General features: G+C 32.8%; 15 protein-coding genes and 2 long non-coding RNA genes across 20 annotated transcripts in view; 9 read left to right on the forward strand and 8 right to left on the reverse strand.

Annotated features, from left to right (window-relative positions):
• Nucleotides 1-18,502: 18,502 nt before the first annotated feature.
• On the forward strand, nt 18,503-27,073 carry LOC120580155 (pleiotropic drug resistance protein 3-like). The gene is given in 25 exon segments (XM_039833440.1): nt 18,503-19,165; nt 19,408-19,531; nt 19,671-19,756; nt 19,973-20,057; nt 20,234-20,393; nt 20,488-20,564; nt 20,635-20,688; nt 20,802-20,844; nt 20,847-20,891; nt 21,301-21,602; nt 21,693-21,974; nt 22,067-22,380; nt 22,465-22,625; nt 22,709-22,812; nt 23,123-23,276; nt 23,376-23,513; nt 23,620-23,693; nt 23,783-24,112; nt 24,209-24,499; nt 24,608-24,691; nt 24,870-25,003; nt 25,140-25,367; nt 25,556-25,727; nt 25,822-26,076; nt 26,594-27,073. Coding segments are annotated over 25 exon segments (4,293 nt in total). The 5' UTR covers nt 18,503-18,836; the 3' UTR covers nt 26,861-27,073.
• A 654-nt stretch (nt 27,074-27,727) lies between these two features.
• Nucleotides 27,728-30,553, reverse strand: LOC11419567 (pentatricopeptide repeat-containing protein At3g06430, chloroplastic). Its single transcript, XM_003609818.3, has 2 exons — nt 30,093-30,553; nt 27,728-29,534 (listed from the first exon to the last, which is right to left on the reverse strand). The coding sequence occupies exons 1-2, from the start codon at nt 30,462-30,464 to the stop codon at nt 28,494-28,496; spliced, it is 1,413 nt and encodes a 470-aa protein (XP_003609866.3). The 5' UTR covers nt 30,465-30,553; the 3' UTR covers nt 27,728-28,493.
• Nucleotides 30,554-32,612: 2,059 nt separating this feature from the next.
• LOC11438218 (pto-interacting protein 1) lies at nt 32,613-35,719 on the forward strand. 2 transcript variants are annotated; one of them, XM_003609819.4, is made up of 8 exons: nt 32,613-32,791; nt 33,182-33,280; nt 33,585-33,832; nt 33,937-34,063; nt 34,179-34,452; nt 34,702-34,834; nt 35,110-35,196; nt 35,314-35,719. In XM_003609819.4, exons 2-8 carry the CDS (start codon nt 33,196-33,198, stop codon nt 35,446-35,448), a joined length of 1,089 nt encoding a protein of 362 aa, XP_003609867.1. In that variant the 5' UTR covers nt 32,613-32,791; nt 33,182-33,195; the 3' UTR covers nt 35,449-35,719. The 2 variants fall into 2 exon arrangements, with proteins under 2 accessions (XP_003609867.1, XP_024638391.1); XM_024782623.2 differs by lacking the exon at nt 32,613-32,791 and adding an exon at nt 32,889-33,026.
• Nucleotides 35,720-36,577: 858 nt separating this feature from the next.
• On the reverse strand, nt 36,578-40,125 carry LOC11421893 (probable receptor-like protein kinase At5g18500). Its single transcript, XM_003609822.4, has 8 exons — nt 39,874-40,125; nt 39,088-39,744; nt 38,843-38,947; nt 38,367-38,489; nt 38,096-38,266; nt 37,844-37,973; nt 37,383-37,595; nt 36,578-37,138 (listed from the first exon to the last, which is right to left on the reverse strand). The coding sequence occupies exons 2-8, from the start codon at nt 39,723-39,725 to the stop codon at nt 37,013-37,015; spliced, it is 1,506 nt and encodes a 501-aa protein (XP_003609870.2). The 5' UTR covers nt 39,726-39,744; nt 39,874-40,125; the 3' UTR covers nt 36,578-37,012.
• Nucleotides 40,126-46,083: 5,958 nt separating this feature from the next.
• LOC112420960 (uncharacterized) lies at nt 46,084-47,705 on the forward strand. The gene is made up of 3 exons (XM_024780818.1): nt 46,084-46,639; nt 46,793-47,058; nt 47,310-47,705. Exons 1-3 carry the CDS (start codon nt 46,084-46,086, stop codon nt 47,703-47,705), a joined length of 1,218 nt encoding a protein of 405 aa, XP_024636586.1.
• Nucleotides 47,706-53,004: 5,299 nt separating this feature from the next.
• LOC11431015 (probable sugar phosphate/phosphate translocator At1g48230) lies at nt 53,005-56,962 on the forward strand. Its single transcript, XM_003609824.4, has 9 exons — nt 53,005-53,193; nt 53,277-53,384; nt 54,041-54,072; nt 54,161-54,211; nt 55,210-55,271; nt 55,353-55,614; nt 55,819-56,084; nt 56,156-56,250; nt 56,469-56,962. Exons 1-9 carry the CDS (start codon nt 53,104-53,106, stop codon nt 56,655-56,657), a joined length of 1,155 nt encoding a protein of 384 aa, XP_003609872.2. The 5' UTR covers nt 53,005-53,103; the 3' UTR covers nt 56,658-56,962.
• Nucleotides 56,963-57,492: 530 nt separating this feature from the next.
• On the reverse strand, nt 57,493-63,438 carry LOC11446715 (novel plant SNARE 13). The gene is made up of 10 exons (XM_003609825.4): nt 63,080-63,438; nt 61,970-62,062; nt 61,266-61,359; nt 60,913-60,950; nt 60,554-60,651; nt 58,745-58,824; nt 58,616-58,672; nt 58,432-58,524; nt 58,271-58,345; nt 57,493-57,955 (listed from the first exon to the last, which is right to left on the reverse strand). The coding sequence occupies exons 1-10, from the start codon at nt 63,154-63,156 to the stop codon at nt 57,851-57,853; spliced, it is 810 nt and encodes a 269-aa protein (XP_003609873.1). The 5' UTR covers nt 63,157-63,438; the 3' UTR covers nt 57,493-57,850.
• A 3,567-nt stretch (nt 63,439-67,005) lies between these two features.
• Nucleotides 67,006-70,272, forward strand: LOC11428310 (probable GTP diphosphokinase CRSH, chloroplastic). Its single transcript, XM_003609827.4, has 4 exons — nt 67,006-67,522; nt 68,281-69,213; nt 69,381-69,665; nt 69,894-70,272. Exons 1-4 carry the CDS (start codon nt 67,133-67,135, stop codon nt 70,026-70,028), a joined length of 1,743 nt encoding a protein of 580 aa, XP_003609875.1. The 5' UTR covers nt 67,006-67,132; the 3' UTR covers nt 70,029-70,272.
• A 249-nt stretch (nt 70,273-70,521) lies between these two features.
• On the reverse strand, nt 70,522-77,367 carry LOC11441700 (CBL-interacting serine/threonine-protein kinase 1). Its single transcript, XM_003609828.4, has 12 exons — nt 76,833-77,367; nt 76,354-76,416; nt 73,365-73,436; nt 73,172-73,279; nt 72,732-72,812; nt 72,464-72,643; nt 72,150-72,362; nt 71,831-71,938; nt 71,580-71,696; nt 71,407-71,469; nt 71,229-71,303; nt 70,522-71,139 (listed from the first exon to the last, which is right to left on the reverse strand). Exons 1-12 carry the CDS (start codon nt 77,040-77,042, stop codon nt 71,089-71,091), a joined length of 1,341 nt encoding a protein of 446 aa, XP_003609876.1. The 5' UTR covers nt 77,043-77,367; the 3' UTR covers nt 70,522-71,088.
• Nucleotides 77,368-87,228: 9,861 nt separating this feature from the next.
• On the reverse strand, nt 87,229-89,355 carry LOC11438219 (late embryogenesis abundant protein D-29). Its single transcript, XM_003609829.3, has 2 exons — nt 87,890-89,355; nt 87,229-87,648 (listed from the first exon to the last, which is right to left on the reverse strand). Exons 1-2 carry the CDS (start codon nt 89,274-89,276, stop codon nt 87,491-87,493), a joined length of 1,545 nt encoding a protein of 514 aa, XP_003609877.1. The 5' UTR covers nt 89,277-89,355; the 3' UTR covers nt 87,229-87,490.
• A 729-nt stretch (nt 89,356-90,084) lies between these two features.
• On the reverse strand, nt 90,085-94,993 carry LOC112421268 (uncharacterized). 2 transcript variants are annotated; one of them, XR_003011496.2, is made up of 5 exons: nt 94,847-94,993; nt 94,114-94,472; nt 91,086-92,994; nt 90,739-90,834; nt 90,085-90,484 (listed from the first exon to the last, which is right to left on the reverse strand). XR_003011496.2 is itself a non-coding variant. In XM_024782221.2 (4 exons), the coding sequence occupies exons 2-3, from the start codon at nt 94,467-94,469 to the stop codon at nt 91,098-91,100; spliced, it is 2,253 nt and encodes a 750-aa protein (XP_024637989.1). In that variant the 5' UTR covers nt 94,470-94,472; nt 94,847-94,993; the 3' UTR covers nt 90,085-90,484; nt 91,086-91,097. The 2 variants fall into 2 exon arrangements, 1 of the variants encoding a protein (XP_024637989.1); XM_024782221.2 differs by lacking the exon at nt 90,739-90,834.
• Nucleotides 94,994-95,329: 336 nt separating this feature from the next.
• Nucleotides 95,330-97,899, forward strand: LOC11419568 (tRNA pseudouridine synthase A 1). The gene is made up of 6 exons (XM_003609831.4): nt 95,330-95,487; nt 95,575-95,671; nt 96,556-96,695; nt 96,784-97,146; nt 97,296-97,358; nt 97,445-97,899. The coding sequence occupies exons 1-6, from the start codon at nt 95,413-95,415 to the stop codon at nt 97,676-97,678; spliced, it is 972 nt and encodes a 323-aa protein (XP_003609879.2). The 5' UTR covers nt 95,330-95,412; the 3' UTR covers nt 97,679-97,899.
• Nucleotides 97,900-99,049: 1,150 nt separating this feature from the next.
• Nucleotides 99,050-108,323, reverse strand: LOC11444486 (5'-nucleotidase domain-containing protein 4). Its single transcript, XM_003609832.4, has 17 exons — nt 107,919-108,323; nt 107,210-107,304; nt 106,627-106,746; nt 106,206-106,295; nt 105,990-106,105; nt 105,439-105,538; nt 104,997-105,068; nt 104,871-104,918; nt 104,707-104,784; nt 104,508-104,627; nt 104,242-104,347; nt 101,392-101,555; nt 101,044-101,178; nt 100,022-100,152; nt 99,802-99,864; nt 99,639-99,717; nt 99,050-99,534 (listed from the first exon to the last, which is right to left on the reverse strand). The coding sequence occupies exons 1-17, from the start codon at nt 108,190-108,192 to the stop codon at nt 99,451-99,453; spliced, it is 1,875 nt and encodes a 624-aa protein (XP_003609880.1). The 5' UTR covers nt 108,193-108,323; the 3' UTR covers nt 99,050-99,450.
• An 11,067-nt stretch (nt 108,324-119,390) lies between these two features.
• LOC11444998 (ABC transporter B family member 11) lies at nt 119,391-125,848 on the forward strand. Its single transcript, XM_003609833.4, has 13 exons — nt 119,391-119,483; nt 119,791-120,114; nt 120,238-120,292; nt 120,390-120,565; nt 120,679-120,900; nt 120,988-121,226; nt 121,350-121,875; nt 122,065-122,338; nt 122,437-123,314; nt 123,546-123,812; nt 124,389-124,652; nt 124,754-125,047; nt 125,165-125,848. The coding sequence occupies exons 2-13, from the start codon at nt 119,821-119,823 to the stop codon at nt 125,516-125,518; spliced, it is 3,843 nt and encodes a 1,280-aa protein (XP_003609881.1). The 5' UTR covers nt 119,391-119,483; nt 119,791-119,820; the 3' UTR covers nt 125,519-125,848.
• Nucleotides 125,849-130,481: 4,633 nt separating this feature from the next.
• On the forward strand, nt 130,482-136,544 carry LOC11423853 (ABC transporter B family member 11). Of its 2 annotated transcripts, none has more exons than XM_003609834.4 (13): nt 130,482-130,604; nt 130,899-131,256; nt 131,380-131,434; nt 131,528-131,703; nt 131,816-132,037; nt 132,126-132,364; nt 132,489-133,014; nt 133,185-133,458; nt 133,574-134,451; nt 134,699-134,965; nt 135,279-135,542; nt 135,643-135,936; nt 136,026-136,544. In XM_003609834.4, exons 2-13 carry the CDS (start codon nt 130,963-130,965, stop codon nt 136,377-136,379), a joined length of 3,843 nt encoding a protein of 1,280 aa, XP_003609882.2. In that variant the 5' UTR covers nt 130,482-130,604; nt 130,899-130,962; the 3' UTR covers nt 136,380-136,544. The 2 variants fall into 2 exon arrangements, with proteins under 2 accessions (XP_003609882.2, XP_024638657.1); XM_024782889.2 differs by lacking the exon at nt 130,482-130,604 and adding an exon at nt 130,692-130,714 and having other exon boundaries at nt 136,026-136,379.
• LOC112421364 (uncharacterized) lies at nt 135,071-137,219 on the reverse strand. Its single transcript, XR_005645902.1, has 2 exons — nt 136,905-137,219; nt 135,071-135,431 (listed from the first exon to the last, which is right to left on the reverse strand). It is a non-coding gene; the product is annotated as an uncharacterized lncRNA (long non-coding RNA).
• Nucleotides 137,220-141,826: 4,607 nt separating this feature from the next.
• LOC120580106 (uncharacterized) overlaps nt 141,827-141,872 on the forward strand; it is a 2,908-nt gene continuing 2,862 nt past the window's right edge. The window contains exon 1 of the long non-coding RNA XR_005645727.1: nt 141,827-141,872. This exon is cut by the window's right edge and continues 2,172 nt beyond it. This is a non-coding gene — a long non-coding RNA (uncharacterized lncRNA).

The following is a 141,872-nucleotide window of genomic DNA, read 5'->3' on the forward strand; positions in this document are numbered from 1 at the left end:
CAAACTTTACCCTTGCTCCTTCTCCATCCATCTTCTACTAGAGATTTAGCTTTAGATGTTTAATAGTTTCTTATAATAAGAATTATGTTAACGTAAATGTACTACAGAAGTATTGATCAATTAAATGAGAATTTGTATCATGTTTGCCGCTTTGCAATTATTATTATTTTTATCATTTTCAATAATGTCATGTTAATAATATGTCATTTGATTGATAATCTCGGCAAAACTAGTTTTTGATTATATGATCCGAAATTTCCTATAAAAGAGTTTAAATTATATAATCCGAGCAAAGAGTATTTTGGGAAGAAAAATAAATAGGACGCGTGAGAAACATATAAGGTGAAATAAGTAATAGCATTATTTTTTTATTGGCATTTTGAAAAGAAAAAAAGTGAGGGTGTGATTGAAGGACAGGAGTAACATCACTAAACAATGAAATATGGCTGGGCTAGCAAACCTTTTGATAATTTATTTTTCCACTCTTCTCCTTGATTCTTACGTGCTCTCTGAAGTTCTAAAAATGAGTTCAGATTATGAATGAATTCCGAGCAAAAAATATTTTGAAGAAAAAAAAACGAACGCACAATAAACATATAAGATGAAAAAGGTAATAACCATATTTTTTAATTTGCATCCTGAAAAGAGAAAAAAAAAAAAAAAAAAAAAAGTGTGTGATTGAAGAATGGGAGTAGAAAATTGCTTTTTTGACATAGAATACTTCCTATTGACACAAGTAATTTATCAAAAAGCCTCCAGCGGCAGTTAACAACCGTTAGACCATGCGCCGGCAGTTAACTGCCGCTAGCTTCCAACGGTTGTTAACTGCCGTTGCTTTCTGTTATATGAACAGAACAACATAGGAGTTTCCAAAACTCCATTGTTACGTTTTCGGATTTCTCAGGTGCGTTTTTCAGCAAACATCAGTCATTCCAAGCCAATTTCAAGCACAAAATCAAGTAAGTTTTTTGAATCCTATTGCATTGCTATTTTGTGATTGATTTGTTAGTTTTTTTTTTGGTTAAATTGCGATTATATAGGTTTATTGATTTTATGATGTTATGATAGTTTAGGTTGTTTGAATTGTTAGATTTAGGTTAGAATTGTAGAATTGTTATGAAATTATGGTAGAATTTTTAGGATTAGATGAATTGTTGTATAATCGTTGCGATTAGTTTAGGTTTGTTATGAAATTTTGTTGTTGAATTTGTGATAGAATTGTTACGATTAGTTACGGTATAATTTTTAGGATTAGTTTAGGTTATGATGAATTATTGTAGAATTGTTACGACATGATGTAGGTTTTGATCGCCGAGTTGTTTATGTAGATATGTCTCAGAATCAGGGAAACGTTGAGGTGAACAAGAAAAAGGAGGGTGACGACAAGAAGAAAGAAAAATCACCGATGACATGGCACGAAATCACATGTGATGGATCCGTCAAAAAGAAGGATTCGAAGGTGCTGATGTATAATCATTCGAGGTTGAGGAGGAGCGGGATGACATGCTATTTTGGTCCTCAGCCAAAAGCAGGTGCCCCAGGGACTGTCAAGGACAACCCAATTGACTTGTGTGATGAGGAAGATGATTGAATGTAATGGGTTGTAATATCTAATTGTTTTGGATCTTTTTTTTTATGTTTTTTTTATGGTACATTTTGCTTGACATATTGGTACTTTGAATAAATTCTCGTTTTGAATAATTTCAATGAAAATCGCATTTGGAATAATTTTGATTAAAGTCGTGTTTCGAATAATTGCGTATTCGAATAAAAACTAATTAAATCTAATGTGAATTCAACTAATTAAAATTGCGTAATGAATAAATAAATTTGAAAAGTGAATAAATAAGATAATTATTGTTCCATTCAAAACAAAATGTACTACACATATTCAACTATATATGTTATCACATTACATTGTATTACATTACATTCCAGAATGTACCTTCCAACTACAACAATTGTCTTACTCTGGATGGGGCAAATTCAAACTTGCTAAACAACATGACTCAAACATCTGATCAGCATCTTGAATGATGGTATTCAAGAGGCTTATCGAATGTTGGAGTCTTGCCAATTAACAAGTTTGAATTGCCCCATCCAGAGTAAGACAATTGTTGTAGTTGGAATGTGCACTCTAATTACAACAATTGTCTTACCTTTGAATGGGGTAAATTCAAACTTGCAAAACAACAGGACTCAAGCATTTCACCCCGCATTCATATTTTTCCTTTGAAAAGAATAACTTTTTTTTAGGCTTGCTTTAGATGATGATATTCAAGTTCCAACAAAATGAGGTTCATTCTTTGGCACTTAATACCTTCATCTAAACCAGCATAACAAGAATTTAATCTTTTTAAAGGAAAAACATGAATGCTGGGCGAAATGCTTGAGTCATGGCCGCTTGGCAAGTTTGAATTACCCCATTTCAGAGGTACGACAATTGTTGTAGTTGGAGTGCACCTTACCCTAACTAATGACGATCTTATGGTGGAATCAAGTTGTTGATGATATCTTCAGTTGATCTCAACAACGTTACCCGCATATCGATCCACTGGAACATGTTGTGCTCCCAAAACATGCTCGTCACGTTTTCGTCGTTCGTTAATTCCACCCAAGTGAATGATACTCTCCCCTTGTCGAGCGTTGGACGTTTATACCGAACGTGTTCCACTCTCCTTGTGTCTCTGGGGTTGAGTCCTTGGTTGAATTCAGTCAGTTCATCCTTGAGACCTCTTAACGTTACACCAACGCATCGAACCTTCAACCTGTGAGGTTCTCCGCCGTTGAATTGTGCATGAACGTTGAATTCTCATCATTCCTCTCATCTTTCTCCCGCTCTCTGAGTGTCTTCCCATTCTTCATCATTCCTCTCATTCATCCCCTTCTTCTTACATCTTTATCTCCATGTCAACTTTGTTCAAATCCTCCACAAACTCATTCATTCCCATTATTGATTCCCTTTCATCCTCCTTGTTCCCAAATCCATAACCTTAAACTCATACTCATATGACATCATATTGCCTTTCACCTACTGTTCTCACCATCTTCCTTCGTCTTCTTACTCAAGTGCATGTTCTTTGCCAATTTATACTTTAAATCAAAAACCTCAAACTTTGATTCTAAACCCTAATTTTCTTCCCCTTCAAAATTCATAATTTAACCATTTAAATTCGCATCAGATTTGATGGTGGTTTGTTTTGAAAACCCCTAACATTTTATATTTGCACCAGATTGTGAATTTGGGTTAAAGAGATATGGGTTTGGAGCTTGTGTTTTGTTCTTGTTGTTTAAGATTTCAAAATTTGATTTCTTTGTAGTTTTTTGTTTTCTGATTCTCTTTCTTCCCTTTATATTTTTCCATTTTGTTATGTTCTTGTAAATTACTCAATTTCTGAACAACATTTTATGACCTTCATCGCAATAGGTTACTCAATTTGTGGGGTTGTTGTTATTTGAAGTGAGGGGTCATGGTTCTGACTGAGAAATTGAATAGAGTTTTTGTCTGTTTAACGATTTAAAGCCTTGGTGAATTTGAAAAATAAGATGGAATTTAATTGGATAATTTAATTTTAAATACTTCAGTTTTTATTTAATTTTTAAAAATTCCTTCAAAAAAATTTAATTTTAAAATTAAAAATCATTTTAATCCAAATGGCATCGGAAACAAATTAAAAAAATGAAAAAAAAATAATAATTACACAGTCAGCTGGACACATCAGCAAATTCTGCTGACTGGTTTAAGTGAGGGACCAATAGTGGAAGAATCTGAAATGTTGAGGACAAAATCTATTTTTTTTACAGGGACTAAAACCGAAATTCGCTCATATTACAGGGACCAAAAGAGAACAAATATTCAAACCCTAAAAAATTAATAATTCGGAAAAAAATATAAATTCAAGCAATATAACTTCATTATAACAGGTATTCATAATATATGTTAATAGCATTTCAGATCTACAACATAACTATATTAAAAACAAAAATTCAAAATTTAATAATTAAACAACCATTAAAATTATAAACATATAAACACATATACTAAAATGTATGACAATAGCATAAGTGATAACTTACTTGTGATTTAGTGGAAGAAATTTTGGATGATTTGGTAAAGTTTTTTTAGAGAGAGTGAGTGAAAATTTGAGAGAAAGATGGTGAAGGTGATGATGGAGTGAGTGACTGTCTGGGTTATGACTACTGACTTGAATATATCACGAACACAACGACAGTTAACAACTGCTGGAAGCCAGCAATAGTTAACTGTCGGCGTATTGCCTAACGACAGTTAACTGCCGTTGGGGATAAAAGAGTCATTTACTTGTGTCAATAGGAAGTATTCTATGTCAGAAAAGCAATTTTCATGGGAGTAACATCTCCCAACAATGAAATATGGCTGGGCTAGCAAACCTTTTGAGAATTTATTCTCCCACTCTCTTTCTTACTTCTCACGCACCCTCTGAAATTCCAAAAATGCCTTTGAATTTTATAATTCGAAAGGTGATTTTCCCCTAGACACTGTCAATTTAGCCACGGTACAACCATGATGAACTGCTTTTTCCACCATTTCAGATTATAAAATTTTAAAAAATAAATACTTCAGATATTACACTTCGAACACTCATATTGAAATTAAAATTTCACTTTTTTTTTCATATATTTTTTTATTTTTGCAAAAGAAGGGTTCAAGACAAGTATACGAGGTACTTGGATTATAAAATACGAAGTGCTTGTTTTTTTTCTTTGGGTTATATGATCCGAACACTATATATGCTTCAAACCCCTTTTATGCAAAAAAAAAAAATATAAAAAATTAATTGCATGAGATGTTTGAATTATAAAATCTGAAGTATTCTTTTTATATTTTACTAGCGTCCGTGCCCGTCTGTCCGCTTTTTCTACTGCGCTAACTCGTGTTTCTAAATAAAACTAATAGGTTGAAAACAAAAATGTTAATTTCAAATAGTAGTTACTCTACGAATAAAGAGATATAAATAGATAGTAAGAGAATAAAAGAGAATTAGAACACACCATAGTTGTTATTAATTAATACAAATGGTTTTAAACATATGATAATTGACATATCTCTCACTTTACACACTTCATACATACTATCTTAGATGCTCGCAATAAAATAGAAATATAAATGAAACATAAGAAAATTATAATATCAACCCGTTTTCTAAAACCTTTTCCAAATGCATAATTAATCTTTTTAGCCTTTTTATATTCAAAAAATAATTTCTTTAACACTTTTTATTTCATTAGCATAGAATAAAGTTTGTTACATAATCACTTCGTCAAAGTGTATTTCAGAACATGTATATTTACCTTTAGAGCTTTCTTCCACCCCTTGTGGTTCTTATTCTCTACTCTATGCTTCAGCTTGAAATGAGTTTAACTGTTGAACTTGGGTAATAGTATACTTGAGTAACACAAAGCAAATAAAAAATAAGTCCAACGATACAAATTACAAAGCCAAATTGGATCTTTTCTTATAGTTATATTTGAAAATAAAACCAAGACCAAATCATTTTCTTTGAAATCAAAATATAAGACATATTCATCATCTCTACTTACATCACACTCTCATTGTCTACAAAAGAAATGGAGAGAATAAAATTAATTGTAGAAACAGAATAAGAAAACATTTTAACTAAAATCAATAAACAACCCTCTCTCTCTCTCCAAAAACCTAATGCCCCTTCCTCCGTCATTTTGTGTGAGTGATGTGAGGATTTGCATTTAGGCCACTGCCAAAGGGTGACATAGATGGCTCCCTATTTTCCTTACTTTTATCTCTCCTTTTCCTATACTTTTGTCCTCTATCTCATATTGAACAGACGTTGATCGAAAATATATAGTAAATTCAAAAAGATACATAACCAACATTTATAAATCAACTGGTTTTTAATCAATTACATTGTCGCCGAGGGTATCTCAAATCCTTGTATTTTGAGTTAAGTGGTGTTTGATTGTACGGAACCTTTCGATCAACTCCGTCGTGATACAATTGTTATGCGACCATGAACAACCCACTTATTTCTTTTGTGAAAACTTTGCACCATCGGAGGGTGGCCTTTTGTCTCATATTTCTCTACCATTTTCTTTGTCGTCTGTCTTTCTCTTTGGCATTCACTCTATCATGTTCTATTTTCTTCTTTGTCTTTCGATCTGTTACCCCTTTCTTATAGTGTCAACACATTCAAATGCAACTGGTGGAGAAGAATGAGAGAGATGTTAACCAAAAAAAATGTCAATAGTACCATTGTTGTAGCGCTACGTCCACCTTGGGTGGCAAATGAATTCAATTTGTATTTTATTCTTCGCTGCCTAGAGCTGTCAAAATGGGCCGGCCCATTTAGCCCGAATAAATATAGGGCTTGGGCCTAAAATATTGAGCCCGAATTTTAATAGGACTTTTTAGCCCGGCCCGCTAAAGCCCGAAGCCCGTTTAGGGCCGGGCCGCCCGTTTTGACAGCTCTATCGCTGCCAACAATTCATAGACTCAAAGAAGTTAATGTTAAGTTATGAATACATGATATATTGTTCCAAATAAAATTTGTAACTCAAAAGCTTTGACGACAAACTAAAAAGAATAAAAACAAAAAAGGAAAGTGTATCTTTGATTTATCAATTTGTTTTGCCAAACTGATGTTCCAAAAAGAAAAATGTGTACCCCATTCTTGCTTCTACTACTTACTACAAATAAATTCTAAAGATAAATTATGTTTCCATAGTAAATAAAATATATGAAAAAGAATGTAAGGATTCGCATTGGTTGTTTCAAATTTAGATAGATTAGAGACAAATTACCGGAAAAAGATTCCAACAAAAATGCCATCCTTTTATTTAGTTCATCGTTTATGGCTTCCCATGTACAGTTGCAATATTTTGTCTAACCGCTCTTTTGGTTGTAACCCTGCTAACTCTTGCAAGTCATACACACACAAAATTTGTAGTTATTTCTTCCTCCGTCTTATTTTAATTGTACTCTGGCCCTCTCACAGAATATTTTAATCTCTCAGGATGCTCTACTCTCTCTAAACTTTGGTTCTTTAGCAATGGGACATTTACCTAGAAAGATAAAAAGAGGTAAACACATCATAGTTTAAAATATGAAATTATAGACATAAGAAAGCCAGAGAAAAGAAGATTAAGGTTGGGTTTGATATCCCTTGCCACCAAGTTGGGTGATTTTTTTGTTGAAGAACACCACGTTAGGAGATGACAATAGGCTTTTATGATGATTAGGGAAAATAATAATTCAAATCATAGAAGTAAATTACTGATTTTGTGATAAAAACATAAGGAAATAAAATGTGAACAAAAAATTAGGAAGAAAAGAAAGGCAGTATGAATAGGAGAAAACATTAGAAAAAAATGCACCATATTTAATTATTACCACCGGTTATGGATCGTTTTAGCGACCGGTATGAAGTTGTAGTGGCAAAACACGGCCTCTTCCCTTTTCAGCAATAATACTCACCATTTTTGTTGATGATGAAGAATAAAAACAGAAAGAAAGGAGTAAAAAATTAAGTTGCAATAGAGAGAAATAAAGAAGATGTATCATAGAAAAGAAGTTAGATTGCAAGTCACAACCTTTGATTTGAAACATGCCATAAAATTTGCCATTTCCTTTCAACTCCTTTCCCTTTAGTTTTTTTTCGGTCTTTCCATTAGTTTCTTTGCGTAGAATGGAAGGGGGAGAAATTAAGATATTTCTATACAATTATAAGAAGAAAGGATTAAGGAATGAATTAATTTAAATGGTCCACCTCATTTCATGTTGAGAATATCAATGGAAAGAAATGGTAGTAATGAAAAAAATGGTAGAAGATGAAATTGTAACCGAAGGTTATAATGGAAAAGAGGTAGAAGAAGTTACATTTGTTTTTATCAAAGAAGATGTTACGTTTTTATTTTCAATTTTCGTAACCAACTTCACTTCAAACAGTTTATATTTTTGGAATATTTGCAATTAATTAGGGGTAAAATAGGAAAGAAAATAGGCTACGCAAAAAAAAAATAGGCTTCACTCCCGTCTGTCATTTTTTTCTATTGCGCTAACATATGTTTAGATTTGATTATTTTTCTTTATATAAATTGGTTTTTGATTACATAGTTGATAAGGATAATAAAATAGATGTCTATTCAGTGGTACGGACTAAAAATTAATACAGTAAATCTCCTAAAAAGATAACACAATAAATAGGAAGGAAAAAAAAAAGTAAGAATTGAACCATAGTGCTCATGATACCATTGTAATTTGGGACTTATTGATGCCTCCAACGCACCGCGTTTACATCTGGTAGTCGAGGATGTTTGTTTCCTTTTTTTACCCTCCCTTAAATTGCTTTATTCCTTCGTGCCTCTACATGTATTTCCTCTCCCTCTACAATTTCTATCTCACACACTCATATTCATGAAGTGGCCTCCAAGACATGCCAACTATTGGCCTTCCACACATCCTATACACAACGCACACCCACAACATAAAAAGAGAATGCAGCAATGCAAAAAGAGTATAGAAAATATGAGAAGAATATTTTGCGTGCGTTATTTCAAATTCAACTATACTAGAGGTTTGTTCAAATTCTACTATGATATAGTGCAATAGAGGCGTTTATTTTCTCTTGCTTTCCCTCTTCCTATTCAATAGAAAATAGAATTTTGCAAACAACCAATCAGAAGAAAAACAAATTCATGAAAAACAGAAGTTAATCATCGAAGAAGTAAACTTGGTTCTGGAAGTTTATTTTCTTTCTTGAGGGAAAGGTTCTGGAAGTTATGAAGTGCTTCCTTCTAGAGATTAACAATTTCAATCTCCCCTTCATGTTCTATTTCTTTGTTGACTCTGTGCAGCCATACCCATGTAGGAAGGTAAAAACTAAAAAGTCTAAGTCATGTGTTAGAAGCCATATTATATGTAGCCTTTTAGTCCATTTCAACATTATGGAACTGGAATCACTTAAACCAAATATGACAGCATATAGATATTAAAAAAAGTGTAATCTCAATTGAACTGCACTGATCTTAATTTTTAATTTTTTTAAAAAAAAGTGCTGATTCAGAATGAAGGAGGAATATAATAACAATAAATTGAAGTGTTAACCCATCTATGGACAAATTAAATGATCAATATTTTTTTTTCTGGAGAAATGATCAAATGTCAATAAACTTAAGTATCAGAATATATATATATTTTTTAACTCTTATATTACATTCCTTTCAAAAAACTCTTACATTACATTGGCTCAAATCAGTAAGAATTATAATTTTCCTCTTATTTTTAGAGATTTTTTCTCCCTTACTTATAGAGAAAATCAACTGCTATAATAGAACAAAAGTACGTCAACAATAATTATAATTGATGGTAATAAAGGTCAAAACAAAGCAATGATCATGAAATAAAAGTAATACCTTTAGACTACTTTTTTTTGTTATTATCCTTACAATTTAGTTACTCTCACCATCACAGAAATGCAGTCCCATTCTCTACTCTTCTTATGTTCACATCCTGCGAAAGATAAAAAATAAAGGTGATTAAAACTTATAAGGAAGTAGTAAAAACAAAAATGAAATAAAGAATAAAAATCAATTAATGAGAGAAAAAAGTAACAAAAATAGATGCAGGCAGAGAAGAAGAACAAAAAGGGGAATGAAAAAGAGGTTTATATCATGAGAGACAGATAATAGTTACTTTTGAAACCAATAGATTAAAGTGTAACCGCTCAAATCACAAATGTGTCATTCTAAATTTTTAACAGCAACCATAAATTTAGAGAAAAACAATAAAGTGTAACAAAAAAAAAAAAAAGATAGAACAACAATAAAGACAGTTGAGAAGAAAAAAAAATCATGGAACATTGTGAGAACCATGAAATGAAAATGAAACAAATGATGATCATAAAGAGTGGAATTAGAAACACGTACATCCTACATGCACTTTCTTTGTTTTTATTTTGAGTTTTAGTCCTATCTTTGAATTTATTGAGAAATTGAGAGCTGTCTTTGCTCGCTCAACTTGAATAACATAACAACAAATACAAATAACATGAACACTAAAGAAGAAGAAAAGGGAAGAAATAAACAGAAGAAAGTATCCATAGTACCATCAGTTATACCATTTATCATTCGATTAATAAGAAACTGAGAGAGAATAATGATAAAAATTCTGTAACCTCCCTATGTGTAAGCAGTTTCCCTCTCAATGAAGAATAGATAGAAAATAGAATACTCAAACAGTGATTCAATCATGAATAAAAATTGCTTGTAATGCGCTCTGCTATAAGAAGTGGCTTCCTCTATGGAACAAAAATTAACACTACAAAGAAGGAATATGTTTTTTTTTATTAGAAAAGAAGTAATACGTGTATAAGTTAAATATGGTAAAGGACTAAAGGTAAATTGAAGGAAACAATCAATAAATTTGGGCAGCGGTCGTCTTGAAGAAATTGTTATTTTTTTATTGGTAGTGCAATTAGAATAAAATTAGTTTGTGGCGGTACAGAGATGAGGGAAATAGCCAATGATGCATAACTTTGGACAGAGGGATTTCAAATTTCCTGAACTTCTTTCTTCCTTTCTCATCCCATGTTTTTGTTGGTCACCAGATACACAAAATTATGAGAGGTAGCAGTTTCATTTTTATTGTAACTATCCAAGCAGTTGCTTATTGTGAAGGGTGTCAAGTGGAAATATAGTTCTGTTTTAGGGGTAAAATTGGAAAAAAAAAAGGTAGGCTACACCAAAAATAGGTATTGCCTTTATTAATAGGTATAGATAACCCAAATTGGTGAAAAGGTAGTTAATGGAAAAAAAATTCTCATTTCAGAGTATAAAATCCAAAACCCGAGGGAATTTTTGAAATTTCGGAGGACGCATGAGAAGTAATGAGGATAAGAAAAGAAATTCTCTAACCTTTTGTCATCATGACAGTTAACACCCTTAATTGGGCTGGCCTTAGTCCATTCATTTATTTTAAATTTCTTGCATTTCAATTGGATGAAAAATGCTCTTCTCATTTCTATTTTTGCTCCTACACCATAAAAATACCAAAATACTCCACAGTAATTAACTGCAGCTTGGGCAAATTTTGTTGAGAATTGCTATTCCCACATTTGGTCAAATTTTGTTGAGAATTGCTGTTCCCACATTTGGTTTGCCTGAGAAACACTAGTAATTTACCCAAATGCCCCTCGACAGTTAGCTGTCGAAGTTTTAGAAATACGGCTGTAGTTAACTGCCGAGGAAAACTGAAAAATTCGGTAGTTAACTACCGAGGAAACCTCAATTTTTTTTATTTTTATTTTTTTTACAAAAACCATAAATATTCTTTGAGAATATTCCGCGGTCTTTATCTTTTTTCATTGATTTTTCTTAATAATTCGTTTTTAATTTTATTGATTTGCCTTCCTTATTTATTTTAATTGTATTACTCCTTTGATCTTTTTTTTTTGTTATAATTGCTTTGATCTTCAACAATAGTGAATATTTTATTTCCAAAGAACTTTCACGGAATTTTCTTCTTTTATTTCCTTTTTACGAAAATATTCACAATTATTTTAATTGTATTACTCATTTGATCTTCTTCTTTTTTTTGCCTATTTTATTTCCAAAGAACTTTCACGGAATTTTCTTCTTTTATTTCCTTTTTCTTTGTTTTAGGCTTAACATTTAAGTCCTCAAAAAACATTTCAATAAGCGTAAAAATTAAGTATTTGAATATTGTTTTGCAAATTACTTAAATAAAAAAAAAATAATCTTTGTACACAATTATTTTAATGTAGAAAATATAACAACTTATTATACCTTAAAAAAAATCGTTGTGCACAATTATTTTAATAATTTTTTATTATTATTTGTATTTAAGTAATGTGCAAAACAATATTCAAATGCTTAATTTTTACACTGATTTAAATGTTATTCTTATTAAGATATATACGCATAAGTATAATACTGTAATTGTTTGAAACGTACCAAAATAATGATTGAAACATTCAAAATCAATAAATATTATTAAAGACAATTTATGGTTTTTGTCAAAAAAAAAAAAAAAGTTTGTTATTAATGACAATTTATGGATTTTGTAAAAAAAAAAAAAAAAAAAAAAAAAAACAGGTTTGAGGTTTCCTCGGCAGTTAACTGCCGAAGTTTTCAGTTTTCATCGGTAGTTTACTGCCGAAGTTTTCCTCGGCAGTTAATTGCAGCCGTATTTCTAAAACTTCGGCAGTTAACTGCCGAGGGACATTTGAGTAATTTACTCGTGTGGCACAGCCAAACTAAATGTGGGAACAACAATTCTCAATGTTGTTGGGAAGCGAGCGGTTAACTGCGTGAAGAGCAAAAATGAAAGTTAAAAGAGGTGCTTTCCACAATTTTGATCAGAAAAATGGGATTGTTAATTATCGGAGGCAGGGATTATGTATTTTTATGGAAAGGGAAAAGAATCATGTTAAGAGAGGTCGTGCATAAAATATATGTAGTCTAATTTAGGGATAGAAGATAAAAATGTTGCAAGGCATCTCAGAATATGTAATTTAAAATAAATGGGTTGTGCAGGGGATATATCACAAATTCACAATTCAAAACTATCAAAAGGTGGTAAAATGATTCTCCTTTATCTGTGTAAGCAATATTTTTTGTAGGGTAGGGTGTGTGGAATGAGGTGGTTTTATGAAGAATGCATGTGACAATTTGGTGTCTTCAACTTTATTACATGTTATAGGTGTGTTACCATAAGAAACAAAAATTGCACATTGGAGGGCTTGGCGACATATTAATAGCTCACATGGAATAGTAGCAAAAGCCAAAAATAGTATCTCATGATAAGGTTATGTATTGAAATTATATTATTCTCCTAAGATTTTATAGTTTAAAACATAAAAGATGGTTGGGTGTTCATAATATTCGTAGGTGTTGGAGGTTAAAGCCGTGTAGGAAGGGTCCCTTTGGCGTAATGTGTTGTTGCATAGATATGGGACGGGGCAAGGGATCATGGTAGGTGTATTATAAAGTGTCGGCTTGGTGGAAGGATATTCGAGGTATTAGGCGTGAAGAGAGAAGTCTCATTACAAATTAGTTTGATAACCAATTAACTAAAAAGTTTGGTGATGGAAGAGATACTTATTTTTGATTTGATCCTTTGTTAGAGGGGAAGAGGTTATGTGATTGTTTAGTCTTTTCAACAATAAACTAGTGTTGGTGGTAAATATGTGCAATAGGGATGGGTGGTGGGAGCTTAGCCCTAAATAATTGGGTTTGTTTGTTAAGAGTGTGCATGTATTTTAGAGAGCTGATTTTTAATCTGATACAAGTTAGGGGTGAGTGTTAAAAAAATGCAGTGGAGAATTAATTTTTCTACCTGCGGATTGGTGGATTTCTTTGGCGCGTAATTGGTGTTTAGTAACAGATATTTGAGCATATGGAACATTATGCCGGGAGAATATGTATCTTTGGAGAACCCTTATATATGGACCACCTTAGGTGGCATACAAACTTTGACACCCACACACAATTGTGACATGTGACAAAAACATTGAAAGAAGAGATGAAAAGGGGGTGATGGTGTGATGTGAAATTACTAAAATATCTCTGCCACATAGGGGTGTACATGAGATGTACATGAAAAAAGGTGTCTGCCTATCTTTTTCCATGTTTGGAATCTGCCAATTTGTGTATGGATGGAAGATGTATTTATAAAGAGTAGTGATATTTAAACAACCATTTCATACAACTTTTGGTGACAATTTTTTTTTCTCTTTTCATTGGTTAAAAACAATGGAGAGAGAAAAAGGAAGAGATAGAATAAGAGAATAATGTGATTATGAGAGATAAAGTTGTCAAAAAGTTGTCACAAAGTAGTTGTACAAATATCATTTCTCATTTCTAAAAGTATTAGTTACAACAATGACATTTAGACATCATAAATTTTCAAACATTCATTTAATACTTCATTTTTTTTCTCTATCTCTCTAATCATTGCTATGTCGTACGGAAAGCTTTTAACGAAATTTGACAGTAAGAAAGCACTTGCCATATAAGGGTAATATGGTGATATATAAAATTGTTGATGGATTTATTGGTAATTACAACTTTAATTTAGTGTAATTCTTGCTTTTCGTAGATACTATTTTCGTACCATACAACATTAGTGCATTACTAATCTATCATTTATATCACATCATTTTCTTTTGTAAATTTTTCTTGCAAGATGCATACATCAATTGAGGTGTCCACGTCTACCAAATTGTTTTATTAGACATACAAGATTGAGGATGAGAGATGCCAAAATGTTGATGTCATCATATTGAAAGTGTGAAAAACATTTCAAGTATGCATGAAATTTCAGCTTGAGATATGATAATTGAAGCTACTCCGTCTAGAATCCAGGACAAGAGGTCCATTGATTTATGTTTCAGATACAATACTATTTTTATTTTTTTAAAGAAGATACAATAACTATGTTTTTTAGTTTTTGTTTTAAAGTTTTATTTGATTTAGTTATCGATGTGCTGTGTTTTGTGGGTCGTCATTCTGCTCTTTGCGTTGTCTTTGCTTTTGCTCTAATCATAGTACACATCTTGTCTAAATTAGTGTTTACTAATTTAGTCGGCCTTTAAAAGAAATAATTTTTTTTTTTCAAATGTTCGATGTAAAACAATTAATTTATTTTCCTTAGGAAGTCAAAATTAAAATGTCAAACACTATACTCAATTAAAATTAAAATAACAAATATTTTTCCTAACACGAAATCTATACGGTGATCAATTAGTAAAATTTTAATTGAGAAGTGTATAAACAAATAACAAGTTGTGGAGAGAAGGAAAAAACAGTATAACCAGTTGTAATTAAACAACAAAACAAAGTTGTATTTAAAAAACAAAACATATGAAAAGCAAGACAACATGGCCCAGACACTCGTTGCTGGAGGCTAAAAGAAAAAGACAGATCTAATCTAAAGGAAGAAAAGTCATAATTAGTTAGTTATGGTGGCACCCCATACATACGTAACATATCCTTATGATAATCCCAGGTGAGGTGACATGATGATATATATGAATCAAAACATTATTAAAAAAAATACTCTCCAATTATAAAATCTCCTTATTTAATATAAGTCAATTTATAAATTTTTAGATATATTCATATTTTTTTAAGTGTAGCGAAAAAAAGTATCAAGAGTTTCAATTTTATGTCTCAATACATCAGATGTCAATCCACACTCTAAATATATATAAGTGTATATATGGTCTTTTATCAATCGAATTCGTATAAATTTTGATGAGACACAATCATGTAGAAGGTTTATTAAGATGTATATTAAGATTTGTAAATAAGCCTTAAAGAAATTTACTGGCAAATGCTAGCCAATGTCTTTAGAATCTTCATAAAGATCAATGTTTTATGAAGAATTAATGTATTGAATGCTACTCCCTCCAATCCTATTTGTATTGAATTTTCACGGGTCGGCCAAATTCATCCTTCAATTATGCGAAATATCAATTCAATCCCTGAATTTGTTAAATGTCAATCAAGTCAGTCCTTTTGTTCAAACGGAGCATTAACGGGGCTGACGTGACCATTAACCTCTCACATGTCAGATGCCACATAGGCAAGGACTAATTTGTCCGATAAAAACAAACATTTCAAAGGACTAAACTGATTGATTTGCAGAAAATGTTTTGGCTTTCTTTCCAAACAACTTTTTTCTTCCCCAACGACTCTTTCTTCCCCAATTGTATAAAATTGTAACCCTAATTACACAATCTGCAATCTACATTCCAAAATCACCATGATTTCCTCCGGTAATAAGTGGTTCGGTTCTTCCCCTATTCATAAATCTTCAAACCCTAACTTTTTCGCATTGAATCTGAAAGTCAAAATCCTCAAAAAAATTTGAAGCAAAACTATTGAAATTGAATATGAAATGATGGGGTGGGAATATGGGAAAAAACAGTTATGAAAGTCGAGTTTCATCTTCAAGCTCCAAGTTTAATGGTGATGTGAGAAAAAAGGTTGAAGATGATTGAGGAATGTAACCTTTATGTAATAATATTTCCATCAAATTAGTCCCTGAATCGTTGTTCTATCTATCAAATAGATTCATATGTTATATTAAAAACCATCAAATAAGTCCCTGAATTGTTTAATCAAATATCAAATTGATCGTTGAAGGATATGTGTACAAAATTTTATGAAAAAGCCAGAACACAAAAATTGAAACTGAAATATTATATAGGCAAAAGTCATATGTCATAAGTCTAAGAAATTACATAGGAAAAAACAACCCAACTATGGAACATTAACAAGTCACAAGTCTTAAATAAAGATAAGCAAAAAGAATCGTCGGAGATGATGATGATTTTGGAGGGTGAGAATGGAGAAAGCTTTAGCGGGGAAGGAGAAGGGTCAATGACGTTTTGATGTTTCTGAGTGAAATGTGAAGAAAGGGTATGGGTAATGCAGGGGCAAAATGGGAAAAGCAGAAAAATAAACTGAAAAGTGAAAGCTAGACTTTTTCCAATTCAATCAAATTAGTCCTTGAACATGTGGCTTCCTTCTTGCCACGTGTATAAGACAACACAACATGCAGGGCGACAGATCAGCATGGCTAACAAAGCACTTGGATGGAGGGACCTTTTTGATGACGTCTGACAAATTCATGGACTAAGTTGATATTTCACATAATTGAGGGATGAATTTGACCGACCTGTAAAAATTTAAGGACGAATTTGACGGTTCACTCAAGAAATTTACTGGCAAATGCTAGCCAATGTCTTTAAAATCTTCATAAAGATCAATGGTTTATGAAGAATTAATGTATTGAATGCTACTCTCTCCGGTCCTATTTGTATTGAATACATATTTTTGTAAACATTGTAGTATATAAAATTAAATCCTTAAAAAAATTGAATTCTACTCATTTTTATTTAGGGTTAAATATGTTTTTGATCTTTATAAATATACCAATTTTTTATTTTAGTCCCTCTAAAATTTTCCATCAATTTTTAGTCCCTATAAAATTTTGAATCACTACTTTTGGTCCCTATTTTAAAGTAAATTTTAGTATTTTTTTTTTAATGAAATTGTACAGAAATGTGTAGAATATTGTAAAAACATTTTCCAAAAAAATTTAGAATTTTTAAGTAAACATAAATTAAATATGAATTTTTAACCATAAAAAATATAAAAATTCATATTAAATTTATGTTTTGTTAAAAAATTCTAATTTTTTTTGGGAGAGATTTATATAATATTATGAATTTTTCTGGAAAATTTGATTCAAAAATATGAATTCTACATATGAGTTTACTTTAAAAGAGGGATCAAAAGTGAAGATGGAAAATTTTTAAGGGACTAAAAGTTGAAGGAAAATTTTAGAGGGACTAAAATGAAAAGTTTGTATATTTATGAGGACAAAAACATATTTAACCCTTTAAAAGTAGCTGTATAATCTTAAACTATAGTTTACTGTGTACGGAATCGTTTAATGGTACAGAAGATCACGTGCTCTGCATTACACGTAGTATAAGACTACAAGTACAGCAAAATACATGCTATTTCAGCACATTTTTATTCAACCAGCCGCCATTGAACCTTGACAGTCCACATGCATATAACCATATTTAATAAATTCATTCAACAATTGTATGCTAGAATTTGAAATGAATTTGCATATAAAACTTTGGCGTTACTCAAGATGAAAGGGTAGGCAAGGTAATTTAAGTAAAGATAAGTATCAAATATTTTTAATTGAATTTGATCTTTTGTTGAACAATAACATCCAACAATTATTTAAAAAACATCACATTTTTTTGGGTACATAAACGTTATTAAATTAAAGCATCTTTGGTGTCTTGCTTCAAAAAATAGCTGGCATCATAAGGCTGCTGTCAAAAAAATAAAATAATTCATAATAGACAAAAGTGAGAACAAAAAAATTTGATCATTATTAAATTAAAGATTAAAGCTAATACAAAGTGCTTTTGGTGAGAAATCTGGTCTATCAATTATGAAAACAAAACCACTTATATGTTTAAAAACTTACAGAGAAAAGTGATAGATAATAATCTCATAACAGTAACCAATTTTATAATTAACTACCATTGATTCAAAGATAATCACTTGTCATTATACTCATATGCATTAAAAATAATACTAAGAAAAAACCAAAAGTAAAAAAACAAATAAATAAAATAAAGCTTTCACCAACCGTCATTGGTTTGAGTGGTAAGTAACTTGAACACCTTTAACAAATGAAGAATTAGTTCATTCGTACGAAAAAAACTTAGTTGACACTTGAAAGGAGAAAAGGATTCACTTTATTTATTCAATAGATTTCTCGATATAGATTAGTTATTGTTAATCGGATATGAATACGTCATTCTTAACTTTCATGGAAAAAAACAATGACAATAAGGACTTGTGTGCAGGGTCAAGTCAATGAAGGGAAGGGAATAGGGAAGAAGAAATTATAAAATAATAATTGCAGAGAAAAGGAGAAGAACCAAAGTAAATAAACTCTAATCTAACATCTCCTTTGTTGTCTAGTTGATGTAACAAAATAAAAAAAACAGCTCTCTCTTCATGTGAAACTTTGACAATCATATGATTAAATTGGTTTGTTTCCTAATCAAGAGTCACTCTCAAGAGGTGGCTGCTTTTGAAGCTTAACAAGTACTTTCAAACACACTCAAATTCTATGTTTCTTCCTTCATGCATCACTTCAAATTCAGTAACAATTATTTGAAACTTTTTACATCACATATTTGTGATTGTTAGAAGTTTATAAGCTTCATTTCAGTAGCTGCTTCAAGCAAAGACTAGTTATGGAGTTAACTCCAAGAGGCAGAAATCAAGGTCATGTAGTGACCTTTGATAGAGATGCAGATTCTTTTGTTGAGGAAGATAAAGAGCTTCAATCTAAATGGGCTGCTATAGAGAAACTACCAACTTTCAAAAGGATTAAAACTTCTTTTGTTGATGAAATCACTCAGGAGGAGAATGGTAGTAGATGGCAAAGAAGTAGTAGCAAAAGGGTTGTTGATGTTACCAAACTTGGAGCTGTGGATAAGCGGTTGTTTATTGATAAGCTTATAAAGCATATTGAGAATGATAATCTCAATTTATTGCAGAAACTTAGAGAAAGGATGGAAAGGTAATTTATTTACACTTGGCTAGATTATGCTGCAATTATTTTCATAAGTTCTCTAGGATAGCTTATGAAAACAAGTTTGACTTTATTTTATCTTTTGTTATAGAAATAGCTTATACATAAACACTTAACTCAATAAACTCTTTTGCTATGTTTATTTCACTCAATTAAATGAAGGGAAGTATTATCAGTTTATATTAGTAGATTATTTTGAAAAATTGACTGAAATATTGGTTTGTTTTCAGAGTGGATGTGAAGTTACCTAGTGTGGAGGTAAGGTACAAGAACCTGAATGTAGAAGCAGAATGTGAAGTTGTTCAAGGGAAGCCACTCCCTACTCTATGGAACTCTTTTTCTAGCTTATTCTCAGTAAGTATGCTTCTGGAACCAACTATGCAAAAAGCAGTGTATATGTTAGGAATTCTGGAATTAAAAAAGATAAAAAGCAAAGAAATATTTGCATCCTTATTTGTTCATGAAAAGATGGCCTAATATGTGATTTGAACAGGGTTTAGTGAAGAGTATAGCATGCAATTCTCAAGAAACCAAGATGGGCATTCTGAAAGATGTCAGTGGCATCATAAAACCATCAAGGTAAGTGAATATGTTACAAGTGTATAACACTTTAGAACATGAGACAAATTATTTAGGAACTGATTACTGACATAACATGATGTACTCATATGCACATGAATCAAGCACAAGCATTCAGAATCTGGTTCCTTAAAATTCACAAATAGGAAATGTTCCATTGACAAATTAACACGGATGCGGTAAATGTTAAGTTATGAATGATGGTTCTTAATGCAGGCTTACTCTTCTTCTTGGTCCACCTAGCTGCGGGAAAACTACCTTACTAATGGCATTGGCTGGAAAACTAGAGCAATCTCTGGAGGTCAGTATTTTAAACACATATCAATGGAACAAGTCATTTAATTCAAGTGAATTTTTGAGCATAACTCAAAAATCAATCAAGATTAGGCCTACTAATGCAAGGCATTGAGAAAGCTGAATTTCCGTACTACAATCCCCATGATATCCTACTTAGGCTACCTTTTTACTTATCTTTAGGTTTCTGGAGAAATCTGTTACAATGGTCACAAGCTAGATGAATTTGTTCCTCAAAAAACATCAGCTTACATAAGCCAGTATGACCTGCACATTCCGGAGATGACAGTCAGGGAAACAATTGACTTCTCGGCACGCTGTCAAGGGGTTGGAAGCAGAGCTGGTAACCTTTCTTGCTTATCCAAATCCTGGATAATCTACATAATTGTAACTAACATAATACCAGTAGGCATTCATACATATTCTTTGTGTTGCAGATATAATGACTGAAATCACTAGGAAAGAAAAAGAACAAGGAATTTTCCCTGACCCGGATATCGATACCTATATGAAGGTAATTGTCGTTAGGATAATTTGTATGTCATAATTAGAAAGAAACCAGTTAATAACGCAGACTTTTGCAGGCAATTTCAGTTGAAGGACAAAGCGAAAATCTTCAAACAGAATATGTTTTAAAGGTACATGTGCTTCAAGCAGGGTTGAGTTAGTACACATGGTTACCGAATGGCTCACTTGACATGTTTTTTTATTATTTTTTTTAACACATGAATTCAAACTTTTGATATCTTAGATACTCGGATTGGATATCTGTGCGGACACACTGGTTGGAGATGCATTAGACAGGGCATTTCAGGTGGACAAAAGAAAAGGCTAACTACAGGTATCTTGAAAACTAAATAATGCTTTCCTGTCATTTTGTTACACAGAAAAAAAATCAAGGACTCAATAATCTACTTGTAACTTGTAAGAAATACACATGAGAAGCCTGTCCTCTTTACTAGAGCAGTGAAAATTAAGGCTAGTGTTGGTATGGCTCATAGTTACTAATAAGAGGGTAGATCGCTCGAGCCGGTGAGACTTGTAGTTTAGGAGTAATCTTGTAAAATGGACCGCAGTATTTGAACACATGTTGTAAATTGTAATCTATAAACCCTAAGCTTTAACAATAGAAAGGTTGCTGTTCTAACAGCTAGTGAGACTTGTGGTTGGACTGCATATATACTAAATATTCTTCATAGATATTTTCTCCTTAATATATACACTAAACGTTTTTCCAAATAATTTTGCAGGAGAGATGATTGTAGGTCCTATAAAAGCACTTTTTATGGATGAAATATCAACTGGCTTAGACAGTTCCACTACTTTTCAAATAGTTACATGCCTCCAACAATTGGTGCACATCACAGATGCAACAGCAGTGCTTTCACTCCTCCAACCAGCACCGGAAACATTTGAGTTATTTGATGATCTTATATTGATGGCAGAGGGGAAGATAGTGTATCATGGCCCCTGCAGTCAGGCACTTCAATTCTTTAAGGATTGTGGTTTCTGGTGCCCCGAAAGAAAAGGAGTGGCAGACTTTCTTCAAGAGGTAAGAATGGAAACTTTCCCTTACCATTGAGCCAAAGCTGAAGGCAATTTCCTTATAGCCTCACAATTTATAAATTTCATGGATGTGCAGGTAACCTCTAAGAAGGATCAAAGGCAATACTGGTACCGCACAGATATTCCTTACAGTTATGTATCTGTGGATGAGTTCTCTCAGATTTTTAAAACAAGTTACTGGGGAAGAATGCTAGATGATGAGCTCTCACAACCATATGATAAATCTCAATCCCATAAAAGTTCTTTATCATATAGCAAGTACTCCTTAGGAAAATTGGATTTGTTTAAAGCTTGTATGAAGAGGGAGATTCTTCTCATGAAACGAAACTCGTTTATCTATATATTCAAAACTGTGCAGGTTCTTACCAAATTCAAATTCAAGTTCAACTCAGCTAAGTAGTACCTGAACACTTCAAATCTAACTTGTTTCTTTTTCCTCTTATTTTGCAGCTTACCATCACTGCAATCATAACAATGACAGTCTTCTTGCGCACTCAGCTCGATATAGACTTGTTAGGATCAAACTATTTATTAGGTTCATTGTACTATACACTTGTACGCCTCATGACCAACGGAGTTGCTGAATTGATCATGACTATTACTAGACTACCTGTTGTTTATAAGCAGAAAGCATTCTATCTCTATCCAGCTTGGGCTTACTGTCTTCCAGCTGCCATTCTAAAGATTCCATTTTCAGTTCTCGACTCTCTTGTTTGGACATCAATGACATATTATGTTATAGGCTACAGCCCAGAAATAACAAGGCACGTAACTTGTATTTGTGTATCCAAACATTTTTTCTTTACTTTTTGCAAGTTTTTTCTTATATATATTTTTTATCGGATCAGGTTCCTCCGCCAGTTCCTTTTGCTTATTGCTCTGCATATGTCATCAACCTCCATGTGCCGTTCCCTTGCCGCAATTTTTAAAACTGATGTTGCAGCTACAACCGTTGGTTCATTGGTCTTAGTACTTATGTTCTTGTTTGGAGGCTTTATTCTTCCTCGACGTAAGCCACTCTATATAGTCTTAGTTATAACATGTAGTAGTACTAATTACTAAGTTACTCATCATGGAGTTTCTTCTCTGCAGCATCATTACCAAAATGGTTAAGGTGGGGTTTTTGGCTTTCACCCATGTCATATGGGGAAATAGGAATAACACTCAATGAATTTCTTGCTCCTCGCTGGCAAAAGGTATCTCCTAAGATAATTTATTTGGTTTCATGATAGATTGCAATATCGATTTATATGGATTTAATTCATATTCACTGTCAGTATAAAGATTTTATACACTGTCAATAAATAATGATTGTCAAATCATTAAAAACGTTTGACGTTTATCATAAATGTACTACTGAAGTCACACATATATTTGGTTGTGATTCGTTCAGTGTAAAATTTCCTACACTGACAGTGTATCAAAATGTATCTCCAATTATATTTTCATATATTTTCATTCATATTCGTCTACATTATTAATATTTTCATTATAATTATTATTCAGATACAAGAGGGAAACATCACCATCGGAAGGGAGATTCTCAAGAGTCGTGGTTTAGACTTTAATGCCAACTTCTTCTGGATTTCAATTGGAGCATTGCTTGGTTTTGCAGTAGTATTTGATATTCTATTTATCCTAGCATTAACTTACTTAAAAGGTGAGTCCTGTCCAAGTTATTACATGGAAAAATACCAAGCATTTTATTTTATTTTATTTTACTCAATCCATTGATTTTTTTTATGGGAAATGCATTCAGAGCCTAAGCAATCTCGAGCTTTAGTGTCGAAAAAGAGGCTGCCTCAACTAAAAGGTGGAGAAAAAAGCAATGAAATGGAATTAAAAAACAAGTCGGTAGCAGTTGATATTAACCACACATCAAAGGAAGCTCAAACAGGTAAAAAACAATAAACTACTTTATGGTAACTTATATCAAAGATGAATTCTTTCTTTTAAACAGACAGTAAGTAATTTTGGTATCTTTTGCATGGTTGGTTATACAGGGAAAATGGTCCTGCCCTTTTTGCCACTGTCAATAGCATTTAAAGATGTTCAGTATTTTGTCGACACTCCTCCGGTAATATAGATAACTAGGTTATTGTCATATGATTATGTATATTGTTGAAAAGTTTGTCAATTAAGAAATTTAACTGTCCTGTTGAGCAGGAGATGAAAAAGCACGGTTCGAATGAGAAACTACAACTGCTCTGCGATATCACTGGAGCTTTTAGGCCAGGAATCCTCACTGCATTGATGGGAGTCAGTGGAGCAGGGAAGACAACACTCATGGATGTCCTTTCGGGAAGAAAAACTGGAGGTATCATTGAAGGAGATATAAGAATTGGAGGGTACCCTAAAGTGCAAAAGACATTTGAAAGAGTTTCAGGTTACTGCGAGCAGAATGACATACATTCTCCATATATAACAGTTGAAGAATCCGTTCGTTACTCAGCTTGGTTGCGGTTGCCGAGGGAGATTGATTCAGCAACAAAAGGGGTATGACATTCTTATCTTATCACTTGCACCGTGTTTTTTTCGGTCATTCTCACATAAAAGATGTATTTTGTAACTTTTTGTGTGTATACTCGGCAGAAATTTGTGGAAGAAGTCCTTGAAACAATTGAACTTGATGATATAAAGGATAGTTTAGTTGGCATTGCTGGCCAAAGTGGCTTATCTACCGAGCAACGTAAAAGACTAACCATTGCAGTGGAGCTTGTATCGAATCCATCGATAATTTTTATGGATGAACCTACATCAGGTTTGGATGCTCGAGCTGCTGCAGTAGTTATGCGTGCAGTCAAGAATGTTGTTACCACCGGTAGGACCACAGTTTGCACCATACATCAACCAAGTATCGATATATTTGAGACTTTTGATGAGGTATTCAAAAGTGCCTTCGGTCGATATATTTGTGAAATCACTTCGGTTGACATATTGCTATGGATAACATACAGATAAAAAAATAAAAAAGAGTTCTCTTTCGTGCAGTTGATTCTAATGAAATCTGGAGGAAAGATCATTTATAATGGAGCGTTAGGTCATCATTCAAGTAGACTGATTGAATATTTTCAGGTATGCTCAAACCCAAAGCTAAGTACATAGTATTTTAGATTCTTGACTGATCAGTACGATCTTCTTATTTGCTTAAGTTGTTTTCGTGCGATGTGATTGACAAAAAACTGTAGTTTAGTCTTCACTCTTTTGCATGAATTGTTGAAGCTTATATATAATTAACTTAACTGTTCATCAGAGTATATCGGGAGTTCCAAAGATCAAGGACAATTATAATCCTGCAACATGGATGTTGGAAGCTACATCTGCCGCTGTAGAAGATGAACTTAAAATAGATTTTGCAAATATATACAAAGAGTCACACCTTCATCGGTGAGCATCGAGTTGGCTATCATTCATTTTCACAGAAAAAACAAACAAAACCTATCTGGTTTCAGCTATAATGACATTGATCACACTTTTGAAAGATCACTTATCTCATGTTTTGAATTACTATTTATATTTATAGGGATACCCTTGAGTTGGTGAGACAGTTGAGTGAACCAGAGCCAAGTTCAAAAGACTTGCATTTCTCAACTCGCTTCCCACAGAGTAACTTGGGACAGTTTATGGCGTGCCTATGGAAGCAACACTTGTCTTATTGGAGAAGTCCCGAGTACAACTTAATACGATTTGTGTTCATGATTGTTGCTGCAATAATATTTGGGGCAGTGTTTTGGCAGAAAGGGAAGGAAATGTAAGTTTGCTTTTTCATACTTACATATAATTTGCACATAACTCAAACTCATTCATTTAAAACATAAGAAAACATTCTTAATAGAACTGTCCAGCCATGTTTCTTAGTGTTGGCGTGATTCTAGTGTAGTTTTTAGCTCGAAGTAGAGATTAATCAAGTACTGACACATGTTTTTTCTATGGTTAAAGAAACACTCAGCAGGATTTGTTCAACGTGTTTGGATCAATGTATATTGCTGTAATATTCTTGGGGATAAATTATTGTTCAACAATTCTACCGTACGTGGCAACTGAGCGCTCTGTCTTGTATAGAGAAAAATTTGCAGGAATGTATTCTTCCATGGCTTATTCATTTGCACAGGTATAATATGATACTGCTTAAAGCAAATTCAAGCGGTATTATTTGATAGTAAAACTAGTAATGTTATAATCAACTATTTTTATTTTTTATTTAGGTGGCTATTGAAATACCATATATCTTAGTGCAAGCAATTATATATGTGGCTATCACATATCCAATGATAGGTTTCCATTGGTCAGTTCAGAAGCTGTTTTGGTACTTCTACACCACATTCTGCACATTTTTATACTTTGTGTATCTTGGAATGCTGATAATGTCATTAAGCTTAAATCTGGATCTAGCTTCAGTATTGTCAACTGCAGTCTACACCATATTCAATCTCTTTTCTGGATTCCTCATGCCAGGACCTGTAAGTCTCCTTGGATCTCCACAAATTTCTTTTTTCATAATATTGTGTTTTTGATTTTTCTTTGGCGAAACAACAACAACAACCAAGTCTTATCCCACTAAGTGGGGTGTGGTGAAAATTTTATTAATTTTGTAAAACTGATTTTGGTTAACCAAGGTTTGAATCCAGACTGGAGAGGTGTCCACATATAGTGTCTGACCGTTTATCAAACAGAATATACCTCCCATGGACGGAACCTGTGGAAAACTAAAAAAGTAGATTGACACTAAAGTGTTTTCTATTTGAACACAGTCACCTAAATGAGTTGAACAACAAATTTTTAGGCAAAAAAATCATGTTTGGAGATAACAGTTTTAAACTCAGCTTCTTAAACTAATGTTTGCCTCTCACAAAAGTGAATCGATACATTTCCTCCGTAACTTGATTCATGAGTTTGATTGGGTGAGGGGTGTGAATGTTCATTTTCCATACCACTTAGGGTCATACCTAGTTAAGTAACTATGTTTATCATGTGCAGAAAATTCCTAAATGGTGGGTTTGGTGCTACTGGATTTGCCCTACAGCTTGGTCCTTGAATGGCCTATTAACTTCACAATATGGAGACATGGACAAGGAAATACTCATATTTGGGGACAAAAAACCAGTTGGTACCTTTCTAAAGGATTACTATGGGTTCAGACACGACAGATTAAGTGTTGTGGCTGTGGTGCTCATTGCTTACCCAATCATTTATGCTTCTCTCTTTGCCTATTGCATAGGGAAAATAAATTACCAAAAGAGATAGAAACAGATATTACAGATTGCTTCTTATGCATTATGGTGGCTACAGTACAATTTTCATGTATAGAAATATAGGAATACAAGGCTGCATCATTGATCAAAACCTCTATAGCAATTGTTTATATGTAATATACAATTTTTTGTTTGTTTTTGGCAGCAATGATGTATATTGGGATATTATGTATTTTGATTTGAAATTGTTTTATTGTTTTAATTAGTATTTCCAAATTTGCTTTATTATGAATCGTTTTATAGTAATTTGGAATACAAATAATTTTTAAGACTTGTTTAGCTTTGTTGGATCTACAGACATTGAAACGCTTTTGATGATTATATGATATGCTTTGAAACACTTCTGATGATTCACTTCATTGTAATTTGGAATGAAACCGTCAATGTGAATTCGTTGCTGATGGGTGTTTTAAAGCATTGTTTAAGGTTTCAAAACAAGTTAATTATTCGTTGAAAAGTTAAATATACAGTACCTTTTATCAATGTAACTTATTGTTAAGACATGTTAAACAATGCTCTTAGGGCGCTTATTAGCATTTGTCGGCATTGCTTTGAACATTAGTCCCTTTCCAACTAGAACTTAACCACCATTTATCCCAAAAGGTGGATAAATCTAGAAAATGAAAATTTACAGTTTCCATTGCACCCTCTTCTAGAATTCCATAAGCACCCCTAGCCTAAACTAGTTGATTCTCAATATGCTTATGGAAATTGAAGTGCAAAACTGTCATGTACGCAGCTGCTGTGTCAGTTTTGCTTGATGGTTATTATAAGACACTTCAGATTTCTAGATTATGAAATACAGGTACAATATGCAGGGCCTACATGAATATGATAAATACTACTATAAGACACAAAATGAAGATAAACATATAAATAAATTAATACATGTTCAGTCAATAGTCAATACACTTCAGATTTTAAGAGTGAATATGAATCATTGCAAACTTAATAAATTATCATATTGTACCTAATTATCATACCTAGAATAAAGTGAAAAAAAAATGTAAAATACAACTGGGAATATCCGAAGTGTATGTGCTGTGGTGCATCCGACATGGTAAATGTGCAGTATGTGGATAGCTTTTATTTTGAAGTGGTTCGGCTTCCTTGGCTATAATACCATCATCCAGAAATCTCACAACTACGTAAATTACCGAATGGAGCCCTAACGATACTTTTAACCTGCCAAATAGCTTCCTTCGGACAAGAAGAGATGGGGTAAATGTAAACATGACCTCCAATTTGACACAAGACACGAGTAAATTCAGTCATCAGCCCTGAATTTACTTCACTTGTGCCTTGTGTCAAATTTGAGCTCGTGTTCACACTGAAAAATGCAGATGTTTAACTTTACAACAACATGCAGAAGTTAGGCAGGAGTTGATGTCATTCATCATGCAAAATGAAGCTGGAATGCAACTCAGCAACTAATCACCCGTCCACTCCAAAAGAAAATTAAACAGCTGCTCAAGACAAATGGATGAGTTGAAGAATACAGATGTATTGGCAGTCTGGACTATAAACCACAAATCAACTTAAGATTTAATCCACAGGCTGGTTCTCTATCTTATTGTCAGTTATCATCGTCTGCTTTTCCTGCTCCAAATAATATATCTTGTCATTCATACCCTCTTTCTATATGCCTCGACCATGATTGAGTATGTTGTGTCATCCAGTGGACATTGGGTATCTTTCATACGCATGAAAACTCTGTCCATTTCCATTAAATCTTCCGCCTTTGCACATGCAGATAAGACTGCATTATAAAAGGCAGTGTTCAGAGGTATTTCAAGCTTTGCAGCCAATTGAACACTGCTAATCACTTTATGAAAGAGGCCTGCATTTGCAAAACCTTTGATAAGGCAGCAGAATGTTTTGGTATCTGCTCTCATACCCTCAGAACGCATCTGATTAAATGTATACTCCATGTTTTTAGCATCACCTGCCTCTGCAAATGCCTCAATCACATTGTTATAAGTAGAGGTTGTCCATGGAAATTGCAACTTCCGCATATACTCCATAACAGATGACATCTTGTCATACATTCTTTTCTTTCCATAGGAGCCAATCAAGATATTGAAAGTGCGTGTTTCTGGTTCTATCCCAAAATTACGGAACTTTTCATACCATTTCTCCATCATATCAATCTGACCCATATTACCAAAGACACCAATGATTGTGTTCATGGTCCAGACATCAGGCTTGCAATCAGCGCTCTGCAGCATACCTGACAGAACTTTCTCCATCTGATCAAACATCCCTGCCTTACCATAACCATTCAAAACAATGTTTTGTGTAACAGTGTTAGGCATGATGGACCTTTGAGCCATTTCTTCATACAGCAACTCGATCAATTCAAATTTGAAAATGTCCACACAGGCTTTTATCAACGTACTGTAAGTGAAAACATCAGGCTGACAAAGAGGATGGTTCTTCATCTCATCGAGAATCGATAGCGCCTCATCAATCATGTTGCTCCTGCAATATGCAGCGAGCAACGCGGTGTATAGTTCAGGAGTAGGGTCACAACCCTCTTCAATCATTGCGGTAAAAAGCTGATGGGCACGTTGGGGTTGACCGGATTTTCCAAGTAGCACAATTAGTTTCATGTAAGTCCCTTCTCTGGGTTGGTAAAAGGATTGTTCTCTTAGCATGTCAAGTGTCTGCACATGAAAAAGTAAAAAAAATTAGAATTTAACAGACTGGTATCATCCAAACTCTTAATTTGAATTGGGTTTAACTCAACCCTTCAAAACCGGCTTGGACGGTGAGAGTTATAAACAATTTTTTAGGCTATACCGCATCCAATGTGGGACTCTCAACCCCCTCCCCTCCCCTCCCCCTCACATTCAGGACTGGACATAAAGAGTGTGACCTAAGTAGCTTGATAGTGGGTGTTCCAACGAATCATAAATAGAGTCTTATAACATCTTAAAATTTGAGTTGGGTCTAATGTGGCGAGATGCCTCCACTTATAAACACTTGTACTTGTATCTCATCCATTGTGGGACTCTCAACACAAACTATACTACAAAGGCCATTGACTATAGATACAACAATAAACAGTCTAGAATAAGGGATGTTTGGATTGACAGCATAAGCACTTGTGAAAACAGCTTATAATAACTTATATATATGAAAACAACTTAACTTCATTTTATCTTATGTTATAGAAATAGCTTAAAGTAATGATTTTTAAGTGCAGAAAAATAAAGTAATACCTCAAGGGCTTGAAGCCACTGTTTTTTGTCAATGCATTCAGACAAGGCTTCAGTAACAGTGTTAGCCCAGGCTTTAGCATTGTTCTTTCTGTCCAATTTTTTCTTGACATTTTTAATGGGTTTCCTCCTCGTACTAGAAGGTAACGATGTTTCAGAAACCCCAGGAAACTCACCTTGTTTCCAGTGTTTCTTTTTGACAACAGAGGAATTAGAAGCAGAAGCAGTTTTTGATGGTGAAGATGAAACTGCGTAGAAAATTGGAAGATGGGGTTTTCTGGGGTTGTTGTGGGTGGTTTTGTTATGTTGGGGAATTGGAGAAGGAACGATGGAAGAAGAAGAAAATGTGAGAGAGACGGAAGCCATATCCATCATGATAGATAGCAAAGCTTTTTCACGACAGGATGGATGAATCAACTCAAAGTGATGTCATTTTTATTTTATTCAAAAACTGTTGTTTTGGTCTTTCATCCGTTAAACACTTCAGTCCATCGGTTAAATTTCGCCGTTAAGCAGCATCAAAATTATATAGATATAAAAAAGACTTAAGATTAATTAACTAATTTTCGTATTATAAAATTATAACGATAGTATACATAACGTGTCGGATGGGCACGAGTGTCCGTACCCACGTCCATACCCGTTCAAATTAGTAGGTACTTACCTAAGCTCGAGCCAAACCCAACAACGCAGATACTTATCTGCCCATCGTAAATATTTTTTACGGATATTCATTAGACATAGGTCCTATTGTCATCCCTAAGTTGAGCTAACAATTTTTTAAACCGACAAAGATGTATGACTTAGCTATAGAAACTAAAGTGATGGAACGAAAATGAACTTCTTAACAAATTTATCTTTCCAATAATTAATCATAATTATGAAATTTTAACAAATTTATAATTAATTTGTCGCTAGTTTAAAAATTCCAAATTTGGGGTCAATGTTTAGATGGTGTTCTAAGCATGCCTTCAAAATACAGAAACAAAACCTGACCCCCTAAGTATAAGTATATATTTATTCGGAAAAAAATTGCAATTTTGAATATTTTAGTTGAAAAATTAAAATAAATCGAGAGGTCTCTTGCAATATGAAAATTAAAAATAAAAAAAAAAAACTCAATTTTAATTTTTAAATCGAGATTTACGTTGTTTTGGTTTTTGAGTTTTTGTTAACATAAAAATTCTTAATTAATTTGTCTCTTGTCGAAAAATTTAATTTTAAGTGAGAGCCCGTATTTTAATGTTCTGAAATTGTCTACAAAAAATAGTGAAGAAAAAAATATAATATGTGTCGCTTGTAACCTTAAACTTATCAACTAAAAATCCTCTTAAGAATTTAAGTCGAATCCATGATTGATATGTCTAGTTTATTTATTGAAATAAAAAAAAATTAGGCAATAATTATATAAATTCTTAAATAATATTGTTAGTCTCAATCTTAGTTTAATCATCTAAACTGACTAAAGTTCTCGTGAGTTTAGTTCAATTGTTAAGGACAGCGGATAATATATGTAACGTCTGGAATTTGAACCCCGACCAAAAAAAAAATCTAAAGTGACTAAAGTGTAAAAAATAAGGACTTTTATTTTAGAGGAAATAAGGATTGTTATTTTAACAAACATATTTTTTGTTGACATACATATGATATTTACCATTAATTTAAAAATGATAATTGATTTTTAATACTACTGTCCCTTGCAGATTTCAATTTAAGAGTTTTAAAAATTTGCAGTGAATAAAAAAAACTATAAAAAAATCATAAAAATTACATATGGGTCAAACTTAGAAGGTCTCAAAGTGGTAAGGACGAAAAATATATTTAACCAGTAAAATCTTAATATTATTGTCACATGCATATTTTGATTTAAGGACTTGTCGATTTGATTGATTGGTCTATACAGTATTATTGCTTCGAAGCTCAACTCTCCAATCAAAAACGTATAGTAAAACATTTCAATTGAAATGTTTTCATAGAGCGGTATACAACATCCAAAGTTGCTTGAAGATTTCAAAATTACACAACATCTAACTCTTAGAAGTGAAAAGACATATGACATTCATAGATTTTTGAAGTTGGTTTATTTTTATTCTTTAATTTGTAAAATCAAACTTCATACAAAATAGTTCATTTTCATTCGATAAAATTACGTCTAAATAGATAACACATTCGTCTTAAATTTGTTAAACAATATTAGTAGTCTTAATTAAATAATTTAAAATTGACCAAAATTTGTTCCACTTGTAATCGAACTCAGTTTCTCGTTAACAATTTAAAATGAATGTTTGGTACATGAAGCAATACGCTTTACTTTTTGTTTAAAAAAGTCCACCCTAGTCCCTTTACAGACAATCATAAATGAAATAAAAGAAAAGAAAAAAGCAAAGACCCTCTTCATCCGCCAAGTTGGAATGGAACCAAAGTTTTGAATAATTGACTTGACTTGACGAATAATAAATGAAATAAACAACGTTTGGTGATGTCTTTAATGCGTAACATAACATAACATAACATATGTATCGTACCATTTTCCTTTACTATATTCTTCTTTCTCAAACGGCTAAGTCAAGCAAGAAGAAGATAGATAGATAGATAGATAGATAGTTTCTCCTTCATCTCATTTCACAACACATAACTTTCTTCTTTTTGTTTTTGTGGTCCACTTTACTCCATACACAAACTCTGCAATTTCTAACAAACAGGTATGTGTGTCTTTGTCATCTTTCCAAACACAGAAACTTCTTTTGTTGTTGCCTTTTTTGTTTTCTTTTTCTTTTCACCAATCAACGCGTTGGAAACTTTATCAAAAGAATATTAACGCGTATATGATTATTTATAATTATTATTCTTTGGTTGTTTAAGTTCTCTCAATCACTCACATAAATTCCAAACTCTATCTGCTAAACTTTGCTTTCTACACAATTCTTATTTCCAGTGGTTAGTTTTACTTATACTTCTTTGTTTCTTCATTTACTTTTCTTTTCTTATCGTTAACATGTTATGTGCCTAGTCCTATTGATATTTCTATATATAAAAGTTTTTTTTTTTTTATTTGATTTAATTTAACATTTCATATTGTAAATTGTCTTCAGAACATAATAGGATCATGGGTTGCTTTGGATTCTGCAAAGAGAATGATGCTTATACTACTGCTGACAAAGGAATCTTCATGCAAACCAATCCTAACGGCGGTAAATCTCCTTTACCTTTCTTTACAATTTTCTATTTAAGATTTATACAAGTCATAGTCATAATCTTAATCACAGATTAAGTTTGCATAGTTTTCATCTGTAATCTTGCAAGTTTATCTACTAGACAATTTTCAACTTTGTTTTTGTATATACATATTACATGTTTCTTATCATTTTTTCTATGTCATTCTCTAGTGATCTGATTCAATTGTTCAAATTGAGATGTTCCAAAAATTGCCAGTCTTTGTAGTTGTATTAGCACTATAATTGTATTTCGTTTTGATTCAACTTTCATACAATGCAGGGAACACCAGTTATCATGGCAGACACACTGCAGTAACTGTTCCTCGGCACATAAATCTCCAACCTATTTCTGTTCCTTCTATTACAGTAGATGAACTGAGGTCTTTGACAGATAATTTTGGTACAAAAACTTTCGTTGGTGAAGGTGCATATGGGAAAGTGTATCGTGCCACATTGAAAAATGGACGTGAAGTGGCAATTAAAAAGTTGGATTCCAGTAAGCAACCAGACCAAGAATTTCTTTCTCAGGTTCGGTTCATTAACAGTTATAAACTTACTATTAGATAATCAAAGTGACATTGTATTACATTTCCCTTTCAGTGCTTAAAATTTTAATTCTTAACATAACGCAGGTCTCCATCGTATCAAGGCTAAAGCATGAAAATGTTGTTGAGCTTGTTAATTACTGTGTTGATGGTCCTTTGCGTGCCCTTGCATACGAGTATGCTCCTAATGGATCCCTCCATGATATTCTACATGGTTAGTCACTCCTAATAATCATACCATATCAGTATCACTTTTCATTTTATGAATGCTATACAAAATATTCACATGAGAATATTGTGCAATTAATGTAACATAATTTCGGATACAGGACGCAAAGGTGTCAAGGGTGCAGAACCTGGTCAAGTTCTTTCATGGGCTGAAAGAGTTAAAATTGCTGTTGGAGCAGCCAGAGGACTTGAATATCTTCATGAAAAGGCAGAGGTTCATATAGTCCATCGTTACATTAAATCCAGTAACATACTCCTATTCGAGGACGGCGTTGCAAAGATTGCTGATTTTGATCTGTCAAATCAAGCCCCTGATGCTGCCGCACGTCTTCATTCTACCCGTGTTCTTGGAACTTTTGGTTATCATGCTCCAGAGTAAGTTATTTCTGGATGCCTGACTTTTTTGACTTCTTTTTTTTCAGTTCAATTGATATTAATTGATTGACTTTAGAGATTAATAGTAAATTGGTAATATCTGTGGTCTGTGGACAGTGATGTAGTGAACAACAATCCACTTTAGACTCGATGAGTATAAATTTGGTTCCTTGTTGGTCTCTTACTACATTTTACTTTTACAGTTGTGATTTTTAAGAACTAAAAATGGCTTAATTTTTTGTATGACAGATATGCAATGACTGGAAACCTCTCTTCAAAGAGTGATGTTTACAGTTTTGGAGTTATACTGTTGGAACTCTTAACCGGGCGTAAACCTGTTGATCATACACTTCCCCGAGGACAACAAAGCCTTGTGACCTGGGTATGATATCATTATTTTTCTCTCCTTCTGTTAACGATTTGATTTATATGCACTGGTGCAAAGATTTTTTACACTGACAATCATAATTGTCAGATCATTAAAACCTTTGACTTCTAAAGTCACAAATGATTGATTGTGATTTGTTGATAGCACAAAACTGTCTGTTTACACTGACAGTGCATCAAAATTAAACTCTTCATTTGTATGTCTTGTTCCCCCTTATATTGAATTTTGGATTTTACATAATGTGATCTTTGTTCATTGAATTTTATCAGGCAACACCAAAGCTTAGTGAAGATAAGGTGAAGCAGTGTGTTGATGTTAGATTAAAGGGAGAGTACCCTTCGAAGTCAGTTGCAAAGGTAATTTAATTTGGTTATATTTCCATTTTGTAGATGAAATGTTGTTATTGAATGCATTTTGTTTGTTATAATATAGTTTTCATTGATTTGTTGTACTTCTTGTTTTGTTTGCAAAAGTTGGCTGCTGTTGCTGCACTGTGTGTTCAATATGAAGCTGAGTTTCGACCAAATATGAGCATCATTGTCAAAGCTTTACAGCCTCTAATGAATAATACTCGTTCTTCTCAACCAAGGGAACCACGCAACTTGTAAATTCACAAACCAAAGCCAGCATTTCTTAGATTGTGTTAATGACAATTGACTCTTGTGACTCAAGTGTTGAAAGTATCAGTTGTAGTATTTATTTTACCTAACATTTATTTATATTTCAAGTAAGCATATTACTAAGAAAATAGTGATTGGTAGTTGAGTCTCTGGTTTTGAATGCTTATGTTGCAGTGTCATGTTTTTGTTGCAACATCATGTACAAGTGAATATATATTAAAATGAAATTCCATCCCAATGCAAGGGGAATTATCGAGAAGCATGCTGATTTTTCCTTGATATCACTGTGTTTAATTTACATTTGGAACTTTGAAACCTTTTTAAATTTACTGTTGGATGTCACTAATAATCTTGCATCAGTATGTGCTTAATTGGTTAGGCTAATGAATCATTGATTTTGTTGGTTCAGTTCTCAAAATAATTTTTTTTAATTATTTATTGACTAATCAGGATCAAAATCAGAATATAGACATTGATTGAAAATCAAAATCATGAATCAAGAGTGAAAAAAAGTTGTATGATTAAATTTAATTTTTCTCATTTTTTATACTAAAATAAAACAAGCATAACTAAAGAGATTTTTTTTCCCTTTTTCACTTATTATTCATTCATGTAACCCATACATTCTAGAAGAACTATGGTTTTGCACAGACAACCTAACAAGAAAAGGTTAAAATAAATTTTGGTTTTGAAAGCATCATAATTATGAAATTTTTAAATAACCCTTCCCGTAAGTTGAAACAACCTCTCCTACTGCTTGAAGTGATAGGGTGTGTTTGTTTCGCAAAACAGTAAATACCAGAAAATACATGACAAAACAGAACTCTAATGTAACGAGATCATAGTATTTTTTATGTTGGAAGGGTATTTGAGTATTTTTGATAGTTTGTATTTTGGACAAAAAGTTGTCTCATGGTTTAATGAGGAATAAGAATTCATGTTTTTGTGTCCCTTGCTACCTATCCTGTCCATTCTCAGTTTCTAAATCAATCAGGGTACAAAAAAAGGTCGCGTAGTCCACTCTTGTTTTTTTAGCAAATCAAACACAGCCATAGTGAAAAAGTGGTTTTTAATGTGGTCACAGAAAGGAAAAAAAAAGGGCAAGAGCTCATTGTGGTTCCACAATAATCAAACAAATTTCCATTGCAACAATTATAGACAACAATAAGGCACATATTTTGTGTCCTTCTCTTTCACGCTTTATATAATTTTCTTATCATCTTACACAAGGAATCATCAATTACTTTACAATCCTAATGAATGACGAAACAAATAGAAACACAAAAGGAAAAGTATGAATAGCATTGAACTGTACAAAGTAGAAACTGGTGTAAGGGATCTACATCCTAACATCTACATGATCCAAGTTATAGCAACCAAATAGGTATATATGAACCATCACAAACTCTGATCCAGCTCCATGAATTTTATGTAAAATGGGGCAGTTATCATAACTCGCACAGGTCCGTACGAAAGAATGCAAAAATGGCACATTCACTTGTGTGCGTACCTTAACCTGAAATAGGTGCTTCTAGCTTTGTGATCCATGGTTTTACTTCCTTTGATTCCTTCTTCCGTTGGACTTGGAATCTGGATGATCACTCTTATCTGTATCAGAAGCCTCCTTTTGCATCTCCACGTCAGTACTTCTGGCATTACTCTTCCTGCGTCTGCGATCCTGAAACATCAAATGCTTCATTTGAGAAATCGATCAACTTGCAGGTCTTATAATGGAAAAAGTTGCCTTGTAGTAATGATCTTAAAGTAATTAAATTACAGTTTCTTCAGACAAGAATTTTAAAGGAAGTTGCAAGGAACCGGATTGAATTTCATTTAAGGAACCGGATTGAATTTCATTTAAAAATCAACTGCTGCGAAATTTAGAAACTAGCAATTTTATGTATGAGAAACAGAAGTCAAACCTCTCTAGGTATGGGATATTCTTCCGATTCAAGCATGCGAACCACTTGACTCATTTTTGGTCTTTTTTCAGAATCTGGATCAACACATCTCAAAGCAGTCAAAAGGACTCGTTTAAGGGCACTTGTTGATGGTCTCGTCTCAATGTTTGGATCCACCACCTCTTCCGCGTGCCTATTACCTACCATCATCTTCAGCCAGTCAACCAAATTTACCTACAACAATCACCCAAATGACATTTAGGGGAGTCTCAAAAATAAAAATTATGAGATATATAGCACCGCGAAGATGATTAAAGTTGTGAAGTACTACAGGGAAGTTTCTAATGTATCCTATTCACCACATTCAAAATTCAAGATATATGTATCAGAGACGAAAATGAAAGTTTATTAAATAACTATCATCAAATATCCACATACAATATACATAACCAACTATATTCGTGATTGATCGAAGGACATACCTCAGCTGCTGAGCGGTTATAATCCACTGGATCTCTTCCTGTAATTGCTTCAAGGAGCAATACGCCAAAGCTATACACATCACTCTTCTCGTTTAGTAAGCCAGAATTGGCATATTCTGGAGCTACATATCTGAAAAACGCAGAACAATAATTAGTCAGTCACTGCTCCTTGCTAAATGAAAAATAACACAAGAAAAATCACAATAGAATCATAAAACAAAGAAGTCCTAAATCTATAGACAGAGAGCTTACCCAAAAGTACCCATTACTCGAGTCGTAATGTGACTTTTTCCGGCACCAAGTAACTTGGCTAGTCCAAAGTCAGATATTTTGGCATTGAAGTCATCATCAATAAGAATATTACTTGACTTGATATCTCGATGGACAACTTTCGGCTCAATTGCCTCGTGCAAGTAAGCCAGCCTGCAATAAAATCATAGATCATCAGTAAAAGTAAACTCACCAAACGTAAAACGGAACTTTCTGGTAAAACAAATCAGTGAGATGAGCTAAATAATCGTACGCTTTGGCTGTTCCAAGAAGAATTTTAATCCGGGCATCCCATGTAAGATAACCATATTGCCGCATGGCACCATGAAGCCATTGCTCCAAGTTTCCATTATTAACATACTCATAAATCAACAACCTGAAATTAATATGGAATTTCTAAGGATTAAGAATCTAAATTATACAAACCAGTACTCAAAGCAGTGTGTAAAACTGCAAATTAATACTAGTAAAAATCAACGACGCCATTTACCAAGAAATTTCATGTTAAAAATAAAAGACAACATTTGCAGCAGTTAATATAGTTGTAAGATACAACAAATATAGTTGTAAGGCACAAACAGTCAAACACGAACGCACACACAAACACAGAAACGACCGTGATGATTCACCTCTTTGCTGATTCTAAATATATATAAAATAAAAACAAAAGTGAAAATACGAATATTTAATTTAACCAAAATAAAATAAAGACCAAGATTGTATGCTTACCTGTGAGTGCCTTCAATGCAAAAACCCAAAAGTCTAACCAAATTCTTGTGCCTCACATGACCAATAGCCTCAACTTCCACTCTAAATTCTTTTTCAGCTTGTCCACTGCATGATGACCATAAATGATGTTATAAACTAGCTGCTTCAAAATATGCTAATAAAACATGAAACAATATACCATAAAACAAAGTTTTAAATCCGAAAATAAATCCTACAATTCAATTAAATATATTGCCAATACTCACAGATTATTAAGTAGCTTTTTGATAGCCACTGGATTCCCGTTGATAAGCTGGCCTTGATAAACAACTCCATATCCTCCTTCACCAATAATATTGTCTTTTGAAAACTTGTTTGTTGCAAGTTCTAGGTCTCTCAATGTAAACCAATGTCCCCATCCAAGGTGAGAGAACTCGGGAAGACCAGACAAAGGCGATGGTGAAGTTAAAGAAGGCCTGTGTGCAGAAACGGACTTAGCACCGCTTTCTTCACCTGATTGAGAGCCAGCAGCGTCTTTCTCGATGTGAACAAATGAGCCAGATTGACTGCTATATTCCCCATTCTTTGTATGGAGCAAAATCTTTTCAGATTCTTTGTCATTGAACTTGTCATAAAGACTCATAAAAGCACCGTTTTGGGGATGACTATTCGTTGAAACCTGATCCATTTTAATATCTTTGATCTCTTCTGAAACGGATAACCTATGGCTCAGGGGAAGCAAGCCATTAACTCTTCTAGATTTCTTTTTTGAAGTAAGACATATTGATACCAGCAGAAGAATAATTACAATGAACAATCCAACTATTAGCCCCATTAATTCCCATACTTCCAACCCAAAAACAGATGTTTTCTTGGATAACCTCGAGCTCAGATTAGACGCCATTTAACTGCTGCTAATATATCTACAAAAATCAGAAACAAATATAAGAAATCACTTCTTCAATGCATATATATATATATAAAGTATGATTTTCCAGCAATGCCACATAGATTTAAAATGAAGAAAACTATATAAAAGACAGTCTGAATACCTAACAAAAACCAAAATCCTTAAAACACTACTAGATCTCTGAAGCGGTGAAATTCATCTTAGATATGAAAGAACAGTGATTGATGAATTGTGAATCTTGGCAAAGGGTATCTGATTTGAATCTCAAAAAAGAAACTTTAGAGAACAGGAAGATGAAACATAGAATGTCACGGCAAGGAACCGACGAAGAAGATATAATGTGTTGTGAGATTAATAAAGAAGTGGTAGGTGATGTGGAATGGGGGAGTTAGTCAGTCAGTCTGTCTGTCCCATACATACATACATACATACGCACGAGCCGTGTCTTATGCTTTCTTCCCATATCCCATGTTAATTATTATAATAATTCTTTTCTGGTATATTTTCATAAATGGTTGTATAGTTTGATGTGTGATTGTATAATTTTTCACTATCATACGTACGTACATTAAACTATATTTCTATTATTAGGATATTTTATTTTACATGTAAGAAAATTAGAAAAGTATTAGGAAAATTGAGTGCTAAAATGAACCTATTACGGATTTAGTGATAATTATGTAACTTATACTATATGTCATCCGTAAGATCAAGGTTCTATTGTAATTTTTTTATTTTTTTTTGGAGGGAAACATGATTATAGCAAGGTTTTATTGTAAAATATAAAGGTACTCATTTTAGATAACTCCCAAATATAATAATTATGATTCACTCTACATGTGATTCATGTGAGTTTCTAGTTGTTATTTTTTTCACTATAATTTTTTGAAACAATTTCTTCTTTAAAACTGTATTTTATAGCTGCTATCCATTTAAAACAAACTCATGTGCTTTGATGTTTTTTTTTTCTTCCTGTAAAAAAATGATTTGACATTGTTAGTATGTTCTTGCTTGCCTTTAGTCAGGGACGTCCCTATGAAATAGGAGGCTCGGTTCTCTATTTAAAATAGGCCCCTCGTAAAATAGAAATGTAATTTTTTTTTTTGTGTAGCTAAAATTCATTAAAAAAAATTAGAATAAGAACTTCTAAACATAAAACAAAAAATAACTCCAAAGACTTGGTCTAGTGGTAAAAAGACAAGTCTTCCCTGCCTTGAACTGGGGCACCATCCCCTCACCCTAAAAATGTTTTAACAAAAAAAAATTAAAAATTAAAAAATTAAAATAAGTGAAAGAGGTGAAATTTACCTAACAGTGTCATTTGGATTTGTCACTCCTTCGTTTTGGGAAGGGAAAACAAATGGTTTATGCGGAAAAAAAAAATGATTGTTGTGATTCTTTCAATGAAATAACTCCAAAGACTTGGTCTAGTGGTAAAAAGACAGGTCTTGAATCCGAGAGAACTCGGGTTCGAGCTCCGCTAGTGCCTTTGGAGGGAGGTAAATATAATTACCTTTGTAAGTGCTCTTTGAGCCCGAAGGTCTTCCCTGCCTTGGACTGGGGCACCATCCCCTCACCCTAAAAAATTTGTAACAAAATAAAAAAATAAGTGAAGGAGGTGAAATTTAGTTGTGATTCTTTCAATGAAATTGCTTTCTAAATTGACAAAAACTCAAACGTGTGCTGAAGAGAGAAAAAAAAGTAACATATATTTCTTTTATTTAAATGGGGAGTGGATATTAGACTTAATTTTTTGTTTGAGGCCCGTAACATTTAGAGGTCCGGCCTGGTAGAGAACCTTGCACTCCCTCAAAGCCGGACCTGCCTTTAATCTTGGGTATTTGTTTTGAAACTTTAGCGCATCTTATGCCTTGAATATACAATTTTTCTTAACGTATATTTTTGAATATACAGTTTTCATTAACGTATCTCTTTGGATATACATTTTCATTAACAAACAATTTTCATTTTGTATCTTTGGTTCTCAAATATGCTTATACGATTACTGCACCTTCAGATCATCCAACCGTAGACATTTACTCACATTTAACTTGGAACGAAGTAGTGCACCTGAAAATGAATGTATTTGTGTGGAGACTATTAAATAAAAGAATCCTCACTAAGAATAATCTCAGTAATCGTCGTGGAATGATGCCGTCTAGTTCATTGCTTTGCTCGAGAGGATGTAGGAAGGATGAAACTATTAATTATTTGTTTCTTGGATGTGATTATTTTGGAAGTGTTTGGAATCTTGTTCTTCGATGAATGGGTGGGTATCTCGACGTTGAAGAGCATGTTCTGCAATTTGGTGGTGCCCTTCTCTTTAGAAAGAAAGCTTGTCATTGTTTATAGGTTTATATGGATGTCTTGTGTCTTGATTATTTTGGAAAGAATGTAACTCAAAAAAAAAATTGTAACAGAGAATTTCCTTTGGAGCAGCTTATTGATCGCATCAAACTTCTTCGCTCATGGGGGTGGCTGCGGAATCACAATCTCATTTATGTCGTGGATTTTCATTTGTGATGGTCTACTTCGTTACTTTGTTTAGGCTTATCCAATTTGTAATTTTCAAATGGAGATTTGTTTCCTTTGGCCTCTTAAAAAAAATAATTGAACAGTAACACTTTCACCCTACAATGTGCAAATGCAGGTTAGGTAAAAGTTCAGTCAAATAATTTGAGTTTGTTAATAATCTAAATTGATGTTTTTAATAATTGTGTTGTGTAATGTTGATGGAACACTGATTTCACCATTACTTGAATGTTCACATACTTAAGACAGATTGTCCCCATTTTTTCGGTTATCTTTCAATTGATTAATTACTCCAACAAAAGAGTTATATTTAGAGAGATGACCTCTTCTAATAAATAATACTCTTTGATAAAGAGTTCAATGTGTTAATTACTACATAAATAAGTCACATGTGCATGTGATCATTTCAAACGAAGCTAATATAATTGCATTGGTTTTTCTTATCTCCTTGAAGGCCGGCTCATGTCACAAATTTATATCGCACATCACTTATTAAAAAAATCAACTTCAATTTGTCTGGATATAATTATATAAAATTATTTTTTTGTTATAAAATTACTTCTCTTGACACTTAATTTTTTTCTTCTCTAAGATAATATATTTTTTGAAAACCTACTTTTAATAGCTTTTCATTTGATATTTTATGATTGTTTTTGGATTCTATCTTTTTTTTAAGTTGTTACAAATAGATGCAATAATTTTAAAAATGGTTTTTTTAAAATTATTATTTTCTACAAAAAGAAGTATCAAACTACCTTAATTTTGCTCATATTAACTCTTTAAATGAATCTCAAAGTTTAATTAGTTTATGCATTTGTCCGTAGAATATCCTTGTTTTTAAAAAATCACAATAGATTATAACCCTTCAAAGAAAATCCCTTATTCAAATCCATGATAACAGAACTCAAATGAATAGACCACATTATTAGAAACAAACAAAAACCACAATGATGATTTGATTATATCATTACATGGTCTACCAACATAGATTTCATTTTAATTAAAAAGTTGTCATAATAGTACTCATGCAATGATTTTCTCTAATCAGTCCTAAGACAAGAATCTTTGATGTTGGAATCATGGTCAATGGAAGCTTTCCCAGAAACAGATCAGTTGGTGTGCCTTGATTCATGTTTCTACTATACATAGAATCCAATTAATCATATGAGCCATTTAGGTTGGAAATTATGGCTGTTGGGATATCAAAATTAGGACGTGGGTGTGCCGTTTGAGACATGTCAACATATTATAATATGATTGTAAATACACACGCAACATTTTGCATTCTGGTTTGATGCTGCTATTGTTAGTAGTTGAAACTTATTTGTCTATTGAGAGAGAGAGGTTATAGTTTTAATTTATAGTTAGCTTAGCTGGTATTGTCATCACATTTTCATTCATTCATGCATATATATATATCATGTAGTAGAATTATTTATGAGATCCTTAACAGTTCACATGTATTTGTTTAATAAAGTATTCTTAATATATATCCTAAGGTTGGTTCTGGTTCAGGTTTATACTTTATAAGTATAGATATATCTTAATCATTTACTCGGTGTGTGGAAGTTATGTTTACCCTTAATTATGCTAATTTTTGTCATCAATCATATGATGTTGACTATGATTTTCTACTAAAATTAGGTTTATGGGGATGTATTGCACTCCGTGTGGACCGTGTCTTAGAAGTTTGGTAAAAAATTGTTTATGGTCGAATGAATCATTTATTTGTTAATTAAGTCTACTTGTTTCTTGAATCGATCCAAATAAGCTTCAAAGTCCTTCTTTTAAGACATAAGCTTCTAAGTCCATTAAAAAATATACTTGTGCATATTCTAATCTTCCTCGTTACATATAAAGGTTTTTAACTTATCAAATATAAAACTACTTTATACACTTTGTCAACAAGACAACGAAATTATAGAGCAAGGTACTACTTTAGTTTAAAAAAAAAATTGAAGGGTAGTTAAGATTTATTCAGAAAATTATTTCAGTAAGTTTACAGTTTATTTAACTAATTCCAACAGACTAGAGGTGCCTTCTAAACTGGCTATATATGTATTGGCTAGTTCAATAACATGGGTATTGCAGCTAGTCTTTTAAAAAAAAATTAAGTCTTTAAATAATAGTTAAAAAATTAATATTTTAACATAATCTTTTAGTAACAAGTCTCTTTATCCCACTCAAAGTAAGACCAAGACGGGGACACTTTTGGATTAACATTTTGTTCACATATTCAATATCAAACGATAACAAAATCGGTTTTAGACAGTATAAAAAAATGTTTGGTCATCGTCAGTCATTCATTACCATTGTGATAAGTCGTTGGTTGAGTTTTTTTGATACTTTAAATCTTTTATGTAAAACATAATCTTTGAATCATAAGAAGCTGGTATTTGTTTAGTCCATTTTTTTAGAGAAGGTATTTGTTTAGTCCATGACAATAAGAAATGACACCAATTTTCTTTCTTATAAGAGAAATAAATATTAGGAACCTCTTTTCAATATACTATTTCTTATTGATTCGGATTTATACGGGTCTTATTAAATTTCATGTTGGATTCAAGATCTGTGTAATTTAGGGATACTCAATTCCAAAATAGTGAGATTTATTTGAATTTTAACAAACAAACAAAAAAAAGTCTATTGAAAAGTGTTTAGAGGGTGCGTATATTTTTTTTTACTAATAAGTGGTTGATTTTATTTGAGTGAAGTGTTTCATGTATAGGGTGCCTATTGGCGGCAGGGGCGGATCCAAACATTTAGTATATGTGGGGTTAAAATTTTGAAAAAACAATATTGCAAACTATATTAAAAATAAGAAGGGTTTTTTCTATCATGTGAAAATTTGCACGTTAAGAAATTTAAAATGGTAAGTTTGTTTTGTAACTTGTGTATTTTATATTAAATATATAACTTTTTAATAAATGATTGGTGTTTTTCAATGAAATGATACTCATTCTAGTTGCACACTAGAAGTTGTTGTATAGGTTTCTTCCTTTGCACATTCGATGCATCCATATTAGGCACATCAATGATATAAGTTCTTCTCATCCCTCATTCCTTATTTCTTGGTATCATTAACAAGTGACAAAACATTCAAAAGATCTTATTTTTAACATGTGTTTTATTTATTAAAAAAAAAAATAGTAAAATTTCATGTGGGGCTTTAGCCACACATAATCTACAAATGCATCCGCTCCTGGTTGACTGGCTGCATAATCACACCTTTTTGTACTTTTAAACCCATTTTCTATCTTTTTCACCCTTTGCACTCCTTGTGTTTGGATGTTCAATATTATTATATTTTTCTTAAGAAGTTAAATTATTCTACTGAAATTTACATAAGAGATAATCAAACTTAAGATTTTAAGATGAGTAAACTCCAAGATCATAAGTCAATCCAAATGAGTTTTAATACATTCATTTTGTCTTTGCAAAAAAAATAATAATAAGTGGATGGTCTAAGTGATAAGAGGATACTTAAGAAAGTAGTTGTGAGAAAACTCGGTTGAGAAGAAAATATTTACATTGTATGTCTAACAATTTCTTGGCATAGAGTGGACTGACATCAAGGATGCATGTATAAGGTGCTGGCTAAGATACTTGCAAACAGACTTCGTGCCGTTATCGGAAGTGTGGTATCGGATTCTCAATCCGCTTTCATTAAAGGCAAACAAATCATGGATAGCATTTTAGTTGCAAATGAGGCGGTCGACGGGGCGTGTCGTTATAAGAAATATATGTTGATTTTTAAGGTGGATTTTGAAAAGGCGTATGACTTGGTGGATCTTAATTATTTGGATACCGTTATGCAAAAATGAATTTTCCGACTCTTTGGAGAAAGTGGATGGCCGAATGTATGGCAACAGCAACCGCCTCGGTGTTGGTGAATGGGTGCCCTACGGAGGAATTTACTATGGAACGTGGTTTGCGTCAGGGTGACCCTCTGTCTCCGTTTCTTTTTTTATTAGCGGCGGAAGGTTTCCATATTCTCATGGTGTCGCTAATCCAGGCTGGTTTATTCAATGGTTATAGAGTGGGGCGCGAAAATACTATGTGTTTGTCTCACCTACAGTTCGCCGACGATACGTTGATTATTGGGGAAAAGATTTGGTTAAATGTGCGCTCAATGAGGGCTGTTTTGTTGCTATTTGAACAAGTGTCTGAGCTGAAGGTTAATTTCCATAAAAGCTTGATTACGGGAGTTAATGTTACGGATTCTTGGTTGTATGAGGCATCTTTGATTTTGAATTTTCGGGTTGGAACCCTACCTTTTGTGTACTTGGGGCTGCCTATAGGAAGGGATCCGCGTAAGCTGGAATTTTGGAGACCGCTTTTGGACATTATAAGAACTAGATTGTCGAATTGGAAAGGCAAATCTCTTTCGTTTGGTGGTCGCCTGATCCTTTTCAAATCTGTCCTGACATCTCTACCGGTTTACTTTCTTTCCTTCTTCAAGGCCCCCACAGGTATAATTTCTTCCATAGAATCTTTATTTAATTTTTTTTTTTAAATTGCATGGGTAGGTTGGGATACTGTGTGTTTACTGAAGAAGGAAGGAGGTTTGGGGGTCAGGAGGATGAGGGAGTTTAATGTTGCTCTGTTAGGGAAATGGTGTTGGTGTATGTTGATTGACAGGGATGGACTTTGGTATAGAGTCCTGAAGGTGAGATATGGAGAGGAGGGAGGTCGGTTGAAGGAAGGGGGTGGTGACAGTTCGGTGTGGTGGAGGATGTTATGCGGGATTCGTAGAGGCGCAGGGTTAGGGGAGGGGAGTTGGTTTGAGGATAATGTTCGTCGTGTGGTTGATCGAGGGATTAGCACTTATTTTTGGTTAGATAATTGGTTGGGGGGAGCTCCCTTGCGAGTGCAATTTCCCCGCCTTTTTTAGTTGTCTGAAAACAAAGGGTGACAGTGAAGGAGATGGCTGAGAGAGGGTGGGATGTTGGTGGTGGTGCCTAGGTGTGGAGGAGGCGTCTTTTAGCCTGGGAAGAGGAGTCAGTGTCGGAGTGTTCGTCCTTGCTGTGTGATATTGTTTTGCAGGTATCCACTCTTGACAGATGGCGGTGGATGCTTGATCCTATTGGCGGGTACTCTGTCAAAGGGACATATAAGTACCTTACGCTTCCTACTACACCTGTGGAGACCAGTCTTTATGATGCAGCTTGGCTAAAACAAGTTCCGTTAAAGGTTTATGTGTTCGTTTGGCGTCTTCTCCGCAACAGGCTCCCGACTAAAGATAACCTCCTTCGCAGGAGAGCTATTCACCATGATGACATTTTTGTGTGGGAGGGTGTGGCTGTCCAGAGACATCGCATCATCTCTTCTTCCGTTGTGATACTTTTGGCCGCTTGTGGCTTCATGTCTACCAGTGGCTCGACATTTTGTTCATACCTCCAGACATGGTTCGTGACAACTTCCATCAGTTTGGTAATTTAGCGGGAGTACCGCGTTCTACTCACACATTTCTTCAGATTATTTGGCATGCTTGTGTTTGGCTCATTTGGAAGGAAAGAAGTAGCAGGATTTTTAATCACAAAACCAAGGAAGTTGGTCTTTTGTTGGATAGTGTTAAGTTAACGTCTTTTTTATGGTTGAAAGCTAACAAGCTTACTTCCACTTTCAGTTACACTGACTGGTGGCGGGACCCTCTTCTATGTATGGGTGTTAGAGATTAGCTTTCCTCACATTTGTTTCTTTTGTTGTGCTTTCCGTTGGCATTAGACACTTAACTTTGTAACTTTGTCGAGAGGTTCTCTCTGTACACCTTGTGCGAGATGAATCTCTCTTGGTATTTAATATAATCTCATTTTGATTTCTTCAAAAAAAAAAAAATCTTGGCATAGATTATAGTCACTGTTAAATGAATTAAAAAAAAAAAGTGATTTTTGCACTCTCCCATAATATCGTGATCCATGCATATATAGAATGATTTTGCTTTTGGTCTGAGACTATCAATAGGGAGGAACAACCCATCTTAATTTGTGATTAATCTTTGTTATGTTGGGATAGACCTACTTATTAAATAGATAGCCGGCTTATGATAGATAGAAAGTGACGATTTTTTTATTTTTTTTAGAATAAGTGATGATGACTTTGCTCGTATGATAAGTACCAAAAACATGAACAACAAAAAAATGTAAAAACAGGTTAGAAAATAATAATAAATCAGAAATGATAGTAAGAACAGCAAGAAAATAGAATCATACCGATTTGATTTCACATTTTCACTTGTTGGGGATGCTGTTTTTTTCTTTCTTTCTTTCAGAAACCAATGAAACGATGGTTGTTGTGGCCAGTAATAAGGTATGACAAATACAAGGGTGTGCAAAGTGCAACTTTGGAATGTTTTGAGACGCGGGGTTGAGAAATTTTTGTTATATATTGATACGGCCGTCAATTTTTGTTGTGAATTTTAGGGTGACGGTTCTATTAAAAGAAAGTTCTCCCCCAAATTTAATCTTTATTCTTTATACTTTCAAAGAGTTTTTCAATTACCAAATCGTGATTTTACGGTTTATGACATTAAAAAAAATTAATACCATGGATAATAAATATGGGTTTTTCTTTCAAAAAAAAAATGAGTTTTTTTAGAGTGAAGAAACAAAAGGTGATGTAATGTGTGCGTTTTTTCTTTATTTTTCGGTTTGGTTTGCCTAGCTCTATCGGTTTGTTTGGACAATGTAGGGGCAAACAAAGAAAAAGGTGCATGAAGGGGGTTATGTAGACATCAATTTTCATGAAGAAGACGAATAGGGAAAACAAGGTTCAAAGTGTGTTTGGGTTAAGGATTTAGGAGGAGAAAGGACGGGAGGGCTCACTTTTATTTTTTAAATTATGAACATTGTAAAGTGTTTTTTTTTTTAATAAATTAAGTGTTTTTGAAGTACTTTATCATTCTGTTTGGAACGCAAGAAATAGGAAAGAGAGATTGAAGGACGAGAGAAGATGGAGAGAAATGGCCAACTCATCCTGTTTGGTGAGCAGAGAAAGAGGGACGAGAGATTAAAAAGAGCATGAACCCCACATGAATTTGTTTCTCGCCAACTTTGCGAAGAAACAGGGGAGAGATACAACTTTATTCATGATTTTCCTTTAATACCCTCTCAACATAAGAGTTTTGCTGTTGTGCGTTTTGTTTCATGTTCACTAATTAATTCAATCACGTCCATGTACTATTTGCTAACCGCATATTAGCTATCTATTCATTTGATTTTTTTTTTTTGGAATTTTCATTTCATATAATAATATTTTATTAGTATATAAAAAATATACTATGTTAACAATTTAATCAATCAATAATTTGCTTATAATTTATAACAATTTTTTTGACATATATCCCAAGAAGTTAAATTTGATTAGATATAATAGTGTAATTAATTACCTTAAATTGATAAAATCAGTTTAAATAATCTAATCATATCAATTATATTTTATAAAATTTATTTTTAAGGTTTTTTTAATTGAGGGGTATTTTTGTACTTTTGAAAGTAATCAACACTTCTCTCTCCTCTATTTCTCTTCAATCTCTTTTCTACCAAACAGTACATCAAATCTACTCTATTTCTCACATAATTCTCTCTTCTCAATCTCTCTCTCACCACTTTCTCTCTTTACAACTTCTCTTTCAAACCAAACACACCATATATGATCATTTATCATGTTGTTAATTCAATTTTTTAAAAATTATTTTATAATATTTTTAATCTAAAATAAAAAAGCAAGCCCCTCCTTCCATCCCTCTCCTAAACCCCCTCAATTCAAACACACCTTTAATGATACGATTTGTTTGGGCCTACTCATTTGTTGGTTTGGGCCCCAATGACCTCCCTTCAAGAATTTCTTTTTTCACCCCATGTCCTTCTTGTTCACCCTTCGGTTTGACCATTTTACCACTATCAGATTTTATGATTCCCTTCGATTTTGGGATAGATTGTTCATACCTTGGTAGACATTGGATGTCCTCTTTTATAGGCGGGGACATGAAGACCCTCTGGGCAAAGACTAAAGAGCAGTTGGAATGCGGGTAGATGACCAAATTTATAATCATCGACTGTTGGCATCTGCTCTTTATGTAGTTTTGAGTTTCAAACATAAGGCGCATGTAGTATTAAGGCCCAAAGGTGTGTATTTGACCTTTCTTTGTATCATACCTTTGTTAGGCGAAACTATGGTGGATCGAGGGCATGTTGTAGGTCCTCTTATGGTGTTGGATTTATATCTAAAATATGGGTTGTTGAGCATAGCCCTTGAACCGTCGAGCATACCATTTTGGACAATCCAAAACACAATTGATCAAGTTAGACACTTCTTTAATCTGATTTTTATTAGCTACAAAAGCAATTGAGTGAGATTGAAATTATAACAATATGTGAATTACAGAACTAAAAACTCATATCTTGAAATTGAGGGGCAAATAGTTTTATTCAAAAGCGCATTTAAACCTTATTTTCATAGTGTGTGGTAAGTAGAGACGATAGAAAATTTTGTATCACCAATTAAAAATTCAAAATATAGTGAATAAAATTTTTTAAGGAGAAGAGAGTTTAATTGTTGGGTAAAACAATTTTTTACAAGATTTTATTACATTTTGACTGAACTTTGAATTATCGAGATCCACTTTTCTAAAATCGAAGGGTTAACAAAAAAAACTATATTTTCTTTTTCCAATGCAAAACAATACACTATTTTTTTTCCTTCACTTTTCGTTTTACATTATTTCATTCTTTAATTTTTTCTCGAAAAAAAAAAAAAAAAAACTCTCTCTATCGTAGAGTAATTGATCATTTTGTTCATTTCACATGTATTAAGAAAAATGTATATATGAAAAAGAGAGAGAAATGATTGTGAATGTCTTTGCCAAGTATTGACATATTCATCGTTATCACAAATGTAAAGTACTAAAATATATTAAATTGAGAGTGATAAAATTAATATTAATTAGAGTTATAATTGAAAAAAAGTTAATATTGCATTGAAAAGTAAAATAAATCACTTATTTTAGAACAATATTTTTTGAAGAATGCTAATCATTATCCTAGAGGCATTGGTTAAGCAACTAAAAAATATGAGAGAACTTAAAAAATAATTCAAAAAGTTCAAATTGTTACCACATCGTATATTTATACGATGCGATATCTATCATATGGCAAATTATATTAGAATCCTTTAATCATAAACTTCCTTCCAGACATGTGAAATTTACTTTTTTTTTTTTTTTTTTTTTTTGTATTTTATTATTGACACACATACTCAATTAAGCACAAACATGAGGGAAATATGATTCCACTTAAGCCAAACGACTAGACTCTAACCATGGACTGCGGTTATATGGTGCATAAGGAAATCCTTATGCACCCTGCATAAATCTATAAATGGTTTTAGTGAATTGTACTCCAAAATCATTAGATGTATTTAATGGTTTCCAGCACCCTGCATAAATCCCAACCCAATTATGCCAAAACTATTTTGATGTGAAAATGGTCTATGTGAGTTACACTCCAAAACCATTTTTAGATTTATGCAAGTGCATAAGGATTTCCTTATGCACGGTAACCGCACCTCTAACCATGGGGACAATATGTATTTTACTTGAATACTGATAAAATAATAATAATTGAATAAGTTAATTTTTTACAAAAGAATAATTTTATAAAGAATTCAATATGGGTACATTGACAAGGTAAAACTTTTTTATATTAAGGATGTCAGTTTTCCAAGTTATTATTATTATTATTATTTTTATTGTGGTGGACCTGTGATGACATTGACGACCATAATTGACGAGTGTGGTAGAGTACGACGCCGATTTACTTGAGAGGATGATGTATCTACAAACACTTCTACGTTCAAGTGAGTGAAGGTATAAGCGAGTCAAGATGTTTTTTTTTATTGAATGAATAATATATTTTCTCTCTTTGATATGTAGTGGAACATGTGTATAAAACACTTAAATGGTTGCAGTTCACTCGACATAAAATTTGTAGTATCATTGTTCGATCAACATCATAAGATTCATATTTGCTATTAGGTTTTTACAACCAATTTTCGAGTTCAAACCAACTAGAGCGATCCATTCTGAGATCAACATTTGATCGAGCTTTTCTAAGTGAAGGATTGAGTCCATGCCCAATCTAAAACAAAAATTGATCATTAGACACTCATACTTTGATCTCAGGCATCTCGAACCGACCATTTTACCCCAACGGTAATTAATTACGCTCCTCGACATTGAATATCTTTTTTTGAGATAAATGAATTGAAGGATTGAGCCCATGCCCAATCCGTAATCTTGTGTAACAAAAGCTCAGTTGGTAGGACAATGCATTATTATATGCAGGGGTCGGAGTTCGAATCTCGAACACCCCACTTATTCACCTTATAAGGGTGAATTCTAGCCACTAGACTACTGACCAGAGTGTGACAGCCACTGCAGAAGAGATACATACATAGTAGACACTAGACAGGATCTGAGTGAGTTGGCTTTGTACTCGTTTGTTGGTGCTTCTCTCCTCTGCCGTTACGTTACGTTACATACTACAGAGTCGCACATGCTTCTAAACACCCACCCAACAACTCAGTAATAGTATTAGCAGTGGAGTACAACACAGAAAAATTAAATTAAATTCAATAAACCCCTCCATCATCATTTATTAATTCTTCCCTTTTCTTCTGAATCTCTGATCTCTCTCTCTCTCTCTCTCTCTCTATTCTTCCCTTCCGTCTCACAGATCCGTACAATTTCTCTAAATCCATGCTTCAATTCCAAAGATTTTAACTTTACTCCATTCGACGAAATGGGTCTGTCTTGTTAGTTGCTTCTGTCTCAAAATCACAAATGAAAATGATGAGCAAAACGCTTTTACTAACTTATTTCTACTTATTTATCTACATCTTGCTTTCTTCTGGTGTCATTCTCTACAACAAGGTAACTCCACTTACTACTCTTTACTTCTACTTCTTTTTTATCCATTAATTAACTCTTCTTCTTTATCTTAATTAATAATGCAGTGGGTTTTATCTCCAAAGTACTTTAATTTTCCACTTCCCATCACACTTACCATGATTCATATGGCTTTTTCTGGAGCTGTTGCTTTTTTTCTTGTCCGGGTTTTTAAGGTATGTATCTCATTTTATTCTTACTTACTTTTTTGGTGTTTATGCTCAATTTCATTCATTCTTCACATCCCACATGCCCAACTGCTTGTTTGTTTTTGATAACATTTAACATACTAGTCTGATGTTGATTGTTGATGTAACAATTACTGTCCTCTTTATTTGATTCAATTCTTTGATCTTTTGATTGCATCTTATGTAGCACCGATGACATTGACACGATAACAACATTATTACATTCAATTAATTCATTTTTTTAAATTCTTATTAATGTCACTATGTCTGGTGTCCGTGTTAGTGCTTTAGAGTTTGCATCTCCTTTACCAATCTAAAGGGAAACACTCTACCTTATATTTATCGCCAACTCTATGGTGCACAAGCAAGATAAGTCTTGCACCATGCACAAGGTTGTTTCCACTATTGGATCAATAAATTCCACTATTAAGTTTAATAAAATAGGATGAGATTTATTGATCCTGTGGTAGAAAACAGACTTTTGCATGGTGCAAGAGTAATTTGTTTGTGCATGTAAGACAAATCCTATATTTATTTGTGTACATACATACATGTCTGTGTTTCACTTTCATTAGGATATTGTTACTTGAACTTTTATTGCCTACCATCCTTGCTTGATCAAATTTTTATTGTCTGATTTGCAGGTTGTATCTCCTGTAAAAATGACATTTGAAATGTGAGTCTGCGTGCCAATGATTTTATGCCTTCCTGTGCTTTGTAATCCTTTGACTAACTTATTTCTAAACGTGTTCTTTCTGTCACAGATATGCAACTTGTGTGATACCAATAAGTGCATTCTTTGCATCAAGTCTCTGGTAAGCACTACACCTAGGAAATCTTTAGTTTTCTGATTTCATACAAACATAATCCACAGATTCTTTATAAAGGAAGATATCCCTCATTTTAACGTTTCCTATTTGTCTGATTCAACAAGTGCGTGTGCAATAAAGTTACGCATAGGCTCAAAACTGTCATTACTATGTTTGTTATTTAATAATTAGCCCAGTTAAGTTCGGTTTATTCAACTTGTTTGTGCTAGGTTGAACTTGAATATAGTACGAGGCAGCTTTAGATTGGTTGTGGAAGGTTTTCATGTAATCCCATTTAAGGATAAATTTGATACTTCCAGTTTCTTATGAATTGAATACCCATTAGGCTGGATCTGTTGCTCCTGCATTTGACTACTTAAACTAGTGAGATGTTATACTAGGCATGAAGTTCTTTGTTCTCAGTAGATAATCCTCTGTCAAAGAATTTGGTATAGTTAAGATCATCGTTTACTATCTAGGTTTACTTTGAAATCTCTTTCCAAACGGTCATTATCAGACCCCCTTAGAATAGATTATTGCTTGTCTTGAGTTATTATATATATGTAGTATGATTAGCCTAAACTAGGTTTTACCTTTTGTCACTATGTACATATATTTTGAATTTATTCACTTTTAAATCTTTTCAAACCGTATAGTGTAGCTCAGTGGTATGGGTTGGGAACTTGGGAGGCTGAAGGAGTATTATGTAGGAGTTCTAGGTTTGATCTATGTTGCTATTGAATTCCCCTCCGACTAACAACTTACCAACCACTAACATTTGCCTATTAAAAATGTTAAAAGTATGATATTTCTAAGCAATTATAATTATAATTTACTTGTAATAGCTTACATGTATTATTCATAGACTATCCTGATTGCATGCACTTTAGTTTCTTTCTTCTATACATGCTCTATTCAGATGCTTATGCCTCATTTAGTATCAGTACTTTTGAAGATACAATCATATTTATATAAGCAAGCAATATGCTTTTTTGTTGCTACAGGTTCGGTAACACGGCTTATTTGCATATCTCTGTGGCTTTTATCCAGATGCTTAAAGCTCTGAGTATGTATTAACAAACTTCACATGTTTCTCTTACTTTTGATGATGATTCCTTAATTTAAAATACTTGTGTTGTTGTTTCAGTGCCAGTTGCAACATTCCTTGTGGCTGTTTTATGCGGCATTGACAAAGCAAGGTGTGATGTGTTCCTCAACATGCTGCTTGTTAGTGTTGGAGTCGTCGTTTCCTCCTACGGGGAAATTCATTTTAATATAGTTGGTACACTTTACCAGGTCACAGGCATCTTTGCAGAGGCTTTTCGACTGGTCTTAACACAAGTCCTTTTACAGAAGAAGGGCTTGAGTTTAAATCCCATTACAAGCTTATATTACATAGCTCCATGCAGGTATTTTGTGTTGATGCTTCCAGCTAGTTTTCTCTAAAATTTTGGAAAAAATAGTCAATTGAGTCTGTAGTGTACAACTGTCATATTAACCCACGGCAGCCTTATGCATTTATCTTTGAGGTTTAGTTAAGTATAGTAATACTGATTTTTGGGCAATGCACCTTGACAACATGATGCATTTATCTTCTACTTTGTTTTATGCAGTTTTGTGTTTCTCTTTGTGCCTTGGTACCTTCTGGAAAAGCCGATGATGGAAGTTTCACAGATTCAGTTCAATTTTTGGATCTTTTTTTCAAATGCTCTGTGTGCTCTAGCCTTGAATTTTTCCATTTTCTTAGTAATTGGTAGAACTGGTGCTGTAACCATCCGAGTTGCCGGTGTGCTTAAAGACTGGATATTAATAGCCCTTTCAACAGTTATATTTCCAGAGTCTACAATAACTGGACTGAATATAATTGGCTATGGTATTGGTAAGTTTTGTTTTTAATGTGGTGTTTTTAATGTCCCACCCATGCCATCCTCTTACATATCTGACCTGCAGCACTATGTGGAGTTGTGATGTACAATTACATAAAGGTCAGGGATGTCCGAGCCTTGCAATTAACTGCTGAAAGTATTCCTGATCGAATAACAAAGGTATCTTCTTGACATGTTTACTAATGGTATCTACTATCTATGAATATATCCTTTTAAAGGTATCTTCCTGCCATGTTTATTAATTCAAAATGTATCTCCTTCTGAATCAATACAAACTTGTTATAAATGGTATCAAGAGTAAGAAATGAAGTGATAGAATAGATAAGATAAGACTGATCGAAACTGTCCTAACCACTTGTTTATCATCTGACATGCAGGACTGGAAATTTGAGAAGAAATCGTCTGATATTTATGTGCCGGATAACGTTGATAATGATGAAGGAAGCAGTGGCGGCAATGGTTCTGCCTCTGATATGAATATTGATGAAGAAGCGCCACTAATTTCGTCATCATGGTTATCTCATATTGGACGTACGCAACTAACCAGCCATGCAACAGGAAAATGATAATCCAAATACAGGATGTAGTTTATGTCTTCCCCTTTTTGAAAGAGAACAAGAAATAGGAAGTTGAGTCAAATGCACCATATTCCTCTCATTCGTTTTAGGTAGTATGTAAGATTTGTTTTATAATGAAATCACGCTTGCTTGAGCTTTGTAATTACATTCCTGGGTTTTAAGACCGAATTCTCTAGGTAAATCTTATAATGGTGATTTTAAAATTATTTACCAACCGAGTTGTGATATGCTTTCCTAAAGATTTTAAAACCACTCACTAGATGTCAATGTAGTACGATCTCATTTTGATATGATTACCACTCTTGCTTGCTAATATCTCAGTCAATTGAAAAGTATTTGTTGTAAAAAGATGTGAGATCACCATATTCTGAATATTCTAGTGAAATGATATCCAACTTCAATTGTATTGTATATAAAAATCTTTTCTCAAGTTTAAACTTTATGTTGAGAATCTTCAACCTGTATTAGACCAAACACAAACACACTATGCCAAGACACCAACAGAATAATTACCAAACAAATATGACTTTTATTTTAATTGAATTTAGAATCTGGATTGATTAGTTTAGCAATGAATAAATCATTAATAATGGGTTATGTAACTAAATAATCATACAAAAAAGAAAAGCATATAATGTGCAGATTTTAGCACAAGCATATAATATGAACAGGACCAGCAATAAACAACACCTCCCCATCAAGGACTTGATGGTCTCGGTAAAGAATATGAATGGGTAGAGTTTTTTTTAGATTCAATACGAACAACTGCAAACTCAACTTTAAATAAATGTATAATTTACAAAACCGATTCAACAAATAGTTTCGAAATGTATGCATATATATATTACACGTCAAAAAATAGGGGAGGGGAACAAATCTCCTCTGAATTAGACACATTTACACCACAAATTTCAAGTACAAGTAGAGTGTTACTTTCTCTCTAGCCCTAAATATTTGGATTGTTACATTAAGAGACGTGGCACTCGAGGCAAAGCAGAAGACATTCGTCTGATTTACATAGAATCACAAACAGTATATGCAAGAACTCTTGAAAAAAGAAAGAATTAACGGGAAAGATCAAAATGATGCCTCCAGAAAGCAATCCTCTAATATTCGATGGATAAGAACAAGAACCAAGTTGGCAGGACTAGAATTGTAGAAAGCTCTTGTCAATGTAAGAATTAATCAAAAAGTTCTCCAGTCCGTACATACAAAAGCCTCCTTGAGGGAACTGGAGGCGCCAATCCTGGGATATCCCTAATATCTTTGTTGTTGGGATTCACAATCTGCAAAAATACATTATCGGTTAAAAAATAGAAGCTTATTGTCAGCATTGTACACACAAATACTAATCGTGCACATAAGAACATCTGTTGTGCACATAAACATGCAATAGGCAATCACTATTCACTAGCACGGATCACCATGAAAACCAAGTTCTCGCACCTTTTCTCAAGTAGAATAATGTGTTGCCAAAGTTATTTAAAATAGTTGATAAAAATGCTTCTTCAAAATAAAATTATTAGAGCAAATTGGTTTAGTTTTCAAAAGAGAAAATATCAACAAATTAGGCAAATTCATAGATGAAATGAATATCATACCTTCACGACAATAATGGCAATCACACCACAGACGATAAGAAACAGAAAAAGCATGATGCACTTGTCTGTAGCAACCTGATAACAGGGGTAAGGACAACTTAGTTTCATGACAGGTTTGGAAGAAATACAGCAGTGCATATAAACAAGGAAATTAAAGCAACCTGTCTACCAATCTCCTTAACAAGTTGGGAGGCCTTCTTTATTGAAAACTGAATTGAATCAAGCTCATTAACAATACGGCCCATTTGTTCAGTCTGCATAATTTAAAAAGAGAATTAGATGTCATATTAGTTATCCCCTAGACTCTTCCCTTCTTATAGCATACTCAATTCAAATCAAACTTACTTGGCCCTTCAAGGTAGATGCAGTTTGGGTGCCAACTTCAATTGTTTGATGTACAACCTACATTTTGACAGGGTTAAAATAAAATCAATGGTGTGGGCGCAATGAAGGCATAAGTTTGATGTGACTCACCTGCTTAGACCTCTCAATAGCCTGGTCAGTCTCATCCATTGTCTTCATCCCAGCATTGACAAGTTCTTGATTTGACATTTCTGTAGGATAAGAAAGATGAGCATTATAGCTAAAGATAAATATGTTATTCACTACACATAGGGGTGGGAATGAGCCGGGCCGAGCCGAGCTTTGCTTAAATAGGCCGGGCCTAGTTGAAAAAACTAAAGCCTAAGCCTGGGCTATTAGCATGTCAAAGGCTTTATTTTAAGCCTGGCCTAGCCTTTTTAAAAGCCCGGCCTGGCCTATTAGTCTGTTGAAAAGCCTAATTTATACTAACAATTTTAAATATAACATTTGACCTATTTATAAAAAAGCTAATAAACATATATGTTTTTAAAAGGTTAATAAGTCAATAAAATTTTGCAAGGCATGTGCATCCATTTTTCCCCTACTTTATTAGTGTGTGTGTGTGTGTATATATATATAGAATGGATATCCAATCAAAGTTGGTAGAGCTAGCACATCCATTTTGTAGAGGTCAATACGTGTGTATTGTATAATGTAGTATATATAAATTATACATATATGAGCCGGCTAGATAGGCCTAGTAGGCTTTTCTATAAGCCTGAGCCTAGCCTATTTAAATTAATGAGCTTTTTAAAAAGCTTGAGCCTAACCTATTTAATAAACGAGCTAGGCTGAGCCGGGCATTAAGTAGGCCGGGTCAGAGGCCCCTGACGGATGGCCTGACCTATTTCCATCCCTACACGTAAAACCATACAAAAATAGCCTAGGCCCCAAACCCCGAAAAGGATATACGGAAAAGATGAAAGCCTGAAGTATGCTATTGCAAATATTAACACTAAAACACAATGCACATATTCTGCAACAGAAATATAGTGGAAAAGAAATCAACTTCAATGTACATTGCAAAGTGATGATGTCAACTACAAATTCCATTGGCTTGAGAAAATATATTTGCAGCAAGTACATTTTCATCCCAAAATAGCATGAGAAAATCATCACTCAAGACACAACACCCTCTTCTTCCTCAAGAAGCAAACATCAAACTCGCGCAAGAAAATCTTCACTTGACGAAATCCTTATTCTCAAAGGCCTCCTAGATTTGAAATTCAAAAGCAAGTCAAAATACAATGACAAATCACACTCCTTTTTATAACTTTTTTAAGGATTTGCTTAGCGTGAAACCCACACAAAAGCCTCTTAGATTTTGTCTGGGTTTCATGCTAAGCAAATCATTAAAGAAGTTATAAAAAGGAGTGTAATGTGTCGTTGTATTTGACCCGTTTTGAATTTCAAATCTAAGAGGCCTTTGAGAATAAGAATTTCTTCCTTCAGAGTGAAGATTCTTGTACACGAATTTGATGTTTGCTCCTTTGAGGAAGAAGAGGGTGTTGTTTCTTGAGTGATGATTTTCTCATGTTGTTTTGGATTTTTGGGGTGAAGAAGTGAGTACATTTTCATCCCAAAATCCCACGGTGGGCGCCAAATGTACTTGTAGTGAATGCCCTATCAAAACTAGGGTTTAGTATCTGATTAGGTCATGGCTTGGGAATGATCCCAAGGGTGCTATTATAGCCCTTTTGGGCCTTCTTCCATGCGACTCACTCCCTAAGTTACCTATCAGAGCGTAAAACACGTATATCCCCCTATATCCGAATATTCTGGCCGAATATTTGGCCTCAAGGTTCGGGCGTGATGGTTTGGGGGGATAAGAAAAGGGGGGCGCCCCATTCTGTCATGGTGGCACTCTTGCTTAGGGCTAACAGGCCCCTATATGAATATTTGGCGGTCCAAACATGTTACCTGATGCCAATTGAACATTTCCTTCGGCTGTAGATTCACTTGCTCCAGCTCCCATGTCAAAAAGTTCAAGTTTTTTATTACCAATCGTATTCATGTACCTGTTTATCATTCAAGTGATAGTATCAACCGTCCTTTCAACTAGCCAAAAGAATAAGACTTCTATTTAGGAGTAAAGAACTATAAATAAGGAGACTAAATTTTGCTTTATTGGTTCCACAAACACTGACAAAGCATATCTCATTCGTTAAAGCTGAACATGCCTCCTACAGAATTGGTATTTCTCGTCTTATTTGTTTCATAAACTTTAAATAATCAATCAAAAGCTAAACATAGAAATGAAAGTACAAAAACAAGCTTACGTTTTTCTCAGTGCCACATATGAGTTTAGCTCCTTGATCTGCAAGAAAAATGAATGTTATAAGCTTAAGAGTTTGTTTTTTAAGTGCATGCACATGCAATATATATATATATAACAAACATAATGGACCATCCTCGTATTCTCAAACTTTTTTCTGACCATATGGTGATCACTTAATTTGATGTCTTGACAATATGTAAATTCTTTATAACTCATTACACATAGAAAAAGGATAATTTGAGTGTCAATCCACAATACAAGGAGGATCTTGAACCCTTTCAAAACTTTGAAGAGATAGATACTAGATTTCCAACATGACCAAGAAAGAAAGAAAAAAAGGGTTCTGATATTGACCATTGATTGCTTTTCGTCATTAAGTTGCTTGTTCACTTCTTCGGGATTTCCTGCCCCTTCATCTTTAATTTCACGATCAAAATCCTTTATCAACCTGATGACATTAATAGAAACATAATGTTCAGATTCCAAGAATGCCATTAACAAATTCCAAAAAGAAATCATGAAATGTATTAAAATTCATAATCTATAAGAAATATCACTTCTTCTGACATTGATGTTTGAAAAAATGCAATCCCATCTATAAAATATGTAGTCAACAAACAAAGCACACAACCAGTACGATAACCCAAAAAACAACTATCATATTTATTTTCCTAAAATATTCTATATAGAGCGGGGTTGCATGTTTCCCACATTATTATTAATCAAATCCTGGAAGGTTGGCATGAGATGTCAATTCCGTTACAGAAGTTTTGTTTATGACATTTAGTAGTGAAAAACTAAAGGGGCAGCAGGGTCCTGGCAAGATTTGACTCAAACAAGTCAATTATAAACAATCTTACTATACATTTGCAAAAGATGATTTCACAACTCGAACCTGTGACCTAGTCACACAATAACGTCTCTAACCATTGGGCCAAGGCTCCTCTTGTTTATGATATTTAGTGGTAAACAAAGGGTGTTTGTTTGGATTTCATTCAGAAAGACTCAATTGTCATATAGAGATATCAAAATTATATTCACATTAATGCATGACTTACCTTTTGCAGTCCCTCATCTTCCCGGTGAGTTCCTCCAGCTGAGTACTTTGTCTATTGGAATCTTTAATCTTATCCAGCTTCTGGAAGCCATTTCTGTATGCAAAAAGTGCTTATATTAAAAAAAAATGATAATAAAATTAACATAGTACACATTATCCACACTCCAACATGTATCAATAACGACTTAAACAATGGGATCTATAAGCACTTATATGCTTATAAGGATTTTTTGCAACTGAAGAACAGTAAACTTGTTTTAATTAAGAAGTGATAGGACATGGTTGGGTATTATGGGGGGTGCTTAAGTCCCACATCAAGTAGTATGGGATGCTCGGCGAAACACTCAGGGGATGGTTCCCGAAGTACTTGGATGCTTATCAATTAGTACTAACGCGGGTTGTCGGTGTTTTGGAGAAGACCACTGATGGAGGGTTTTGACCCACAAGAAAGAAGCGCAAAGTGTTGGTATAATAGGGACTCGAGCATCCTGTCCTGGGACGCCTAAGTCTCACATCGAGTGGTATGGGATGCTTGAGGGAGTACATAAGATGTTTGGTTCTTTCCCCCTTGATAGTTAAGGAAGGCTACCCAAGTGCTTTGGTGGTTGCTTACCAAGAAGCTTCTATAATAATGAGTTAGAAACTGAGCCAAACTAGTCCTTAGTCAAGTATAACGTTCAGCCGCTAGTCTGAGCTACCTACACTTACAATATGTCAACCTGGTTGTCACTACACAACAAGGCATCATACCATGAACATGTATATCAAGTGGCACCAAAGACAAGCCTTCTTGTTGTTGAACTACAAAACTCTCATAGCTAAGTAACCAACTATGTTGATTTATAAACCAGTAAAGACCTAAATTTTCAACTATGACAACAGCAAATCTGAACTTACTCAATAATTGATAACTTTTCAATAAAAAAAAAAACTCAATAATTGACCAAAATTTGATTTGAGAGGGTAATCCTCCAATGTCAACAATAATCACGATCTCTTGCACATAATAACATACCAAAAATTAAATTTTTTGAATGAATTTGTAAAAGCATTGAGACAATGAATAAAATCAAGATAAAAAATAGAAATAAAGAATGATGAAGATGCATACGCGAGGGCACGGAAGATGTCACGAATTTCACCATGGATCTGTTCGAGCTGAGGGGTCATCTTCAAGTTGGAAGCCATGGATGCGGGAGATTGAGTTTGACCCTCAAAATCCCGGCAAAAAGAAAAGGAATTTTGACGAGAAACCCTAAGTTGTTGTTGTTGTTGTTGATGAGAGAGGAAGCATTAGTGATTGTTGTTGTTAATTGAGAAGAAAGGAATTGAAAATGCAGAAGAATGTGTTTGAAAATTGGATTGCGTGATAGTGAGAGAAAGAGAAAGAGAAAGAACAACACAACAGAAGAAGACAGCACGACACAAACACAACGGAACGCAGAAGTTGGACATGTGCTGTGAAGAGAGAGATTTCTTGTCACATCTCTATTTTTTTTATTTTTTTTTGTCAAGAACTTTTTTACGATTTAATTTAATCTAATCAAATCTTATAAAATACTATAGTTTTTTGGTACCAACTAGATATCTTTTTCGTAAATAAAATTAGGAGAATAAGGTGCCCTTTGGGAATTGGTTAGAGTACTAAAATAAGTAACTTTGTAATAAAAAATTGTGTAATTATTTGTAAGATAAAAGTAAAAATTTACATTTTCAACATATAATTTTTATTAATGGATTCCTTGTTCATTGCCTTTAGGGCACTCGTTAGCAAAACCCATAAAATTAGTATTATTTGTCCACATAAATATAACTCAATTGCTAAAAACAAAAGTACATTGTAATGTACAGGCTTTTGAACCTGAAACTTCGTTTATTCACCTTAAACGTAAATTTTAACCACTATATTAATTATAAAAAAATCAATATTACTTTCTTGACCAAAAAATTGATATTACTTATTCAAATTAAATTTAAAAATATATTTTTAAATATCTATTTTATATATTTTTTGACAAAATATAACTATTTATATATATATATATATATATATATATATATATTAAGTTGTTTAAAAATAATCGATATATTGATTAAAAAAAAGTCGGTATATCTGCTCATGCGTTGCACTATAATGTCATCCTTTATTTTAAATTTTTGTAAGATTGAGATGATAGTCACAACGGAAGAATGATTTTTTCTAGACATATGAAAGATGTCATTATGCGTATTCACTATTGTTTATTTGTGATTAATTGTTGTTAGAGAATATTTGAGCACAAAGATGTATTCTCAACTCACAGCCTGATGTTTGAATCCCACAACGGCATGATGTTTTTTATGGTCTTTGTGAAGCTAAATTTTGCTTCCTATTTTATTTAGAATTTACGTCTTATGCACACAATTATTTTGTTACGATGATTAGATTAGGTATGTTAGACGATGATCTTTATACACATATATAGATAGATATGTATGCATATAATGATGTCAGGAATGAATGAATTGGTTGATAGCAGTTGTTGAGTTTGAAATGATTGGATTGGATTAGTGAAGAGGAAAATAAAAACAAAACAAATTGCAAAGGTTGAAGTGGAATGAGTTGTCTGTCAGAGATGTGGGCCAAACAAAGCAGAGAAATGGAATGGTACCTACCAGCCACTCTCACTACCTTTCTAGTTTCTACATTCCTCTCACCTCATGTTTAACTTGCACTCTCCAATTAACTTTCAAACATACCATTACCAACCACTTAACCATAATTCTAGAAAACGTTTTTCTTTTCATTTTGTAATTTTTTCCCACTGTATCCTTCAAAAAATAATGAATAAACTATTAATTTAATCTTTAAACAGTCTTTCTCTTCAATTTTATATATAACCTATATAAGGATCATAAGTATATGAAAATCCTCCAACTTAGTCTTTAAAATCTTAATAGAAGTGACTAAATTAATAGAGTTTACATACTATAAAGACTATTTTGTATTTATATAGTTTAAAGACTAGATTGAAGGGTGTATACTAATTTTATAACCAAACAAAAAATAAGGTTGTAATAATAATTGATGATTTATTCAAAAAGTAATAATATACACAAATTTATTTGATTTTACTAGTATTAGTGTAATTTGTATTGAAAATGTTTTTTTTTGTTTTTTAATTTCTATCAAAAATATGTATCTGCATATTTTTGTAAAAAAAAAAAAAAAAGTATCTGCATAAATTTACACCACCCATCAAAGCTTAATTTTTTTCTTTTAAATCGGAGGAGGCGGTTAGGGGATCTAATGGGGAGAGGGGTGATTGGGTATTATCATGGCGGAAGAATCTCTTCGTTTGGGAGGAGGAAATTATAATTAGCTTGTTGGAGGACTTGGAGCGGTATACCAGGGGGATCATCAGGATAGGTGGTTTTGGAAAGCGGAGGAAGGGGTATTTTTTTCGGTGAAGTCTTGCTATAAGAAGTTAGAGAGGTTGTTGGTGTGGGAGAAATTTGGAAATGGTGAAAAAGAATAAGGTTTACGAAGGTATTTGGAAAAACAAAGCTCCATCGAAAGTGGTTGTTTTTTCTTGAAAACTTTTTTTAGATAGAATCCCTACGAGAAGAAATCTAGCTAGGCAAAATTGTTTACCTCAGATGTCCTAACTTTCTGCGCCATCTTGTGTGGTAGAGCGGAAGAATCGTCAATGCACCTTTTCTTACATTGCAATGTGTTGAATAATGTTTGGGCAAAGGTGATAAGAGGGTTGGATTTCGCTTTTATTACTCCTCCTAATTTGTTTGTCTTTGGAAATGTTGGAGTAAGGAAGGTAGAATCAAGAGGATCCATAGAGGTTTATGGATGATTTGGCATGCAACTATTTTGGTCCTTTGGCAAGTTAGGAATCACATTATTTTTCGGAATGATGTGAAATATGTGGAAGATCTAGTGAAGGAAACTATGGTGTTGTCTTTGGCATTGAATTTTGAGTAGGTTAAATATCCCTCCTTGTATGCATTGCGAGTGGAGTTGGAATCCGCAAGTTTGTCTTATGAGGTAGGGGTGGGTTCTGATGAGGGGAGGTGCTGTTACAGGTTTTTAGCTGCACTCAGAAATCTGCTGTTCTGGGCTTTCTGTTGCTGCTGTCAGCCCAGTTCTGTCTTTTCTGGGCTACTGGTTGTGCTTTTCAGGTTGGAGTTTGCTGGCCTGCTTTGGTTTTTGCTGTTTGCACCCTCCTGCTGGTGGTTTTTGTTATCGTTGGTGCTGGTTTGTTGGGGATTGTTTTGCAGATAGTTTGGGGTTGAGGCTATTGTATGCTTCTGTTTTTCATTTTCGTAAAGGCTCAGGTTTAGCTTGGCTTTGCTTGCTTCAGGGTGTTCCGAGGTGGCAAAACTTGTTGCGTTTTAGGGTGTTCCGTCTATATATGGCGCCTTTTGTTTTCTTTATTCCTTTTCGTTTATTCCGCGTGTTGTTTGTGCTTCTTGTACAACTCATCGAGAATAAATTTGGCTGATTCTAAAAAAAAGAAAGGAGCATAACGACATCAAAGAGAATAGAATGTGTCTCAACTAAACTCTAATTCTTTCTCAAGTGCTCATATATATTATTAGAAAAGGGGAAAAATACATATAAAAAAGCAAAAAAAATACTAGGTGGACATAATCAACACAAAAGTGGTAAAACTCTTCTTGAAAGATCTTCTTGTGGGTTGAGTGAGGGCTAAAAATTGAAGATAATTTCTTATAATTTATTTGTATCATTTGTAAAGATCATTGATGGAGGATTGAAAAGTTGTTTCTCCGACAAATGTATGTCAATTTAAGTTGACTTAAATAAATAGTTTTGGTGTGTTAATTCCTATATCATGTTTATATTTATTTTTTGATTTGATCGTGGATTTATGTTTATATACTTTCGATTTTATTTTTGTCAAAAAAAAATTAATTCAACCTCTTTTTTTCTAAAAAAAACTTCAACATTGTGTGTGTGTTTTTTTTTAATTTTAAAATGAATGAAACGGTGAGTTTAAGAAAGTATGGTCCACTCCACTAGAAGAAGAGAGAGAGAGAGAGAAGCAATGAAAGCAGAATAAGAAACCGCAACGACAAGATGAAGTTTCATCCACAAATATTGGTGTTGTGTTTGTTGTCTTAACCAAGAAACAAACACATTGAACCAAAAATGGAACTCTTACATTTCCACGCTTCCGATTTCCCCACGCGCCACCATTATCTTTCCAAACCAACCACCTTTTCCACCACCACTCACCGCCGCTTACTCTCACTATTCTTCCCCACCCGACCCACCCGCTCCACCACCCTCCGGTGGTCCAGTACTCCAAGAGCATGCTCCGTAGAAGTTCCCGGTGGAGGAAAGATGGTGATAGAGCTTGTCGGTGCTTTCAATGATTTGACTGAGAGGATGAAGGTGTTGTCCACAAGTTCCTCTGGTCTTCTTTTCAAATCATTGAAACTTTCTATTCCTGTTCTTCAAACTTCTCCTCTCACTCCTGATGGTCGTTCTCCTCTTTCCAAAGCCTTATCCATTGCCATGCTTCTCGCTGATCTTCAGGTACCATTACTTTCGTTCATTTTCATGTATTCAATGATTCCATAATTTATATATTTGCTGTAAAAAGTTTTACACAACTAATTTATACGTGTGACTTTAGAAGCACTTACGATTAAAGTTTTATCTTAAACTTCTAGTATATCAATGACATATAAGGAAAATAAATTTGACATTTTGAGAGCGATGAAGACAGTATTTTTAATGATTTTTTTATTCAGATAAGTAGTTTACCTTAACTAATTAAAAAATAGAAAAACTTAGAAGGTTGTTGATGTATAATGTTAGATAATAGATATGGAAGTTTACAACTTGACCTTATATGTATGCGTTGGTGAAACTTTTGGAGGCGGTAGAATTGATTTCAGAGGTGTATAATTGATTTTGACATGTTTTGACGTTCTTGCATAAAATTTATTTTGCCTCTATAATTGATTCTAACTGAAGCTAGAATTTGGAGCTTTTGCCTCTACAATTGATTTTTAGCCTTTCACTTTTACATAATGTATACAGACACACACATAACCAATTTATTTAAAATCAAACATAGAACTTATAAAAAAAACCTTTAAGAGTATAGTAGCTGTTTTCAACTTATTATTTTAAAGTCAGTAGTTGTAAAATCGTTTCAAGTTTTACTTTCTTACAAGTGTTTGTTAAAATTTATCGAAACAAACTCTTACTGAAATTATTAGAAGCTCTCGTTGAGTGTCATAATTTCATTGCCGTTTATTGTTTCTTTATAGTAAATGTGATTGCAGATGGATGCAGAAGTCATATCTGCTGGAATATTGAGAGAGGTGTTGGAAGTAGGTGAGTTAAATCTACATGAAATTCGAAGTCAGATAGGTTCTGCAACTGCTCATTTGCTACACGAGAGTTTGCGTGTTAAGAACTTTGCATCTAGAGTAGACATTCTGGATGACGAGAATGCTGCTGCTTTGAGAAAGTTCTGTCTCACTTACTACGACATTAGAGCTTTGATTTTGGACTTGGCTTTGAAGCTTGACATGATGAGGCATCTTGGTCACCTTCCAAGGTATCAGCAGCAGATCATTTCTCTGCAAGTTATGAAAATATATGCTCCTCTTGCTCATGCTGTGGGAACTAACTACATATCACTTGAATTGGAAGATCTCTCATTTCAGTATTTGTTTCCTTATTCATATCTTTATGTGGATACATGGTTGAGAAGTCAGGAGACAGGTGGTATATCTCTTATCGACGTATACAAAGATGAATTGCTTGAGTCACTAAAATCTGATCCCATACTTGCGGAATTGGTGGATGATATCTCAGTTAAAGGTCGTTATAAAAGTCGTTACAGCACAATGAAGAAGCTCTTGAAGGATGGTCGGAGACCAGAAGATGTAAATGATGTGCTTGGACTACGAGTGGTGTTGAACCCTAAGTCTAGAGAAAATGCGTTGGAAGCTGGAGAGAGAGCGTGCTACAGGGCTCATCAAATCATCCAATCTATGTGGAAAGAAATCCCTTCTCGGACTAAAGATTATATTTCCAGGCCAAAAGGGAATGGATACAGAAGTTTGCATATGGCAGTGGATGTAAGTGAAATTGGGAGGACTAGACCCTTGATGGAAATACAGATAAGAACAACCGAAATGGATAGGTTAGCTGTTGGTGGAATGGCATCTCATTCGTTATACAAGGCTGGTCTTACTAATCCAGAGGAAGTTAGTGTTTTCTTTGAACTTTTCTGCATTCATTCATCTTCGTAAGAAGATTTACTTTTTTAGTACTGTGTTAAAAGCTTATCTGAAATTTTTATACCATCTAGACCTAACTCCCAATTGAAGACAGAAGGAAACTGGCCTTTATTGTTTTATTTTTTGATACTCAGGCAAAGCGTTTAAAGACCATCATGCTGGCTGCAGCTGAACTGGCTGCTTTGCGTCTTAAAGATTTTCCAAGTGCAAATCATAAAGGGATTGAATTTGATCAGAGAGATAGAGTATTTCGCCTTCTCGACAAGAATGGAGATGGTAAGATAAGCATTGAGGAACTTACTGAGGTGATAGAGGAGCTTGGTGCACCAGGAGAAGATGCGCATGACATGATGCTGCTTCTTGACTCAAACAGTGATGGCTCCCTCAGCTCTGATGAATTCCAGATGTTCCAAAAACAGGTGATTTGATGTCTTATCTAGGAAAGATTGATGTTTGATTTTCTCTTTGCTGTGTTTTGCATCTTCATAACTTTTTAAGAAATTACAGAGTTGCACATAATTTCTTAATGGTCCAACTATCTGATTACCAAAGCATATATACTTGAGCTACATTTTCATAGTGCAGTAGCTGAATGAATCTCATGTCTCATGAGTTGTATGTAACTCTAGAGGTATTTGGTTTTGTAGGTCGAGATGGTTCGTAATTTAGAGGACAGAGATGATGAATACAAGAAAATATTGGATGAGAAACTTCATATGGCAGACGACAGTGGTTTAATTCAGGTATATAATAAGGAGTTTGGCAACAGGCTTGTGAGCTAGTAATGCATCTAATTGAAATGAACAACAAACAAAGTTCTCATTTTACTCCAATTGTCGTAAAAGATTTGCATTCCACGAATATCTTATAGGATACTCACTTAGATAATCTATTGTGGACCCTCAACCTATCCTTAAAGGGAGTGAAAATAGTCATTTAGCCAGAACCGTTTGTAAAGAGGAATATTTTCAATGTAAATTAATTAATGTCATAGTGAAATTCTATTGATCAAGTAATTCTCTCAAATATTGTCTCTGACCTGTTATTATCTTATAATTCAATGTTAATGTCGTATTTTGGGAATGGATTCTCTCCATTGTAAATCTCGTGTTTTCTCCATATTCTCCGCCATTCGAACACCATAATCTCATTATTCTATATTGTAACACTAACACCCTCTCACCATTTTATTTTTTAAGGGCCTAGGTTTCACATAACCATAATGTCAATATAGAGAATCCATTCCCGGAAGTTTTTATTCCTACAACATCAGACCTCAATGATGGATGAAGCGAAAAACATGAAAATTTCATGAATAATCAAATAAGAACTTAAGGGAGATCAACATAAATTTGGTCACCCTTATTGATGCCAGAAGGCTACTTTGATACACTTAATTTTATCAAATGTGTTCCATATTTAAAAGCACTCATTAATGTTGAAATAAAACTTTGCTTGTATTGCAATCACATTGAACTGCCTCTGAGCAATCTAACTTTTCTGAGATGCTAGTTGATCATCCAAAGTTTTAGTTTGTCCTTATTTGATACTTTTGTTCCGAGATGAAATTCCATCTTAAACAAAAGCCTTAAAAGACAACAGTGAAGCTGATGCAAGATAACATACCCAATTTCAGGCTCACTAAAGCTTGCTTTAACATAGAGATTTTTGGGGATTCAGCTATTTAATTGATTGCTAAATTCAAAACTGGTGCTATTACTATCTAACATATTACGATATATTATATATGAAGTAAAAATCACAAAGACTAATGAGACCAGTACATGCTACAGCTTTGATGTCATTCCAAATATGACTCTACAATTTTCACTTCTGAGCTCACTAGTGCTTTTCGTGGGGAACACCGAGATCATTTAATAACTTCTTGCATAACTACAAAACATGAAAAACATAAATGCATCAGCATCTGAATTCATATATTAGGATATAACTGATTTGTGAAAGAGAGAGGGTATAATTACCTGTCTATATACAGAGGCATCTCCATAACACTTCCTTAACTCTACTACATACAATGATGAACTTATTTCAAAAACCTGTTATGTTTGAAGAGGTAAAGTTAGTTTCTTAATGTGTGCAAAGTGCAAACTATGCAAGATATTTAGATGCAATCATTGACTCATTTTGAATATCCATTACCTCTATTATCACTGAGAGGCTGCCAAGAGTTTTATGATCCTTGTTCTCTTGCATCACTTTCATCTGAAATATTAGTATTATATTTAATTATTGACCAAACGAAAAATGAGTTTTGCCATGCAAGTTTGTAGAAAATACAAGTAGCTTTTCTAAATATCAGCAATAGTACTAACTTTGCCATTTTTCTTTTGAACTCTAAATTCCATTTCTGTCACAGAATCTTCAATTTTCTCCATCAGAACTTTGGCTGAAAGATTTGCTGTAAACCTTATCTTCCTCTCAGATACATCCTGTAACTCAAATCACATTGTACGCAAAAAATGAGTGAAATTTTCTCGAGAAGTAGTGAAGTTCAAAGACAAAAAACCGTGCTCCAAATGTATATAACAACGGAAATTTTCTGCTAACTAACTTCAGTTCTCACCTCTTTCTCAAAAAAGCCAGAGAGGTCTAGGCATGAAGACATCCCTATCAACTGAAATGCATTGATACGAATTGGTGATTGTGAACTACTCTTTTCTTCTTCATGTGACTATTACCAATGAAAAAAAATATAGGGTTACAATAGGGGAAAAAAGGCAAAGTTGTATTTCAGATATAGTGCATGTTTGAAATCGTAGTAAATTTGAAGAAATCACAATGACACAATGTTTTTGTTAAACTTTTGTGAAAATCACGGTAGCACATCATGATTCTGCCAAACTCACTACCATGAACACACAACTGGTAGTTTAAAAGTATACCAATTCATGGATGTTAAAGGCTTGATCGTCAACATATACACCATCTTCCTCGTCCTCATGATATGCTTGATTATATCCTTCCTTGAACCACAAATCTTCTTTGATCTCCGCCATTGTTATTCTGGTTTTAGGGTTGGGATCAAGAATCCTCTTTATAATGTTTTGTGCACCAGCTGATAACCATTTTGGTTTCTGAAAATCTCCTTTCAAAACCTGTTATCTCACGAGAGAGAAAAAAATAGAACAAATTATTAAACTACTATGATTGGCGTAGTAGCCATATATATAAAGGAGAATTTGCAACAAGTGAATACCTTCTGGTAGAGAACTGCAAGATTTCTATCATCAAAAGGTAGGAATCCTGTTAAGACTACATACAAGATAACCCCACATGACCATACATCTGATGATGCACCATTATAGCCCCTATTAGCAAGAATCTCTGGTGCAACATAATTTGCACTTCCACATGTTGTATGCAACAACCCATCTGCCTAAAAATTTCCATAAGTTGTCACATAAGTCAATAACCAAATAATATACTTTGCATTTTGCTGTAGTTCAAATCAAAGCACATCTTACCCTAAATTGTTGGGGTAAAGCACTAAGACCAAAATCAGTTATCTTTAGATTCCCTTTGGCATCCACAAGTACATTCTCAAGCTAAAAAAAAAAATAACATCACCAAGTAAGTAGTGCAATTTCAACTTCAGCTGAACAATCATTGTATCAGACTATAAATTGTCAAGAAGACGGTTTGCATAAACAACTTAATTAAACGCTTCTCATGTAGGTATTTATGTATAAGATATTCCTATTATAAAAGATAAAATAACGTCAAACTGCTTTCATATAAACTATAATCTGCTGTTTTCACAAGCTATAATGGAAAAGTTATGAAATAAGTTGAAAACAGTTGTTGGACATGTCATAAGTTGTTTTCTTAATCTGTAGTATTAAATTGTCTCGCAAGTGCTTTAGTTAGTAAATTAGTTTAAATAAGTCAATGCCGAAAAAAAAACCTTGAGATCCCTGTGGAAGACACCTTTACTGTGGCAGTAGCTCACACCATCAATCAACTGTTGGAACAATTTTCTACCTTCACCTTCAGGAAGTTTACCCTTGGAAGCCTATGAATACAATTAACCTGGTTAAATGTCATTAACTGAATCACACACATGACATGGCATTAACAACAAGCAAATGATCACTTACTATTTTGTCAAATAACTCCTCTCCTGTCACGTACTCAAGTACCATGTAAATTTTTGTTTTGCTAGCTAAGACCTACATAATCATGATCATAATAAATAATCAGAAACATCAATCATACAATGCAAGTTGTAGAGAAACTCAGTGGTGTATACTGTATACCAGACCAAATGTATTCATGCAATAATTAGTGCATGGAGGGCCATCCAATATTATGCTTTTCTATTTGTTCAAGTGGAAACAGTGAACAATTTGTGTCCTCAAATATGGGAGATGTTGTTATATTATAGCTTTTGAATTTATCGAATTTTCAAAAACACATCTGAATGTATCTTATACTAGTAATTTTTTTTGAATTAAACTCACTAATGAAATACACAGTTAAGGACCAAATTGATGAATGAAAAAATACTCTAAAAAATGTTTTTGCAATTGCGTTATACCAAAAGTTATCACAAAGAAAATTTCCAAAATAATTGATTACTTGAGAAAAAAATGGTTTGGAATCTAAATAAGCATCAGGCCATAATTTGAACCATTTGAGTGGGTGGTTTGATGGGATAATATGATTGATTATAAGGTGCAGTGCACGCAAGAATTCATACATATTATTACTTTGAATTGAACCACATCAAAATATAATGCAAAACACGACATCCACTTACGTATTCCTAAAAGTTTGAACTGTTGCAAAACAACGTTGGATTACTAACGTGATTTGATTTGATTGGTTATCATCACGCTGTTTCCTCATGTGCTAAACGGCAGCAATCATAATAAAATAAAGGCTTAAATGTAATTTTACCCCTCCTATTTTGATTGAATCTGAATTTTATCCCGCCTATTTTAAAACTCGGAATTTTACCCCCTCTATTTTGATTGAATCGGGATTTTATCCCCCTTATTTTAAAATTCAGAATTTTACCTCATTTATTTTACGTTTTTCAGAATTTTACCCCCTATTTTAAAATAAAGAACAAACAAATACTAGAAAAATAAAGAAACAATTAGAAAATATTAATTTGGTAAAAAAAAATATAAGGAAAACAAGAAAACACAAAAAAAAAAAAAAAACTAAAATAGAAAAACAATGAAATTACAAAAAAAAATTCAATTAAGAATACATAAAAAAACTAGTTTGCACCTCTAAATATTTGCTATTTTCATGTATTTTCATACTAGTTTTTTAATTTTATTTCTAGAGATCATACTAGTTTTATGCATTTTTTCTACTATTTTTTATTCATTTTTTAAGCCTTAATTATTTGTATTAAATGTTTTTTAATGAAAAAAAAATAAAACCAAAAAAATACTAAAAAAATGAATAAAAAATACTAGAAAAAAATGCATAAAACTAGTATGATCTCTAAAAATAAAATAAAAAACTAGTATGAAAATACATGAAAATAGAAAATATTTAGAGGTGCAAAATAGTTTTTTCATGTATTCTTAATTGAATTTTTTCTTGTAATTTCATTGTTTTTCTATTTTTTAGTTTTTTTTTTTTGTGTTTTCTTGTTTTCCTTATATTTTTTTACCAAATTAATATTTTCTAATCGTTTCTTTATTTTTCTAGTATTTTTTTGTTCTTTATTTTAAAATTGGGGCTAAAATTCTGAAAAACGTAAAATAGAGAGGGTAAAATTCCGAATTTTAAAATAAGGGGGGCAAAATCCAGATTCAATCAAAATTGAGGGGGTAAAATTCTGTGTTTTAAAATAGGGGGGGTAAAATTCAAATTCAATCAAAATAGGGGGGTAAAATTGCATTTAAGCTTAAAATAAAATAAAAAGTAAAACAAAACAAAATTGGTTTCTTTGTAATTCAACTACCGTCCATGTTATTTTATTGATGACTTGTAAAAAATGTTAATAATATTTAATTATTTTGAAGGAGAAAATAAAGTGCAGAAAATTATTAATTAATTTCACCAAAAAGACATATACTCCCATCAAACGGGGTATTCCTAGTTTGATATATATGCACACAAACATAACAACAAAGCATCACTTTTTTTTGACAAAATGATACAAGCATAGCTGGATTCCTAGGTTTGATTTGATTGGTCACCCATAATCACAATGTGGATCACAATTTACACCGTCTCTAGTAGACTATAAAATTGTGCTAAAGACTTATTAACTTCAAATATTCGAATTTTATTAAGTTATAAGTTTTCAAATGATTGATATATGGAATTTTTAATAATAAAATATTTTAATCGGTGCCACAAAGCACATAAAATATAGTCTTTGTGGACCAACCACCGCCATGTCATTAATAATTGCTAAATCAGATGATGATTTGGCTCACATTGTAAACAAAATTATAGTAATGGATTTGAAGGGGACGTTTGTCTCTATACTAAAATATTGGATGTATATTTTAGGATAGAATAATAAACCCAAGAACATGATAAGTTTTATTGAAAAAGATAAAAAGAATATGATAAGTCGATTAATTTTGGAGATTATTATGTTCATAAGTTCTAGTTCAAAAGATAAAAGTATTAAAATTATGGATTTGTTCAAGCTCAACATCTTCATTTGTGTTTGTGAGTTTATAACGATATTGTCATTTTTATTATCAACTTAAGAAATAATAATTTTGGAGATTTATGTACCAAAAAAAGATATTTGGAGATTAAAATTTTATTTTAAGGGTCTTTCTAACTAGTGCCCTCAAGGCAATGGTTAAGGAATCTATAAATAGAAAATTTATTTTGAAAATATAAGTTTTAACTTTTGATTAAGTAATAATTACACTACTTTTTAATAAAAAAGTTACTTGTTTTGATTGTTTAACAAATGACCTGATAGCAGCATTCTCCTTATTTTTGTAATAATTATATTACAAAAATAAATCCATAGCGTATTTGGGTTATCACATACCAACGAGATCCAAAAATAATCAGATGGATTAGGTGCAACAACTTAGGATTTGGATACATGTAAGAATAATCAAATATATATTTGAGAGAACATGACATTACCTCGTATAATTTAACAACATTGGGATGCCTTAGGAGCTTCAAGGCACATATTTCCCTCTTTATCTGCAATTTTTACGCATTATTTACAGTATTAGATTAGATGCTTAAAACTATGATCCCATAATTATTCATTAAAAATTACTACTATTAATAATTATAAAATTAATGAAATAAATGAAAATTATTCTACACTAAGCTGTAACCAAATCCTTGAATTTTATACACACAAACACACCATTTGAATTAATTTTTCAATAGATGGAATTAAAATAAATGTGGGGGAGTCATGGGGTGCAACAAGAGGCAATGATCCCCAAATTTCTTGAAAAACACTACATCTTGACCAAAACTTTAAGATATAATTTGTGTCATCTCTCTTATATACTCATAACAAAGTTTCATTTGAATTTTTCCATAATATATGTGAATAAACAGAGGAGACGATCGAATGAGAAAGAGAAAAGACATTTGAAACAAACCTGGTTTGTGATATTGAGATCAATGATCTTGTTCTTATCAATAATCTTAATAGCATAAGGTTGTCCAGAATCAGTGTTCCTAGCAAACTTAACTTTACCAAAATTGCCCTCACCAAGAATCCTACCCAACTCATATTTTCCAAGTCTCACTCCTTCTCCACTATGCAACTTCTTCTTATTCTGCTTCTTCCCAAGGTTCAATATCACCATTTTCGTAAAAATGGATGAACAACTGAAACACCCTTTTGAGCACAACTTTGAAACAACAATTTTAATATTTTGTTTTCTTTAGTTACAATGAACCCCCGTGGTTCTGCTTTTCTCTTTTAAATGTGTAACGCATGAACAACAGAGTAGGTAGGTAGATAGATAAGACAACGGTTTAAGAAATTAAATAGCAACAGTTTCTGATTTTCTAAAACACGGAAAAGAAGAGAAGATATCAAAAAAGAGGTTTAGCAAGATGAAAATGATGGAGATTGAAAAACAATGACAATGGTTTCAGCCACTCTGTGCATCTCAGTTTTCAGCCACTCTCTTTATAAATACTTCCAAAACTTAGTGTTGAGTCACCTTTTACATTTATTATTTTATGATAAAGTTTGAATGGGTTTTAAACTCATTAGGTAATTTAAATTTTAATAAATAAAATGCTAAAAACGAAATATATAATATATTGATAAAAATGAAGATAATGCTTAGTTGATAAAAAAATGTGTGTTAGAGATAATGTCAAAAGCAGAGTCTCCCTAGCATTTATAAAATAAATATAAAAAATGAAAGAAACTTTCTTAAATTTTTTATATTTGTATTAGTATGAAATTAAATTTTAACTTTTTGTTTACTTTTAAATTCTCAATGAAAATTGAGCTCATATCTACAAGAACCGTGTTAAATTTTCGTTGTGTTGTGAAGATGGTGAATAGTATTATAGTTTTTTTATAAAGAAAAGTTTTTGTGAGTTGGATTCTAAGGGGCTAGAAGTCCTCATAGGCTCATACCGATAACAACAGTTGAACCTTCACTGCTGTATAAAAAACTAGTTTGGTTCGAAATCTAGAAAAATGAATATTTGTCCACTTTGATTTCATCATTTTAGTTTGGTTCAAATTTCATCAGGCAAAGTGTAAAATTCGAGCCAAATTAATTATTTTTAATTGGTATTTATTTATATTCTAAAAAAAAAAAAATGAACAAAACCGTTTTAATTGAGAGAATCCAAATTCGTTGAAAAGGCTAAAACAGTCGTTATAATTGTAGTTAATACATAAATGGTGATAATATATATTGTTGTATAAATTAAAGGAAATTTGATTAAAAAAAAATTGTTTAGGGGTATAACTCTCACCATTATAATTTTGTTTTTTTAAAATTTATAAAAAAATTTCCTGAAAGGTTAATCAAAATTTGATAAGGAAATTTTTTATTTCTAATAAAGGAAATTGATAGAGTTGTGAAATAAATAGTTTTTAATAATTCGATTAATAATAAATAGTGAAATAAAATCTATAGTCATATGCTATTTTTATTGCATTTAAATTACTCATTTTCTTTGTCCCATGATCTTAGTTCAGTTGATATGAATAATACATCAAACATGTAAGGTTCGGAATTCCAACCCCAACCACCACAAAAAAAAATTAAAAAATTACTCGTTTTCCTTGATATGCATGCACTCTAAATAATTTTCATTAAAAAATAAAATTCTTTTCTTTCGATTTCAGTGGAGTGAGGGACCCTCAGATACTTCCTTCCTTGTCGCAGCGTCCCCAAGCGAAGTTTCTCTATCTTTTGACCTTTTATGTAGCAAACTTCAAATTGTTCCAACGTAGTTTTTTACTATTACACTTTCATTCTATTGCATTTGAATAATTTTTTTTTTTGGATATTATCATGACTAGTTTTTGTTCTCTAACAAAACTAGCTGAAGCTGATTTTACTAGACAGTAGGAAACAAGATACTATTTTCAGTGACGGAATCAGAAATTTTATTTTATAAAGTATGGACAAAATAAAACAATGATAGGTTTTAGTGACAGCCACAACCGTATATAAAGTTCCATAATATTTTATTGGGGTGTCAAAAGTATATATAACAAAAGTGGTTAGTAGATGAAGTGGTCTGTTTCTTTTGATTATAGTGTGGGGGAGCCAAACCAAATCCCCACATAAACACTTTTTTTAATAAAATATTAAAAATATAGGAAAAATACTAAAAAGTAAAGGCGATAGGACTAGAACCAAAGACATTACGTTGACAGAATGGTCGCCATTCCACTACAACCAAAGGAAACATATTGCTCATGTACCCCTAATATGATATATATATATATATATATATATATATATATATATATATATATATATATATATATATATATATATATATATATATATATATATATATATATATATATATATAGCAAGCTTGTGGATGCCATGGCTCCCATGTGTCCCTAAAGAAATCCGTCCCTGAGTATAAGTTGAGCTCAGGCGCATGTCCAGACTAGCTGGGTGGTAAATCCACCCTTGGCTATTTTCATGCTAGGTTTCAAATTATTTCACCCATTTGACCTCATTGTCATCTCTACTAGATAATTTTTTAACTTAATTATTGTTTTTAGTAAGAACTAGAATAACAATTCGAGTAAATCACTAAATTGGTCTCTGTCTTTGTACCAAATTCTCAAATTGGTCCCTGACTCTATTAATAATTCAAAATGGTCATTGCCTTTGTCAAAAGTTTCTCGGATTGGTCTTCAACTCTATTAGTTCTTTTGTATTTTAAGTCATTAGCGTACCAAATAAGACCCAAAAGGCATTATATCCTCAACCACTAAATAATATCCAAAAGACATTGAACCATTAACACTCAAAATACAAAACAACTAATAGAATCATGAACCAATTTGAGAAATGTTTGATAAAGACAGAGACTATTTTGAGTTATTAATAGAGTCAGTGACCAATTTGAAAATTTGGTACAAAGATAGGGACCAATTTGATGGTTTACTCATAATAATTCATATCATTTATTCGAAAGAAAAAAAATGCAAAATATTAGTCAGTAGATTATTACTATAATCAAGCAGCTATATGATATGATGAATTGACCCACGCAACAATGGTTCCTTGTTGCATTTATTCATATAATTTAAGTTTAATTCTAAGTTAGTTTGTTGAAAATGTTAAAATTGAAGTGTTTTATACTTAGTGTAACAATTTGTCAGATTTTTTGAAAACTTAAAAGAAAAAGAGAGCACATTTTGTATTATACAGAATGAACTATATATGTTCTCACAACAAATTCATTCATATAAGAGGAGGGTGTCGAGAGAAAATGCATTTTCAAATATGTTGTTTTGAGTTTGATCATGCTTCTCTGTTAATTGAAATTTGTCGGTTAGCAGGACAATAAGATTAAGCTCAAAAGAATATATTGAATGCATTCTTTCTCGGCATTACTGATCTTATATGAATGAATTTGATGTGAGAACACATATAGTTCATTGGGTAGAATACAACATGTGTTCTCTTTTTCTTTTGAGTTTTTAAAGAGACTGACGAATTGTTACATTAAGTATAAACACTTCAATGCCAACATTTTTAGTAAACTTCCATGAGTTTAATTTAAATCAAATATCATGATGATGCTACATCCTTAGAGAGAATGTAATATAACAAAACATTTTAGAATTGATTTTGTTTTTGCGTTGAGATTTATTTTGAAAATGATTGAATGAATGAATTGATCTTTCTAAGACATGCAAATGATTGAGTAAATAAATATGGTTAATGAATGTAGTAAATGATTGAAATGAAAAAAAAAAATCCAAGTTTAGGGTTTGAAAAAACAGCAATTCTTGACAGAATTGATGTTCAGTTGGCATACATAAAATCAGCGGCATTGGACCAACGACGGTTAAGTTAATAAAGTAAATTTCAACTGTGAATGAGCAAAAATCAAAGTGATAAGAGCAAAATCCAAATAAAAGTTAAAACTCTAAACCTCGCGCTAGACCATTTATTTCTGGTGAAAAGTGAGACATTTTTTTATAGACGTGTTTGGTCATTATATAAAAGTTGAGTATAATAATAATATAACAATAGTCTCCTTAAATAAAAAATATAACAATAGTCGTTAGTAGGTGATAAAAAATAATAATAGTCATTAGTCATAGTCGGACCAGTGGCGAATTTTCTCTATGACCTGCAGGTGTCATGGCATCCCCTAGTTTTTCTATATATATATATATATATATATATATATATATATATATATATATGGCATGTAAGTTCATAAGTTTTTCTGGGTCGCAGTGGATATGGGGTGCGTGATTCGTCAGAATGTCGCATGTTCGAATCCAAGTTCACCCTGTGGGGGAGTCGAACCCTCACCTGTGTATTGGATTCGAACAAAAATAAACCACTAGACCAGTTAAGATTTTTGATATTCTTTGAAACAATTTGGTATATATTCCATAAGTTATGGCACCCCCAAGAAAAAAAACTCAAGATCCGCCACTGAGTCGGACGACACTGTGCAAAACACATGAGCCACATTTTACTTATGAATAAGTGAAAAAGTTCTCTTTGTTTAAAGAGATTTGATTTTTAAATTATGGAAGTTGTTTGTAGTTTGTTTGGAGTCATATATTACTCATGTTGTTTAGTTGTTGAGTGTATGAATATGTTTAAAACTAGTTTAAAACTTAATAAACTTTAGCTTGAAGGATAATATTAAAATATTAGATGTTTGGAGTTTATATAATTAAGTATCTTTTCAGATATTCAAAAAGTATAATTCAGTTGATAGTTGTAAGAGCAATAATATATAGGGGATGAGTTTCGAACATCAAATTTCTCGTTTCTTTATACGTAAAGTGTATGGCCCAGTTACTAGTTTTTATGACAAATATGTTTTTCATTTTTTGTTTGACAAACTCTCGATTTTTCTTGTTGTTGCATCACGAGTTTGAGAGAATGTTTTAGATAATAATTTTTTGAGTTTTTTTTTTTTTTTAGCAAAAATTTTTGAGTTGTTAAGTGTATAAATATATGTTCCTCTAAAATAGCTTTTGAGATTCAAACTCATTTATCACAAACATGTCAGCTTAAAATGTTTTACACCTTCAACTAATATAAGTTATCATTTGTATAATTTTAAGTTAAGGATCTTGTTAATGGGTGCCTTTGGGTACTCTTTAAATATTCTAAAATAAACAATTATTATTTAAAAAAGTCAAATATTTTAATTTTCAATACACGGATTACGCATATTTTCATAAATAGTTACTATTTATGGTTCTTAAAGAGTAACCCGAAGTTACTTGTTAACATTTCTTTAAGTTAAATATATTGAAATTAAAAATGATTGGTTTGTTTCTTTCTCTGTTGTGAGACCAAAATCGTATTGTTGTGTGCACGGCCTCTTTGTTTTTTTTGTGTGTTCAAGCTTTGTTTGGTTAAGTATACACTTGTGCTATGGTGTTTTTATAAAATCGATCTTTCTAAATGGTCAGCTTGGAACAACTTTCTGTGATTTTTTTGACATATATAGTGACTAAAGTGGTCAAATATGAGATCAACTTGATGTACCAACAATTTCTCCCTTATATATGAGATCATCGATTCTTACGAATATGTTTTCCCTCAAAAAAAATCTTTTTTCATCTATATATATTTGCATCGTCGCTGCTTGCTCCATCAAAAGGGATTACACCCCATAAACATCATGACAGAAAAGACGAAGACTTGTGATAATAAAATAAAATCAATCGAACCATCAACTCTGATACCATTGTTAGATTATGTGAGTGTCTGACGATCATTATATTAAACAATCACACAAATGCAATTCGACACCACATTTTAATAAAAAAAAAATTAAATCATAGAGTTTATTGGTTCTCTCAGTTGTATAGTGTTGAACATCTATTTTTTCTTTAAGATTCTTAATCACACTTGCTATTCCAACATGTTCCATTGGCAATATACAAAAATTTACAATGTGTTGGCACTATTAAGAAATAATAACTTGCAAACAAATTGTGGCCACAATGAACAATCTTTGGATAAGTTTTTGGCATCATTCAAGGGAGAGGAGTAGTGAAGCTTCAAACATTTTGTTTTGTTTTGTCTCAATCTCCGCCCCTCAACCCATCTCGTTCCATATGTTGTGTTTGTGGCGTTGTCTTGTTTGTGTTATTGTTACCAACTAAAGTTGGTGCTCACCTAAAGTTCAAAAGTTCAAGAAGCCATGGGGATTAAGCACGTGCTCATCGCACCTTTTAAAACCAACAAGCAGTTAAAACCAACAAATACATATTTATCTCGCTCTAGGTGGCCACCTCCACCTGCACCACATGTTTCTTGAGGTCACAAGTCACCCATGTGTGACTCGAGCATAAATAATTAATTTTTAGGAAGGAAAAAGAAAAAGAAAAAGGAGTTCTAGATATTGATTAAAAAGATAGCTTTTGTTAAATAAAATATGTTAATATGTTATTTGTTATTATAGTTTTTTACTCTTTTATCGAGATTTAACTTTAGCTTAAATTAGTTGAACTATACGGTATTGATTAACCGCATGAACTTATCATAAAACTATGAATAAATGATATTTTAACAACTTTCTTGCTATAATTTTTGGAACAACCTTGTCGTGCTCTCTTTTCATTGGTCAAAAACAATGGAGACAGAAAAAGGAAGAGAGAAATAAGAAGATAATGTAAATATGAGAGAGAAAGTTGTGCAAAAATTATACAAAAATGATTGTACAAATATCATTTCTCTAAAACTATATTGCCATCTTAAATACAGTGATGGAGTCCAGAATAATTTTATGAATGTGCCACATATAAAGAAGAAAAATTTCAAGTGTTATACAAAAATAGTCGATAAGAAAAAAATCACAATTGTTTTTACTTCTTCTTCTTTTTTTTTTTAAAGGAATTGTTTTGCTTTACTTCTAGTAAATATAAATAAAAGTGGCAAAAAAGAAATAAAACTGACTATATACATTTAAGAAATCAAATTCATTCATAATTAATGTTTTTTTTGTTAAAAAGCAAAAATGATATATGTATTGTAGTTGTTGCTGCTCCTTATTGGGTTGTTGATGAAGATGATGAAAAAAAAATCTAGGTTGGTGTATTGTTGATGATGAAAATCGTGAAGAAGAGGATGGAAGGAGAAGGAAAAAGATGAATAATACAAACCTTAATATTTTTTTGAATTTTTTTAATAGAAAGGACCAAAGCAGATATCAAATAAATACTTAAAACCAAAGCGATATCAATAAGTTACTAGTATTTGTTATTCAAACGGTCTTTTTTACCAGTAACTTATTTAGAATGGTCATTCCCTTGAACTACCCCCTATAACGACATATGCACATTTCTTCAACACCAAAAAAACGACACGTGCACTTTTTTTTTTTTTGAAGGAACGACGTATGCACATTTGTGTTTTTTTTTTTTTAAGGGTACGTATGCACATTTGTTAATTAATGGGAGACATATTTTTCATGATTTAGTCGGTCATTTATTATTATTATTATTATTTATTAATTACACTATTTTATTAAGTAATCTTTTTTTTTGGTTACAAAGCAAATTAAAAGAAACAGCAGACAAAGAAAAAAGAAGATGAGAAGCTAGAGCCTAAGATACAAAGATCCTATTTCATCAGCCCTTAACAGAGGTAGCAGCAAATCTGGAGGGGATGAGTGAACAGTGAAAACATCATCAGCTGAGACCCCAATCTTATTTTATTAAATAATCTATTAGCTCTTAAGATGAATAAGTGATTAACTCAAAATTTGAACCCCAACCCTCTACATATTTAGAAGGGGACCACAATCTTTTTCGGCTCTATATTCTTTTTTGTGAACTTTATATGATGTTGTATAATAAACATTATTACTCAATATATTTAACTTTAAACACTTAATTTTCTAAGTTTAATTGCATTAACCCTTAACTTAAATTCGTCAAAGAGAGAAAGAAAACAGAGTTTTATCTATAATTTACAAAAGAACCACAATCCTTAACTAGAATTCCAATTTATGATTCTTCTTTGCAATTTCACTTAGAAATTTCGACTCATTGCCTTTGATTTTGTTAGCACATTCTCGACCACTACCAATGATTCGTTGCTTGCATTTTCATTATACATTCATCCTCCTACACTTTTATTTTCTTTGTTTCATATTTTCTTTCTCTGCTACTTAAAAATTGCTTTAATATAATCATTCTCTAGCAAGCCTCGAGATATCAATCCTTCTATATCCTTAAAATAAAATATGGTGAGATAAGAAACTCTTTAAAATTTAGAGAACTAAAAAAATGTTATTGATTTTTTTCTAACATTGAAATTGTATGACATGTCAAAGACATGTAAGTAGAGTTTACATATTAGTCTTTCTCTTTTTGATAACAAAAGGGAAGGAAGAAAAAAAGGAAAAGACAAAAAAGACTCAAACTAAGGTTAAATAAATGCAACGTATATACTAAAAAGACACGGATCATGTCAGGAAGGGTTTCATACAAAATAACAAGACTATATCACTTAGTTAGAAAATAAGCTACAACGTTAACCTCACATAAAATATGTTGTAAATTAATCATCCAATCCCTACAAAGAAGGTGTCTAATAGATATAAATAAATTTACATACTTGTGAGATTCCGTTTTTTTTTATAAAGTCAAGAACAATAACTGAATTAAAGATGCACAACACCTACTTATAGTCGTGTCCCAACACATTTTCAACCATGATATAAACCTTTTTTTGAAGGAGCCATGATATAAACCTAAAATCTCAGCATAGAAAATGCAAGTACATGTTCTTTAAGTTAAAAAGCGGTGAATGTAAAACTCCCGGTAATATCACTAGGTTATGCTCGTGATAATTTGTTGGGATTGATTAAGGATGATATTTGTTTTGTCACAATTTATTCTCGATTGGACTATACCTGAGTTAGGTTTAATGGTATCTTTTTATTTTTATCTAGTATATTTCTTGTTTTGTCTAAAAAAACAAAGGTAATACAACTATAATTCTTGCTTTAGAGTAAAATGGGTGAATGTTCTTTGTGAGAATTTCAAGCTTACTATAAATAAGCTAAAAACAACATATATCATAATAATAATTAACTTGGGATGTAATTAGCAAGTGTTACACTGCTATAATAATTAAATGTCAACCAAAAAATAATAAATATGGTCTTCATCTTTTGACATCTACACGAAATCCTAAGTGCATCGTGATACGTTATTTAACAATTTGAGTATGTTAGTATTTAAAAGAAAGATATCTAACCATATGAGTAAATAGTTAATTTCTCCCCTTAAATTGTAAGTTTCATCAATTACTCTTCTGAAATTAACAAAACTTCAATTACCTCCTGAAATTTCACAACGTTAGTCAATTTACCCTCTCCGTCAAATTTTTCTGTTAGTGAACATGACGTTTTGCAAATATCCCCCTGAAGTTTTGCATTTATGTGCAAAATGCCTCCAAACTTAAAAATTTATATTATTTTTTTCTTAAAAACAAACAATTAATAGTTAAATATTAAAGCTAACTATTAATTTTGGAGTTTGAAAAAACTACATACATATATACATCAAAATAGGGAAAAACGTGTATTTTTAAAGTGAAAATAATAGTTATTTCTAATAAACAAATTATTATTTTTAGAGGTTTATAAACAAATTAATAATCAGATTTAAATTTATATTTTCTCCTTCACCATCTTAGTCTTTTAACTCCTTCAACAATTTGCTCAAACTATTTAAATCCATAAATCATCCCATTATTGTCACTTTAAAAAATACATATTTTTTCCATTTTGAAGCCTTTTTGATGTATATATGCATGTAATTTTTCCAAATTCCAAAATTAATAGTTATCTTTAATATTTAACTATTAATTGTTTGTTTTTAAGAAAAAATAATATAAATTTTTAAATTTGAGGGGCATTTTGCACATAAGTGCAAAACTTCAGAGGGGTATTTGCAAAACGTCATGTTTACTAACAGAAAAATTTGACGGAGAGAGTAAATTGACCAACGTTGTGAAATTTAAAGGGGTAATTAAAGTTTTGTTAATTTCAAGGGGGTAATTGATGAAACTTACAATTTTAAGAAAGAAATTGACTATTTAAGAAATGAGATGTCTAACCTGAAAGAAAAAAATACCCGCCATATTTCTATGAAAATGTGATCAAATTTTTGGATACACCAAAACAATACATTAACAAAAAAAAAAAAATCTTAACTTGCGTCCTAAGAAACTGAATACAATATAAAAAGATTTGAATGAATGTATGTTTAAAAAAATTATGTTAACAATTTAGAAATGAAATTCATAATTAATTATATTTTGGTACATAAAAATAAATTATTCATACAAATTGGAGTATATATAGGGGGAATGGTGACTATTATTTTTTAAGCTCTTAAGAAACAAAAACATATTCGACTTGATACAAAATGTTCTGACTTGTGCTATGTGGTTGCTATCATGAGAGACCAAACACAGCACTAGCAAACAACAAAACAAAGAAAAAGATTACTACTCCCATATATGATGATATATACACACACATAAGAAAGGTCTTCTCTTCTATAGAAGATGTCATCATGAGAAGCTTAAAGCTCAGGATCTCGGCGTTGTCCACCCAATTTTTGCTTTGCAGCTTCATAGTTTGAGGCTATGGTTTCCTTGGCTGCATTTGCTATGTTACTTGCTTTCTCTGCTGCTGTGTCCTTCACTTCTTTAGCCTTCTCTGCACTGTGTTCTCCTGTCCCTGCTCATCAAACATTCAATCCTCAATATATTAGCTATTTCATTTTATTTTCCTTGGCATATTTGGCACAATGTTTCTATAAGCACTTTTGGCTAATAGACTTTTATATATTTTATCATAATAGGAAGAAAAAGCTAACAAAATATTTTGCTTTAAGCACTTTTGGTTTTCTTTCTTCCCTATATTACCATGCGCATACTAGAAATGTTAGTAACAAAATTAGAGTTTGAACAGTACAAACCAGATGCAACGTCTTGGATTTTATTTTTGGTTTTCTGAGCAGTATCAGCTCCATACTTTGCTGTCTTCTGAGTGGTGTCATTGGCATATTCAGAAGCCTCTTTGGTTTTTTGAGCAGCATCACCTGCATAGTCTTTAGATTTGTATGCTGCATCATTGGCATACTCTCTAGTATTGTGAGCAGCATCACCTGCATAATCTTTGGCTTTTTGTGCAGCTTCACCAGCATAGTCTTTGGTCTTATATGCTGCATCTTTGGTCTTCTCTGCAGCATCACCTGCATAGTCTTTAGACTTGTATGCTGCAGCATTGGCATATTCTCTTGTCTTTTCTGTAGCATCACCCGCATAATCTTTGGTCTTGTATGCTGCATCTTTGGTCTTCTCGGCAGCATCACCAGCATAGTCTTTAGTCTTGTATGCTGCATCTTTTGCCTTCTGTGCAGCATCACTTCCATAATCTTTGGTCTTCTCTGCTGCATCACCTGCATAATCTTTGGTCTTGTATGCTGCATCTTTGGCCATCTGTGCAGCATCACCAGCATACTCTTTAGACTTGTATGCTGCATCAGTTGCATACTCTTTGCTCTTCTGAGTAGCACCACCAGCATAGTCTTTGGTTTTCTGTGCAGCATCGCCTGCATACTCTTTGGTCTTCTCTGTAGCATCACCTGCATACTCTTTGGTTTTTTGTGCAGCATCACCTGCATACTCTTTGGACTTGTGCGCTGCACCAGTGGCATATTCTTTGGCTTTCTGTGCAGCCTTCTGAGCAGCATCAGTAGCATATTCTTTGGCCTTCTGTGCAGCACTACCTGTGTATTCTCCAGCCTTATGAATAGCTTCACCGGCAAAGTCTCTGTTGTCCTCTGCATCATCATCATCATCTGCATAGCTTTCGTCAGCAGCATAATGTTTGGTCTTCTCAGAAGCATCAGTGGCATAATCTCTGATTTTCTTAGAAGCATCCCAAGCATAGCCTTTGGTTTTCTCAGCAGCATCATGGGCATGGTCACTGGCTTTTTGAGCAGTTTCCTTGGACTTGTGTGCAGTTTCATCTGCATAGTGTTTGGTTTTGTGTGCAGCGTCTGAAGCATATTCAGAGGCTTTATCAGTGGTGGTGCTGTCCTTATCTTTGTCTTTGAAGCCAAGGCCTTCGGTGATTTTCTCTTTGGCCCACTCAGTCCATGTCTCTGCGGCTTCTTTCCCTTCTTTTCCTGTTTCTGATGCTTTGTTTGCAGTTTCCATGGTCTTGGCTTTCACATCTTGAAAATCACGACCTTCATCTTCATTTGAGGGAATGTGACCAACACTAGAGGATTTACAGTTAATAGTAAACACAAAGAGTAACAACACTGTTACCAAAACCAACCTTGGAGCCATCACCATGTGTTTATTTGTGTGACAACAACAAAAAGAAAGAAATTGTAATGTAGAATTAGAGTGTGAGAGAATGTTCGAATTGGATTGGATTGGATTATGATTATGAGAGAGGTTGGGAGTTTATAAAAGTGAGTTGAGGGACATGGTGGCAGGTAAACATGCAACGTGGCAAGTTAGAGAGATTTTGAATTTTACGTGTCAGTTATATAGAAACAAGCATGTTTAATTACTGGCTTTATTTTGGTTTTGATGCTGCGGTTTCCAAGTTAGCTTATACGTGTCATAACTATAAATAACGTTGATGTCTTGGAACAAAAATGCACCGTTTATTTGATTTGATGATTTGATTAAAAGGAAGAAATTAGAACAAGTTCCAATTTACCTGCTTGATGTAAGCATCGATTGCTTTAGATCCTTCCATTTCTATCCTTACCACCACCGCCATATGATTTCTTATGTGTTTCTTTCTTTTTATTTTTAAATGGTGATAAATCACAAAGATGCTGTCGTAGTATTGACAGATCAAACATGAAAAGGCAAAATAATCTTATTTCCACCTAGAAATAGTTTTTCTCCCTTTAAACCATGACAATTGACAATGTAACATGGCTAAGAATAAGACATAAAAGACAATGTAAGCAAGCAAATAAACTCCAAAACGAGCCCTTGGATGGATAACAGAAACACATTAATCGCATCAGCATACAAACTTCTACAGCATAGTGTGTGTAAGCACTTCGCCAGAATCATCATCAAAACCAAAAGGGAAGAATATTTTGCTAAATCATCATGGTCAATTGGTCATGCAAATGGATTAAACAAAAGCTACATCTGCTGCCTCCAACCAGGAGAAACTATTCTTATATCATCATGAAATATCTCTAAAATATATATCATTCGAACCGCAGTGATCCAATCAATAAATTTAAATAACTAGAAAATGGCAACATAAGCCTACACACAGAATCTATCTAAACACAAAAACAGATCTAGTTTGCCAGATGAAGTGATTTGTTCTCTACCGGATAACAATAACTAACTGATAGAGTAAAACAAGAAAAGAAAAGCTAACTAATCTCTAAGTTGGAAGCACGTGAATTTGGAGACTACTTAAACAAAATATCCATACAACCACTAAAACGTTTCTCCATAGCCATTCTCTATCATGGTTGGAAATAGCTCAAATATTTGCATCTTGCTTCATTGAAGATTCCCTGTGTCAAGCAAAATGTTTCAGAATCAGAAACTTTGTCATTGTTGCTTGCTGGTAAAAATAATCATGCAGACTACATGGGATGGTAAAACATTTGAGACAGTAGCTACAAACTCACTGCTATAGTATCAAACATCAAACATACTCTCAAATTTGGGATGCATAACAGAATGTCTTATACGAAGACATAGCAAGTACAACGGCTAATGGAGTCAGGAAATAATATAATCTATATGCATATCCAGAAATCCTCACTTGAGTTCAAATGGATGGCCCATGTAACTAACTATGTAGCACTAACACTTCAGATCGAAGGCGTGTCTAGTTACGACGCATATCACTGTCAAACACCTACACACACATGGTTACATCAATCACTTCAACTTTCTCAAATTATTATCAATATCTACTTGTTTTGTGTCAGTCTCGTCTCCAGTGCCTGACTGTGGGCTGGTGCGTAGTTACTTTGAAAATTGAAAGCTATAAAAATACATGAAAATATGCACACACAACTGGAAGCAAATACATAGAAACCTCGCCCTAGTGCATATTATATATATATATATATATATATATATATATTGAGGGAGAGAGAGACTTACTATGAAGCAAAACTATGAAAGTTTGCATGTCTTCCGATTGTGGCCAAGTCCCTTGCATTTACCACATTGAAGCTGACGTTTAATTAGGTCTATCGATTCAACCTGCTTTGATTTTGGCCGACCAGGAGGGCGCTTAGTTGGTGGAGGGGTTACAGTAACAACTTCCATAGCCGATTCAACCTGGACTGGTTTGTCAATATCCGGCAGAGCGTGAATTGGTTCTGTATATGTTAATCTGTAATTATCAACTGTCAAGTATCTGGAACAATAATCATATAGGTCCCTGCCAACACATTCAAAGACAGCAATAGCATGGCAGCAAGGAAGGCCAGTAAGTTTCCATCCCTTGCAGCTACAATCCCAATTATCAATATCAACAATTTCAACAGATTGTCCACAGACTTCAAATGTGGTACCTTGTGAAAGCAACACTTGTAGCGAGCGAGCGTCTGATGTTTCCTTTTGGATAATTTCCTCTTTGGATGGTGTCAATTTTGTTATCCATTGATTAGACTTTTCTCGTCGTGTGCTAATTGTTTCCATCATGTTACCTCGTAATACATCAATCATTTGAGTGATTGGCAACTCGTTCGCCTCTGACACCCAACTATAAAATTGCTGCCCAAAATTCGATGTCATAAGATTATACCTAGCTCCATTGAAGAATGCATTGGACCAGTGCTCTGGCTCACTTTGTATGACCCAGTTGTATGCTTCAGGAGAAATACCTTTTATATTCTCAATACTACGTTCAAAAATCTCCAGTTTGGATGCGTAAGCAGCAGCATAAAAATCATTAACCATGAAACGTCTGGCCTCATGAGATAATTGTCCCTTTAAGTCCTTGTTCAGTTTGTCAGCAAGGTGACGTAAACAATAGCCGTGGTAGCAGTTTTCAAATATCTCAGACAGTGATTTTTTTAACCCATTCTGAAAATCTGCAACAAATGTAATCTGTTCAGATGTCGATAAAGCTGATTTCAGCTCCTGAAGAAACCAATGCCAGTTGTCTTCAGTTTCGGCATCTACAACAGCAAAGGCTACGGGAAAAATGCCATCATTTCCATCGACAGAAGTTGCAGCCAATAATTCCCCTTGATACTTTGAGTTTAAAAGAATACTGTCGAGGAAAATGAGAGGGCGACAGGCTTGCCGGAAACCAGTTATTGAGGCATGAAATGATACAAAAAGACGATGGAAACTTGAGTCCTCTTTTGTCGTGAATGTTGCAAAACTCCCCGGGTTAGTCTCTTTTATCTTCTCGCAAAAGAATGGCAATTGAGTATATGCCTCCTTATAAGAGCCTTGGAGTTGCTCTCTAGCAATTTCTTTTGCACGCCATGCTTGAGAATAATTTAACTGAATCCCATACTCGCGCTTTATGTCGTCTGCGATATCCTTTGGCCTGTAATTGGGTGAAGCTTTCAATTTCTCTTTTATAATATTTCCCACCCAGCCTCTAGTTGCTCGATACCCAGCTTTGACAGCAGATCCTTCACAAGTATGATCTCTGGTCATTTTCTTGATGCAAATCAACTGAGTGGTTGACAACTTAGACGCATATATTCTCCAGGGACAGCCTTGAGATTTACATTTGACCGTGACACGATGACTATCATTTTTTTTATATCTGTACGCAAAACCATGAGCAATGGAGTATTTATGCAATGCCTCTCGGAATTCACTAAAACTATTAAACCTTTGGTCTACACCAGTGATAGTATTTTCCCACTGCTGTGCCGCTCTTTGACGCTTGTCATCATTGGCCCCAGAACAAAGAGATTGTGCAGGGGCTTCATTAGCTACATCCACTTCAACTTGATCAATGCATTGCTCAGCATCAATGGCTGCTACATTAATAGGGATAACAACAGGAACAACAGCTTCTGACACAGTTGTTCTGCTTGACCTGCATTACCAAATGTTCTATAAAATTTTCCAAACAATTCACATGTAAAAGATATGAATCTAAATTGGACCCAGTTGGATTGACTTTTTTTATCTTATTGACTGGCATAAGCACTTGAAATGTGTCCATAAGCTGTTTTCAATTTATTTCCATAAGCTCTACAGAATAAATTATGAAAGAACGAATAACTTATACACAAGCACTTTTTTTCATCAAAAAGAGGGCCAATGTCTAACATATGCTATGGCCATTCATTTTGGTCACAACCACGACAACGCTAGGTCAGATTTTTATATGGAAACAACCATAAAACATAGTTATCAAATCGAGATTCAAATCGTGAATTGAAAGACCTGCTTCCCAAATCGTGAATCTCATCATAGTGAGTTGGGATTCATCACAATAAACCAAGACTCAAAATAGACAGATGCAGATATTCATATCAATTGAGTTTATTTTTGTATCAAACCAATATATAACTCACATGTATCGTAAGATATGAACCATGCTGTAAAATATGGTTTGAAAAGAAAAATGTTCAACCATCTAATATCATATACAAAAATATATTTCTGCAATTATACAGGGCAATATAAACTCCATGATGCCTATCGATAGCAAAGGAACCATATTAAAATGAATATAAGGAATTATAAAACAGAAGAACTTGGGAATCTCACATGTATCGTAAGATATGAACCATGATATACGCTATGGTCATTCATTTTGGTCACAACCATGATATCCAGATGACAAGTGTAAAACATGGTTATCAAATCAAGATTCAAATCGTGAATCAAAAGACCTACTTTCCGAATCGTGAATCTCATCACAGTGAATCAGGATTCATCATAATAAATCAAGACTCAAACAGGGATTCGTCTTCAAAACAGATACACACCACTAGATGTTAGCAATGATGTAAGATACTGTTAACCATGCTGTAAAATGTGGTTCAAAAAGAAAAATGTTACAAGTTCAACTCTCTAACATCATATCGACGCAGCTATTTCTACAATTACCGACCAATTTAAACTATATGATATCTAACAATAGCAAAGGAAGTATATTAAAATGAACATAAGTAATCATAAAACAAAAGAACTTGTGAATAACTACCTACTAGCAGGCATGTTGGATGTGTTCCGAGCCACCACTTCCTCATTTATAACAAACACATCAACAGTGCTAGCATCTCCAAGAAAACTAACCATTCGCTGTAAATCCTTGTCTTTTGACACTGTAATGAGTGTTTTCTTGTTTCCAGGAAGGAAGTACTTGATGTTCATGGTGCTTACATTGCAGTTAAATGTTTCGGCAATTTCAGACTTAAAATCAGACAAACTTGTCTCCTGATCAATGTCAATTGCATAAGCATCACCACCATTGTAAGACATTGATCCATCTATATTGGTTACAAATTCACCTCTTGATTGACATATAGCTATAACTTTCTTTGTAGCTGTAGCAGCCATGGCCTATCAAGTAATAGTACAAAAAAATTAATTTTTTAAAATAAAATAAAAAAAATGTAGCAATCAGAAGTGAAATATAAAATGGGTAGTAGCATTGCATTTTGCATTGTGAACAAATAATTGCAAAAATGCCCAAAATTGTGAAGTGTAATTGAGTATGAAATGACAAAATTGAAATTGATATAGAGGAAATAGAACATAATGGGTAATGAAAATTTGTGATAAAAATTGAATCTTTAAGCGAGAAAAGCATTGCCAATGTGAGAATTAAGCGATTTTAAAGAGAGGGGAAAAAGAAAAAAAAGGTAAAACCCTAAACGTGAATAAAAGAGAGGGAAAATAAGGAATGAAAGAAAAGGGGAAATGAAGAGAGAAACCTAAACGACAGAATGGAGAATGTCCGTCGCCAATGAAAGAGCTCAATTTCTCTGAAACTGTTGCTATCTCCCGACGACAACGTAGTTGCTGTTTTTTTTCTTTTTCTCTACAAAATATTACGTTTTCATCAATTATCAATTGGAATTAATTTATATCTATCATATTCTTCCAATCAAATCATTTTTAAAAAGTAACAACAAAATGGACTAAGGATTTCATAAATATTAAGTATTTATTGAACAAAAGAAATTTTTAAAATTTTGAAAAATAAACTTATGTAATTTTTAATATATAACTTAACAATTTACTTAGTCATTTTGATAGTGTTAATGTATTATTTTGTATATTTATAATAAAATAAAAATGATATTTATATAATATTTTTTTATAACTTTAATGACAATTTTCTCTCTATTATTTTAATTTTTGTGTCTAATATTTTTTTTTCTTGTAAAATTATGGTTGTAACAAATGATTCAAGAAAGCATTGCCCATATTTTTTGTTTGAATGAGTTTGGTGTGGATAAAGAAGAAGTAGGCGTATTGTATTATTTGATAGTGAGAGATGATGAGTTTGGCATTAGCAGCAGCAACATCATCAGTGGTTACTCCCATTCCATCTCCAACTTCCCTTCTATCTGTATGTATGAATGAATGAACCCTCTTTTCTCTTTCTCTTCTTCACTCTTTTTCATCATAATAACACTTTTCTTTTCTTTTTTTGTAGTTGAATTCTGCAGCAAGTGATGTTGTGGAAGTGAAGCCCAACCAAGATGGCTATAAGTGGCGCCTCCTTTTGTCTTACGATGGAACCCGATATGCAGGCAATCATCATTTTTCTCTTTTCATTTTCACTTCCTTGTTCCATTATACAAACATTTTCATATCACTCATTAATTATCTTGTTTCTGGCTCATTAATTATGTCTTTGGGTTTCGAATTCATTTTCTGTTATACTTTTTTCACTATTATTTGCTACCTAATCACAATATCAGAGGGACACTCATTTCTTTTAAAACAAAATTAAAATAATTGTAGCCTTATAATACTTGAAATCCTTTCACTGCTTATTAGGTTTTTATATTGCTCATAAATAAACGGTGGATGACCCTATCGATAGGCTCTAATACCATATTAAATTTTTATATTCGGTGTAACTCACCTTACAAAACCAACTTGTAAAGTGAGTGGTGTCACGCTTTATAAACTCTTATCAAATGTTCTATCTTTTCTATGTGGGTTTTTCCCGATACTGCTTGCATATTGCGTATCTTCAATTTTCTGTTTCTTTCAACAATCTCAAACCATTGTAATCATGGGGTTTTGATTCTTCTCATTCTATAGACCTAATTACTTTGAGAAAAATGTTTTTTTAAATGTTTTTTGCTTTCACTCTTATTCCAACCTTAAGTTTCCAACACCCTTTTTTTTGGGGCATTGTCTGTTTTGAGTCTTATGTAAGTTCGCACGAGTTTGTCCTTACTTAAAAATACCAAATCCTAGTTGGATAAAGCTCAAAGTCTCAAACTATTGAATTAAGTTTTCAGCTTGATCTAATAGTGTACCATAAAAAAATACCAAATCCCTGCATTGACTCTTGATCCATATAGAAAGGTGTAGTTTTCCAGCATTTAATGAATAAAAACTAAGTTAAATAGTTGAATTCTTTCTTTTTCTCCATTATTTTGACCCGTGACTGTGTTTTCAGGCTGGCAATATCAGGAGTCCCCCCCTACTGTACAATGCGCCGTAGAAAAAGCTTTAATTAGAGCAACAAAGCTTCAAAGGAAGGATCTCCAGTTGGTTGGTGCAAGCAGGACTGATGCAGGAGTCCATGCTTGGGGTCAGGTCAGATCTTGTAATTCCTTTTGTGTGCAATTTCAGCTTTCAAGTGGTAAACATTGGATTAAAATTTTATAACTTATTGTGACTGTAGGTTGCACATTTTCTTACACCATTTAATTACGACAATTTGGATAGCGTTCACGCTGCTTTGAACGGTCTTCTTCCTTCTGATATACGAGTTAGAGAGATCAGCCCTGCATCAGCTGAATTTCATGCTCGGTTTTCTGTAAAAAGTAAGATTTATCATTACAAGATTTACAGTGATACCATCATGGACCCGTTCCAGCGCCATTTTGCTTATCATAATATGTATAAACTCAATAGTGCTGCTATGAGAGAAGCTGCAAGATATTTTATTGGGAAGCATGATTTCACTGCTTTTGAAAATGCATCTCACAATGATCGCATACCGGATCCAGTGAAGCATATTTTCCGATTTGATGTGAAAGAAATGGTACTTAACGAGTTCATATTTAAAGTTTTTCCATACTGCTGCGAACATTATTAGTATTTTGCACTAAATTTACTGTGTTTATATCTTCTTGGTTTATTTTTGGAAACTAAGAATACTCTAATGCTGATCACTTCAATATCAATGTGCAGGGAGCTCTTTTGCAGCTAGAAGTTGAAGGCTCGGGCTTCTTGTATAGACAAGTCCGAAACATGGTATTCAATCTTCTGTGCCAAATTCATGTAAAAAAGTTATTGCTGTACAGTTGATAGCAATGACATATATCTGTTTGCATTTTCAGGTCGCTTTGTTGCTTCAAATTGGAAAGGAGGCAACCCCTCCTGACATTGTTCCACATATTTTGGCGAGTCGCGATCGCAAGGAGCTTGCAAAATACTGCTATTATCTGCCACCGCATGGTCTTTGTCTTGTTTCTATTAACTATAATGAAAGTCACTTGTTGCCTCCACCAGGTTGCCCTGCAAAAAGTTTTGGCATGCATCATACCATAAGAAAATGCAAGGTTGTATTCTAATGATAATACTAGGTAATAGAACAAACAGTATAAAATTTAAATATTAATGGACTGATTTTTTCACATTCATTTGATATTTGTGCTTCATGCTTCATAATCATTAAATTGCTGGAGCAGTGGAGCCTAAAATAGGAGTTTGGCTTTTAGGGCTGTTTCAGAGATGTTATTTGGGTTGACGTTCTGTATTTGATAATATTTTAATCCAAAATTTAGTTCAATGATGACTACATTTTAGTGATTTTACAAGCGTCATCAACAATGAAACTCCTTTTGTGAAGCAGTCACTTTGAGCCTCCATAAAAAATCACTCATATATGATATGTATCCTTAACTAGGGTTCATGTTTTGAACTTGTTACTATCCAAATAATAATAACTATTAAAATTCGGGTAACCAAATTAGACCTTTTTAGTAAAACCATTTTGACTAAAACAGAACTGGTCTATAACTGGTTTTGAACAAAAATGGTTTTAAAATAGGCTTTGAAAAGAATGCCAAAAAGGACCCATCTTTATGTCTTTGCTACTAAAAAAAACCTATATTTTCGGAAGTTCACCTTTGGACGACACAAAATTAGTTTATATTTTTAGAATGTGTACATATAGGTGCCTAAAGACTGGACTCGACTGGTGAAGATAAGATATTGAGATGTTCAGTTCTGCAAGTAGCTGACATTTTTTGAAGTACATTTGCACAATGATTCCCTTCAAACAACATGTGAAGTAACTAATCATTGATGTCTTCGAGTACGAGAACATACTTGCAATACTCCTCCAATCTGAATAACACATTATATCTTTCAACCGATTCTTCTAGGCTAATCAAAACCAGTTTTAAAATCTTTTTTTACTCTCCATATGAATAATATTGATCAGTTTAATTTAGATATTTTATTCCAATTTCAAACATCTTGACAACTAGCACAGTACTAATCAATTCATTCGAAATATTTGTTAAGAAATCCTGAAATTTAAGAAAAATCTTGGGAGTTTTAATAATTTTTATTTTCTTATCCCTTAAGTCATGTTTTAAGGGTACTGATTAACATTTGTCTCTAAACCCCTAAAAAAAAACACTTGTCTCTAACTATTGATGCCACTAATAAAACTAAAATCATTTTTCAATTTGTTTAAACTTTTTTCTTTGAAGTGGTAGTCCTGAAAAATATAATATAACACCATTGCAGGTTAGGTTACTCCATTTTTATTGTTGCTTCTTGGAGTTGAAGGTAGAAACGACAACATTGTCTTGAAGTTCACATTTCCTTGAAAGAATTGCATTGGCGTCTGGATCCCTAATGATCTTTGTTCCAAACACATAAATTTTTATTCAACATTTATATCTTAACATAGCTTCATCCAAAGCCACAAAAAAACATAATGAAACATATAACATTAAAAGTTTTCGAATTACTGCCAGTTCTATGTTTTGATATTCATGCTCCCAAAGGGTTTACAAATTGCTTAACATCTTTCATGATTGTAGGAATGTTTTGCCAAATACAGGATACAAATTTGGTTGGCAAATTCCCATAATGTTTTGCCAAATTGTGATGTGGTCACATCATATAAATTTCCCTTTTTGCTTGGTTCTCTGCTCTCCTATAACCAGGCCAAAGGGAGAGAAAAAAAATGCTACTTCAGTTATTTGAGGACTTGACATCAGCTTAAATAATACATGGCATCATCATCATCACAGTATAAAATACTGTTACAATGATACATCTGCTTATAATGTCAACAGCAGAATTTTATTTCTGATATTTATCCTCCTCACCTTTCTTCCATTTTTCCGTTGGAAGAAAGTTCATTATTCATTTGTGAACAATAGTGTGTGTATGAATCGTGCGCGAGGTTCTGCAGAGCACAAAGAAACGTATCAAAGTCAATTCAAAACCCGAATAATGACCTAAAGCTTTATGGCTATAAATAACAAGGTAAGGAAAAGGTTGTTCAAATACCTGTTCCTGAGAGCGGAAATACATGAAGGGTGTATAATATAAAAAGTTTGATACCCTAGACGTATAAATATCAGCATATCTGCGATAATTAATTTAAACAGTTCAATATCAAAAGTGTTAAATGATAAAATAAGATCATGGACATCAAAATGAAAGCACCTACTTCTCAATTTGTCTCATCAAATGACTTTTATCCCACAGTCCAGCGCGGGATAGAAATCCCCACCTAATGCAGGCAATTGAGCCAAGTTAAACACAAACACTCTTGGTAGAAATATTAATATATTAATTTACTCGGTTTAAATATATATCCATGTGGTAGAAATCAATAGATCGAGTACAGGCTGGTTTTCAAATGAAAAAGCTCTACTCTTTGAACTTACCTTGAATTGAAGAGCTCCCCATCCGCCTCCAACATTGGAGCAATTTTCTCATCCAAACGTTGCATAACAATAAGTAGCTTTTGCATACTTTCAGTGAGGTCTTCATCATCCATGTTAGTTGCTGCAAGGGTCTTTAAGTACAACGAAACCTTACTATTGGTGTTTAAATAATATATGCTAATTAGGAGTCCTATCTGGATAGCTTTAAAAAATTAAAACAATGTATATATTTAATGCCTCCTCCAAATTGATAACGAAGAAGTCAAATAAGGTAGCCCAGGGATATAAGATATGAATTAACTGAGTACTGCGAGCATGAGAAGCTTGGTTGGAAAACATTTTAAAGAAATGGAAGGCTGCTTCCAAAAATTCAACAAGTTACAAACCTAATGATATCACAAGTTAATAACACACTAAGATTAATGAGTAATTACTAGAGATGTCTTCAAAAGATTAATGATACTATTCAACGATCATAATTAGATTAGGAAGGTCAAGGGGAATCAAATGAGGCAACAAAATAAGATCAAATTTGACCATATCGGTACTATGTACCATCATAAGAATTTCTTAGAATTTGGATTTTAGGCCAAACTTAAACACCAAAAGCTTAGCTCTAGCGATAAGGATTACCCAAGCCTTATAAGGAATAATCTGGTCATATATATAGTCGATATGGCATCTCAACACATCCTTTCACGTTTAGGACAGGACATTTGAAGCATGGAAAAATGTGAGTGGCGGAGAGACCTTAACACACCCTCCCAACAAGGATTGGTCATCAGAAACATGGACAAATTAAGATGGCCCAATGGTGTATCTAATATAGACTTTGATACAATCTAAGAATTTAACCATTTGGCTTAACTCAACACCTTAAGCTAACTCAAGAGGTGAAGATTACTCAAGGACTAATTTAGTCTTATATATGGGATTCAATAGAACTCGAGAAAATACTTAAGTGCCTAATAATAAAGCATATACAGTAGCATATGCAATAGGATTATAGGACCAAAACTTACTTGAGCAGGACGGTCTTTGCTTCGCCTTTGCAGAGCCAGTCGAAGTTGGTTAAAGAGATCTCCCACAACTTCCTTTTGATTTATAAGCTCTACCAATGATTCTCTATCACCTCGGCAACGAATCAAGGCACTGTACTGTAGTTTTAACATTTACGGAAGTACAAGGACAAATCACAGTTAGATCCAGCAAAGGCACCATATTTTCTTGATACATAGTTCAACAAACAATCATATGATTTTTTCCTCATAAAAAGGTATATCATTTTTTTTTTAAAATATAAAAAATTAAAGTTGCTTGAGAAATTTCTTTAGTAACAAATGAGCCCAATGCAAACTGATTGTACTAACCTCATCTTCAAGTTCTCTACAAATCAACGCTGTTCGCCATCGCAAATGGACTTTGGATTGACTGACATCAGTGTAAATATGGTCACCAACATACAAAATCTCATCTCCGTGGATTCCTAGAGAATTTTCAACCATTTGTGCACTTCCCCCCGAGTACAGACCACCTGCAGAAGACGGCAAAGCACAATAATCATAGTAAAATTAGTGGTTCAATTATCCTTATTCAAAACTAGCATGGTGGTTGTTTGAGTTGTATAACGATAAATTTTAAAGAAAATGTAGCGATTTTGCATTTCTGCTATATGTTACCATGACATAAACAATTCGATTATTATTTTGCAATCAGATCTGCTCAACCCTAAAAGATTCAGAACTAAGTTTTTGGAAATTATTAATGCATCATAAAAATATCAACAGTGCTTTTCTTATTTGCATCGGTGGCTCTCTAAAGGAAGAGGTAGCAGCAGACACAAGATATTACTGTGGTATAGCAATGGGTAATAATAAAAATACCAAGTTAAATGATTCTTCTAAAAATTTAATTGATATGCATCGGCAGTGTGAAGATTTTTTACACTACCAATCAATCATAATCGCCAAATCATTAGAAATATTTGACTTTAATCATATATACCTAAAACATCATACAAATGATGGTTTGTATTTGGTTGAAAGTATAGTGCATCAAAATTAATCTCTTCTTCTAATGTCATGAATTATACTATCCAAGTTAAGTCATATCAGAACTGGAAAATGAGCAAAAATGTGGAAATAAAATAGAATTGTGTAAATAAGGAAAATATCTTATAATTAGTAGTAAAATACTCCCTCCGTTTTAAAATATAAGCAAATTTTACTTTTTAGGTTCATTCAATTAATGATGTATGTGGTCTATATTATAGACCACATACATCATTAATTGAATGAACCTAAAAAGTAAAATTTGCTTATATTTTGAGACGGAGGGAGTATTATGTAATTATATCCGTTATTCTCAGTATTTATTTTCTTAAGACTATAAAGGGCTTCTGCTGAGTAGTTGATGTACACGGTTTTATGCATGTCTCTCTTACTGAGAACAACACATTTACACAATGATCAAAACAGCTTCAAAGCTACAAACCAAAATAAATATTGATAAAGCAATTAAATTACACTTCACATGAAAAGGCACAGCTTGAGGGTCCACACCAAAACAAAAATCAGCAACGTAAAGCAGAAAAAATTGTTGGAACCTAAGGCAACAGCTAACACATTTTTCCTCATCCTTCCTTCATCGGTGCCTCTGTCATACTGTAAGAATCCCCAGAAGAGAAAGTATCACCAAAATGTGAAAAAGGGGATGTTTATCTACAATTTTTATTCAACTTTGTTTGCCGGGTCCCCAGTGGTTGGTTGGTTTGATTCAATCTCCCCCAACCTAACCAAACTGGGTTCGACACCAGCATAACGATGTTGTAATTTCAAAATTGATTAATTGAGGTATTCCAAAATACCTTTTTTTACTCTTTGGTCACTGGCTATTTGTGTTCCGCTCTTTGTGACATTCATCTATGTTGTCTCATTTTCAGCTCTCTGTGTTTTATCTCTATCGCTTGTCAAGTTTCATCTCCCATCGAGAGCTTGATGCACCTTTGTCTCGGATCTAGTAATCAACACTCTTTGTTTCTGATGCTCTCTCTCTGTCTCCGACGCTCGCTCTCCGTCTCCAACATTCAATCTTGGTCTCTGTCGATCTTCACTCTCTCTGTTCCTCGTGTTCGATGCCTGCTCTCTGTCTCTAATCTCATCGATTTGCACGCTCTCTAACTCTTTGAAGGTGTATCTTCAATCTTGTCGATTTGTAAGATTTGTTCTTAAATTCCATTATTTACACAGAATCTCAGAGGTTAATAAATTGGTTTATAAATCCCCCGCCATTTAGTAATAGACACAAAAGAACAAGCATCTTTGATTCAATAGCGCTCACGTTTAACACTCTCTCTCCAATATGCGCCAGCACCATATCCAATTTGTGCTCCCACCCGTTCCGGTTACAATTTCATTTGATTTTCACCTCTTTAAGTTTTGGTTTTATTTCTGAGCCAAAGGTCGTGGTTTCGTGTTGATTGTTTCATTTCTGCAATATCCTAGAATTCGCTATCCTTATTAGGTTGGATCAGTATATGTTTATTTTACTGATTATTACATTATAGGTAGGTTTTGTTCTATGTTCTTTTTTACTTATTTTGTTTATTTATAGGATAGGATACTTCTCTGTATGAACTTCGTCAATCATGATTGAGAAATGACAGTTATTGTTAGCATTCTTATGGGAATTTATAAAATGGTAGCTATGATGTGTTTCTAGATCAGATGTTTTTTGTTTGTCATTTGTTTATTATGCCTTTTGTTTCAATTTTTACTCAATTTCAGTTTATCGTGACGAAAAAAGTACTATTTAAAATGGAATATTATTTTTCATGGTTTTTCCTCAAGGGTTTGATACTTCTTTACTTCTAATGAAAGAGAATCAGTAAAGATGGTATTGTTCTCTGAGTAGGTAGTTGCCAAGTGAAATCAAGAAGTCCATATACAGTCACAAAACAAAGAGAATGATGGACAAAAAAAAATATCATGGAATTATTTCCGTTATTCTTTGTATTTAATGTACTAAATCTATGTAAAGGATCTCTGTTGTGTATTTGAAACACATGGTTTTATGCATATGTCTTGCTTATCTTCTTTATTTCATGATAGAATCAGAGCCTTTTGAGAGGTAGCCCTAAACCGGGCATACCCACAATCCTCCGGAGATAATTTTTTCTTATACCTAGAGAAAATAAATAAATGAGTAAGAATCCAAATTACCAGGTTGAGCCTTGAAGCATGGACGCATTAGACCCTCGCCTGTCACCACTTCATACATGGGGCTTGATGTTTGGAAGAACTCTGGTTTTCTTGCTGACACAATTACCTGTCCATGGAAAAGTGCCACATCCATTTATGAGAGGATTATTTCAGAATAAGACAGGGTTGTTAATGGCGAAGATAATGAAGAGGATATAGATCATTTGTCAACACTCCAATGTCAAGAGAGTTCATTTTTATTGAAGAAGTAACTTATATCAACTTACAATGTCAAAAAGATCTCGCCAACCCATATCATTTGGAAGAAATCTATTAAAAGAATGCCTCATCATTTTGTCTGTGTAGTGAAAGTCGGAGTTGGTAATAAGGACAAGTTTTTTTCCAGCCTGTTTTCATGAAGATAACAGAGTAAGGATTATAAGGGCATCACATGCTATGCAAAAATTAAAGCATTAGAGGTAATACCTCCTTCTGATCCAAAAGTGCCAAAGGTAACTCTGGATCAGGCTCCACAAACTGTTCAGGCTTAGACATGATCTCGCTCTGCATAATATTTCTTAAGTCATTTGGTGTAAATAAAGAACAACATTAAAACTTAACAGCCAAAACGACAAGAAGAATGTGTTGACCTTAAGACGACCTTCAACATGAGCCCAGAAAAGAGCTTTTCCAACAGCCTGAAAGTTGTGCCATAGGTAAAGTAAAAAAACCGCTGATCAAATTTGATGTAAACAGAAACTTTTGCACCACATTACCTTGTAAAGACCTTTATAATCAAGGGGACCAAGATCTGCCGGTATGGTCCCATCATCCAATCTGTCAACCATCTGAAATAAATTATATATCATCGATATAGTCTCATTATAATATAATCACACATGATTAAATTAAATGAAAGGAATCATCCTTATAAAATGCTTCCTATCATAATATTTCTTAACTCCCTCGTGGATTCCATCCAATATCTACTAGAAATTTGGAACATGTAGTTGGCAACGTAATATTCAACAAGGGGAATTGACACTTGCATAGCTAGTGATGCTCAAATTTATGACACCAACACAACCCACTACCCCTTGTTGAGATAAGAAGAAGCCACATAAACTAAGATGTGAATACTAGTGCAAAATAAACATTCTAGCAGAATATATCTCTGTTGCTGAAAGTTTAGAGGTTTCACTAGTAATTGCAACATACCTGCATGTAGGCCACTGCTTCAGACACAGAGAACAGTGTGTTGAGAAACTCCCATTGACTCTCCTTTCGCAGGTCCACCAGTTCTCTTCCATACATCTCACTTCCATTGCATACAAAATTCAGTAGCACTACACACCAATTTTCTATAAATGACATCTACTAAGCTATTAATGTGTGTGAGTACAGGCGCATGACTATTAGTGTATACATACATCAAAGTGAATGTTTTGCTGCAAGACATTCAATCAATGAACAGTGCATTATCCATGTCCACGTGCAAATGTACAATGCACAAATCTATGGTTGTTTCAGAAGATGAACTTTCGGTGCAAAACAGAAACCTTAGGTGAAACATTGACTCTATTGTTTTGGCTATTTGAATGAAGCACTGGTTTTCAAAAAAATTACATATTTATTATTCTTGGATGCACTCTGTTGATATCCTAGTGATGTATGTCTTGAGAAATTAGTGCAGAATGTCATGTAACAAGTGAGTGACTCTGCATAGATTTTCATAATCAGAAATTGAAATTACAAGGCCTGAGACTTACCTAACAGCTCGAGTAGATAACATTTTGGTGCCATGCATGGCTCTTTTTACATAACCAAATCGGTCAGCTTTAACCAAGTTGCCTCTCTCTTTGTCTATCACAAGGCCTCTAATTACCTGAACAATTTACAATAGAATCAAAGATCACTCGAATAAACAATAGATAACATGGATTGGATTTACAGATGTCTTCATCTTGCCAGAGAGAACATATTACCAGGTCAGGATCAAATGCAAGTCCATCAACGGGGAAGCCCATATTCTTAAGGTTTTCCATGCAATAGTCATAAGCACGCCCTTCCCAAGCCTATAGTTCCAGGTAACACAACAATAAATAACCTCTTTCATACTTTATATTTTTATGATTCAAAGTACCATGGCAATGATTTCAACATACAATAATAAACACTTCAAGCAAAGAGCAAGGGATAAACAATTAGTATTTTTTAGAGCAGTAAAATGTAAGAACAAAAGAACGTCATAGAATTAATGAGAATAAAATTCCTACATTAAAATTTTGTTTATGAATGTCGCATGTGACACAATCGAAAATTGAACAAAGAAATTACATCTGCACAGTTGGTAATTAAATTTATATAACTCATATAAACTATAAGATATGTGATAAAGAGACGTACCATCACATTATAATGGACAAGGGTATAGTCCATGTCATATCCAATGGCACTAATTGACCTCAGATTCAACGTACGGGTGCAGAATATTCCACGAGGTGAATTTCTAGATGAAGAGGGGCTCTGCATGAGGACACAAAACAGTGAGTTTTACTTATTGTATATCTGTACATGAAACTACACCCTAGTCAAAATCCTAACGGAGAAGGCTGAAAGCGCACAAATTGAAGGCAACAAAATCAGAGTGATACTCTGATACTCAGAAACAATAACAAGATTAAGAAAATGAGAAGCGACGAAAGAACTAGTAAGGTTGATATTGACATTTGCATGAAGAAAAAATGACTTATCTGCTAGGGTTTCAACGATAAAGCAAAAACGTTTATGAAACCTATGCAAACACCTATCTATGTTTTTGTTCACAAAAAACGAAGGACCTCGGGAGATATTTAAAGTGGGAGCGGCCTATGCAATTTAAAAAATTAGATGGATTGTTTAAATACGTTTAGTAAATCTAAGGTAGAATCTTTCAATAAAAAAAACATGAACAAACTAGAAAAGGCACTAGTAAGCAAAAATACTCCACCGGAATGCCCAAGTCTTTTAGCAAATCTTCTGCCTCTCTAGCCTCTATTCTAGCCACTTCCTCGATCGGACCTTCAAATGCAGCATCGCCAATTCCTACAAGGTAAGAGACCAATATTTTACTTGTTGGCATAAATTTATGAAAACCATATTCAATGTAGTAGCGCACGATGTTATGGTGAGAAGATTGAGGTCTGTTTAGTTTGAGAAAACATTTCCGACTTTTAAAAAATAATTACAAAATAAGGAAGGTAACGATTCCATAATTATTAGTAAAAAATATTAAAAAAACATGAAAACTTCATATGGTATTCACAATTTTCTATACAAATATTTGAAAACGACAAAATACATAATAAATATACACAATCATTGCAAACGAGGTTTACACTGACGTCCAATCAGAATGCGGCATTTTACCATTATCTTTCAATCATGGTTACAAAATCAGCCTACATGGAAATATCATTACTTCTCATTGAATGTCGTTGTAAAACAATTTTACACAGTCAGTCAGTGTATCTCCATTAAACTCTATTATCAATTCAAGCCATACAAACCCAAAATAACGGTTCAATATCCTATTCCAATAAGCTAAACAAAAAATAAGACATGTTCATCATGATACAAAGCAAAGTAAACATACATGAACACAAGCAATAGTTAAAAGTTTGAAAGTGTAGTAAAATAATGAGAGTTTAAAAATTTACCAAAAGCCTCAAGCTGTTCAAGCTTAACATTCAAATCACCCTTAGTGCTTTCACCAAGATAATCAACGCCACACTTGTTGGGGGGTGTGACGGAGAAAACATCATCGCCGATGGACTTAGAGTCAACGGTGCAACGACAAAGTGTCAGAGGTTTGGGCAAGTTGACATTGGTGGGTATTGTGAAAGCTGAGTTTTTGAAGGAGTTAGTGATGGTGGTGGGGACCACATCGAAGCCGTGAACGGCGAACATGGAGAGAATCTCCGTTGCATACATGTGTTGGATTGGTTGGTGATGAAACAGAATCTTTGTCGGGGAACACTTGAAAGTGAAAGTGAAAGTGAATGAGAAAATTGTCTTTGTGGATAGAAAGAACAGAATATAAGAAAAACAAAAATTCTTTCGGTTTGGATTTAGATGTGTTTTGTTTTACTTATGGCCCAAAACCTTGTATTATACTGCAATTTATAATGCAAAAAGGATGATAATAATTATTTTCATAGGCCCATGACCTCCTTCATCAACATAATATTTGGAAGAAGTCGTATTAAAACATATGTCCGACTTCACTTCGTAGACGAAACATTCTAATTGGTATTCCAACTCCATCATATAAGAGTAATCGATTTGAGTTTTGAACGTAAATAATATATCAACTCTCCCTTCTTAGAGTGTTAAACAATTCTGGACACTTAAATCTTGTTAGACTTCCAACGCAGTGTTACATTCAAGAACTGAAGCTCAACAATAGGAGTGCTAGCACGTAAGGAGTGTGGGATAAAATGGAGTTAAGCGCGTACACGGGTCGGTCAACAACGTTTATCAGAATACGGTCAATTGTGAAAGAGTGTTGCGTGTGAATTTCATCAACAGACCATGGAATAATATAAAAAGTAACGACGCCTATCTGAACATTGGTTAAGCGTGAAAGAGTGTTGTTGTGAATTTGATCAATAGGCCAGAGAATAACAGAAAAAAAAATTCGGGTCTAGCTCAAAACAAATAAGTTGTAATCGTATTGCTAGATCATCTTCATCTCCATCGTCATTTTGTAAAGACACAAGAAAGTACAAATTGCTATTGCTGGTGGCTCAAATTCATCCCATGTAAAATATAAAAAAAATTCAAACTTAAAATAAGAATACACAAAATAATGTGTTCAAACTCATAAAAACAAGAATACAAACGGAACTTTTTAAGATCTATTATCGGAAATATTATAGGACTTTAATTCCTATTACTATTAGATCTATTATCGGACTTTTCTTTACCGACGCTAGATGAGTCTTCTATACATGTTTGTACAATCTTTTTATTGCACTAACCCATGTAAATTAAGGATAATAATTTTTATGAAATTTATATTTTAATTAAAATTAGTTAGATATTGATTAAAATTATATATAGATGTTTGTGACATTCAAACTCTTATTGTTTTCAACAACACCAACAATAGTACCGTGCAACATTTATAAAAAATATTTTACAATAATATTGTGATAATATGTTGTATTTAGAGAGTCTTCTTATATGCAACATACCATCTTTATGACCATGTTGAATGACAAATGTATGTATGTTCGGTAACACAACTCTTACATACATACATACATACATACATATATATATATATAACAATGAAAATTGTAAGATAATACTGCCATCTGATGTTGATTAATGACGAAATGATGATGTTGTATAATGTTGATTAATGACGACGTAAATGATGAGTGTGATAGATGAATTTTGTTGTATTTGTGAGTTATTTATGATGTGTTAATATGTGGTATTTTGAGAGTTTTCTTACATGCAACATATCATCTGTATGACCATGTTGAATGACAAATGTATGTATGTTCAGTAACACAACTCTGACATACAAATGTTGATTATGATGTATGTATGTTCGGTAACACAACTCTTACATACATATATATATATATATATATATATATATATATAACAATGAAAATTGTAAGATAATACTGCCATCTGATGTTGATTAATGACGAAATGATGATGTTGTATAATGTTGATTAATGACGACGTAAATGATGAGTGTGATAGATGAATTTTGTTGTATTTGTAAGTTATTTATGATGTGCTAATATGTGGTATTTTGAAAGTCTTCTTACATGTAGCATACCATCTTTATGACCATGTTGAATAACAAATGTATGTATGTTCAGTAACACAACTCTGACATACAAATGTTGATTATGATGTATGTATGTTCGGTAACACAACTCTTACATACAATGTTGATTAGAAAACGGTATCAACGTGCATATAGGTATTAGGAATGAATTGCATTTCCCAGTATACATGTCGATGTATTAATGTTGTTGTATTACAAGGTTATGTGGATTTCTTTAATGTTTTGAAATTGATGAGTTATGATAATGATGATGTGCGAATGAAGATGTATAACTTAAAGAAGGATTGTGAATATGTTGTAAATGATGATCAATGATGTTATGCCTATTTATATATTACTCATGTATTCCAACTAAATATTATGATATATATTCTCGTCCCCTTTGTTGTTGTATTTACGTGTCATAACATTATTTAATCTCACCTAATAATCAGTGGAGAATTTATAGGAAAGTTGTTAGTTTGACTCACTTCAATTGAGTTTTGTTATTTTGTATAAGAGTACCTAATGAGAAATTATCAATCATATTACATAATTCTTTTCCATTAATTCTTATATCCGACACCGGAACATTCATTGAATCATCAATAACATAAAATCTCACTTCAGTAAAAAAAAATAAAAAAAATCAACAACATAAAATCTCACTAAAATATTGTTTATTTAAGCTAGTTCTAGAGATGCATGTAATGCTTCATTTCATATTAGTTTTCCGACAACATCACTCGCTCAGCAGTTCCAAAAGTACATCTACATACAAATACAACATATCGATTGCTTAGTTTTATTAATAAATATTATACTGCAATTTATAATGCAAAGAACATTACATGTGGATGATAATTATTTTCATGGAGGCCCATGACCTCCTTCATCAACATGACATTTGGAAGAAGTCGTATTAAAACATATGTCCGACCTTGATGTTCACTTCGTAGACGAAACATTCTAATTGGTATTCTAACTCCATCATATAAGAGTAATCGATTTGAGTTTTGAACGTAAATAATGTATCAACTCTCCCTTCTTAGAATGTTAAACAATTCTGGACACTTAAATCTTGTTAGACTTCTAGCGCAGTGTTACATTCAATAACTGAAGCTCAACAATAGGAGTGCTAGCACGTAAAGAGTGTGGGATAAAATGGAGTTAAACGCGTACATGGGTCGGTCAACAATGTTTATCTGAACACGGTCAATCGTGAAAGAGTGTTGCGTGTGAATTTCATCAACAGACCATGGAATAATATAAAAAGTAACGACGCCTATCTGAACATGGTTAAGCGTGAAAGAGTGTTGTTTGTGCATTTGATCGCCAGAGAATAACAGGAAAAAAAAAATTCGGGTCTAGCTCAAAACAAACAAGTTGTAATCGTATTGCTAGATCATATTCATCTCCATCGTCATTTTGTAACAAAGACACAAGAAAGTACAAATTGCTATTGCTGGTGGCTCAAATTCATCCCATGTAAAATATAAAAAAAATTCAAACTTAAAATAAGAATACACAAAATAATGTGTTCAAACTCATAAAAACAAGAATACAAACGGAACTTTTTAAGATCTATTATCGGAAATATTATCGGACTTTAATTGCTATTACTATTAGATCTATTATCGGACTTTTCTTTACCGACGCTAGATGAGTCTTCTATACATGTTTGTACAATCTTTTTATTGCACTAACCCATGTAAATTAAGGATAATAATTTTTATGAAATTTATATTTTAATTAAAATTAGTTAGATATTGATTAAAATTATATATAGATGTTTGTGACATTCAAACTCTTATTGTTTTCAACAACACCAACAATAGTACCGTGCAACATTTATAAAAAATATTGTACAATAATATTGTGCTAATATGTTGTATTTAGAGAGTCTTCTTACATGCAACATACCATCTTTATGACCATGTTGAATGACAAATGTATGTATGTTCAGTAACACAACTCTAACATACAAATGTTGATTAGAAAACGGTATCAGCGTGCATATAGGTCTTAGGAATGAATTGCATTTCCCAGTATACATGTCGATGTATTAATGTTGTTGTATTACGAAGGTTATGTGGAGTTCTTTTGAAATTGATGAGTTATGATAATGATGATGTGCGAATGAAGATGTATAACTTGACGAAGGATTGTGAATATGTTGTAAATGATCACCACTGATGTTATGCCTATTTATATATTACTTATGTATTCCAACTAAATATTATGATATATATTCTCACCCCCTTTGTTGTTGTATTTACGTGTCATAACATTATTTACTCTCACCTACTAATCAGTGGAGAGTTTAAATGAAAGTTGTTAGTCTGACTCACTTCAATTGGGTTTTGTTATTTTGTATAAAAGTACCTAATGAGAAATTATCAATCATATTACATAATTCTTTTCCATTAATTCTTATATCCGACACCGGAACATTCATTGAATCATCGACAACATAAAATCTCACTTCAGTAAAAAAAAATATAAAAAATCAACAACATAAAATCTCACTAAAATATTGTTTATTTAAGCTAATTCTAGAGATGTTTGTAATGCTTTATTTCATATTAGTTTTCCGACAACATCACTCACTCAGCAGTTCCAAAAGTACATCTACATACAAATACAACATATGGATTGCTTAGTTTTATTAATAAATATTATACTGCATTTATAATTCAAAGAACATTACACATGTGGATGATAATTATTTTCATGGAGGCCCATGACCTCCTTCATCAACATGACATTTGGAAGAAGTCGTATTAAAACATATGTACGACCTTGATGTTCACTTCGTAGACGAAACATTCTAATTGGTATTCAAACTCCATCATATACGAGTAATCGATTTGAGTTTTGAACGTAAATAATGTATCAACTCTCCCTTCTTAGAGTGTTAAACAATTCTGGACACTTAAATCTTGTTAGACTTCTAGCGCAGTGTTACATTCAAAAACTGAAGCTCAACAATAGGAGTGCGAGCACGTAAGGAGTGTGGGATAAAATGGAGTTAAGCGCGTACACGGGTCGGTCAACAACGTTTATCTGAACACAGTCAATCGTGAAAGAGTGTTGCGTGTGAATTTCATCAACTGACCAGGGAATAATAGAAAAAGTAACGACGCCTATCTGAACATGGTTAAGCGTGAAAGAGTGTTGCGTGTGAATTTGATCAATAGGCCAGAGAATAACAGAAAAAGTTTTCGGGTCTAACTCAAAAACAAACAAGTTGTAATCGTATTGCTAGATCATCTTCATCTCCATTGTCATTTTGTAAAGACACAAGAAAGTACAAATTGCTATTGGTGGTGGCTCAAATTCATCTCATGTGAAATATAAAAAAAATTCAAACTTAAAATAAGAATACACAAAATAATGTGTTCAAACTCATAAAAAAAAGAATATAAACGGAACTTTTCAAGATCTATTATCGGAAATATTATCGGACTTTAATTGCTATTACTATTAGATCTATTATCGGTCTTTTCTTTACCGACGCTAGATGAGTTTTCTATACATGTTTGTACAATCTTTTTATTGCACTAACCGTGTAAATTAAGGATAATAATTTTTATGAAATTTATATTTTAATTAAAATTAGTTAGATATTGATTAAAATTATATATAGATGTTTGTGACATTCAAACTCTTATTGTTTTCAACAATACCAACAATAGTACCGTGCAACATTTATGAAAAATATTTTACAATAATATTGTACAATACTTTACGATAAGATTATACGTCTTATAAAATTATAACATTGTTTCATGTGTCAGTTATTACTCATTAGATAAGTAATAACTAATTTTACAATAAGATTGTACAATATTATTTCTTAAAAAGAAAAAAATAACATCATTGACATTAAAGTAAGAAGAATCATCATTGACATTAAATTATTATAATTTATTTTTAAAATGATAGACAAGCTTCAAGTTCATAAAACAGAAAAACAAAAATTAATTTCAACCTCATAAATTAGAAGTTATTATAGGCATGTTTTTCTTCTTTGTTTTTATTTACGATCTAACCTATATTGTGGTTTTTCGGTTTGTTTAATGTCTATAACATATTTATAAAATCAGAAGTACTATATGGTGCGACATATAGCACCCACGAATCGCACGGCAACGTACCCATCACGTGCACTTTCCATTTTTATCTATTATTTTTTATTTTATTTTTACTCAATAAAATAAACAATAAATACTAAAATAAAAAAATGCTAAGGAGAAAGCATTTATAAGTCCGTGTCTCTATCGCATCACCGCTTGGCATAGTAGAGCTTTGTGGATACAATCTCACAACTTATTTTTATTGTTGTCTTCACCATTGTTGTTGTCGCCCTTGTCTTCATTTCTGCCATTGTTGATGTCTTCAAAGATACCAAATAGAACTACTACTCCATACTCTCATATTACAGCAAGTTTCATTTCGTAATAAGATTCTAAATCATCAAATCACTTTGCACCGACGACGTTGAATCACACAGTTGGTACAAAAGAATCTAAGGACAAACTGAACATTTTGTATGAAATATAAGGGCCCCATCAAGACGCCAGATCTTTTGCGAGATATGCACGACATTTGTGTCGTGCTATTCATCATTTTCCTTATAAAATATAATGAGGGTAAATTAATAAAGTTTGTGTGTACATAACAAGAAACACAAAATAGAAATGTACATAACAAAAGATCAACTTTTGATTTTTCTTTTCTCTTCCATTTGTTTTTATTTTTTAATAGAGCATTATTACAACAGTTGCACTGAAGGTTGTTTGCTGGTGATGCATGGTTATATTTTGAAATCCCAATTTGTGTTAGGTTAAATCTAATGTCTAATTTACCCTTTCATTTTTATTTTATGTGTTCTTGTATTCTTTTTTCTTTTATCAATGAATATTTTGTTTATTTTCTTTTTTAAAAGTTTTTATGACTAAACTTTCTAAAATGGGTATTTACGTATTAAATAAAGGACTGTCAATATTATCATTTTTTGTTATTACAATATTAATGTAAAAAATATAGGTCATTAATGCGTGTCTCATATTAAAATACACCTAATTCAAAGAGCACACATAAAATATTAAATTTATTTCTCTCATTCTGTCTAAGAGACAAGAAAAAAAATTGGACATTCTTTGATGAAGCATAGGAGCACCAAGGTATAAACTTTATAATTTTTAGTGGAATTTAAATTGATATTTTTAGTCTTAAGGATTAAAAGTGAATTTGAAGAACTAAACTCGAATAATTATGATTTTTTTGGGATTTAAAATATATTTAACATTTTATTTTTTTTATGAACAAAATTTAAAAGGGTTCGCGCTTGATAGTGAAAATTTCTACACATTTTTTAGAGTGTGAAAACATCTATACATTGTAAGTAAATGAAATTCTATTTACATCACGTGAAGGTGACTATTAAAAACTTAAGTAGACAACAAGTTAGATACGGAATATGATTCTCTCAAATCTGCATCTCTTCTTGACAAAGAAAAATTATTGTGAGAGGAGACTTAAAAGAAGAAAATGAAGAGAGAAAAAGAAAATGGATTTAATGAGCACCAGGGATATATAAAATGGTTAAGAGATATTTTTTTAGAGGATCTAAGCAAACTAGATGCTAATCAGTATGTTGTGCCATATCATTTAATGTTTTTTAAGGTATAATTTAATGTGTATGTGAGTCCAAAATATTGATATGTAGTTCAAATTTGATAAAGTTTTTATTTTATTTTATATTTTTTTTAGGGGATATGGTTTTTGTTGTTGTTAGCCTTAAATATACCGATGACAAAAAGTAAATATGTTTTTGAACCACTTAACAAGATACAATATAAAGCTTATTAAAATATATTATACTTTGAAAAGATTTTCCAACTTTAAATGTAACTTTTGCCTTGGATATTGATTACTTCCGGTCAAGTATTTAGTTTCTTTTTGAGCTAGGTTTTTAGTTATTTATTTTAATTTTCACTTAAGTATATTAAAGGGGTGTGATTAAGATTCAAACTTAAAATAATTCACTTGTACCTCTTAAAAAAACACTTGTAAGCTGATAAAATTAAATAAAAGCTTTGCCAATAAGAATTTGCATACGATTATCTCATTACATTCTTGTCAAAAAAAGAGAAGAAAGAAAAGAAGATAAAAAGGAGAAAATTTGCATTTGTTCTACGGACTCAAAAATTATCCTTATGAACAATGTATTCGGAAATATAAAGATTGAAATTTGATTTTTGGGTATAGTTAAAAAAACCTATTTGCCATTTAGTATTCTTACAAAAAAAAAAAAGGATGATATTTTCTTTTAAAAAAAAGTATACAAAATTTGACAGGGATTCACTTTCCTGAGTGTCCTTTAACTTGAAAATAATTTCATGAGAATATTGAAAGTTATGCGAAGTTATTTCATTCCCAAAAACCTTATTATACTCAAGAATAATGATTTCTTAATCTTGTAATAAAGATAGGTATACTCATTCTCCGCCAATGCATTCACATGAATGAAAATCTTAAACCTTAAACAAACATGATACTATAACAATGTCAGCTAACAAAGTTGAGGAGAGTTATAATCAATGTATCCAGACAATTGAGTCCCAGTTTTGTTAGAATATATGCATGAGCATTGGTATCACAAAGAGTGTGATCATGGAGGGAAAATTTTCAATTTTCTTTATATCTCCAATATATTGGCATAGTGATGAAAGCGGTGAGTTCCATAGCCATTGTATCACGTGAAGAGAATCAAAATAGCTTATAACGTTTCAAAGGAGAGTTTGCCAAGCAATTTGAAACCATCATTTTTATTTTTATTTCAACTTGAAACCATCGTTAAAAACATGAAGAATATTTGACCAACCTATACTTCCGTTATAATTTCAACAAGTCCTCCAAAACATGATGATTATTTAAAGAAGTGTCATTTACATTATGCATTATTGTATCTTGATCACCCTTCTACCATTGAACCTCGCGAATAGGATGAACTGGAGAATGAGACCCGTCCACGAAAGCTTGAATTAAATAATCAAAATTTCAAAAACAAAAAAATATCAATTTATTGAACTAGATAGACAGGTGAGGAGAAATTTGTTGTATACTTTACGTACTGGTCACGAAATTTACAAATTCCAATTTATTTACTATCCGTTAAGTTTATTTGACTTTTTTGTTTTGTTGAAAACTTGCTGCTTTATTTGACCAGTGCTGTATAATAGAGATGATTATTAAAAAGAAGATGATGATGATGAAATCATTAACTTTTCTCCCAATAAATTTGCATATTCAACTCCAATTTGTCTTCGTAAAGAAATAAGAAAAAAATCTCAACTTATCAAAATTATTTTGTCTAAGGTTGGATCAGGATTCAGGGTCTTTGTGAAGGGAAATTTATAATGAACCCTACTGTATTTTAGGATATTTTATGAGAAATAAAATGAAAGAGAAATAATAGTTAAGATGAAGATCAAGAGTAATATTAGAGGTAAAGAGAAAGTTACGGTGATTTTCTTATCATAAAGTCGTTCAATCTTCATCCATATGATTTCGAAAATGGATTGGATGTCTTCACTATTTGGTAACTTTGGCGACCTTATAATATATTTAAGAGATAAATACTTTTTTTGCTAGTATAAATTTAGGGTGAGACGATGGTGGGTCCATGACTTTCGGGTCCAAACTTTGTCGTTTTACAGAAGTCTTTGGAGTTAAGATAAATGATTATCTGAAATACAAATAAATGAAAGATTGATATAAATTATTTAGATGAAAAAACGATTAGTTAAAAAAAATGACAGAGGCAAATGTATCAAAGTCCCGAAAGGTATCAAAGTCACTTACTCATAAAATATAAAAAATTGTATGATACCCAAGCAAGATAATATAAAAGAATGGTTTTAGTATTTAGTAGAAATAATTGTATTGATCCAATAAGGTTTACATGAAAAAACACCAAAGTGATAATTTGATTCTTCGTCGCCGTAGTAAATAGTATAGAGTAGAGAAAATAGAATTTGTTTCTTCGTCTTTACAAAAGAAAAGAGTGATTTACTATGATATGATTTGATTTTGTTTTTTTAGAGATTATATAATTTTATTTTTTAAAATATAAGAGAAAAAATACACTTTTTTAGAAATTATAAGAGGAATAATTAACTATGACACGTTCACGAAAAAAAAATCCTTTTGTAGCAAATCATTTATTAAAAAAAAAAAAAAAAAAAAGCTTAACACAAAAGGAGAAAAAGAAATAATAATAACTTGGTCCAGAACATCTACTATTATACCTACAATGATTGGGCATTATATTACAATAGTTTCACTTATATCTTAATAATATTTTAATTCTATATTGTCAACCTTTATATACTAAATTAATGTTTTTATTTTTTGCGTAAACTTTGCATTATTATTTATTTATTTGAGTATTCTAATTAAGTATATATTATTTTGAAATTCAAGAAATGACCTTATCATTTTTATACTTCATGTCAATCGGTTCAAAACTTACATGTGCAATTTGTGTATATAATCCATATCTTTTTTAACGTAAGAGAAGTTGGTATCTTTATGAATAGAACAGTGTTTGACACATTTGAGGTTTACCAAAAATTGTCTTTTACGACATACATATTTCCTCCAAACTTCAAAGCATTTAGAATCTTATTGTTTAAGAATGATTAATTCAAGTGTCAACCTTACAATTCATTAGCAGTTCTTGTTCTCTCATGCCTTCAAAATTTGATAGCATCTATTGTTGCATTTGTATCAATTCTAATTTTAAGCATACATGATGATCTATTAGACATCAAAAAGAGGTGTAAGAAGACACTCATTTTTCTAGCCAAGATATTCAAACACATGATGATTAGAGGATCTTCACTTGTTTTTAAATTAATAAACCAACTTGGTTTCAAATCTCAAGTACATAATAATCCACCTTATCAGACAGTGATATAATAAATTTTTTACAGAAAAGCAATACACAATTCATAGACTAAAGAATAAAGAACTTTCCATTAAATTTAACAGATCCCAAAAAAAAAATCACTATTTATTAATTCACTAAATACATGTTCACACTATTTGTATTGGAAAAAAGTTTGGCCAGCAGGGATGGTTATGAAGTCATTAATTCTTTTATATTCAGTAATCAAACTTTCAAACACAACATAAATTTATTAATTTGGAATAGACATCTAAATAAAAAAACAAAAAATCAATGTGGATGATAACATGGTAAACTTGCAGCTCAAGAAATGTGTAGACGTAATTTACAATTAATCTATTAAAAATCATTTGACCAATGCAACATAAATTGAACTATATCAACTTAGTACAATAGCCAGCAACTCTCTGTAGCTTCCCACGGCTAGTTAGTTTTCCATCTTCTATGCAGGTAAGACTTGCTCCCTCTTGACTCTGATTTTTCCACTGTTTCATATGGTTTTTGTTTTATTTGTTTCCATTTTATCTTCAACTGAAATTTTGACAAAGTTGACTCATGGTTCTTTCTGAAGTACTCCTACTATTTTTATTTTTATTTTTATTTCTTTTACTTCTGAACCACATTGATGAAAACAAGAAGCTAACATCTTCTTTACAAACTAAAGGCAAAACAAACAAGGAAAAGGAAAATATTAAAGTTTGACGAACACTATCTTGTTGTCTGGTAATAACTTGAATTTGAAATGATTTTTCTGCAGCTGTTTTGAATTTACTGTCACAGCCAGAAAATGGCAACGGATATCAGGTTGGAAGGCGATTTTGTGAGTGTTCAACCAGTTGAAGATCATGACAGCAATCAAGATTCAGAGAAGAGCAAGGACAAAGATGTAACCACCAAAACAGTACCCTTATACAAGCTTTTCTCATTTGCTGATCCTTCGGATCGTTTATTGATGCTTATGGGGACTTTGGGTGCTATTGGGAATGGACTCTCTATACCCTTGATGATTTTAATATTTGGAACTATGATCAATGCATTTGGAGATTCCACAAACTCAAAAGTTGTTGATGAAGTCTCTGAGGTAATTTACTCACTGATCTTATGTAATTGGTGAATGTTATTTCTTCTGGTGTACCCTACATGGCTTACTACAACTTTGAATCAAACATTTAGAAATTTGATAACGACGACTTACTGTGATCAGGTGTCTCTGAAATTTGTATACTTGGCTGCGGGTACCTTTGTTGCGTCATTTTTGCGTAAGTGCATTAGTTTCTCAGTTAGTTCTTACAATCTAATTATTGGTTTGGTACATTATGAACTAAACTTAAATAAAATCTGTTTGCTATATACCAGAATTAACTTGCTGGATGATCACCGGGGAGAGACAGAGTGCAAGAATTAGAGGGTTATATCTTAAAACAATTTTGAGGCAAGATGTGAGTTTCTTTGATAAGGAAACTAATACGGGAGAGGTTGTTGGAAGAATGTCAGGTGATACTGTTCTTATTAAGGATGCCATGGGTGAGAAGGTATCAGTGAAACGTTACATCATACTACTTTTAATAACCACCATTTTTGTTTTTATCGACTACCTAAAAATGAGACTTTAAGTTCTTTATTGTCCCCCCTCCTTCGATTTCAGGTGGGACAGTTCATACAGTTTATGTCAACTTTCATAGGAGGTTTTGTCATAGCATTCACAAAAGGATGGCTTCTAACTGTTGTCATGCTATCTAGTATACCACTTCTTATCTTGTCTGGTTCTATGACGAGTATGGTTATTGCAAAAGCATCATCAACTGGACAAGCAGCTTATTCTAAATCAGCAGGTGTAGTAGAGCAGACAATAGGTTCCATTCGAACTGTATGTACACTGCCGAAAATTAATATTGAAACTTTTATTTTGTTTTACAGCATATATGTATACATGACTCCCATGTATTGAATGCAGGTTGCATCGTTCACCGGGGAGAAACAAGCTACAGCTAATTATAATCGATCCTTAATCAAAGTCTACAAGACTGCAGTGCAAGAGGCACTGGCATCTGGTGTTGGGTTTGGTACACTCTTTTTTGTTTTTATCTGCAGTTATGGTTTGGCTGTATGGTTTGGTGGGAAAATGATAATTGAGAAAGGATACACAGGAGGGGACGTTATGACTGTAATTTTTGCTGTATTGATTGGTTCAACGTAAGATTTGTTTTCTTTTTCTCCCTTTCTATGAGCCTAATATTTCTACAATTTATTCCTTTCCACTCATAAGATATGAAGATGTTTTTTTTCTCCTAACTATATCTCTGTTTCCAACCCAAGGTGTCTTGGGCAGACATCTCCAAGCCTAAGTGCTTTTGCTGCAGGACAAGCTGCAGCCTTTAAGATGTTCGAAACGATTAATAGGAAGCCGGAAATTGATGCCTATGACACTAGTGGGAAAAAACTTGATGACATTCGTGGAGACATAGAGCTCAGGGATGTTTGCTTTAGTTATCCTACAAGACCAGATGAACTGATATTCAATGGATTTTCTCTTTCATTACCAAGCGGCACTACTGCAGCTTTGGTAGGGCAAAGTGGAAGTGGGAAATCCACAGTTGTTAGTTTGATAGAGAGATTCTATGATCCAACAGATGGTGAAGTTCTCATTGACGGTATCAACCTCAAAGAATTTCAACTAAAATGGATCAGACAGAAAATAGGCCTAGTCAGCCAGGAACCCGTTCTCTTTACTTGTAGCATTAAGGAGAATATTGCATATGGCAAGGACTGTGCAACTGATGAAGAAATCAGAGTTGCAGCAGAACTTGCTAATGCTGCTAAATTTATAGATAAACTTCCTCAGGTGAAATCTCAAATCTTCATTTAAAAAGAAACTGCTTAATGAATTCCTGCTTTACATTTGAAATATTAATTTCCTTCATTTGAATGGATTATTTCTATTTGCCTAGTGTACAAGACAATAAAAATTTATTGAACAATCCTTCTAAGTTTTACCTCAATAATTTTTTATAATGATGGATTATGATCTCAGGGACTAGACACAATGGTTGGTGAGCATGGAACGCAGCTCTCTGGAGGTCAAAAGCAGAGAGTTGCAATTGCAAGAGCAATTTTGAAAGATCCAAGAATCCTACTTCTTGATGAAGCTACAAGTGCCCTTGATGCAGAATCTGAGAGAATTGTACAAGAGGCATTGAACAGAATAATGATAAACCGGACGACTATCGTTGTAGCACACCGCTTGAGCACTATAAGAAATGTTGATACAATTGCTGTCATTCATCAAGGAAAAATAGTTGAAAGAGGTAGACACGTTATTTCTCCACGATTCAAAATTCATAAAAAGCATGAAGCCCAAATGTTTATATATTTTATTGCATTCTTATATTTTTCAATTGATAAGGTTCACATGCTGAGCTCACCAATGATCCCAATGGAGCCTATAGTCAGCTTATTAGACTGCAAGAAATGAAGAGGTCAGAGCAAAATGATGCAAATGACAAAAACAAGCCAAACAGTATAGTGCATTCTGGAAGACAATCGAGTCAGAGATCTTTTTCCTTAAGATCAATAAGCCAAGGGTCAGCTGGAAACAGCGGTCGTCACTCTTTCTCAGCATCTTATGTTGCACCCACAACAGATGGATTCTTAGAAACTGAAGATGGGGGACCTCAAGCGTCTCCTTCAAAAAATTCTTCACCACCAGAAGTGCCACTTTATCGCCTGGCATATTTTAACAAGCCTGAGATTCCAGTCTTATTGATGGGGACTATAACTGCAGTGCTGCATGGAGCAATAATGCCCGTTATTGGGCTCTTAGTTTCTAAAATGATAAGTACTTTCTACAAACCAGCTGATGAACTTCGTCATGATTCAAAAGTTTGGGCAATAGTGTTTGTAGCGGTTGCTGTGGCATCATTACTCATTATTCCATGTAGATTCTACTTTTTTGGCGTTGCTGGAGGTAAGTTGATCCAAAGGATCCGAAAATTGTGTTTTGAGAAAGTAGTTCACATGGAAGTAAGTTGGTTTGACGATGTTGAGCATTCAAGCGGAGCACTTGGAGCAAGGCTCTCCACTGATGCAGCATCAGTTAGAGCTCTAGTTGGGGATGCCCTTGGTTTGCTGGTTCAAAATATTGCTACAATAATAGTTGGCATGGTAATTGCTTTTCAAGCGAGCTGGCAACTTGCTTTTATAGTCCTTGCTTTGGCGCCTCTATTAGGCCTAAATGGATATGTGCAAGTAAAGGTCTTGAAAGGATTCAGCGCAGATGCAAAGGTTTGTTAGTGACCAACCACTATTGTGAATGAATATTAAAATATATGTCTTTTTGAACTTTAGGGGATATGGTGTGATTAGTCTGAATAGAAGTAATCAGATCAATGCTTTTACATTTTTTGGCATCATGCTTTAGAAGCATGAACCGAAGTGTTGCAAGCATGTGCTCTAAGTGCACTTTTGACTCGGTTAATTGTTTGTCAATATCCTGATACTCTTTTTGCCTAACAGAAATTGTACGAGGAAGCAAGTCAAGTGGCAAATGATGCTGTAGGGAGTATAAGAACTGTTTCCTCTTTTTGTGCTGAGGAGAAGGTGATGGAATTATATAAGCAAAAATGCGAGGGGCCAATTAAGAAAGGCGTAAGGCGAGGGATAATAAGTGGATTAGGTTTTGGATCATCATTCTTCATGTTGTATGCAGTTGATGCCTGCGTTTTTTATGCTGGAGCTCGACTTGTAGAGGATGGCAAATCTACATTCTCAGATGTTTTCCTTGTAAGTTAATCTGCTAACTTGCTCACCATTACATACATTCTATCACTTTCACAATTATTTACTGAGTTATTAAATAACATTTGACCGCAAAACTTCCGCCATTTTATTGGGTGTGCGAGTATACAGAACGAAAATAACAATGTATGCAAATTAAGTTATCTAACTTGAAAGAACTTGCGAGGAGCGAAATATATAGCCAAAAAAAGTAGTCAAGCAAAAAATAATAAACAAATTGTTACAATGGGATACCAAATTTTTAAAGCATCAACTCCTTTAGTGTGACAAGCGAAAATCAGAGACTCAATCAAAAAATTGCACTATAAAATATATTTAGAATAACAATGACCCCAACCCAATAAAAATACCACAAACAATTCTCTGTCACAATCACTTAAAGATGAAAATTGCAAAATGCCATAACCAACAACATTGATCTGCAAAGGGGTATACCAATGGATACCTAACGCAAAGCATAAATGAGCTCAACGTGAGGGAAATAATCCTCTTCGTGACATCGCACTTGGAAGAACCTAACGCATTTTTCTAGCATTGATGTTTTTGTTTCCTGATTTTCAGGTCTTTTTTGCTCTTAGCATGGCAGCTATGGGAGTCTCCCAATCTGGGACCTTGGTCCCTGATTCAACTAATGCAAAAAGTGCTGCTGCTTCCATATTTGCTATTCTTGATCAGAAGTCACAAATAGACTCTAGTGATGAATCTGGCATGACACTGGAAGAAGTCAAGGGAGATATTGAGTTTAACCATGTTAGTTTCAAGTATCCTACTAGACTTGATGTTCAAATATTCAATGATCTTTGCTTGAACATTCGCAGTGGAAAGGTAGTTTTCTAATTTCACATCTAATATAGTAAATTACTCTAAATTGTTCTTCCTAATTTAAAAAACAACTAACAAATCATCATATTGATATAAAAAAACAGACAGTTGCACTCGTAGGAGAAAGTGGAAGTGGAAAATCAACAGTGATCTCGTTACTACAAAGATTCTATGACCCTGACTCAGGGCACATTACTCTTGATGGAATAGAAATTCAAAGGATGCAAGTGAAATGGCTAAGACAACAGATGGGACTGGTAAGCCAAGAGCCTATTCTTTTCAATGACACGGTTCGGGCGAATATTGCATACGGAAAAGGAGGAGATGCAACAGAGGCAGAAATTGTAGCTGCGGCAGAACTAGCAAATGCTCACCAGTTCATTGGTAGTTTGCAGAAGGTAAATTCCTTTCAATCCAACCTCTCTTAAATGCTATGCAACTAAGATACATCTTTAAAATTGAAACATACGCACATACATTAGTCTGAACTCTTGAACATGATACTATATATGTAGGGCTATGACACGATAGTAGGTGAGAGAGGAATTCAATTATCTGGGGGACAGAAGCAGCGTGTGGCAATTGCGAGAGCTATAGTGAAGAATCCAAAAATACTATTACTAGATGAAGCAACTAGTGCACTTGATGCTGAGTCTGAAAAAGTGGTACAAGATGCACTTGACCGTGTAATGGTGGAGCGAACGACAATAATAGTGGCGCATAGGTTATCGACTATCAAAGGTGCAGATTTAATAGCAGTAGTTAAGAATGGTGTGATAGCAGAGAAAGGAAAACATGAAGCATTGCTCCATAAGGGTGGTGACTATGCTTCTTTAGTAGCATTACATACAAGTGATTCTACATCTTAGATCCCTTTGGCATCAATTGTTGTTGTAAAATAAGATTGGTATACACTTTTGTCCTTATCATGGTGTGTGTAAATTAAATAGTAATAGGATCATCCTCTGCTAGCGCTCTCTGAGCCTTGAGGCCTGCCCTGACCTGACCCGGGTGAGCCACCGGTATGCAACTCATCCAAATTTTATTATAACAAAAACAAGTAGTGATAGGATCATGAACGAACAATGATGAGTTGAGTTATGACTCATGAGTATGAGGGTTGTTAATTAATAATTGTAGTGTTGTGTATGATATCAAGTATAAGAATAAAATTTCAGTATGTAGAACCTGTTACATAACCGTTGAGCTTGTGTTAGAAATGGAGAGCCAATATGGAACTTACATTAAATGAATTAGTTGTGCGAGTTCTTCCTTTCCTTGTCGAAGAAACTTAAAAACGCAAACTCTGGTAGCGCTTCAATTCAAAGGAAGAGGAGTAACAATTACTTTATATTTACTTCTTAACCAAGAAAATGTAAATTTTAACATAAATAAATAGACAAGTGTAAATCAAGCTTAACGAGTTGGGTGTATTATTTTAGAATGATAGATGAATGTATTTCTATAATAAATTTCTAAATATGTTAATTCTATATTTTCTACCTTAATATAATAAATTTGTGCGTTTTGTCTTTCATAAAAGAAAATTGTGTGTCATTGCAAATTTGCAATGAAGTAAATATTATTTTAAAACTCAACAAATAACTTTATTATTTTTATAATGTCAATATGATTTGTCAATTAAAAATACGCGGACTTATGGGGATGCAATATTTTGCTACTTTTTTTTTTTGACCTAAAATATTTTGCTACTTTCATATTAAAAAATAACAATTGTTTAAATTTTAAGAAATGGAATACACTCCCTAAAAAAAAGAAAAGAAATGGAATACACAAATTTTAAGACAATTTTACTATATTTAGTTTTTTAAATATATATCCTTGGAGGCTTAAAAAAATGGATCCTTAGAAACTTAAAAATATGCATTTTAAATTAGTCTACTATGAGACTAGTCATTAAATTGATAGCAAAATATCCAATTTTTTAACACGAAGTTGAATTACTTTTCAAATGAGTGAACCCATAAATTAAATTGATGTTGTTTTCATAGGGGAAATTATATTATAACTTTCCCCCAGCACACACCATATTGATTGTAATCTCTCTTCTCACAAAATAGAAAAGGTATTTGATAAAAAGATTAAGTGGTTAAAAATCAAGCAATTTTATCCATGTTAAAGAAAAGGGTCTTATTAATTAACGACTAACGAGGGTCAGGGACGGATCTAGATATGGGGTACATGTGAGGCTAAAATTTCATAGCAAATTGTGTTTTATTTATAAAGGATAATAATCATTGTTTTTATTTTTAACATATTGTGTTTTATTTATAAGGGGTAATAATCATTTTGGTTCCTGAATATGTAAGGAGTAGTCATATAATAGACCATCAATGTATCAAAATTTTAAAATAGTTCGTGATTGTGCATTTTGTTAGTGAAAATAGTCCCTAACATTAAAATATTTTGTTAATATTGTCATATTAGTACTTCAATATACTTACTTATTGTCACTTAGGGACTATTTTGACCAACAGAGTGAAAATCAGAGACTATTTTAAAATTTTAATACATTGAGAGATTTATTGTGACTACTCGTTACACATTCAAGGACCAAAATAACTATTATTTTTGTTTATAATAAAAAAATAGGAAAGTTGTATGTGTGACTTTAGTCACACATAACCTCTAAATAGATCCATCCCTAAGGAGGGTCCTCGAGACACTAAGTGGTTTAAACTAAGTTTTTTTTTTTTAAGTCAAATACTAGAATTTCTAAATCATTAAATTTACACATTCTTCATTTTGTCAAAAAAAATACACATTTTCATTTAAAAAAGCTTATTATTTAATGTCCTTAAAGTATGTCTCGAAGATACTCGTTAGCACTTAGCATTTTCTTAAAAGGACCAAGAAAATAAAATTGCCCTTTAAAATTGATATTAATTAAATCATATATTATTATTTAATTTTTTGTGATTTTCGGTTGAAATGGAGTCTAGATATTGCCAAATATAAATTTAGCGTCAGAAAGAATGCTTGTTTAGGGTTGTAAGTGCAACATGTGTCGGGATTCAAACTCTAAATTTGTCATTTCTCCACACTTATAGTGTGAGAGTCTAGATTAAATTATTTGACAAAAAAAAGTTTGTTTATCACACCAAGAATGAATTGGCCCAAGTGGTGAATGATTTATGCCATTGAAACAAGTGTTCAACGAAAATTTGCTTAAAAATCAATCTCCTAACCACTTTTTTAAGATGTTTTTTTTACAAAGGAAAACTAACTCATTTTATTAAATAAAGTGGCATAAATAATCTTAAAAGGTAACACTATATATGACCGCCTTAACAAGCTAATGAGCAACCACATTAACTTTTCTCTTAGGCTTTGTTTGCGATTTTGGAGGGGAGGGGAAGGAAAGGCTTTGAGAAGTGGAAAATATAAGGAAAAATTTGAAGAATTTATACAAATCCTCCAAAAACCCCCCAAAACCCTCCAGCAATACAATTTTTTTTGTATAGAAACTCCCCCTTTCTTCCTCTCTCTCTCTTCTCTCCTTCTCAAACCCTAGCCGTCACGTTTTTCTTTTTCCTCTTTTCAGAGGGGTGATTTAGGGTCAATTTTGACCCAAAAATCACCCCTCCGAATTGTTTTTCCTTCTATCCTAATTTAATAAGTGATTTCACATATTTTCTGCTTTCTTTCGTTTGTTTTGTGATTTCGTCATCTCTGAACGACTCCGTTTGTTTTGATTTCCCGTCTTTGTGCGGTGTGTTTTTGATTTCCCGTTTTAGTACGGTGTTTATTTGATTCAGGTTGAAAAATTAGCTTTGAGCAAGTGCAGATCCGATCAATGACAATGACTTTGGCATCGTCAACGTTGCAGATCCGGAGATATGAGTATTCCGGAGACATGAATATAGTCATATTTGTAGGCAAATGTACTTTGCCGTTTTATGCTATTAACATGGATGTTGTGAGTTTGTTCACAAAGTCTTCCTTTAAGTTTTTAGCGAATTTGGATTTGTATTGTATCGATGTACTTTATCAATTTGAATGATGAATATCGTTTATTTTTATCCAAAAAATAAAAAAATTGTTCCCGCAAATGAGGAGGGTTTAGGTACCGTTTGGCCCGGCTTTTTTTTTCAGCTTTTCTACATTTTTAAGGAGAAGTTAGGCCAAACACAATATCAATAAAGTACCTTCGAAAAAAAGTATTTTTTAAGAATGCATAAAATTGAATGGAATGAGCTTTAACCAAAAGTTGTTGAATGCTACTTCAAAAAACTACTTCTCTGTAATTTATTTCCCAAACACTTCTCTTCAACTCACGCAAGCAACCTTATCTTTTATTTGTTAATATTATATTTCAATTTGTTTTTTCTTCCATTTAATTTTTTTTTGAACCGGTCCATATAATTTTTTTTTAAAGGAGGATCAATTTAATTTTATCATCTATTTTGAAGGAATTTTATTATCTTTTTATCACTTATATATTTAATTTTAATATCGTTTAATTATCACAACCTCACAAATATTTTTATTCATGTTGTCATTGAATGACACCAAATATTTCTATTCCCTTTCTTCAACCTCACAAATATACACACACAGACATTAGTGTTTAGATTAATATTTTATGTCTGTTTTTTTTGTTACGCTAATGCGTACCTAAAAAAATTATACTTATATATATATTACACATTTATATTGTAACAAACTATGCATATCTTTTTCTTATTAAAAAAACCAAACATATCTTTTTCAATGACACCAACAATGTAACAAATATAATATCATATAATATAAATTCTTATCTTTTTAAATGACACCAAAAATATGATATTCTTATAACAAAATTTGTTATACAATATAATTGGAAAAGAAAAAACAAACTGTTCTCTAGCTTAGCTCAGTTGATATAGACAATGTATAAATATATGCAAGGTCGCGGATTCGAACCTCGGATACCACAAAAGAAAAAAAAAAAATCAAAGTTTTGTACAATATTTTGCCAAACAACTTTTAACTTAAAAATAACTTTAGAATTAAAAAAAAAATAAAGAAACCAAACAGCTTTAACTTTTTCCTTAAAGAGCTTTATTTTAACTTTGTATTATGAAGAAAAATTAACCCCTAAAACCCTCCCCTCCCATTTTCTTCTATTTCTTGCACTTACTCATTCCTTTTTTCCCAAATCTTCCCCTTCAAACTCGCAAACAAACCCCAAGAAAACTCAACATTAGAGTTCTTACAACTAAACTCTAACTAGAGATCGACGTTGGAGGTCAACTTTTTTTAAGATGTTATTTTTCCCTTACCAGGATGTCCCACCCTTAAATTTCGTCATTGGCCTATCCATCCCCTAATCCATGCCACAAATCATTAAATAAATGCATGTTCGTAATCTCCAAGTTGACCTCCATTAACATATTATTATTATTGACACGTTTAATATTCTAATTTCTAATCTAATAAATTCAGAAGATCTTTTGTTTTTGTCTTACATCCAGTTCTGTTAAGAGCGCACATTATAACATAGGAGTACAGGCCACCATGATTGGCAAAATTACTTCAGTTTGTTCAACTATCAGACTCACGGTTATTTACGTCTTAATAACAACATTGGCCAGCAGGGATGGTTATGAAGTCATTAATTCTTTTATATTCGGTAATCAAACTTTCAAACACAACATAAATTTATTAATTTGGGGATAGAAATCTAAATAAATAAAAAAACAAAAAAACAATGTGAATGATAACATAGTAAACTTGCAGCTCAAGAAATGTGTAGACGTAATTTACAATTATTCTATTAAAAATTATTTGACCAATACAACATAATCTGAACTATATATTAATAGAACAAGGAATTTTGCATACATCAACCTATTACATTAGCCAGCAACCAAATTCCACTTTCCAACTAACAATTCATTATTCTTCTGTTGCTTGTCACGGCTAGCTAGTTTTCCATCTTCTATGCAGGCAAGACTTACTCCCTCTTTACTCTGAATTCTTTTCATTGTTTCATACGGTTTTTTCTTTATTTGTTGCCATTCTATCTTCAGCAGAAATTTTGACAAAGTTGACTTATGGTTTGTTCTGACTGCTAATACTTTTTATTTTCCTTTCATTGATGAAATCAAAAAGAAGCTATCATCTTCTCTACAAACTATAGCACACACAGGACAACAAACCTCTAAAAAGAAAACATTAGAGTTTGAAGAACACTATCTTGTTGTTTGTTGCTAACTTGAATTTGGAATGCTTTTTCTGCAGCTGTTTTAAACTTACCATCACTGGCAGAGGGGTTTGAAGGAAAAACAAGTCTCCCTCCAACAAAATGGCAACGGATATCAGTTTGGAAGGAGAAATTGTGAGTGTTCAACCAGTTGTAGATCATGATAGCATGCAAGATTCAGACAAGAGCAAGGACAAAGATGAAACCACCAATACAGTACCCTTATACAAGCTTTTCTCATTTGCTGATCCTTCGGATCGTTTATTGATGCTTATGGGGACTGTAGGTGCTATTGGGAATGGACTCTCTATACCCTTGATGATTTTAATATTTGGAACTATGATCAATGCATTTGGAGATTCCACAAACTCAAAAGTTGTTGATGAAGTCTCTGAGGTAATTTACTCACTGATCTCATGTAATTGGTGAATGTTATTTCTTCTGGTGTACCCTACATGGCTTACTACAACTTTGAATCAAACATTTAGAAATTTTCTAACGATGACTTACTGTGATCAGGTGTCTCTGAAATTTGTATACTTGGCTGCGGGTACCTTTGTTGCGTCATTTTTGCGTAAGTACATTAGTTTCTCAGTTAGTTCTTCCAATCTAATTTATTGGTTTGGTACATTCTGAACTAAAATAAAATCTGTTTGCTATGTACCAGAACTAACTTGTTGGATGATCACCGGGGAGAGACAGAGTGCAAGAATTAGAGGGTTATACCTTAAAACAATTTTGAGGCAAGATGTGAGCTTCTTTGATAAGGAAACTAATACTGGAGAGGTTGTTGGAAGGATGTCAGGTGATACATTTCTAATTAAAGATGCCATGGGGGAGAAGGTATCAATGAATCATTCCACCATACTATCTTAACTCACCAGCATTTTGTTTTTTTAAACTACCTAAAAAAAAGAGTTTAAGTTCTTTATTGTCCACACTTCATTCATTTCAGGTGGGACAGTTTATACAGTTTGTGGCAACTTTTATAGGAGCTTTTGTCATATCATTCACTAAGGGATGGCTTCTAACTGTCGTCATGCTATCTAGTATACCACTTGTAGTCTTGTCTGGTGCTATGATGAGTTTGGTTATTGCAAAAGCATCATCAACTGGACAGGCAGCTTATTCTAAATCAGCAAGTGTAGTTGAGCAGACAATAGGTTCCATCCGAACTGTAAGTACATTAGCAAAAAATAACATTGAAACTTTGTTTTATTTTGTTATTACATAATATAGAAATGAGTCCCATTTTCTGAATGTAGGTTGCATCATTCACTGGGGAGAAACAAGCTATAACTAAATATAATCAGTCCTTAATCAAGGTTTATAACACTTCAGTGCAAGAGGCACTAGCATCTGGTGTGGGGTTTGCTGCACTCTTTTTTGTTTTTATCTCCAGTTATGGTTTGGCTGTTTGGTATGGTGGGAAATTGATAATAGAGAAAGGATATACAGGTGGGGATGTTATGACTGTAATTTTTGCTGTATTGACTGGTTCAATGTAAGATTTGTGTTGTTTTTTCTTCTTTACTATGAGCCAATAATTTCTAAAATTTATTTCTTTCCACTCGTAAGATATATGAACATGTTTTCTTTCTCCTAACTATATTTGTTTCCAACCCCAGGTGCCTTGGGCAGACATCCCCAAGCCTAAGTGCTTTTGCTGCAGGACAAGCTGCAGCCTTTAAGATGTTCGAAACGATTAAAAGGATGCCGGAAATTGATGCTTATGACACTAGTGGGCGAAAGCTTGATGACATTCATGGAGACATAGAGCTCAAGAATGTTTGCTTTAGTTATCCTACAAGACCAGATGAACTGATATTCAATGGATTTTCTCTTTCATTACCAAGCGGCACTACTGCAGCTTTGGTAGGGCAAAGTGGAAGTGGGAAATCCACAGTTGTTAGTTTGATAGAGAGATTCTATGATCCAACAGATGGTGAAGTTCTCATTGACGGTATCAACCTCAAAGAATTTCAACTAAAATGGATCAGACAGAAAATAGGCCTAGTCAGCCAGGAACCCGTTCTCTTTACTTGTAGCATTAAGGAGAATATTGCATATGGCAAGGACTGTGCAACTGATGAAGAAATCAGAGTTGCAGCAGAACTTGGTAACGCTGCCAAATTTATAGATAAACTTCCTCAGGTGAACTTTCAAATCTTCATTTAAAAAGAAACTTCTTGATGAATTCCTACTTTACAATTGAAATGTTCTCTTCCTTCAGTGCTAACTGGATTATCTCTATTTGCATAGTGTACAAGCCATTTGAATGGTTTACCTCAATAACTCTGAAAAATGATGGATTGTGATCTCAGGGACTAGACACAATGGTTGGTGAGCATGGAACACAGCTCTCTGGAGGTCAAAAGCAAAGAGTTGCAATTGCAAGAGCAATTTTGAAAGACCCGAGAATCCTACTTCTTGATGAAGCTACAAGTGCCCTTGATGCAGAATCTGAGAGAATTGTACAAGAGGCATTGGAGAGAATAATGATAAACCGGACAACTATCGTTGTAGCTCACCGCTTAAGTACAATAAGAAATGTTGAAACCATTGCTGTCATTCATCATGGAAAAATAGTTGAAAGAGGTACACAGATTATTTTGTAACAAAATCTAACTTCTCCATGACACAAAATTGTATAAAGCATGATGCACAAATGTTAATATACTTAGTAGCATTCTTATATTTTTTAATTGGTTAGGTTCACATGCCGAGCTCACAAAGTATCCTAATGGAGCCTATAGCCAACTTATTAGACTGCAAGAAATGAAGGGTTCAGAACAGAATGATGCAAATGATAAAAACAAGTCAAACAGTATAGTGCATTCTGGAAGACAATCGAGTCAGAGATCTTTTTCCTTAAGATCTATAAGCCAAGGGTCATCTGGAAACAGCGGTCGTCACTCTTTCTCAGCATCATATGTTGCACCCGCAACAGATGGCTTCTTAGAAACTGCAGACGGTGGACCTCAAGCTTCTCCTTCGACAGTTTCTTCACCACCGGAAGTGCCACTTTATCGCCTGGCATATTATAACAAGCCTGAGACTGCGGTCATATTAATGGGGACAATAGCTGCAGTGCTGCAAGGAGCAATAATGCCCATTTTTGGGCTATTGATTTCTAAAATGATAAATATTTTCTACAAACCAGCTCATGAACTTCGTCATGATTCAAAAGTTTGGGCAATTGTGTTTGTGGCCGTTGCTGTGGCAACATTACTCATTATTCCATGTAGATTCTACTTTTTTGGTGTTGCTGGTGGTAAGTTGATACAAAGGATCCGGAATATGTGTTTTGAGAAAGTAGTTCACATGGAAGTAAGTTGGTTTGATGAGGCTGAGCATTCAAGCGGAGCACTTGGAGCAAGGCTCTCCACTGATGCAGCTTCAGTTAGAGCTCTGGTTGGGGATGCACTTGGTTTGCTGGTTCAAAATATTGCTACAGCAATAGCTGGCTTGGTAATTTCTTTTCAAGCGAGCTGGCAGCTTGCTTTTATAGTCCTTGCTTTGGCTCCTCTATTAGGACTAAATGGATATGTGCAAGTAAAGGTCTTGAAAGGATTTAGTGCAGATGCTAAGGTTTGTTAGCGACTTCTGTCAACCAAATAACTAATGTGAATGAGTATGAAAATATTTGTTTATTTAAACTTTAGGGGAAGTGGTATGATAAATCTGAATAAAAGTAATCAGATCTACGCCTTTCTACATTTTTGAAATCATACTTTATGAGCATGAACCATATAAGCGTTACAAGCATGTGCTCTGAGTGCATTTTTGACTCAGCTAAATGTTATGTCAATATACTTATACTCTTTTTGCCAAACAGAAATTGTATGAAGAAGCAAGTCAAGTGGCAAATGATGCTGTAGGGAGCATAAGAACAGTTGCTTCTTTTTGTGCTGAAAAGAAGGTAATGGAATTATACAAGCAAAAATGTGAGGGACCAATTAAGAAAGGCGTAAGGCGAGGGATAATAAGTGGATTTGGTTTTGGGTTATCATTCTTCATGCTGTATGCAGTTTATGCCTGCATTTTCTATGCTGGAGCTCGACTCGTAGAGGATGGCAAAACTACATTCTCAGATGTTTTCCTTGTAGGTTACTCTACATAGCTTATCTGAATTTTTCAAACACAAAACTCCTTCAGTATGAGAAGAGAAGATAAATAGACTCGATCCAAAAAATTGCACTATGAAATATAATTAGAATAAAAATAATTTCCAACCAATAAAAATGGCACAAACAATTCTTTCCCACTATTACTTAAAGACGAAAATCGTAAAATGCATTAAGCAACAACAATGACCCGCAAAGGGATATAGCAATGAAAACCTTAAAAAATGAAGAAATGAAAAATCTAACCTAACACAATTTTATACCATTGATTTTGTGTTTCCTGATTTGCAGGTCTTTTTTGCACTCAGCATGGCAGCTATGGGGGTCTCTCAATCAGGGAGCTTGCTTCCTGATTCAACAAATGCAAAAAGTGCTACTGCTTCCATATTTGCTATTCTTGATCAGAAGTCACAAATAGACCCTGGTGATGAATCTGGCATGACACTGGAAGAAGTCAAGGGAGAAATTGAGTTTAACCATGTTAGTTTCAAGTATCCCACTAGACCCGATGTTCAAATATTCGTAGATCTTTGCTTGAACATCCATAGCGGCAAGGTGATTTTCTAATTTCACATCTTATCTAGTAGCCTACTCTAAATTATTCTTCCAAATTTAAAAAACAACTAACAAATCATCATATCTATATAAAAAACAGACCGTTGCACTGGTTGGAGAAAGTGGAAGTGGAAAATCAACAGTGATCTCATTACTACAAAGATTTTATGATCCTGACTCAGGACACATTACACTTGATGGAATAGAAATTCAAAGGATGCAGGTGAAATGGCTAAGACAACAGATGGGACTGGTAAGCCAAGAGCCTGTTCTTTTCAATGACACGGTTCGAGCCAATATTGCATACGGAAAAGGAGGAGATGCAACAGAGGCAGAAATTGTAGCTGCGGCAGAACTAGCAAATGCTCACCAGTTCATTGGTAGTTTGCAGAAGGTAAATTCCTTTCAATCCAACCTCTCTTAAATGCTTTGCAACGATACATACATAGGTCTGAAATCTTGAACATGATACTATATATGCAGGGCTATGACACGATAGTAGGTGAGAGAGGAATTCAATTATCCGGGGGACAGAAGCAGCGTGTGGCAATTGCACGAGCTATAGTGAAGAATCCAAAAATACTATTACTAGATGAAGCAACTAGTGCACTTGATGCTGAGTCTGAAAAAGTGGTACAAGATGCACTTGACCGTGTAATGGTGGAGCGAACGACAATAATAGTGGCGCATAGGTTATCGACTATCAAAGGTGCAGATTTAATAGCAGTAGTTAAGAATGGTGTGATAGCAGAGAAAGGAAAACATGAAGCGTTGCTCCATAAGGGCGGTGACTATGCTTCTTTAGTAGCACTGCATAAAAGTGCTTCTACATCTTAGATCCCTTTCGCATCAATAGTTGTTGTAAAATAAGATGCTTGGACACTTTAGTCCCTATCAAGGTTTCATTTTATTTGTGTGTGTAGGATTGTGAACATGATGAGTTGAGTTATGAGTATGTGAGTTGCTCCAATCATTCCCTTTCTCTCAAGCCTCGATTATTTTCACTCTAGGATTCAATAGAGAAAGCTTGAATCATTTTTGTAATAGAATAAACTGTTTACATAATTGTCCTATTTAAAGGGTTCAATTGCACCGACTAATTGAGTAACTAACTCCTAAGAAATTATTAACTAATTCCTAAATACGAACAGAATTGATATAGTGTAACCTAAACAAAATTAGCTAGGCATATGGCACACGAAGATCAAAGCAACAAAGAGATAAAGTGAAAACTACAAAAGTTGTCATAAAATGTTTGTACAAATATCATTTCTCAAGCTTGTATTGTATTGTAGTGCTGTCACTTTTGTATGATATCAATAACTTTGATAAAATTTGAGTATGTAGAAGCCATTACATTACCTTTGAGATTTTGTGAGAAATGCAACCATGGTTGACGACGAGAAGACGAACAAGAGGAGGGAGTAATAGCTACCAACTTCATCAAAATTGTAACTCATGGAGGCTGAACGCAAGATTATTTTATGTTGATGTTCATGTTCCAGCCACCAATTCCTTGGAAGAATCCAAGATTTTCACTCTGTTGCTCTAAGCAATCTGGACCGTAATCATGCTAACGGAGAGGTCGTTGCCACCAAAATCTTAACATGTGAAAGCCCGGATACTCCAAAAATGGCTAAGAATTGTGTCCGACGCATATTGACAACCCGATACGTCTGACACGTGTGTACCGGACAATTAACATTTATGTGTTTTTAACAAAAAAAAAAGACCAATACATATCGAATACGGTTAACTTATACTCCCATATGTTTGAATAAATTGATAATTTATCGCGATATGTTTGCATTTTTTTTTTGTTGCTTTTTTTAATAGTCTACATCTTACATGTTTCATTTTAAAAGAAATAAAAAAGAATCCAAAAAAGGCAAACGATTTAGTTTATGAATATGATTTGTTTGATGATGTTGGAATTGAATAAGCAGAGTTGTTTCTTGATGAATCAAAGTTGTAAACTACATTATTCCTCGATTAGCATAGTTGTCTCCCGACAAAATTAGGGTTAACTATTAAGTAATCAACATTATACAATGGTGTTCTTTTGTATAGTACTAATGATGTTGGTACTAGTGATTTTTAGCTATATTTTTTGTATGGAAAAATATGCAATATGTTAATGTTTGTATATTATCATTTTTAGTTTTTTTTTTTTACAAGATTATCATTTTTAGTTATGTTTATATATTGTGCACTTATATTATTAGTTTTAAATTTAATTTTCTTAATAACATATCGTAATGAAAATTTTGAAAAATTTCTCGTATTATATCTGTATTGTGTCAGGTATCAGGTTTCATAAATCTTAACACTCACTCAGAAATGACTCGTTATCGATCAACAAGATGATTCTTTGAAAGAAAGATCTTTGGAAAAAACAAGATCACAACGGTCATTTATTTGGTGCAATATACACCATCACATCATTATTATAACACAAATACTCACTTTAGATTCATTCAATTAATGATATAAAATGTTGACTTTTGTTTACACTAGTGACCGAATGATGTACTTTCGACAAACTTAACGCAAAAGCCACTGAAGTGCGGGATAACAACCTCCTTATTCAATATAACCTGAATGATGCAAGATAAAGTTTTGATATGGTCCTTAAAAAAAAAAGGGTTAATAGGCCTTTATCCCCCTATAATATAGGTCACTTTTGATTTTGCCCCCTCTAAAAAAAAATTGGATTTGGTCCTTGTAAAAAAAATTTGTTTTGGAAACCCCCCTAGACCAACTGACTGTGCATTTTTGTTGATGTGGCATGTTGCGTCACCTTTTTTGGATGACGTGGCGCACTGACTGTTTAATTTTTTTAATTTTTATTTTTTTGCTTAAATATGATTTTCGTCCCTGTAAAAAAAAAGTGTGAAAAACATCCCTGTAAAAAAAAATTTGTTTGAAAAAGGTTCCTGGCCCCACTTAAACGATGAAGTGGCATGGTTTTTGCCACGTGGCAGTTGCTGACTGTGCAACTTATGCCACGTGGCATGCCACATAATATTAAATTTTTAAAAAAAATTTTTAAATTCTAAAAATTGTTTTTAAAATTTAAAAAATCTGAAAAAAATTAAAATAATTTTCTGAAATTATTTTTATCATAAAATTTTTAAAAAAAATTAATTTAAAATTATAAAATCTGAAATTTCTGAAACAAAAAATTCAAAAATAAATGAAATGATTTTTTTTAAAATATGTAGAAAAAAATTAATGGTCGAAAATTTAATTTTAACAGTTTTTTTTATTTATTTTAATGATTTTTGTATTTATTTTCATATTTTTTTAATTTAAAAATAATTTTGATTTATTAATTACGTGGACAGCCACGTGGCAGAAGTTGCACAGTCAGCAACTGCCACGTGGCAAAACCCATGCCATATCATCAAAAATGTGGGGTCAGGGACCTTTTTCAAAAAAAAAAAAATTGACAGGGATGTTTTTCAAACTTTTTTTTTTACAGGGACGAAAATCAAAACGGACCCAAATTACAAGGACGAAAATCATATTTAAGCCATATTTTTTTTATGGGGGACACGTGGCATTAATGATTTTTTTTAAAAAAAATTAAAAAAAAAACTAAAAAATATTACAAAAAAAATGAAATAAATTCTAGAAAAATAAAAATATTATTAAAAATGATTAAAAAAACGAAAAACAATTATGGAAAATTAATAAAAATCTGGTAAATGAAAAAATCTAGAAAATTTAGTAAAAAAAAATCTGGAATAATTTAAAAAATATGGTAAAATGAAAAAAATATAGAAAATTTAATAAAATAAAATATGGAAAAATTAATATATTTAAAAAATCATATTTCCATATTATTTTCAATGGAGGAAAAATTTAAAAACTCTGGAAAAATTAAAAAATTCATATATTTTTTTTGAAATTAAGTTTTATTTTATAAAAAAATAAAAAATTCAGCAACTTAAAATATTTCAAAATTTATGAATCTATTAAGAATAGAATTAAAAATGAAAGTTCAGATTTTTCTTTCGAAATTAAAAAGTTTGTTTTTTTATTTTTTATACAGAAAATTAAAATATTGGAAAGTATATTCATAATTAAAAAAATATAACATTAGATCATGAAGTATAGAGTTTCGATATATATTAATTTTTTTATAGAATTTCGATTTTTTTTATAATTTTAATTTAATTCTGATTTTTTTTAATAATTTTTTTGAAAATTTCGATATATATATATTTTTTTTTCCAGATTATTTTTATTAAATTTTCTAGATTTTACTAGAATTTTAAAATTTTCCAGATTTTTATTTATTTTTTCATAATTATTTTCGTTTTTTTAATTATTTTTATTTTTCCAGAATTTATTTTATTTTTTATAATTTTTTTTCGTTTTTTTAATTTTTTCTATAAAAAAAATCATAAATGTCACGTGTACCCCATAAAAAAAATTAAAAAAATAATAATTATGCAGTCAGCGCGCCACGTTATCCAAAAAATGGTGACACATCAGTAAAAATGCATAGTCAGCTGGTTTAGGGGGGTTTTCCAAAACAAAACAAAAATTTACAAGAACTGAAATAAAAAAAAAAAATTACAGGGGGCAAAACCAAAAGTGACCTATATTATAGGGGGTAAAGGCCTATTAACGCAAAAAAAAAGTTTTGATATGGTCCACACTAAAAAAAAACATTTGAAGCAAGCTTAGGGCAGCATCCAATCCCTTTTAGGTCTTCACTAGTCTGATTTTCTTTGTTTTTTTTTTTTTTGTGGCGTTATTTGGACATATATTTGGCTTGTAAACCATTGTATCTTTAATATCATGTATTTAATTGAAATTTAGTTTTTGAATGCCTGGTTTGCAACTCTTTATATTATGACGAAGAGTGCTTCTCCAATTTGTGACCATCTTTCAGATTTCTTATCTTTGACGCTAGATGGTGAAAATATATTATTTCCTTTATGTATACCATCATTCATCTTCTTATCATGTTAATGTATAAAAATCACAAACAGTTTTTATTAAAATTTGATTATAATTATATGGATACTAGATATTTTGCATTTTCATGTTGTAACAAAATATAGTAATTTTTTTAAGGACACAAGTTAAGGAACTTAAAATAGAATTAAGTAATAAATTTTATATTGAAAAAATAACTTTTGAAACTTTTAAGACATTGAATGCACACTTTTCAAGAAAAAATTTCCACATTTAGTTTCTTAACTTCTGCCTCAAGGGCACAAGTTAACATTTCTCTTTTTTTAATGATATCAATAAAATAACATTTTTATAATCAAATTTGCTTAAAAATATGATTAGAAGAAGAAAATGTTAACCCAAAACACCTAGTTTTCTTTATATGCACATATCACGCTTATATTAATTCTTTATATACACATATCAACAAAATAGCATTCTTATAGTCCTTAATAACTGCCGCTATCACTATTTAGCATTCTTATAGTCCTTAATAACTGTCGCTATCACTATTTTGCTTTGCAAGTACCAAATATCATTTGCATACAATTACATAGACTAACCCTCAAACGAGATAAAACCACAATGGTTAGCAAAGCTCACCTCAAGAGATTTAACTGCTGCATTAATCAGGCTGAAATCAAACTCAATAATTCATGACCTCATGGTTGAAATGTGAAGAGATCCCTTACCGTTTCATCCAATAGCAGGTAACAAATCAATTATTATTATTATTATTAATTATTATTATTATTATTATTATTATTAAAATTGACTCTCTACATGTATGTACAATTTTTTTTTTCTTTTTGAACATAATACTACATTTTATTTATAATTATTTATTTCGTTTTCGGTTTTATGTTTCATTAAACTTTAGCTTAAATCAATATTAAACTCATCATATGTCAAATTTAATAGATAATTCGTAATGAAGATCGTCTCAGTTGGTAAATAGTTGAATTATGCGCAAGACCGTGAGTTCAATTGACGTCGTTAATGTGAGAACATCTTTGACGGATGCTCAATAATTAGCTATATCACTCTTTGAGTTTGACATATGCCATGATACATGAGCACCGAAGCTTACCTAAAATTCTGTAATAAATGTTTTAATAGATAATTTATTTTTTAAATAATACATCGACAAAAAATTTTAAATAGTTATTTGAATAAAATTAAATTATTTGTTTAATCAATTATATACTTAGGAAAATACATTTTTCCAATTACTTGGGCAATGTTGATATGATATTAAAAGAACATGAGATTTGTTAACATTATTTTTCTTTCTCTTTTGAGTTTAATTATGGTGCACTGACTGTGTAAAGCAAGACTACACAGTCATCCAATAGGAAT

The sequence above is a fragment of the Medicago truncatula genome, chromosome 4 (assembly GCF_003473485.1).
Source record: "Medicago truncatula cultivar Jemalong A17 chromosome 4, MtrunA17r5.0-ANR, whole genome shotgun sequence".
In the NCBI taxonomy this organism is placed as follows: domain Eukaryota; kingdom Viridiplantae; phylum Streptophyta; class Magnoliopsida; order Fabales; family Fabaceae; genus Medicago; species Medicago truncatula.

Excerpts from the sequence above, each read along its gene's own strand:
- LOC11419568 (XM_003609831.4), top strand. The coding sequence starts at position 95,413 with ATGATGAGTTTGGCATTAGCAGCAGCAACATCATCAGTGGTTACTCCC. Across the intron at positions 95,488-95,574 it reads CTCCAACTTCCCTTCTATCT|TTGAATTCTGCAGCAAGTGA; the intron begins GTATGTATGAAT and ends CTTTTTTTGTAG. Across the intron at positions 97,147-97,295 it reads GATTTGATGTGAAAGAAATG|GGAGCTCTTTTGCAGCTAGA; the intron begins GTACTTAACGAG and ends ATCAATGTGCAG.
- LOC11431015 (XM_003609824.4), top strand. The coding sequence starts at position 53,104 with ATGAAAATGATGAGCAAAACGCTTTTACTAACTTATTTCTACTTATTT. Across the intron at positions 55,272-55,352 it reads CCAGATGCTTAAAGCTCTGA|TGCCAGTTGCAACATTCCTT; the intron begins GTATGTATTAAC and ends TTGTTGTTTCAG. Across the intron at positions 55,615-55,818 it reads TATTACATAGCTCCATGCAG|TTTTGTGTTTCTCTTTGTGC; the intron begins GTATTTTGTGTT and ends TGTTTTATGCAG.
- LOC11421893 (XM_003609822.4), bottom strand. The coding sequence starts at position 39,725 with ATGGCGTCTAATCTGAGCTCGAGGTTATCCAAGAAAACATCTGTTTTT. Across the intron at positions 37,596-37,843 it reads ATAACCGCTCAGCAGCTGAG|GTAAATTTGGTTGACTGGCT; the intron begins GTATGTCCTTCG and ends TGATTGTTGTAG. Across the intron at positions 37,139-37,382 it reads AATATCCCATACCTAGAGAG|GATCGCAGACGCAGGAAGAG; the intron begins GTTTGACTTCTG and ends TTGATGTTTCAG.
- LOC11419567 (XM_003609818.3), bottom strand. The coding sequence starts at position 30,464 with ATGATGGATATGGCTTCCGTCTCTCTCACATTTTCTTCTTCTTCCATC. Across the intron at positions 29,535-30,092 it reads AGTGGCTTCAAGCCCTTGAG|ACACTTGACATGCTAAGAGA; the intron begins GTATTACTTTAT and ends TTTCATGTGCAG.
- LOC11423853 (XM_003609834.4), top strand. The coding sequence starts at position 130,963 with ATGGCAACGGATATCAGTTTGGAAGGAGAAATTGTGAGTGTTCAACCA. Across the intron at positions 132,365-132,488 it reads GCTGTATTGACTGGTTCAAT|GTGCCTTGGGCAGACATCCC; the intron begins GTAAGATTTGTG and ends TTCCAACCCCAG. Across the intron at positions 134,452-134,698 it reads GATTTAGTGCAGATGCTAAG|AAATTGTATGAAGAAGCAAG; the intron begins GTTTGTTAGCGA and ends TTTGCCAAACAG.
- LOC11444998 (XM_003609833.4), top strand. The coding sequence starts at position 119,821 with ATGGCAACGGATATCAGGTTGGAAGGCGATTTTGTGAGTGTTCAACCA. Across the intron at positions 120,901-120,987 it reads CAATAGGTTCCATTCGAACT|GTTGCATCGTTCACCGGGGA; the intron begins GTATGTACACTG and ends TATTGAATGCAG. Across the intron at positions 125,048-125,164 it reads TCATTGGTAGTTTGCAGAAG|GGCTATGACACGATAGTAGG; the intron begins GTAAATTCCTTT and ends CTATATATGTAG.
- LOC112421268 (XM_024782221.2), bottom strand. The coding sequence starts at position 94,469 with ATGGCTGCTACAGCTACAAAGAAAGTTATAGCTATATGTCAATCAAGA. Across the intron at positions 92,995-94,113 it reads TCCAACATGCCTGCTAGTAG|GTCAAGCAGAACAACTGTGT; the intron begins GTAGTTATTCAC and ends TTGGTAATGCAG.
- LOC11438218 (XM_003609819.4), top strand. The coding sequence starts at position 33,196 with ATGGGTTGCTTTGGATTCTGCAAAGAGAATGATGCTTATACTACTGCT. Across the intron at positions 34,835-35,109 it reads AACAAAGCCTTGTGACCTGG|GCAACACCAAAGCTTAGTGA; the intron begins GTATGATATCAT and ends GAATTTTATCAG. Across the intron at positions 35,197-35,313 it reads CTTCGAAGTCAGTTGCAAAG|TTGGCTGCTGTTGCTGCACT; the intron begins GTAATTTAATTT and ends TGTTTGCAAAAG.
- LOC11444486 (XM_003609832.4), bottom strand. The coding sequence starts at position 108,192 with ATGTATGCAACGGAGATTCTCTCCATGTTCGCCGTTCACGGCTTCGAT. Across the intron at positions 104,628-104,706 it reads CACTTTTGGATCAGAAGGAG|GCTGGAAAAAAACTTGTCCT; the intron begins GTATTACCTCTA and ends TCATGAAAACAG. Across the intron at positions 101,556-104,241 it reads ATGCTTCAAGGCTCAACCTG|GTGGTCTGTACTCGGGGGGA; the intron begins GTAATTTGGATT and ends CGTCTTCTGCAG.
- LOC112420960 (XM_024780818.1), top strand. The coding sequence starts at position 46,084 with ATGAATTTTCCGACTCTTTGGAGAAAGTGGATGGCCGAATGTATGGCA. Across the intron at positions 46,640-46,792 it reads TAGATTGTCGAATTGGAAAG|GTTGGGATACTGTGTGTTTA; the intron begins GCAAATCTCTTT and ends TTGCATGGGTAG. Across the intron at positions 47,059-47,309 it reads GGAGTTGGTTTGAGGATAAT|GTATCCACTCTTGACAGATG; the intron begins GTTCGTCGTGTG and ends ATTGTTTTGCAG.
- LOC11438219 (XM_003609829.3), bottom strand. The coding sequence starts at position 89,276 with ATGGTGATGGCTCCAAGGTTGGTTTTGGTAACAGTGTTGTTACTCTTT. Across the intron at positions 87,649-87,889 it reads AATCCAAGACGTTGCATCTG|GGACAGGAGAACACAGTGCA; the intron begins GTTTGTACTGTT and ends TTTGATGAGCAG.
- LOC11441700 (XM_003609828.4), bottom strand. The coding sequence starts at position 77,042 with ATGGTGATATTGAACCTTGGGAAGAAGCAGAATAAGAAGAAGTTGCAT. Across the intron at positions 71,939-72,149 it reads CCTTTAACATCCATGAATTG|TCACATGAAGAAGAAAAGAG; the intron begins GTATACTTTTAA and ends CATTGGTAATAG. Across the intron at positions 71,140-71,228 it reads ATGCCTCTGTATATAGACAG|TTATGCAAGAAGTTATTAAA; the intron begins GTAATTATACCC and ends CATGTTTTGTAG.
- LOC11446715 (XM_003609825.4), bottom strand. The coding sequence starts at position 63,156 with ATGGCTTCCAACTTGAAGATGACCCCTCAGCTCGAACAGATCCATGGT. Across the intron at positions 60,652-60,912 it reads TATGTGGCACTGAGAAAAAC|GTACATGAATACGATTGGTA; the intron begins GTAAGCTTGTTT and ends AATGATAAACAG. Across the intron at positions 58,673-58,744 it reads CTATTGAGAGGTCTAAGCAG|GTTGTACATCAAACAATTGA; the intron begins GTGAGTCACATC and ends GTCAAAATGTAG.
- LOC11428310 (XM_003609827.4), top strand. The coding sequence starts at position 67,133 with ATGGAACTCTTACATTTCCACGCTTCCGATTTCCCCACGCGCCACCAT. Across the intron at positions 67,523-68,280 it reads TGCTTCTCGCTGATCTTCAG|ATGGATGCAGAAGTCATATC; the intron begins GTACCATTACTT and ends ATGTGATTGCAG. Across the intron at positions 69,666-69,893 it reads TCCAGATGTTCCAAAAACAG|GTCGAGATGGTTCGTAATTT; the intron begins GTGATTTGATGT and ends TTGGTTTTGTAG.